Source organism: Notolabrus celidotus, chromosome 12, assembly GCF_009762535.1.
Source record: "Notolabrus celidotus isolate fNotCel1 chromosome 12, fNotCel1.pri, whole genome shotgun sequence".
Taxonomy (NCBI): Eukaryota; Metazoa; Chordata; class Actinopteri; order Labriformes; family Labridae; genus Notolabrus; species Notolabrus celidotus.
Genome location: NC_048283.1, coordinates 25,645,974 through 25,778,690, shown reverse-complemented (window position 1 = coordinate 25,778,690; position 132,717 = coordinate 25,645,974). Strand labels below are relative to the sequence as shown.

At 40.6% G+C, this 132,717-nt stretch overlaps 4 protein-coding genes and 1 long non-coding RNA gene across 8 annotated transcripts; 3 read left to right on the top strand and 2 right to left on the bottom strand.

Annotated features, from left to right (window-relative positions):
• Positions 1 to 13,666: 13,666 nt before the first annotated feature.
• On the bottom strand, positions 13,667 to 22,888 carry cep76 (centrosomal protein 76). The gene is made up of 12 exons (XM_034698689.1): positions 22,595 to 22,888; positions 21,694 to 21,934; positions 21,087 to 21,311; positions 20,817 to 21,002; positions 20,464 to 20,561; positions 20,106 to 20,234; positions 19,825 to 20,013; positions 16,469 to 16,635; positions 15,747 to 15,906; positions 15,147 to 15,320; positions 14,538 to 14,755; positions 13,667 to 14,057 (listed from the first exon to the last, which is right to left on the bottom strand). The coding sequence occupies exons 1-12, from the start codon at positions 22,655 to 22,657 to the stop codon at positions 13,919 to 13,921; spliced, it is 1,989 nt and encodes a 662-aa protein (XP_034554580.1). The 5' UTR covers positions 22,658 to 22,888; the 3' UTR covers positions 13,667 to 13,918.
• A 3,701-nt stretch (positions 22,889 to 26,589) lies between these two features.
• Positions 26,590 to 40,107, bottom strand: ptpn2a (protein tyrosine phosphatase non-receptor type 2a). 2 transcript variants are annotated; one of them, XM_034698505.1, is made up of 10 exons: positions 39,892 to 40,107; positions 37,858 to 38,111; positions 35,138 to 35,228; positions 34,936 to 35,036; positions 34,414 to 34,512; positions 32,084 to 32,221; positions 31,586 to 31,795; positions 27,813 to 27,977; positions 27,322 to 27,536; positions 26,590 to 27,122 (listed from the first exon to the last, which is right to left on the bottom strand). In XM_034698505.1, the coding sequence occupies exons 2-10, from the start codon at positions 37,912 to 37,914 to the stop codon at positions 26,933 to 26,935; spliced, it is 1,266 nt and encodes a 421-aa protein (XP_034554396.1). In that variant the 5' UTR covers positions 37,915 to 38,111; positions 39,892 to 40,107; the 3' UTR covers positions 26,590 to 26,932. The 2 variants fall into 2 exon arrangements, with proteins under 2 accessions (XP_034554396.1, XP_034554397.1); XM_034698506.1 differs by having other exon boundaries at positions 39,913 to 39,933.
• seh1l (SEH1-like (S. cerevisiae)) lies at positions 39,848 to 46,827 on the top strand. Its single transcript, XM_034698508.1, has 9 exons — positions 39,848 to 40,158; positions 40,631 to 40,681; positions 40,833 to 40,979; positions 41,238 to 41,449; positions 41,788 to 41,886; positions 41,996 to 42,136; positions 42,846 to 43,000; positions 43,317 to 43,470; positions 46,303 to 46,827. The coding sequence occupies exons 1-9, from the start codon at positions 40,048 to 40,050 to the stop codon at positions 46,478 to 46,480; spliced, it is 1,248 nt and encodes a 415-aa protein (XP_034554399.1). The 5' UTR covers positions 39,848 to 40,047; the 3' UTR covers positions 46,481 to 46,827.
• A 3,508-nt stretch (positions 46,828 to 50,335) lies between these two features.
• cep192 (centrosomal protein 192) lies at positions 50,336 to 82,669 on the top strand. 3 transcript variants are annotated; one of them, XM_034697397.1, is made up of 52 exons: positions 50,336 to 50,556; positions 51,048 to 51,293; positions 52,397 to 52,507; positions 53,280 to 53,437; positions 53,604 to 53,665; positions 54,019 to 54,160; positions 54,334 to 54,449; positions 54,537 to 54,626; positions 54,710 to 54,862; positions 54,970 to 55,120; positions 55,705 to 55,922; positions 56,054 to 56,176; positions 56,539 to 56,694; positions 57,365 to 57,638; positions 57,729 to 57,878; positions 57,978 to 58,042; positions 58,214 to 58,438; positions 58,601 to 58,742; positions 58,871 to 58,953; positions 59,037 to 59,303; positions 59,443 to 60,205; positions 60,314 to 60,419; positions 61,677 to 61,833; positions 62,917 to 63,607; positions 63,993 to 64,175; positions 64,364 to 64,512; positions 64,614 to 64,844; positions 65,011 to 65,136; positions 65,810 to 65,950; positions 66,077 to 66,140; positions 66,281 to 66,417; positions 66,825 to 66,917; positions 67,770 to 67,888; positions 69,121 to 69,318; positions 69,763 to 69,853; positions 70,001 to 70,180; positions 70,299 to 70,559; positions 71,735 to 71,856; positions 72,436 to 72,545; positions 72,645 to 72,810; positions 73,163 to 73,253; positions 73,373 to 73,430; positions 73,510 to 73,633; positions 74,668 to 74,773; positions 74,871 to 75,099; positions 75,279 to 75,355; positions 75,619 to 75,714; positions 75,942 to 76,061; positions 77,719 to 77,831; positions 78,241 to 78,367; positions 79,457 to 79,515; positions 81,208 to 82,669. In XM_034697397.1, exons 2-52 carry the CDS (start codon positions 51,121 to 51,123, stop codon positions 81,338 to 81,340), a joined length of 8,280 nt encoding a protein of 2,759 aa, XP_034553288.1. In that variant the 5' UTR covers positions 50,336 to 50,556; positions 51,048 to 51,120; the 3' UTR covers positions 81,341 to 82,669. The 3 variants fall into 3 exon arrangements, with proteins under 3 accessions (XP_034553288.1, XP_034553286.1, XP_034553289.1); XM_034697395.1 differs by having other exon boundaries at positions 50,358 to 50,556; positions 66,278 to 66,417; XM_034697398.1 differs by having other exon boundaries at positions 50,362 to 50,556; positions 59,043 to 59,303; positions 66,278 to 66,417.
• Positions 82,670 to 85,954: 3,285 nt separating this feature from the next.
• Positions 85,955 to 95,402, top strand: LOC117822925. Its single transcript, XR_004633280.1, has 4 exons — positions 85,955 to 86,134; positions 86,209 to 86,765; positions 88,600 to 88,699; positions 94,784 to 95,402. It is a non-coding gene; the product is annotated as an uncharacterized LOC117822925 (long non-coding RNA).
• The last annotated feature ends 37,315 nt before the right edge of the window (positions 95,403 to 132,717 follow it).

The window sequence follows — 132,717 nt, the reverse complement described above, 5'->3', positions numbered from 1 at the left end:
AGATGGGTGGCCGGGCATTTTACAGAAGAGCGAGCAAGCGAGGCGAAAATGCAGCGCTCTGCAAAGGTCATCACCACCCACCGGGTCTCCTGTGATATTTTCATTACGGAGGTAAAAAACACCCACTCTGCCACACTCAGCTGTGTATGTGCACCACCTTCAGGCCTGCTGCTGTAATCCCCTGTGGTCATAGTATGAGGTAGGCTTGATGGAGGGGAGACAAAGAGGGAGGCTTTTTTGTATACATGTTGGAAAATGGAAAGAAAAAAAGAGAGAAAAGGGAAATGAAAGAAAACAGAATACTGGGATTTAAAGCGTTTGTGTGGAAACATAGAAGGAGGAGGGGAAGCACAGGAAAGGAAGAAGAGAAACAGTGAGAGGAAAGGTGAGAGACTGATGAAGATGAGGAGATAAAGGAAGGAAGAGAGATTGGGAGAAAGAGGAGAAAGAAGAGACTTCATTACTGGAACGTGTCTCCGGCTAAAGCTGGGAATCAGATAGGCTCTGATTGTTTTTTCTTAGATACACTATAATCTCACTGATCTCCAAACACTGCTGTAATTGGATTCTTCTGGGATGATCAGGAAAAGATGTCCCATTAACTTCTGTCTTTTTTTGTCTCCAAACAACAGGACCAAGAGAAGAGATGATAACCTCAGAGATAGATGAAGGTTTGGAGTTTTGTAAAGATTCATGATAACAGATCTCATTATTTTGCAATAATTGGCATTGAGAATGTTAGATAAAACATTACATAATTTGATGCTTTATTAAAATAAAGGCAATGAAAAGTTAACTTCCTATCAGATGTACTTTAATAAGCAAGCAGTGATACTTGTACATGATAAATGTACTGTTGGTACATTCTCCTCATAGTACAATGACTTTACATGTCTTCACCCCACCCCTTCCCTTTATTTCTCCACTGCATTTCACCCCATTTTAAAAGTGTTATCTATTTTCCTACCTGTGCAATATACACATTTAATGTGTGAATTACTTTGTTTTTACTGTGCAACATTCATTACCTGCTCTAAAATACGTCATTCACCTACATAGCAAGACGCATTGCTGTTCTTTTTACTTTTATGCACAATGTCTGTAAGGGTGGATGCCAGCATGTTTAATATCCTTGCACACTGTACAATCACAATGAAGGTGTTTTATTTCTAAATGTTCAAACTAGTGCTGTTGCAATGCATTTAGGATCTAAAATCTTTAAAATCCTGGGCCTTTTTGTCCCTTTCAGCACACCATAGTTAAGCCACCAGCGACAGACTGTAGTCCAACAACATCACAACATCACAAACACAACTAAACAAACAATAGTTTCACACACACAGGACCTGCATGAAACAGAGACAGCAACCAAACTGAAACTCCTGAAAAGTGCAAAAGCAGTAGCATTTATTTGGAATCCCTGGACGTCATGTGTAACATGATGATATAACAGTGTAAGCTTTGATAGGAAAGTCAATTCAGAATTTGAGTTAAGGTTAAAATATGTTATGTTATGATATTATTCACATTGTGAACTATTTAAATACATGTTTACTAAACGTATTATTTGTGTATTTATAATATTGGAATATTTTCTAAAGCATCTTGTGGTTGTGACCAAACATATTGAATGTCCTTCTGTGGTTTTCAGTACATTTACCTGAAGTTGGTCATCCTAGCTTCTGATTCGTTGGTTCTGTGACACGTGATTGAGTGACAAGGAAGCGTTAAGGGGATGCTGACTGAGTGTGGCGACAGTAAAGTGCTCTTGAGAAAGTTATCCGTCTCCATCCTGCTGTTTTCTCTTAATAGAGTGATCCAACCACCACACATCGAACCTGCACGTTACAACAGTATCAACAGGGAGGTTGTGAATTTTCCAAAAATGTTTCTATATGCTTAGAAAGGAAAAACAAACACCACCAAACATATCTGTCCGTCACTGTCGGGCAGAAACCTTATATCTCCAAAACCACTGCTTTCCAGGTCGCGGCTAGGAGTTGAACCAGAGATCTCTGCGATGAGGACTATAGCGTCTATATATGTGATGCGCTTAGACCGCTAGGCCACCAGTGCCTCGCTGTTGGTACTTTTAAACTGTTAAATTTTAGGAAGCCTACTGAGATGCATAAAATGAGATTCAAAGCATTGATTGATGCAAAGTTTCAAGGTCACAAGGTTTCTGCCGACAGAGATGATATGGAAACTTTAGGCATTGCATCTTAACATGGAGTCTTGTTTCAGTCCCACATTGTTGTTCTTATATTGAACACTCCTAAAATTGAGACTAAAAGGTTTCACATTAAATAAATGACCTAAATCCTTATCCGTGCAGTGAAGTTAATTTAAAAGAAGCGATGATCTGGATTTAAATTTCTGTGAGTAACTCTCTGTTTGTGTTGGTTTTGGCTCCCCTAGTGTGTCAGTACACCTTATTTGTAAGCTGATATTGTCCTACACATCTCCAAGTAGTGTAGAGTAATAGTAAAATACTGTATATCACACTACAGAACATTTTAATAAAATGTGATTATTCTGCATGATCTGATTTGTTTGTTACACCTAACCTCTTGCAGTGGTTAAAAGCATTAAAAATAACATTATAAAAACACTCATTCTTCTGGTTGATGGTCTGGTTTGCCTTTGTTGGTCATAGAGGAGTCAATATTATTTATGTGTTTTATTTCCAGCTCAATACGCCTCACAGTGGCTTTAAATTGTCTTCAAAAATCAGAAGTGTGGTTAAAACAGCCATGAAGGTGACCAGCGTGACCATACACCCTCCATCTCAAAGAAAACAAGTATAAGAATATTCTTGTGAGGATTAAATTATTCAGTGTGTCTCCTTTTTGTGTGTTTATTACAATCTTGTATAATAAATCTCAGTGGTAATTTATTAGACAAGATAAAGTGAACTGAAAACAAAAGGATGAGATTGATTTCTTTGTGTGGAGGTGAAGAGGACTCAGCACCGTACAGTAGACACATAAATAAATGCATAAATGCATATATAAATAAGAGCTGGGATTGTTTGCATACTCCAACACTAAAATAGATTTCTTTTTAATTATATGAGACGATATTGTACTTTGAACATTTCTCATTTAAGCCTGAAGCAATTACTGTCACTGAAGGTGTGTGAAATTGGTGTAAAAACGCTAAAGCTGACTGTTAATTAATTCTTCCTTTGAAATGACATTAAAACTCCCCTGAAAATATAAATCCCTAATTACCGTGGTAAACTCTTACAGGGATTGTGAACAGGATATAAAGCAGGCCGAGCAAAACAACTTTGCTGTAACAGATTTATTTCAAGGCTTTCATCCATTTCCGTTATTTTATTCATTTCCTTCCCTCTGCACGGGCGGGGGATCTGGCGAGTGGAGGGAAGATGGATGCTGCAGACTGCCTTTAAATTCCACTATCCTCATCAATCCCTTTTTCTTTTTATTGTTTTTATTTCTTTTGACTTAATGCACCTTATCTCTCCATCTTTGTCTCCTGTTCCTTTCTCCATCATTTTCTTTGTTGTGCAGCCAATCCTTTTAGGCCATCTCTCAGAAGTTCAAATGTACTGATGTTCCTCTGATGCCAGATCTTGTTGGAACTTCTCTCAGGGAAACTATTGATCCTCCAGGCCGCCAGCCCCTCTTCCTCTTTCTCCGTCTTTCTATCTCAGTAAACAGGACTGCAGGGGGTTTGTTTTCTGTCTCTGCTAGTCTGACCCTTTATTGAAATTGGCACATCTCTGGCCCCTCACTACACTTTCACCTGTCAGCAGCCTTGTGCCACACCTCCATTTAGATTCAACACACATCCATCTCTTCTTCAGCTAGGAAACCTGCTGCCAGCTTCTGAGTGGAGGATATCATAGCCCTGTGGACCCACAGCTGTTGATCTAAGCCCTTTGTTACCTCTTTCAGTAGCCCTGCAAAGTGCTAGTAATTCAATCCATCTCCCCCTTTTACAACATCCAACACTTTAGAGAACCCGTTGTGTTTTAAAGTTTGTATTTCACCAAGGACGTGAAACCTAGCGAGTGAGGCAAAGTGAGTGGAAGTTTAATCAAAAAATGGGAACTAGTTGCTGTGTTGGCAACAAGCAGCAACCTTAAGTGTCCAATGAAGCAAATGCGGATGTGCTAAAAACTGCAGTACCTTGGGTGTCCACTGGATGATGGTTTCAAAAGCCAAGGAGACTCTATCCACACATGTTAAAATGTCTGATCTTACAGCAGAAAGAAACATGCTCACAGCCTGGTCCAGTTCACTAATCATAAACTGTAGGTAAGGTGAATCTTCTTTATAACTTCATTTTGAGATATTAATGTTACTAATTTGCATAATTAAGGGTGCGGCCAGCTTGACAGACAAGTAGACGTACTGTAGCTGTCAGCCAGGCCTAAAAATGGACACTAGGAACAACCAGATCACACACATCATATCAAATCAATCCACAAGATCAATCTGGCACATTTGCTAATTTTATGATTTCTCCTCTTCCTGTTGACAATGTGGCAAAACATTCATTCTATGATTTTAGCAGCATCTGACAACATGGAGGATATTTTTAAAATCAGTCTCAGTTTATTCGGAGAGCACAAAACATCAAATTGGTGGTTAATCTCTGACCAGTCATCAATAGAGAGGAGCAGATGAGAAGCTACATGGAAGCTAACAAGGGATGTTAAGACGCTCAAGGAGATAAGTGAAAGAAACACGCAAACCACAACGGCCTGGGCCTTTTCAGAGTTACAGGACTAGTGGTGTGAGAAGAAAATAACCACAGAAAAGTTACAGGAAGATGAGTTTATAAAAGTACTGCTGTTATTTTCTGCATTTGTTAAGAATGCCAAGATAAAAATGCAAATGTTGTGACTTAACCGTGATTAAAAATGTTGAGTTTAATGTTAATTTCAACCTACAATTAGGCTGATAAGAAGAACACTGTTGGCATAGAAGCTCAATCAACCATCACATCTGAGGGAGTATATCTTTTAATTTCATAAATAGATCATTGTTTAATACTTAGTGTCAACTTGTTTGTATCCTGAGTTGGTAGCTTTGTATTAAGCAGGATGATATAAAGTGAGTGGGTGATGATGTGAAATAGAATCCCCCAGTTTGACTTTTCTTACGTACATTCATGTATTTTCTTCTTTCTTCATCTCAGACTTTTCCTGAGTTCATCTTTCTTTTACCTTTTCCTCTCCCTTCATTGGTTTTCTTTATGTACACCATCTCTCCATTCGTTCCCCTCACTCTCTTGCTTTCTCTCCCTCCGATCTCTCTCCTTTTCGTTTTGATTGACCAACATTCAATGGCAGTGGCCAAGGTTATTTGGCAGCAGCCACAGTGCACATTTGTTTTTCCCTCTGCTACTGAAGAAGACACTCTGCTATTCTAATGGACTCCAGAAGAGAGTCCTTTGAATTGCTTTAAAAAGAAGGCCAGCAGAGTCCCTCTTTCTCTCTTTCCTCTCTCCTTCGCTGCCTTTGTAGACGCTGACAAAGGAGTCTTTCTGTGTTTGCCATGGGACCAGATGTACCCAGGCTGCAGACAGGATGCTAACCCATGGAAGCCCTTATGCTTCTCCTGCTATAGGACATTAAAGCTGCACTCTGCAGCTTAGCATATTGGCAGCTCCGAATAGCAGTAAAGGGTGACTAAAGACCTGATCCTCAGTAAACTCAGAGCATGTAAGGTGATGTCACTGAACTTCTCTTCGTCATGCTTTCCAACTTGGTTGTGCTCAGATACTTTTCAATAAAGTGAACCAAAAGGATGAAAGTGGCATGAAAGTTCACCAAACGAAAACTTCAAATGAGCCAGAATGAGTTCTGTTCCTCCAATGGTTCCTCTCAAGGGGGGCCAGCAGAGTACCAGCATCAAAATCAAGATGGCCGACAGAGGGTCAGAATTACCATGCAGCTCAGATAATAGTTGTATCCCATTGCAGGGGCCACAAGCGTCAAAGCAGTGCATTGAAGGCTGTCTTATTTCAAAGGCTCGTCCAAATGCAGCCAACAAATGTGACCTACTTTTCCCAGGCTGCAGAGGACACATCGATGCATCCTTCGTGACCCAGCATATCCTGTGGGCCAGTTTAAACGGGATGGTGGACTCTCAAACAGACTGTCTCAATTCAGTTAGCTTAAGCAGGACGTAGGTATTTCAAAGTCTTCTAGAAGAAACTTACAGTTGAAACATTTTTGTGATCGAGTAACTCAGGTGGACATTTCAGAAACCTGCTCAAAATCACACATGTAACAAAACAGATAAATAACACCCCTTTGCATGTCCTGAGAAGAAAAAAAGATAAATAGATGCTCTGTTATTTAATAATTCAAGGCAGGAGGGATTGCTCCCTGCAGCCCATTCATAGATAAATAAACGCCTAGAAGAACATCACATACACACAAACAAAAATGATCTTTTAGATGTTGTTGTGAGAAATGCAACACCTTCAACAAATTCAGCGATTATACCTCAACTTCCCCGATACCGCTGAAGTATCCCTCTTACGTACAGACCTGTTCTGATTAGTTTTGCTCCCCTGTGTGCAATGAAAGCAACACGTCAGAGGAAACATTCTCACCGCCTCACGAGGGAGCCGTTGACCTCTGCGTGACTTCAGTCCAACTCTGGATTGTTTTCTATTGTGTGCATCAAGCAGCGGGGATCCAGGGCTGCACCTCGAGCCGCTGTCAGGAGTCAAGCCTTTAACACTGAGCTGGATTACAGTGAGGACGAAAGTGATTCCTTACTGGACAGAATGAGGATTCCTTACAATGTGGGATTATCATGTCTTTTATCTCTACATTACTCATTTAGCAATTACAGTTTTCAATGTAGAATTTCACAAAGAAGAGAAATGCATGAGGAATGGTATGGAAGTAGTTAAACCATCATGTCTGTCAACACTACCTGCAAATGGAGCACATTGCGCTGTCCTCTCTTACTTACAGATACTTCCATGCTTCATGTTTTTTAGGGAAACCTTCTTGACAGTAAAAATATTATTATCACAGCTCTTCTTTTATTTTTTGTGTGCATATATGTGAAGAAAAGCTGGTATCAAATTGAAGCTTTCGAAAGCCTCAGTCTCCAGTAGACCATCACTTGTTCAATGTTATGAGTTACGTGCACATCTCAACCTTTTTGCTGAGCTTTAAATGTAAGGATACTAAATCTAATGATACTGTTTATATACAAGTTTAACTTTAAAGTCAAATGAAAGATAAGCGTCTTGCACAAGGACAATTTTCTTTGTGCACAGCAGGACCTGGGTTCGAACCTCCGACCTTCCGATTGAGACACAACCCCTGAGCCACAGTGGAGTCCGCAACAGAAAATAAATCCTGCACTTTCTGCACCGTCATTGAAACTGTAAGTGTACGGGTTAAACAGGAAACCTTCCCATCATTAACCTGCTTGCCCTCCATGACCTGCTCGTATCAAAACATGTCACAACTGTAGTTCTAGATAAAAGCATTAAACTGTTAGTGGTTGTGACATACTTATCAACTAATGCATGTGCTCAGTTATTTTGGATGTGTTTCTCTGTGTTTCTATTAGGGATGGGCATTTCAAGCCAAAATACTGTTTGATAATCATTGGCATGTATTCGACGATTATTCGAATAATCACTGATAGCGTCTGTCTTGATCTTTATGTCGGTGTTTCTGTGTCGTATGTACGTGTGGTCACATTTTACAGCCATGCTCAGTCTCTGGAAATGCGTGTGTAGTAGTGTGAGATTCAGAAACGGAGAAAATCACTGCGACTGTCGCTAATGTTTTCTTCTTCTTTTGCTATTTAATGCAGTTAGCATTCTTCTTCTTCTGTTTACTAATGTGGACAACCAGGCACCAGTCAAAACGATGAAAAATTGTAATTTTAAAAGGAGAAAATATTCAAAGTAGCTTCGATTTTTACAAAGTGAACAAATATTTGAATATTCGAAAATCATTGGCCATCCCTAGTTTATGCAGTTTAAATACTTGTGCAGCTTCTCTGTGTTGTCTTTGCAGAAAAAAGAGACATACAATCAAAACATGAAGTCTGAAGTTACTTCTTCATTGTTTTCCCGCAGTTAACCTACATGACAGTAATCTAGTGTACTGCCACACGTTAATGCATTCATGGAGGTGATGTTAGTGCTCAGAGGAGCAAAGTGAGGGGCAACTCCTCCTGTTGCTCTTTCCTCACGCTTTCTTCTCCATCCAACAACAAGCTCATTAAACTGCAAGCAAACTGACATTTCACCCGAACTTCTCCCTCTCTCTCTTGTTTCACATCATTAAGTGGCAACGTTGGGCTCAAAGGTAGCCGGGCAAACTCTTTGAGAGAAATGGCTCGCCTGGCAAGCAGGCGTTTTGATGAGCTTGTCACTCCCTCACCCCAAACATGCCTCATTAGTAGTTCAGTCGAAACACCTATCTGAACCCCCCCTTCCACCGTCCCATTACACACATGCACACACACACACACACACACACACGATTCTTTCTCTCTGTCTGTCTTTCCCTCCATCTCCCATCTCCCTCTTGCCCCCCTCCTGTTTTCCAGCACTAATTAGCTGGCTTCTCCCTCTTCTGTGTTTCCCCAGTCACATCTCAAAGGGAGACGGATATGATTTTTCTTTAACCCAAAGGCCAACTTAATCAGCTGAATTAATGACTTTATTACCCGTTAGGCTTCGGGCCATGCAACACATTTCTCTCCAATGCCCAACACTCTTCTCTCTTTCTCTCTCTCTCTTTCTCTCTCTCCCACTCACTTCTTTTACCCCCTGCAGAATTTTTACATTTCAGAAATAGAAATAGAGAAAGAGAGGATAGAGATCAGGCTACGATCAGCAGAGAGATATTTGAGCAATGTAATAATTAAATACAGATACAGTTACAGGTAATGACTATTTTAAAAAGCAGCTTAAAGTCATTTAAATCTCTGAGGATGTCTCCAAAAAATAAAAAATGTACACACAACACAAACTTTGTCATCACCACATCTGGAGGCCAAACAAGGAATATGTGGTTATTTACCTGTTTGTCACATGAATCCTGTCATTGCATATATTAAATTAATCAGCACTCATGTCAGTCAAAGGTAGGAAATGACAACTACACACATACAGTGTACACACAATAAGAATAACTGCAGATCTCAATGTCTGAACACTCCTTTTTAATGGCTGAAAAACGGTAATTAGTTGGTACATCAGTGTCTGTCGTGAGATATATTACTGCAATTGAAAAACACTGCTGATAAGGAGATGCGCCATTAGTCTTCTCATTTACTTGACAAAGTCTAACAGAGCCTAAGGCCTATACATTGAATTAGGTTCATTTGGTGACAACAAAATAATGAGGAGGCTCTGCAGCTAGGAGACCGGCCTTGAGAACTCTTCCTCTTATTACTGTGAAGAGAGGAAACAGCAGCCTGATGCAGCTGTGCTCTGTGCTTTTGTCTGCTTCAGTAACAGGGAGAGAAAAGCAAGGAGCAGTGTTATTGTTTCATTTTGGTTTGACGTGATGATTTGTCCAATGCATTATGTTCTCTAATATATTAAAACCTTAAAAGAGCTCGAAACATGCTCCATGTGGATGCAAACTCAGATTTACTGATGGCCAAATAATCATGACTATTGATTTTTAAAATATTCCTTCAAGCTTAAAAACTGTCCGTCTTAAACCTCTCTCAAGTTGTGCAGCTCTCTGTGCAGCAGTCTCACACTGTGGTCAGTTCAAGCTATAAAATTTGATACTATTTTGCTACACATGTGATGAATCAGATCAGATGACAATCCCATCACTGATCACTGATTTGATGCAGCTTTGGGGTGATGCAGTAAAAGCCTTACCTGCTACAAATCATCACGTTTGCACCATCATTATGAGCATCTTCAACTCAGTTCCCCTGCAGCTGTCGTCTCTTAGTTACTATTAAATTCAAAATCTAATGCACACATTTAAAAGGCTGCAAAAAATCCCTATGTTCCTGCAAATATCCTGCTCAAAACTCTGCACTGATATGGTCTAATTTAAAGGACCATAAACATGAAACATATTTAAAGGAATTATGTGAGTTTCTACCTTTAATTGAAAATATTGCTTGAGTAATTATCTTTATAAAAAAGAGAGCTTGGGGCACCGTTGGCCTAGCAGTTTAGTTTATATATATATAAAATGGCTGCAAAAATCCCTAATTTCCTGCAAATCTCCTGCTTAAAACTCTGCACTGATATGTTCTAATCTAAAGGAAAAGAGACAAAAATATTTATTATTTCCTCATGAACATAAATATGAAACATATTTAAAGGAATTGTGTGAGTTTCTATGTTTAATTGAAAACATTGTTTGAGTTATTATCTTTAAAATAGGAGCGCCTGAAATTCTCTGCACATGCATTAGTGAGACTCCCCCTCTCTCTCCGTTGAGCATGAACGCTCTCTTCTCTTCAATGTATAAATAATGAGTATAACTGCACACAGGAATTTGTAGAAGGTCTTTGGTAAAACAGGCCTTTATACCACATTTGATAGTCCTCAGAAATCAGCATTCTCGTGCTTATTTTTGTGTGTGTGATCCTTTTTTCTTACCTCACTGAACGATGACCATGCTGCAGGTTTGCTCTGAAAACGTAACAACTAGCCTCAGCTTTAAAACACGCCTTTGGCTATCAGCATGTGGGAAAAGCAGGTTGTAAATATTGTATACTCTGATGAGGCAGCAGTTATACTGCACAGAGGGTTGTTTTCAAAGTTTAATTAGAAAGTTGAATGTCTCTGAATGTCTTGAGGTTTGTAAGAGGTGTGTATTGCTTGAAAGTATTTTCAAATCAGGGTTTTACAGTAAATATGCTTATGGAAAAAATGATTAGTTCATAAGTATAACAATCAAACATGCCATGGGGTGCTAAATATGGCTGCAAGCTACAGTATATTTCTCCCAATCAACACCGTTTTAACAAATGATGTTGCAGTTATCGGCGATACATGTGAAGTGCAGGTGAATTCTCAACGGATGGAGAGTACTCATTAGCAGCACACGCCACCTCAGATGTGTGAAAGCAAGAGAGTGCACCATGATTCAAACAGAACTGGAGTTTAATTTCCACTTGCAGATTATTTCTGTATATAAAGTTTATTAGCGTTACTAATTACCAAAATACAGGCTGTAGAATAATTTGAGCTGTTACAGTCATTTCACATAATTAATGCGTTGTGTTGCTTGAAATATTACCTTTCTTTCACACTTCCATGTGGGATCAGGTACCAAAGGTGGCACTAACACACACCTCCACAGTTTTTATGAAAATGTTCAATTTGAGTCTCACCTGATGCAAACACTGCCTGTCAGCAGCCGTGTGAAGACGCAGGGTATGACTGATGCTTTTGTTGCACTCACTTCCAGCATCCTGTCTCCTCACTTCCTGTTTGATACCGCAGCGCCTGCCCCACAGGACCTATTAGTCAATTACACCTGAGTGCTGCTGTTTAATATGGGCTGAAAACATACCTGAGTTCTGAGCACTGCTGTACATTCTTCCAGCGGTGTACAGTAATGAGTGCAGTGGAGGTGTGCATGCATGTGTGTGACATTCAGAAAAAAAGCTGGAATTATTCATTAGCTCTCTGTTTCACTCTTTCAGCCTCCCTCCTGATCCTCACGCTCAACAACTCTGGAGCAAATGCAGAATTGCAAATGAGCTTGCGGAAATCAAATTAATTGGCCATCCTCACAGGCTTCTTGTCAAAGTTTGGGCTGATGTGTCAACTATTCCCCCACAACTCCAAACAGCTCTGCAGAGTACGGCACAGAGCGGCGAAAACAAAGAAACAGAGCAAAGCGCTCTATAAAAAAACTCTTCCCTCTGTGTGCCAATTAATAGAGCACTTCAATCAGGGTAAAACTTTCAGAGTTGCTGTTTCTTTACAGCACAATAACTAACCAAACCCAGCAGCTGTCACTTTGCCCTCTCTCCCATTTTACAGTCAGGCTCCGTTTAGGAGTCAGTGTGTTGCCTTTGGGTTTTCAGCTGCTCTCAAGCCACAATAATGGCTTTAATGTGGCTTCTGCTCCAGCACACAAAGATCAATATGAAGATTTTACAACACGATTAAAATCAGATTTCATTCTGTTGTTCTTCCAGGAGGTGAGGGCTTTCCTAATGACTGCTGAGTTAATATACAAGCACTGATTTTATCATGACTGGACCCGTGAAGAGTTCACCGTCATCTGTGTTTAAAAAGCTCTGAAGAGTTCACATCTACTGAAACATAGTGAGGCAGAGCGTCAGCTGCAGCCTGTATTATCCTGTGACCCAACATCTGTGTTAAAACGCCATCTAGTGCTGTTTTCATGTATTACAACTAAATATACTGCAGGGATTTTTATAACCTGCAGCTTTGACTTCCTAAATTCTTAATTTTAGATCTTTTATGAGGTCCAAAACACTAAATCACGTTCTATGGCATGCATAACTCATTATTAGAATAAAAGCATGTCAAAGGTATGACAGCTGAATGCAATGTGCGACTCAAAGGCCCTTACATATTCCTAAACAGCACTGCAGCTTGAATAGTTTATTTATGTAAGGGATAATGTATCATTAGCAGGTAGTTATGGGAAATAGAACCCTGGCAGGGTGAGACAAAACCCTGACGCGAAGCTAACGTTTTAGCCACATTGTTTTGATGCTAACGGAAGCTAACTGTTTTACCTCACCTTAAGGTCTATGGTGTCAACAAGCAGAGGCAAAATGTTCCAGAACTCTTTCCTGCGGATTGATTTGACATGACGTGTGATCAGTTTGCCTCTGGTGTTGCTCATGTTAGAGAAAGTTAATAACTGTTGTCAAGGGGTTTTGATCAATCAGAATCAAGCATCTTACACAGCCAGAAGATCAGGAAGAAAGCCGGGTAATATGAGTGTTTAATTTGCAGTTATCAAAATAAAAATACAAAAATGAAATGTCTATACTTTTGATTGACCGGTTTCATGCAATACACTTCCCACCATTGTTAAAATAACAACAATTATATGATCAAATCTTTTTTTAAAGAGTGAAAGAAAAACTAACATTTGGTGTTTTGTGAGAGAACAAACTCTTCAACACAGAACAGAAACTACTGAAGTCATCATTTGTGAAGTTATTTTATGAAGTTGGAGTCAACACTTCCTGACATATTTACAGCATTACATCGTATTAACAAGCAAAATTAATCATTTCAGTTTTTAAAGGATTCAAGGTTTTTTATTGTCATACCAACAGAAGGTGACGCATGAGGTGAAAAGAAATGTTTTTTCTCAGGTCCTGTTTAAAAGCCACAATAAGACAAGCAGGAGCATTTAGACTGCAAGTAGCAGCTTACATAAACAATATATAAATAGAAAATATAAATATTGTGCATATATGAGGATAATAGACTGATTTGAGTTTGGTATGTGAATAGTCCAGTCGTCAATTATTTTAAATATTTTTTTATATTTTTAGGATTTTACATCTTTCTTTGGGGAGGAAAGACAGCGGAGAGCAGGAAACTTGGAGAGAGTGGGGGAAAGGGGGCCACAGGCTGGAATCGAACCTAGACCAAGCCCAAGCCCAGTTCTAAAGCCATCTAGTGGAAAATGTGTCTGATGAGCAATAAAAAAGGGTCAAAGTAAAATAATCACAGCTTCATTTATTTACAAAAATATATAAATACAACTCTGTGTTTAAAATTCTGTACAATTAAAAAGTTAAGAAATAAAAGCCTGAGCATCACAGCAGACACGACAAACACAAATGTGCATTTTCACTGAGTAAAAACTCTAAATGTAGTGTCACTCCAGATATTCTTGTGAAGGGTATGTACACAAATCTAAAACACACCTGAAAAGATCTTGTGAAGATATAAAAAGGGTTCCTGTTGGTCAGAGCACAGAGCGGTACGTACACGCAAACATGAGCCACACTGCACACGCATTCTCAGGATAGACAAACACCCGGACCCGAACCGCAAGCCGCACATGATCTCCACGACAACACACAATCTCCTCACAGAACGGAGACCTGCGTGAACGACAGTAAAAAGACAGAATTGGTTTTAGTAGACTAATTTAAAGAACCGAATCAGACGTACGTACAGACAAACTGTAAAGAGGGGTGGTCAGAGGAAAGGTGTGATGATTATTAAGTGGGGGAGACTTCTGCACATTATTTAGACTGCCTTAAAAACCATGTAGAGAGTGTTAGAGAGACAGTGTTTTTCAATTTTCTAACTACTTTCTTTTTCTTTACCTTAATTAAAAAGTATGCATCCTTAAAAATGTGTGATAGACTGAGTGCATGTTAATGAATGTGTCAAATCATGTCTCATTTTCTTGCAAAGTCTAAACTAAATCTCATTAGAGGTTGGTTTGTAGTTCTGCCATGAGTTTTATTTATTGCACAAGCTTAACACGAAAAAAATGACACACAATGGTCTCCAGGACACTCAAAAAAATCACGATCCTGCCAACATTAAGTTTTATACCACTTCCCCCATCTCACCTGAGGCACGTTGCGAACGCCCTGCGTGCATTGTGGTGCAGGAAGTGGATGGGGAAGCCCTTGAAGGTGTGTCCGTCCGGCACCGCCCTCCTCACGGCATCCTGGAACTCCTCATTGCCGCAGGAGACACCGGTGCAGCGCTCCAACTCGTAGGCTGACAGCGATGAGGACAGCAGGTAGGAGAGATGGTCGTCCCACACCGTCCCCAGCTCCAGGTCCTAAAGACGAGAGTCATCGGTCAATCGTCTGTCATCAATGTTAGTGTAAACATTCAACTTTTGGTACTACTCTGCAAACACTGATGGATGATTTTTACTGATTTATTTCTGAGAAACTATAAAATTAAATAAAATGATGTACTGATAACTCCTGTTTCATCACTTCAGAATAAAATAAAGTTCCAACACAAGTTAAATGACTAAACTCTGATGTCAGGGGGAAAATATGTTCTATTTATAATTTTTTCCAAGATTAAAGTTAAATCAACCGTTGATAACATCGCCTCTGTTCTGGTTTTCCAGCTGGTTCTCAATGAAGGGGACAAGCCAACCAGCATCCCCTGTGGTTAATACACTTTAAGGGCTCATAGCAAGTCTAGCACTGTCTTACCTTCCTCTGCTCTGACACCAGGAAGCGCATCTCGAGCTCCAGCCGGTTGCTGGCAGCAGCGGCATCCAGAGATGGGGCACAGAGTGGAGGCAGAGGGGGCAGAGAGGTGGTGGAACCTGGAGCGCAGACAGACTTCAGAGCGTCTATGCTCATTGCTTTCCAGCGAGACTGATTCTGAGGGAAGACAGGAAGAGGAAAGATGGTACTTTGATCCGGGCTAAAAGTGTCTTTTTACAAAGTAGAACTAGTGTAGAGATTCTGATATATGGAACTCCAGCCATCACAATCCCCTCCTGAAATGTGGTGTTTGCTCACTGCTCTCTGATCTAAGTTTCCTCTGCCTGACTTTTCTAATGTACCTTTCCATTAAACTCTCTTTGCAGAGTTCATTACACAGTGTAACTAAAGATTTGCATGTTGAAACTTTTCACCAAACCCAGATATGAACTGCTAAAACTAAAGCTGCATTTGAAAAAACTGTCATCATCATTTATCACTTTAAAACATGAGTTAAATTTATTTTATTGGGGTAAAATTTCTAACTCCATCACTTTTGTGTTAGTGGTGATTGTGCACACTGTGAGGGTGCTCTGCTCTTACCTGGAAGTCAAACACACAGAGCGCCACAGAGTCTGATGACTGGCAGTTTGCCAGGAAGGTCTGGTGGTTAAAGACACAGCCCACAGTCCGGTAGGGGGAGGAGGGTTTGGGCTGGGGGGCCAAAGGTGGTGCATCAGGGTCTATGGCCTGGTGCAAGTATCTGACCATAAATAAGGAACAGTGAGGCAAATAAGTGTCTTTACAAACCTGAAAATAAAACAGTTAGAATAATATATGTTCACGCCTTGTTGGAGGGAAAAGGTACAGAATAAAACATGTTCGCTCAAAGTTCTGATACGAGGTTAGAGAAAGTGATCTAGGTCAACAGGCAGGTATGCATTCACAAACCTGAATAGATCTTTTCTTATACTGACAAGAGAATAAAGATAGAAACTACGCTTCTAAACTTCAGAAAATAATTGATCTACTGAATCTGGGAGCTGAATCATCGCCAGAATGCAATCAACTGTTCCTTGGCCATGGCAGCAACATTTCATGGCAATGCTTTCCTGGAGTTCTCAGATAACCAGCTTTCAAAGATTACAAACCAATTTTGGCAAAAACAAAAAGCTAAATGACTTCAAATCAGCTCTAAGACAGTGTTTGTTTACACCCAAACACTTAAAGTGTTACATTTCAGAGGAGTTAAACTTCCTCACAGTTCCTGCAGCAACTAATGTAGGAAGGATCAGGAAAAGCATCTACATGAAATAACTTCAGACCTGTGTGCTGTCAGACTTTCCCAGAAAGTGATGCTCCCATCGGTCCCGCGGGTCAGGACCCAGGTGTGTGCAGTCCCCTTGTTTTTAGTTCCCACACACACGTACGCATCCAGACCAAAGCCCAGCAGGAGGCTGCACAGCAGGGTTGCGTGGTCCTCACAGTCCCCCTGTGAAAGATTGACAGTGATGAGTATCCCACAAGACAAACATCATGTTGTGTTCCGAGTTCAATTAAGTTTTATTTTAATCATAAAACTCTGTTATATTTCTGCATCAGATACACCTCTTTAAAGCTGCAGAGATGTTACTACTTCTATTAACCCTCAGTTGACTTTAAAAGACTCTGCAGCATCTGTTGATGTTCCCAGGATCAGCTGATGTAAGTGAAAGCTCCAAAAGCCAGAACAAAAGAAAAATATTCACATTTCTGAGCAATAAAATATTTTAGATGTAATTTAAAAATACTTTAAAACCACACCACTGTCTGATGTTTTTAAATACTAATATTTGTCTTTAAAGATCATCTCTTTTCCTGAATATCAAAACTTCTAAGACAAATATTTTCTTAAATATTATGACTTAAATGTCATATTATAGATTTAGCACACAGTTCAATAACTGTGTATACAACAAAAAAAAACTTTCAGCTATATAAAAAAATATATATTTTAAATATAAATTAAAAAAATAATGAAAATGTTACCTTGAAAACAGGAATTTATACTGTATATATACATAATAAATATAAAAATATAAAAAATGTGGCTTAAAAATATATATAAATATTTATATATATATAATTTATAATAAATAAAAAATAATGTAAATGTCATCTAAAAAAATGTGGAAAAAATACATATACTGTCCAGAAACATTACACTTTTTTTTGGTGAAAAATGTCAACCAACTTTCAAACTTAACTTATTTTGTCTTCATTCTTTTCCACCGAAATATTTTTTTAAAAGTTCTCATACTTTACAACTTAATTGAAAAAAAAGAAAATCCAACTTTTATCCTGAACTATCCCAATAATTTTTTCAAAGGTTTACAGGTATTTTCTCAAACTACATAGCTGTTGTTCTGGATTCTTTCAGTATCTTTTTACTCAAACACTGTCTCATACACAGTAAAAAAAAACACATTCAGGATTTAAATTGCGGGAGCCTATCTAATGTTTGACAGCCAGTTTTTCTACCTTCTCTCTCTCCTGAAGTCTCTTCCAAAATGAGAAAGAACAGTTATGAAATATTCTCAAGTTAAACACAGTTAAGGTGCGTTGAATTATTTTGCACAAATTCATTATTCACTCTGCGACTGCACAGAGTTTAACCATGATGTATATTGAGGCAGATCTGAGCTGTTTAAATCAGTCTGTCTCTAACCCTGCTGCTGGTCTAATTCATCATGCCACTCCAACAGTCTGTTTAAACAGGCATACAATATCCTGTTCTCACACACACAAAAAGCCTGCTGGAGAGGAAATAAGCTCTGTAGTCCTCAAATTGTCCATGACAGTAAGCAACTCTTATTTCACTTGTACAACTTTTCCAGTAAAGAGGCCCGGGTGGAGCAGGCGACTGGTGCTGCTGCTGAGCGCTGGCTCAGGCTTCAGGCGAGTCAGAATGATAGATGTTCCCCAGAAGTGCTAATATGGACGGCAGCATCGGAACAGGCTGGGGACTGATGAGGCTAAATTAATTTTCCCTGGAATGAAACTCATAAATCACTGCTGACAAGGGCCACTTTGTGAGAGTTGTGTTGTGTCTGTCTTGCCAGCCGCTCACAGAGGAGAGGCAGGGAACATTTATCCTGTGGTGGTCTGGGAAATTCCCCACTATCTGGTGGAGAGATGAAAATGCATCAGTCAGCCGACTCTGATCAAATCCCTCTTTCTCAGAAACCGCACTGTGAGCTGTGCTCAGAAAGGGAGCTAACGTAAACACAACTAAACCAAGTTTTCATGATGCTGTCTTACTGAAGGAACAAAACTGAACAACAGATGTTATATCAACTCAAAACATGCATCACTGTCAGAGGGGCCGGTCTGAGTTCATCAGAGGAATGTTCTTTTCAGAAAAATACATTTTTGCAGATTGTGTTCTGAGAAGAACGTCTCCCTACAAATGAGGTTAATGATCAACAGGTCAGTAACATGACTGGGTTTAAAAAGAGAACTCCAAAGAGGCTCTCCGAAGTCAAGATCAGAAGAGGTTCGCGGCTCTGTGAGAGACTGCATGAGCAAACAGTTCAACAGTTTCAGAATAATGCTCCTCTGCATAAAACTGCAAAGAATGAGTGGATTTCTTCAATCTACGGTACATAATACCATTAAAAGATTCAGGGAATCTGGAGAAATCCCTTTACAAAAGGCGCAGAAACAAATACTGGATGGATGTGATCTTTAGGCCCTCAGGCAGCACTGCATTGAAAACAGACATGACTTAGCAGTGGTCATGATCCAGAAAAACAGGCGACTTCTCTGGACATGAGACGATCTGATGCTAAGTGGAAAACTGCCCTGTGGTCTGTTTTGACATTCTCTTTGGAAATCCTGGACGCTGCTTTCTCTGATCTACAGCAGAGTTCAAAGCCAGCATCCCTGATGGTATGGGGATCATAAGAGTCCATGGTATGGGTAGCTTCCACATATGTGAAGGCTCCATTAATGCTTAACAATATATACAGGTTTAGGAGCAACATATGCTGACATCCAGACAATGAAGTCTTCAGGAAGACCTTGCATATTTCAGCCAAACCACATTCTGCACGTATTATAACAGCATGGCTCTGTAGTAGAAGAGTCTGGGTGCTTAACTGACCTGCCTGCTGTCCTAACCCTTTGAAAACATTTGGAGCAAAATTTGTAATGCAGACCCCGAACCGTGGAGCAGCTGAAATCCTCTATCAGGCAAGAATTAGACATTTCACTTAAAACTCCAGAAACTAGTCTCCTCAGTTCACAGACGTTTACACAGTGTTGTTAAAAGAAGCTGTTTGTATCTTTAGCTGTTAGCCTTGGTAGCTGGTAATAAGTGGGATAATGTGTAGTGAGTGGGTGGCTTCACGTGGGAGTCTTGTCTCACCCTGTTAGAATTCCAGTTTCCTGTAACCACCTACTCACTGTATACCTTACTTAGCAACATGACTGATAGACGCATGACTTGTTTTGTTTTGTTTTGACAGGGAAGGATGAATGGAGCACACAACCTGACAGGAATTCTGGTTTGACCAGCTATAAATCTGCCATTGTCTCCCTCTCTGGCAGTAAGAATCAAGCAGTACAGTAAGTGCATTGTCATCTGAAAAATGAGTCAATCTCTAATGTGTCCGCCAAGAAGTCAGCCAGTTCTCCTTACCTTCCCTCTACACAGGAAAGCCATTAATGTGCACCACTGCTCCTGCTTGTTTCCTCCCCCCACCACCGGGGCCCTCTCGTGGGCCATCAGGCTGACAAAGCGTGCTGCCTGTCGAGGGCTCTCCAGCAGCCGGCCCGCCCGAAGGACACGAACGTAGGAACACACCGGCCTGTTGATGCCATTCTCATCCTGCAGAGGAACACACAGAGGACATGTTAGTCTCTGCAGTCAGTCCACTTAAAGTAACACAAGAAGTATCATATACATACATGTTAACAAACCTGTGCAAAGATCTTGACCATTTTGGATTGGTGTGATGGATGTATCTCCAGAAACTCTCTCCACCACTGTTTGGCATAAACTAAAAATAGCCTCTCCTTCTCTGCGGTCTTCTGCCTCTCCAGTGATTGCTGAACGAGAGACAAACAGTGACGTCACATATCGAACACAGAGCTTTGATGTTGCTTTCATCAATGTTGCATTTGTATTATCTCTGATTGACTCTGAACAGCATTAATGGAATTCTGTTGTAATGACTCACTGTTAGCCAAAGGCGTTCCTCCATTCATTTCTAAAGAAGTAGATGAATAAAGAGAGGGATGAACAGACAGAGAGATAAAGAGACTTCAGTGTGCTGACCTGTGTGCTGATGATGTCACTGTTTAGAGTCTCTGTGAGAGGAGGGTAGAGCTCCAGACTGACAGTCAAAACACCAGCTGGGACTTTAGATTCACTCCCTGATGACACACGCACGAACAAACACACGTTAGTAAAAGCTGAGGAAGTGACAGGCATTTAAAAAATATATGAAGTGTCCGTTTCAGTTTCAGTAGTGAATAAATACAGCTGTATTTATTCAGTGTTTGAAATGTCAGTATGGGCTTTATGTTTACGTTATTATAACGTTGCTTCACTACCAATCAGCTGCTCAATTATGTCACCTTTTCATAATAACGAATGTGAGACACATGATTCACTGAACACTTCCTCACCGACTCCCATCAGCTCCACAGCAAAGCAGGTCTTCCCGCTAAATGAGCTAAGGATGGTTCTCCAGTCCAGGAAGTAGGACGATACCAGCGTTGTCTCACTGGAGGTGTTTGTCTTGACAAGCACCAAGTGAACCGGGTCACACATAGACAGCATGCTTGTTGAATCAGCCATTGTGCTGCACTTTCCTGCACGGCAAAGAGTACAGATTAACAAGCCGTAGTTCTGATTGGCTGATATGAACTGTGCTCACGGACACAGACAGTACATACCTACACCCTCTCTGTGGATCTCTAAGAGGAAGCCTTCTTTCAGGTCTGGTTCACAGGCACAGGGAACTGGCTTAGAGTGAAACCTCTGGTTGCGGAAGTGCAGGTAGAGTGTAAATGTAGAGCACACCTGCCCAGGTAAAGGCTCTGGCTCCTGGAGGTGCTCCAAAAAGGCTTTGCCACCTAACACTTGGAGATAGAGGTATCGCCTGGATGGGTCGATGTTGGCTGAAAGGATGAGAGAATATCTTCACTTCACTGATCAAATATTCAACTCAACTCATTTTTATTGATGTAGCACCTTTCTTACATTCAAGCATGCAGCCCAAAGTGCTTCACAAAAGAAAAGAGATAGAATACAAAAGCAATACGTAAAGGTAAAAAGGAAAGTGATATAAAATACTTAAGAAAATAAAATATGACAATCAAATCAATAAAATAAAAATCAGATAAATACCAGAAAAATAAAACAATATAAAAATAGAATATAAGAAGATAAAATAAAATGAAATAAATAAAAATGATGCTTAAACAATGGTCATAGTAGTTCTAATAATTCAAAAGAACAACTTTGATGAAAGAAAACAGGCCAAACAAATAAGCAGCTCACTGTTTCCCAGCTGAGGAACATTCTTCTCAACAGGCTGACCAGCAGGTCTTGGTTGGGATCCGTTTTCTGCGTCTGTATGTTTGCCAATGCTGAAGTGTAGGTCCTTCATCACATCATCAATGATGCCCCTGCGCTGTAGTGCATTCAGGAAATCTGCCTCAGAGAGAGGACGGTGTGTTGGGCCTTGGTCATCCTTCACAGTCTCTGCAAGCACCTCTCGGATTTTCCCGTGGATATCCATCTGACAACCAGAGAAGGGTCAGAGGTCAACAAAGCAATTTGACATATCTGAGGGTCCTTATACTGAAGGAAATTTACAAAATGCAATGCTAATTAACAACCACTCTTGTTTTTCTCTTAATTTATAACACAGCAAATAATGAAAACAGAAAAACGTATGCTAGGAGGACAACTTCTATGTAAAGATGTGAACAGTGTTAATAGCTTTCTGTTGTGCAGAGTATTGCATTTAATACATGTATTTTCTCTTGGAAGATAGTACACACAAAAACACCTGAGTGTGTGCATTAAATCCTTTTATTATAATGGCCATATTCCCTATACATAAATGTAAATTCACAGGTAAAAAAAAAACAATAATATAACAGGATAAATTAATATTAGAAATATTACAATAATAAGGGTATTTTTTCCAAATAATTTAAAGCCAGCTTTAATATATTTTATTATTTATATATATAATATTAAAAAAATACATTGAATTAACATTGTAATGCAATCCCTGCACACACCACTTTACCAGCAATATTATAGTAAACAATTGCCCTTTTGATACCATTCTGATCTCACAGCATGCTCAATATTTCTCAGTTCATGAAGAACTTAAACTTTGAGATGAAGCATTGAAGACACATAGTTTAAAGTTGTGCAGGATGCTCACCCTGATCAGATGATCCTGAATGATCTGCTTCAGCTCGGAAGCTCTCTCTGGAGGCAGAGACATCACAGTTGATGAGTCGTTGCTCTGCTAGCTAGCTGCTACGTTACTAAAATGATGCTAACAGGAGGTTTTAATAACTGTTGTTGTCTTTCCGAGCGAGATTTGTTCCATGTTTGTCGACTACAGAAAGAAACGAGTATGTCTGACAGCACAGAAATGACCACAACTATTAGTTTAAACTGTGGCGGAAAAGTAAGCGGGAACTCGTCTTTACTAATGCCTGAAAACGCTATTCACTACAATCGATGATGTTCGAGAAAATAAGTTATAATATATATGTTAACATTAATTACAATGTTGTTTGAAAGTTTAATCAAAGTAGCCCTTTGTTTTATCTTAAAATAATTCCGGAAGATGAAATATTTACAATTTATAATCGGGGAATTGTAATGGCTGCCTAGTGACGTCACGATCTGCGACTGCCTTTACAGGACCGTTTTGTAGTTCAATTGTAGTTCTCTGTGTTTCTCTATTTTTTACAGTCTATGGTTTCTCCCTATGCTATTTATACAGCCTATGGTTTCTCCATGCTCGGAAGTTAAATTTGTGTCGTTTTACTTTGAAATTGCTGACAGTCGTGAGACAAAGAATTTATATGAAGTCTATGGTTCGGACTTACTCCATAATCGTGATCTCACGTACAATAATTGAATACATAATTAATTAATAACGTACATTCTATTCTATTCTAACTCCTAATTTTGTAGTTTGTATATTTTCAGGAGTGTAGTGCGTATGAAAGGGGCTTGTGAAATGTACTTAGACATGCATCTAATTCAATTCAAGACCCACATTAAAGTTAGTTTTGAGTTATAAAATTAAAGACTACATTTTTGCACATATGAATGGTCTGGAAAAATAGAGTTAAAATCTTATATTCTGACTAAAAGGTCCTGTGATTTAACAAGAAAACAAGTCATACCATTATGATTTAGTGTCATGTTACATGAAGGGTCATTAAATTAGCACCACATGGATTCTTAAGGTTGAATGATAGCATTTAAACAGCATATCTACTCTGACTTTGGTGATTTGATGTAAACTGCATCACACCAGAAAACAGAGCTGAAGGGGAATCAAGTGAAAAAATGAAAAGAGAAGAGAAGTCTTTCAACCCTTCCATGTTCTCTTGAGATGCTTTCTGTTCCTCCTGCTTTAACACAGACTACTCCTCCCCAAAGGTCTCAGAACAATCACCATCACATGACAATATTGTATCACAACTAGTGGTGAACAGTAACTGAGTAAATTTACTTGAGTACATTTTTTGAGTATCTGTACTTGAGTATTATTTTTTAGGGAAACTTATTACTTTTACTCCACTACATTCAGAAGACCATTATTGTACTTTTGACTCCACTACATTTTTATCAGTGCTCTAGTTACTCACTACTTTTACTTTGAAGTCAGCTCATGAATTTCCTTCTCTTTTCTGAAATCTGATCCCAAAGACAGTAAAATGTGTTTGTGTAGTTCTGTTTGTTTCAGTGGTTTAGCCGTATCTGTATATCGTGCGTCTCCACAGTTGAATGTGAAGCAAACACAGAGCAAATTTCACTCAGATCAGGCTGTTCATTTAGAGGTGGTAATGATGGCTATAATTCTCCACCTGAGCACCCATGGTCATATCTTTAGCCTGTGTTAGAGGTTTTTGAAATGAAGAATGAAACGTGTCATTTGAAATGTTCTCCCTGTTTCCCACTCTGTCCAAACATACAAAAATTCACTGTCCAACCTGAGAAAGCGTTTTGAGCTATGTAACATTTGATTCATTCCAGATGAACATTTGAAACTAAGTTGTCTGTGCTTGGAGTAACTTAGTTTCTGTTTTTATTCCATGGTATAGTTTTGAGAGATTTCAAGTAATGGTTTCTAAATAAACATAATGTAACAGAATGTACTCCTATGTATTCTTGACTGCACTTGTGTATTGTAAAAATACGTTTTGAGATTTTTGAAGACGTACTTTGAATACTTGAAAGAAAGTTCTTCAAGACTTTAACTCAAGTAATAATTTGACTGAACAACTTTCACTTGTATTGGAGTATTATTTGACCAGGAGTATCTATACTTTGACTTAAGTAATGAAGACGTGTACTTTGTCCACCAATGATCACAACACATCATTCACTACAAAGGACAGTATTATTATTTCTGTTTCAGTGTGAGCTTTTTGAGCAGTGATAATGTGACATCACACACAAAGCTTTTTCATGTTGGGTTATAAATTGGGAGAACGTGCAAGATTAATCCCACAAATGATAACTACAGGGTGCTCACATACAACTTATTGTATGTTATAAGTTGAATTTTCATTTTCTCTGTTTGGCTCTTGGATCATAAAAAGCAATGTAACCATCGTCTGCCACCCATGCATGTATTTTCTGACTCTTCTAAAGTGCTGATCATACTGTAAATACAGTACTCTGTCCTCCATAAATGCCATTGCCATCCAACAGACAAGAGAAAATGAAATTACTAAAGCAGTCAATATGAGCAAGGCCTCTTCTTGAAATATTGAATCAATTCCTGGAATCTACGGTTAGAAGCCTCCAGTCTGGCTGCATTGATTTAGCTCATGGTCAGAATGAAATTATGACTACAACACAGTCGTGCAGCGATGAAGAGAGCTGTGGGTGGACCCTGGGAAGCTGCTTCAGACAGAATTAAGAGGAAAAAACACAAGTAGAGCAGAGTTTGGTTAAAAAAAAGATGAATGTTTTATTTTAAGAATTATTTTGTGTTTTGTTTCCTTTTTTTCAAAACACCATCTGTCATGTTCTCACTGCAGCTCAGCAGTGTACAAAACTCCCCTGAAATCTTATGAAACAAACAAGAATGAATGGAATGTAACGTTCAAATGTATTTTTCTGGTTTAAATAAGATCCAAGTAAAAGCAACGTCCAAAAGTGGTATTTAACCAATCACATTCCCAGGCATCAGAGGATGCTAATGATACATCCACCTCCAGTTACAACGAACCTCTCAGTGCTGTTACTCATGTTACGTGTGATACACCAGCTCACATAAGCTTTCTTCTAAACTGATCATGCTTGGAAATCTTGGAGCACACATTTTAAATTTAACTCACTTCAAGGCACATAAAAAGCTATCTTAACCAGCAAACACACAGGTAAAGATAAATGTATGCTATCACTATCCTAACGGGAAACTCCTCCAAAGTGCTCTGCTCCATCTAACTTGCACTATCATCGCTTTAGATCGGTCCCAGCTCACTGAAAACCAATTCCTTGATGCGCTGGGTTCAAATGAAGAAGTCTTATGCGACACACAGCTACGGCGCTTTCACTTTGAAATGTAGGTGTTCATTTAGTCAAAGATCCAACATCAGTTACATTCCACAGTTGGAGTACAAGGTTTATCATTGAACAGCGTGCTGGCTGTAATCTTCCAAATATTGAACAGCTTTGCTTTGGTTTCCTTAAAAAAAGAACAGTGGGATAACCAAAACACATACGCACACACACACACATTTACACACCCATCCAGTGGGTAAACACACATTATGCGGTGAGGGACCAGACAGCTTGTAAAAACAGAAATCTATCAAAAGAACAGCGCTCCTATAAGAGAAAACGAAACGTTAACATTCTAGCAGAGTTTGAAACATCAGCAAGGCAGCTCCCCATGAAGTGTCCGGTCACAAAAAAATATATATCTGGCCGTATTGGGATGCCCTGCTTTGTGTGAATGGAAGAACAAGTGGTGCTCTGGAAAACCTCTAAATGCATGCATGAAATGCAACTTTCATTACAGACAACAGGAAAGAAAAGCCACAGCTGACTCTGAGGGCTCGACAGTCTCTCTACGCAACTAAAGAAGGCTGGACAGTCAAAACAAGGTATTCTGAAATGTAAAGTGTCCAAAGGTGACCAAAACACACCTGGCCACTGAAAATGAAGAATGCAAAAACAAACCTGTTAGAATATATATTTTTTTGCTTTGTACTGCAACTGGAGTACGTTTCTTTCAAAGCAATTTGCTATGATACAGTACATTCATCGACACTGACAAGAAGGAAAGGAAATGAAATCATCGTGCTGGCACCAAGATCCTGAGATGTGACTATATTTGTTAAGATCTTACATCGAAAATATACACACACACAATCATTTGATCTAGCGCTCCCGCATTTTGACCTTAAGAAATAAATACCCTCAGTTATGCACATATTACAATCTAAATCTACCTAAAGAAGTACCTAATCCCAGGTACTGGTGCAAAAAAAGGAGTCAGTAATAAGTGACTCCAAATGTTTCACTGGGAGTACATCCAGCACATCAGCAGGCCCACTGCCAAAGCTGCCCCTGCACCCACATTGAGAAGGATGGGCCTCCAGTACAGCCAATTCTCTCGTTTCCTCTCTGAGTCGGTCAGTCTCTGTTTCATCTGCTGGACCTTCTGTGTGGTGCTGGCAATCCTCTCCTCACGGTGCCGTTTCCTGACGCTGAAATCAGAGTCAGCTCAGAGTAAGAAGTTTGCAAAGAATTAAAGGAATGAGAGGTCAGAACTGATCACAGCATGAATGTAAATCACTGATTATTCTCAAACTTAACCATTTCAGAGCTGGTTTAAAAGGGCTTCGATTTCGATTGCTTTCAACTTAGATAATCCCGACATTTAAGGGGTCCTGAGCGGATACTTACTTCCCAGAGTTCTCTGCAAAGCTGTGGTCTTGGCTGTCTTGGCTGTCCAGCGTCTCTGCAGGCAGGTGGTCCCCTGAGTCAGCTTCTGGCTCCAGACAGGAACCTGGCTGACCGTTGGGCCTGCTGTCGTTGAAGTGAGGTCTGGGAGGAGGAGGAGGTGGAGGGGGCAGATCTGGCTCCGAGTCATCTCTGGACATCACTATCTGCTTGTTCTGCTGCAGAGGACATGACACAAAGACGCAATACAAGGCAAAGTGAGTTCAACTAAGACCCATATGAACATTTATACCTGCGAATCAGTAAACATAGCGGGCACACAGTCACTTTATTCAGTAGGGGTGTTGTGGGATCTTTAAAATATAAATCTTTTTCTTTTTTCATCCCTGCCCTTTACCCTGTTCAGATACTGTCCTATGGACTTTGGCATCAATCTGTCCAGTCCCAGACATCAGAGCTTAATCCCAGCCCAAACAGCGTTATGATCCATCTACCTGTGCTTCTGAGTTGTCTGTCAAGATGAGCTTGGCTCCCTCGATGACAGCCATGTAGGAGAAGCGGAGCTGGTCGGGGGTCTGAATCAGACCCATGCGGTATTCCCTCATGTCTAATAGCACCTTTTGAATGTCCACAGATGATGGTTTTTTCCTCCTGTCCATCTGCAAAACAGATTAGCATGTTTAGGATACAGATGAGAAGACTCTTCAGTGCGCCTCGTGTTTCCACTAAATACAGAAACCCATTCTGACAGGTTTGCACAGGCTAATGTGCTCATGATCGTGCATGCTATGAAGAGGGGGAAGGTTCATGTTTTAGGTTTTCAGGAGTCCAGAGGGATCCTTAATTAGAGAACCAATCAGGTTGTGACTGTGACGGGGTCAGTTTGATTGGTCCGTGTGATAGCTCGCTGCACTTACCGGACTTTCAGCTCCACAGAGCGGACCGCGTAAAGGAACTCTCTGGGAAGGCGAGAGGAGGCGGAATCTGTTTCTACATAAACGAAGGTTGGTGTACAGATACCACAGTGTTGAAGAAGTCATGCAGTCCAAATCTGGAGACTCTTTTCATAAACTGCAAACCCTTCTATTCGCCGCGGGAGTTCTCCTCCTTTATTCTGGTCGGCGTCTACATCCCACCTCAGGCCTGCGTAACGGAGGCGTTACAGCACCTGGCTGACCAGATTACAGACGTGGAGAAAAAACATCCTGACTCTCTGCTCATCATTCTCGGGGATTTTAACAGAGCAAATTTAACCCACGAACTACCTAAATACAGACAACATATTAAGTGTCCCACCAGGGAGTCTAACACTCTGGACCACTGCTACACAGTAATAAAGGACTCATATCGCTCTGTCCCCCGTGCAGCTTTAGGACTATCTGATCACTGTCTGATTCATCTCATCCCGACCTACAGGCAGAAGTTAAAAACGGCTAAGCCTGTAGTTAGGACTGTGAAGAAGTGGACGGAGGAGTCAAAGCAGGAGTTACAAGCCTGCTTTGATTGCACTGATTGGAGTGTTTTTGAAGCTGCATCAGGAAACCTCAATGAACTCACTGACACTGTGACTTCATACATCAGCTTCTGTGAGGACATGTGTGTGCAGACCAGGACCTTCTGCACATACAACAACAACAAGCCCTGGTTCACACCTCAACTGAGGAAGCTGCGTCAGGCCAAAGAAGAGGCCTACAGGAGTGGGGACCGGGACCTGTTCAAGCAGGCCAGAAACAAACTGACGAGGGGGATCAAGGTAGCTAAGAGGAGCTACACTGAGAAGTTAAAACAGAGCTTCTCTGCCAACGACCCCTCAGAAGTTTGGAGAGGCCTGCGTGAAGTTACAAGCTACAGGAGACCCTCCCCCCACCCTGAAGGTAACAAAAGACTAGCTGACGACCTGAACAGCTTCTACTGCAGGTTTTCACACCCCACACCCGAACACTCTGATTTACCTGGCCCCCCCACAAGCCCCTCCCCACCCCCCTCTGACCCCCCACCTGCGCTGACGATCTGTGAAGATGAGGTAATCCAGCTCTTCCAGAGACAAAAGACCAAGAAGGCTCCAGGACCAGACGGCGTGTCCCCCTCCTGCCTGAGAGTCTGTGCTGAGCAGCTGGCCCCCATCTTCACAAAGATCTTCAACACATCGCTGGAGCTGTGTGAAGTGCCCTCATGCTTCAAAAGCTCCACCATCATCCCAGTCCCAAAGAAACCCACCATCACAGGACTCAATGACTACAGGCCCGTCGCCCTGACGTCTGTGGTCATGAAGTCCTTCGAGAGACTAGTGTTGAGCCACCTGAAAGACATCACAGGCCCCCTGCTGGACCCCCTGCAGTTTGCCTATCGGGCAAACAGGTCGGTGGAGGATGCAGTCAATATGGGTCTGAACTACATCCTGCATCACCTGGACTCCCCCAGGACCTACGCTAGGATCCTGTTTGTGGACTTCAGCTCTGCGTTCAATACCATCATACCAGACATCCTGCACCAGAAACTCACCCAGCTCACAGTGCCGGCCTCCATCTGTCAGTGGATCACCAACTTCCTGACGGACAGGAGACAGCAGGTGAGGCTGGGGAGCATCAAATCCAGCACCCGGACCATCAGCACTGGCGCCCCACAGGGATGTGTTCTCTCCCCACTGCTCTTCTCCCTCTACACCAATGACTGCACCTCAGGAGACCCCTCGGTGAAACTCCTGAAGTTTGCAGACGACACCACCGTCATCGGTCTCATCCAGGACGGAGACGAGTCTGCTTACAGACAGGAGGTGGAACAGCTGGCCCTCTGGTGTAGTCAGAACCATCTGGAGCTGAACCCGCTCAAGACGGTAGAGATGACAGTGGACTTCAGGAGAAGCCCCCCCCCACTCCCCCCCCTCACCATCCTGAACAGCACTGTGTCTACTGTGGACTCTTTCAGGTTCCTGGGATCCACTATTTCCCGGGACCTGAGGTGGACCTCCCACATAGACACAATCAGAAAAAAGGCCCAGCAGAGGATGTACTTCCTGCGTCAGCTCAGGAAGTTCAACCTGCCTCAGGAGCTGCTGATCATGTTCTACACCTCCATCATCCAGTCTGTTCTGTGTACCTCCATCACTGTCTGGTTTGGCTCTGCAACCAAACTAGACAAACACAGACTGCAGCGGACTATAAGGACTGCAGAGAAAATCATCGGTGTCGACCTGCCCCCCATCCAGGACTTGTACCGGTCCCGGGCCAGGAAACGGGCAGGGAGCATTACCGCTGACCCCTCACACCCTGGACACAAATTCTTCAAACTCCTCCCCTCCGGCAGGCGCTACAGATCACTGTGCGCCAAAACAACCCGCCATAAGAACAGTTTCTTCCCCCAGGCTGTCACTCTGATGAACACTAAACCATAACAGTGTCATACCTGTCAGATCAATACTCTCTGTAAATATACATGTAGATACACAATGCAACAATTCTCAAGCAGAATTCCATATTTCTATTTTTTGTATTATTTAACTTCTATTTTATAATGTAAAACTACCTCTGCAACTCACCACTGCACTTTATCATATTATTTTAGCCTGTACATATTAGTCAAGCTATTTGTTGTTTCTTTGTATTTATAGCTAAGGTTATTGTTATTATATTTTCATTTTATTTTTTATTGTAGTTCTTATTCTTATTCCTATTCTTATGCCTTGTACAAAGAGAGCACAGTTTACCAAAGTCAAATTCCTTGTGTGTTCAAGCATACTTGGCGAATAAAGCTGATTCTGATTCTGATTCTGATTCTGATTTTGTGTAGCAGGGAGGATCCGAAGGGACACAGCATCGTCTCTGCAAACCCGACACAGGTCAGGCAGGTGTTGCTCTTCATTCACATTCAACTTTACAAATGAACCTAAAAAACTTGGAGGTAACATGAAGCTTGGAGGTTTTCTAATGCAAGTGAAGTGACTGAGGAGGACCTCGATGAGCAAATTAAAAACTTTAAGAGGTTGGCCTTATCTTCTTCGAGTTAAAAGAACAATAAAATAATTTAAAGTGTTTCTATGATTTTCCTTTTTCTAAGTTATTCACTCATGTTTATAATTGCACCTAACATGCTGTAACGTCTCTTTTTTAAGCTGTTACAACCAAAGCATAATCTTAAAATCTCATCTTGCTTTCTTGCTATAACTTGTATAAACTCTTGAATAACATTTTAACCCTGTGCTGTCAACCTCAACAATGTGAACCTTTCACATTTCCTGTATCCAGTGACACCCTCTCTCCCTCTTACTCACCAGGATTAGACAGGTGTCAACCAGTGCGAAGGTCCCAGAGCGCCCAATCCCAGCGCTGCAGTGCACCACAGAGGGCCCGTGTTCTGGGCCCAACGAGCCGGACTCCCGAACCTTTAGGAGGAATTTTAGAAAAGAGGCGGGAGATTCTGGGACGCCAAAGTCAGGCCACGTGGTGTAGTGAAAGTGATAGATCTCCCGGGACTCCTTCGTCTGAAGCAGAAGAAAAGATGGAGCTGATTTAACACCTTCACGCTTTTAGACATTAATGATTGTTTTTTTACGACACACAAGTTACGACAGGTGAAGTAATGTTCAGGATCATTGGCAGCAGAGTCACGTTATAGTTACACAAGATACAACTGAAACTTGAATACAGAAACACACAAGGTATATCAGAGCAGCTTTCATCTCAAATGTCATCTCTGAAATGCCCCCACTGAGCATCTGAAAAAAAAAAAAAAAAGAGTGATTATCTAATAATCTGCCTCTCACGCTCACCATTGTGTTTTGCAGTTCTAGGATTCGGATTGTGTAATAGGATTGGTCCTCCTCAGAAAGTAGCCTGACAACAAACCCTGTGTCTGTGAATGACATCTGTAGCTCCTCTGTGGTGGGCCAGTACTGAGCACACTTTTCCTGCGGAGACAAAAACTCACTGAGTCAGTCTTTGGCGCCCAGAAATCATGGAGAGTTATTTCACATGGGTTTGAACTCTGTGAACTGGGATGAGGAACACTGGGTGAGAGTTAGAGGGGACTCCTTGGGGTAGCTAGTGATACAGCACCTAATACTGCACATTATAATGACATCATGATACAGCGATAACTGATTATCTAGCAGACCGAAGGATATCTTTTTAAAAATGCAGATACTAAATGAGTAAATGGGTCACGCACACACACTTTTGATCCGTTTTCCTCAGGGTCACTATTTCAGTTCTTTGTTATTATACTCAAAGGGATTTGTTTCCATAAGTCATAAATAGCCAGTTTCCATGAAGCGTTCACTGATTCTAACCCAAAACTCTGATGAGGCTGTAAAAGTTCCTGTAAATCTAAAAACATGTCATGTGTGGATCCTGGGAAAAAATGCTGACAGAACAGGATCCAACATTACCAAAGCTGCTCTCTTAACAAAATCAAAACTAATGTAAGGTTGCTGGATCAGCTGTATAATTGGAGTTGGTTGAGCCACACTTTAAGATATGTTGATGGATTTAACCCCTTCATGTCGATGGTCACAACATCAACTGAAGGCACACACAGCTTCATTATTAACCTTTGCTGCACTGACTGACATGATGGGACCAATGCTCAGTTTGAGGACCTGATGGCAAAGTCAGGTTCATGTCGACAAATAACTGTCAGTAATCTACATCTTTCCATCTATCTGTGATAAGTAGCAGTTTCAGAGTATCTAGTGAGTCACACGTCAGCTCACACCTGCAGCTGTGAACAGAATTTCCCTGTGAGGTAGTTACAGTAAACTGACAGGAAGAAAACATCAGTATTTAAAGCATGATGTAAATTCATAACAAAGAAAATGTGTTAGTTCCACTCAGAGGAGGACTCATTAAAGACGTTTAACCTGTATTTTTAAATTTTAAATTGTCGCTATTTGATGCATTCTGATGGTGTCAGGAGAATCTCAAAGCTTAGAATAGGATTTCACACATTAAACACAAGTTTCTTGCTTCAGTTTTTAAAAAAATAGCTTGAAAGAAAGTATCACATGATGCGTCCTCAGGTGCAAATTTGCATCTATTCACACCTTTGCACTCACTTTGTATTTCAACATGCTGCATGAAGAAGTGTTACTCAGTTCACTAAATTAGGGCTCAGTGTTGACGCATTATGACATGAATAAATCTTCTTGTTATTCTGTTTCTTCATTATTCGGACTTTCCTGTGTTTGGATTGTTTGTTTTTACTTGATTGTTTAAGCACTTTGTAAACCAAGGTTTTTACAGGTGATATATAAATAAAATGATGATTATTACAATTAAATGTTTGAAATCAACCTTATTTTTGCTATTTTGTCCCTTTCAACAAATCGTAGATGAGCTGACACATCATCTTCTTGCTTCCTGCTACCCCCAACGATGGAAAATAGCGACACTACTGTTCTTTGAGTGGCACATTTCACTTTGAGCAGAGCGCTGGGTTTTTCTGTGTATCTATAGCTGTGCTATAAAGCTGTCTCTTACCTCTAAGTCATGGTTTCAAACCACACTGGTGAAACATGTTTCCGATTCAATAATCTAAAAGTCAAGATCATAAATTACATTTCACTGCATTCATTTAATTATCAAATCATGATAAGTGTAAGAATAACTGATCATTTTTGATACAGACTTAAAAGATATTAGAAATGCATAATATTTGGGGCACTGGTGGCCTAACGGTCTAAGAGCCCCACATACAGAGGCTATAGACCTTGTACGAGAGGTCGCCGGCTCGATTCCCTGCCGCAATCTGCTGCATGTCTTCTTCTACTCCTCACATTTCATGTCTATCTTCAGCTGTCCTATCTATAAAAGCAAAAACACCCAAAAATATAACTTAAAAAAAAGCATAATAATGTAAATTAAGCATGCGAATAAAAAGTTAATTCCCAGCAATTCATCGATTAAACATGATGAGGAAACTTTACCGTTTGAGAGCTCTAGTTTAACTACGGATAAGGTATGCTGTGTGTTCTCTGAGCAGCAAGAATATTACTAACAAGTTATGACATGTAGAAAGAGTCAACCTCAACATTACAATATTGTCTGAAACAACAAGGGGAACTGAAGAAATCAGTGTGTGCAGACGCTGAAGTATACTCACAGATCCCTTTTCAATGACTCTGTTCAGCATTATAACGGCTTTGCAACACTGCTCCCAAATCATCAGCCAGAAGTGACCGCAGGTGTTCCTCAAAGGCCCCTGTGCAAGCAAAGAGAAAAACTATAAGAAGGAGGCCGTCACAGGCAGAGGGCTTTACTAGTATCTGACTGATGCATCTCATGTATATACAGCCTCTAGTTCAACAAAATATACACGTTTGGCTTGATTCCATTTGTGCAGAATGTCGACTATCATGAACTTTGTTAAATACTGATGCAATACAGGATTAATATGCTCCCACAGCAGTAGCCATCTTGATTTAAACTTTATAACAACTCAAATTGATTGACTCAAGACAAATCAGTAAACATGAGCTCATACATTTGTCTTGTTTTCTTTAAAAACAAAAAAACCTGTTATTACCAAAAAGCTCGTAAAACATCAGAATGATATCCTGCACATATTCTTGTATTCAACAAATACTCATAGAGACACTGACTTGCACATTGTACTAATCCATACCTGAGAGAGAATGTAAGCTCTTTGGGCTTCCTCCACCATCACCGAACTTGCATTGATGTAGTCATTTTCAGAGTTTTCAAGTTTCACACGACTGTGGTCATCTGAAAGAAGATAACAGATAATACGGGATTACTTAATCATCAAGATGTTATTGGCGATGGTTAATTTATCCACTAACAACCTTATTCGTCATAAGACTCACATGGGCTGACATCTCTATAGCGGTTCAAATTTCGATTCACTGGGAGTTTCGCCACTTTGTAGGGGTATTCACCGGCTTGGTTGCGAATCTCCTGTTGCAGACACACAAAACAAATAAGAAAGTTTATTAACAAAGATGCACACATGTATAAACATAGTCTTCTTTTAATACATCTGTATTAGTGACAGATTTATCGGAGCTGTCACCTTTAGCTGAAATGTCAGCATTGCTTTGTTGTGATCATCATCTGTCAAAAGGCTGTCGTGTGTCATTATTATTCTGACACATTGTTTTCATGATGTGTAAGGGGTGCGGTATAAGGCGATCCTCAAGCATTGGCTGAACAAAAGCTTTATTAGTTCCCTTTAAGGAGATAGACCTATGCAATTAAAGGCAACCAAAGGTCTTATGTCTTTTAAAAAGGGACTTAAGACATTTCATCTCTTTTACTTAATCGTAATGTTTTTAAAAAGTGGGCTGTTTGCAATTTTTGTTTTTTAATGTGTTCTTATAGTCTGTTTTTAAAGCTGCTGTGAGGAACTTTTGACTTGTATTGATTTTGGCGCCCCCCCTGTGGTCAAAGTGATACCTTTTATCTCTTGTCCTGTACATGCAAAAGTAGTGTTTTGTACAAAAACATTATCCTGTTGTCTTCCAACAATCAAATTTATCACACAATTTGATAATTTTCCATGAAAACAGTCAATAAATGCTGTTTCTAAAGTGAGATGTCAATCATCCAGTCTGACACCTACCCCCTCACAGCAATTTCAAGCATTAAAAATGTCAACAGAGCAGGCATCATTTTTGTTGCTGATGGTCTTGTTTGCTCTTAAAGGTTATGAAGAGGCATCAGTATCAGTTTCAGTCTGTTTCTCAGCCAGTTCAAAACTCCTCACAGTGCCTTTAACCTTTGCTGTTTTAATGAGGTGTCCTGTAGCACTTTGGGGATTTATTCTGAATGTAAAGTGTGTTATAATTAAAATGCATTATTAATACTATTGCAATAAGTTTATTCTAAGACACGGGGAGGTTTCAACATTTAAATACACAAGAAGGAGACCATCCCACTTCTCAGAGAACTCATATTACCCAGAATGTCTCCAGTTCTGAGTAAAACTGTAAGCTGTGGTCAGATAATTACACCTCTGATTTATCTGTAAAGCACAAAACTGCCTCCAACTGTCTCTAATATAACAATATTTAAAGCCTTATGTGATTCATAAGTGATCAGTGGTGGACAAAGTACACAGCTTCATTACTTAAGTCAAAGTATAGATACTCCTGGTCAAATATCACTCCAATACAAGTGAAAGTTGCTCTGTCAAATTATTACTTGAGTTAAAGTCCTGGAGTACTTGCTTTTAAAAATACTTAAGAATTCAAAGTACTCCTTAAAAAATCTGAAAACATATTTTCACAATACATAAATGCATTCAAGAGTACAAAGAAGTACATTAGCTTAAATTATGTTTATTTAGAAACCATTACTTGAAATCTATAAAAACTATACTATGGAATACAAACAGACACTTAGTTACTCCAAGCACAGACAACTTAGTTTCAAATGTTCATCTGGAATTAATCAAATGTTACATAGCTCAACACACTTTCTCAAGTTGGACAGTGAATTTTTGTGTGTTTGGGCAGAGTGGGAAACAGGGAGAACGTCTTAAATGACACGTTTCATTCTTCATTTCAAAAACCTCTAACACAGGATGAAGATTTGGCCGTGGGTGCTCAGGTGGAGAATTATAACCATCATTACCACCTCAAAATGAACGGCCTTATCTGAGTGAAATTTGCTCTGTGTTTGTTCCACGTTCAACCGTGGAGACACACGATATACAGGTATGACTAAACCACTGACACAAACAGAACCACACAAACACATTTTACTGTCTTAGGGATCAAATTTCACAAAAGAGAAGGAAATTCATGATCTGACTTCAAAGGAAAAGTAGTGAGTAACTAGAGCACTGATAGATATGTAGTGGAGTCAAAAGGATGATAATTGTCCTCTGAATGTAGTGGAGTAAAAGTAATAAGTTTCCCAAAAAATAATACTCAAGTATAGTACAGATACCCAAAAAATGTACTTTAGCACAGTACTCAAGCACAATTACTCTGTTACTGTCCACCACTGTAAGTGCTATATATGTTTGTTTATGTTGTTCCACCAGTGTTTTCAGTGTGCCTGGGTGCTCATCTGAAACTTTAAAACAGGGTTGGATTTATAACATCACTAGTTACATGTAATCCTCCACTTAGTAATTTCATACCGTATTACAAGATCACAGCCTAAATTAACCCGGATCAGAAATATGATGAAGTAAACGCTGGGCTCCCTCAGACAGCTGGTGGTGAAACACATGCGCTTTTCTCTGGAAGTCCTGACGAGTTCTCAGAAGCTGCAGCTGACGTCTGCTCTCGTCAGCAGCTTTAGCACTGAGCTCTGCTGCTGCTGCACGCTGTGAGCTACGGAAGTCAGCGGCGGATAGCAAAGGACTGCTTACTTAGTGGCTCATTCACGGTCACTTTGTGCATACTTTTATATTTCTCCTCTAAACATTGTGATTATAGTGTATAAGTTGACACAGCTAAGTGAATCGCACATAGAGAATAAGATACCTCATATTTATAAAGACGTAGCTATCAAATGAGCTAGCTACAGCAGCCTATCGTCATAGAAACACGAGAGGCCCAGTGTCCCCACTTACATTGTAAAGGTTCTGCCATCCCCCGGACGAATCAATGTCTTCAAATTCCTGCTCCATGGTGTCGCACAAAGTGCCCCGAGACACTCGCTGGATGATCACAGAGTGTTTGAGCTCAGTCCTCTGAGTTACTCCTTTCTATGAGCCATCTAAACAGCAGTCTGTGTGAACCTGGGAATCCCTGCGGGAAGTCTGCTGCTCCTGCACAGTACTGCACGTTGACGGACTAGGGTTGCCAGTTGTGTGTTTATCTCGACCTACCAAAGAATCAATAAATATCTGAGTTAGTTACTTCTGTGTGGATGCTCATTTATGTAACCACATACATTCAAATATATATATTTATATTTTTTTTACAGTAATCAGTCTACTTTTTTAAATTCATTTTTTTAGCATTCAACTTTTTTTATTGCGTTTTTTCTGTATTTCTTTGTTCACCATAAGTTCATAAATGATATATAAGTTATACAAAACAACAATGAGAGAAAAAAATATCTAAAATAATAATAAACAAAAAGGAAGATAAACAAAAGAAAAAAAAGTAAACACACGAAATAAGAAGCATTCCTATTCCTCTTGGTGATCAGGATCAGAATCAGAAATACTTTATAAATCCGGGGGGAAATTCAGTTGTCACAATATACTCTGATACACAGTATGTAAATATCAAAATATTAATAGAAGGGGGAATAAAATGAGATATAAATACGAATAAAATCAATATAAAATTTAATTCAAATAAATTAAAAAATAGAATAAATAAATACGATTAAAATTAAAATTAAAATTGAATAAAGTATTTAGAAGCACTGAATAGTTAGAATTATCTATGTACAAAAGTGTTGGTAATGAAGGTTATATATACAGGGACACAAGACAGTGTATTGCATGGTTATAGCACAGACCACAAGTTATTGTTCTAGTTGTTTAGAGGTTAACATGTATAGTTTTCCATGTCACAATATTACTTTTCATAATCATCATACATGATTTACATTAGAATTGAGGACATATTAATTTAACATCAGATATTATCATCTTCTCCAATGATTTCCAGATAGGGACCCCATATAGATCTGAATACCCATTATCATTGACTCTGTAGATAAACTGTCCTTTCCATTCACTAAAACTGATCTTCAGTTTGGATTTCCAACGCCTCAGCACTACCCTGCAGCCTGTTATAAAAGCTCATTTCACCCGAAAGTACATTTTTGAGGTCAGATTAGCCTCCTTTGGTAAAATACCCAGTGCACATAATGCTGGGCTCTTAAACTCTGTTTTTAACGCATCATTCATACATTTGACTGTAGCTGACCAGAGTTTTTATTAGTGTAGTGAGATAATAAATAAAACTAATACATTTTGTTTATATAACACCTTTCAAAACACAGTTACAAAGTGCTTTACACCAAGGCTACAATAGACAGGCAGATTAAAATAGCATTAAAACAAGGTAAAACAATAGGTGTAGGACCTGAACTGTTAAAATTGTGTGAAAAATACAGTGAGGTTGTGCTGAAATCACAGTGAGTAAAACAATTGAGCCAATAAAACAGTTAAATTGGATTCAGAATAAAACAAATTAAAAACAAATTAAAAACAAATTATAAACAAAACAAACATTAAAAATCGGAGAATTTATTCAAAAAATGCATTTCTATTAAAGTAAGAGATAGTTTGTTTAACCAACATAAAGTATTAATAATATCTAATAGTCTGTGTATTTCTTTTGACACGATAAAAAAAAGGCAACATTGGAACAACACAAAATAAAGCATACATTAAAAAACCAGTTCATAGTCTTCTTGTCCACAGTATGCAGTTTTGTAAATAGACAAACACGATTGTTGTTATACAGAACCTGGCAACCCAAGTACCACTAACATGTAACGATACATTTAGCCGTTAACTTGTTTGTATAGTTGACTGTACATGACAGTGATGCGTTTTTGAAATAATTTCATTATGTTCAGTCTCTTTCTTAATATTATAGGTTTCAAACATAGACTGTAATTAAACATTAAAATATATTACCTCTTTAAATCGTTGACTTACAATCTTGCGCCACTCTGTGGCCACCACTCGCGGACACACTCACTGCGCAGGCGCAGACCCGCCAAGCACCCCCACACATACAGTGGACACATGACTAGCTAGCTGGTAGCTGGCTGGTTTGTTGTAGTTGAGAACATGTTTGTCGCGCGTAGTATTGCTGCAGACCACAAAGATCTGATCCACGATGTGTCGTATGATTTCCACGGCCGGAGGATGGCGACTTGCTCCAGTGACCAAAGTGTGAAGGTAACGTAAGTTGTAAAAAGTGCATCAGTTTGCTAATTTTAGCCTTAGCTTGCTAGCTCCTGACCCACATTATCATCATTCATAGTTAACTGCTGCATTAACTACTCTAATTTCTCTGTTATTGACATACTAACAAGGCAACAACACGACATGTGAAGCTGCTTTAGAATATATGGTATATTCTGATTATTCAATAGGCAGCTTTTATCTGATGTGTTTGGCTAGTTTGCTAGGCACGGTACCTGTAGCACAAGCTAGTGTGACAGCAGATCTGAATTAAATCTTACAGTGAACATTAAAGTTTTGCCACAAAACATTCATAATACTCGTTTAGCTTTATCACACCTCTGGCCTCTCTCTTGTTAAGTATTTTACGCTTCATATATTCAGGGTTACTAGCTGATCAAGTTGTCCACAGATGTATTATATCGGCTTTATTTCTCAGCTTTGCTTTTCTTCATCTTGATTTCAGGTTTGGGACAAAAGTGAAAATGGAGAGTGGCACTGCACAGCCAGCTGGAAGGTAAACTACCTTCTTCTGCTTGATCCGTTTAATGAAGGCTTTCCTGGTAATATAGCACATCATCAGCCAGGGTTATATCGCATTTGTGTAATTGTCTTAAACTAGTGTTTATAGGGGATTTATTGACAAAGCTCCTTTCTTTTCTCTGTAGACACACAGTGGATCGGTGTGGAGGGTGACGTGGGCTCATCCAGAATTTGGCCAGGTTCTGGCATCCTGCTCTTTCGATCGGACAGCTGCTGTTTGGGAAGAGATTGTAGGGGAATCCAATGACAAACAGAGAGGACTGAGCCACTGGGTAGGAGAAACTTAGACATAAGCACATTAGCAGACTTCACACCACAGACAATTAATGCTTGGAACAAAGTCAGGTCACAAGTTCTATTACTATCACAACATTAAGACACATTTTTTTGTCTTTTGTTTTTGTTAGGTGTTATTTTTTAGGGAAGTGAACCCTGCGCCTTTTAACATCTGCTGTCGTATCTCTGTTAAATATTGCAGGTAACCGCTGTTGGCCAATTTGCTATCATTGTCTCTTTAATGTCTGATTTAGATAAAGAGAACCACACTGGTGGATAGTAGGACTTCAGTGACTGATGTGAAGTTTGCCCCCAAACACATGGGCCTCATGCTGACCACCTGCTCTGCCGACGGGGTGGTGAGGATCTATGAGGCTCCTGACGTGATGAACCTGAGTCAGTGGTCCCTGCAGCACGAGATCTCCTGCAAGCTGAGCTGCAGTTGCATCTCTTGGAATCCCTCAAGGTTTGGCTGTTAGTTCTCTTTGAAACTGTTGGGACATTGAAATGTACAGAGCATTTCCAGTTCTTGTAAATATTCAACACTTAATTGCATCTCAAAGAAAGTAGAATTTTTAAACTTACTTATATGCTTTTTTAGATGTTGAAACATGACAAAAGTTGATCTTTAAAAAATATGCAGATTACTTTTATTTCATTATAACTGGTATTAAGCAGAAATATTAGTTTTATCTTTTACATGAACATTGATATATTCCCCAGTGCATCATCACTATTAATACAGATACTGGGTGTAGATTGAGTATCTATGTGTAACTTGTGTTATTTATCTCAACCATCCAGCTCTCGTGCCCACCCGCCAATGTTTGCAGTTGGCAGTGACGACAGCAACGTGACATATGGCGGCAAAGTTCAGATCTATGAGTATAATGAAAACACAAGGTGGGTTATCTGGTGGTGTTATTCATGACCCATCAAAAACTTCACTCCCAAAAATAATGCACTTTTCTATTTTTTAAAGTTTTTGTTGATTTTGTTTTGATTTCAAAAGGAAATATGCCAAAGCAGAGACGCTGATGACGGTGACTGATGCAGTCCATGACATTGCGTTTGCTCCAAACCTGGGGAGATCTTTCCATGTGCTCGCTATTGCAACGAAAGATGTCAGAATCTTTAAACTCGTTCCTATGAGGTGATGTAGTTTTTTTTTTTTATATACACTACCAGTCAAAAGTTTGGACACACCTTCTCATTCAATTGTTTTTATTTATTCTAATTATTTTCAACATTGTAGATTAATACTGAAGACATCAAAACTATGAAATAATCTGGGTTTGCCATAATCTGGATTACAACAGTAGTCAAATTTGGACTATCCATTGTGTACTAACCCTACCTCTGAACAACACAACTGATGGTCTCAAACACATTAAGAAGGCAAGTCCTTCTACAAATGAACTCTTGACAAGGCTCATGTTAATTAGAAACCATTCCAGGAGACCACTTCATGAAGCAGACTGAGAGAATACCAAGAGTGTGCAAAGCTGTCATGAAGGAAAAAGGGGGCTACTTTACAGAATGTAAAATATAAAACATATTCTGGTTTGTTTAACACTTTTTTGTTCATTAAATAATTCCATATATGTTCTTTCATAGTTTTGTTGTCTTCAGTTCTAATCTACAGTGTTTCAAATAATTAAAATAAATACAAACCCTTGAATGAGAAGGTGTTTCCAAACTTTTGACTGGTAGTGTATATGTTATCAGAGTTTACATATGCAGCCGTTATATCATTAATACATAATGTATGCTGCTTATTTACTTTTCAAAGATGGAAAGAAAAGACTAAAACGAGAACCTCCCTTTGTGTTAATTATCTCTAACTTGCTTCTACATGACAGAAAGGAGAGCACTTCTTCGGGGCCCACTAAGTTCGAGGTGCAGATTGTGGCTCAGTTTGACAACCACAACTCGCAGGTGTGGCGTGTGAGCTGGAACATCACCAGCACTCTACTGGCCTCCTCCGGGGATGATGGTTGTGTTCGCCTCTGGAAAGGTATTTATTTGGTTGATGTCCCCGAGATGAGTCTTTGTGAAATGCTAAAAGAAGCATGTTTTTTCAGCTCATTCATGTGGTAACAAATTCTCAGGGGAATATGTACTGTACTCAGACCTCTTCATCTTCTCGTTGTTTGTATCGGTGTGTTGTCAATCTTGCATATCTGAAAAACAAATCTGTATTATCCTGCTTAAAACACTTTGAAGGAAGAATGACATTAACACAGTGTGTGTACAAGCATACACATCTTCTGTGTCTTGATAAAGTTAAAGTCAGTAGTAGTGTGAGCTCTGATTGTTGCATCCTTTTGCAGCAAACTACATGGACAACTGGAAGTGCACCGGCATCCTAAAGGGAGACGGCAGCCCACTCACCGGCTCATCCGGTCAGCCAACAGCTATGAGCACTGTGGTTGGCTCCTCAGTTCAGACCTCCCAGAATGCCCTGAATGGGATGTCTGCAGGAAGGTAGGTGGTGTGGTTCTTGTGATGCCACTCACCCAGCCTGACCCAAGCCAGTCAGAACTGACAACTTACTATTCCTCACACTGACTGGGACTGCAGCTGCTCACTGACAAACTCTCTGAGGCCCGAATGTTGCACTTATGCAAAGAGCTTGGCTTCCAGCTTCCAGGTTTTTGGCATATAGCCTGTGACGTTGGATGTTTTGATCTTTTTTTTTTATTTGATTTGTACTGCTGCATGTCATTGAAGTGGTTTCATGTTCCCACTTTGCATCGTCAGTGTTAGGGCTAATCATTTTCATGGCATAAAAGTAAAATAAACCTGTTTATATAAATCTGATATGTGACTGTTATTTCACATGCTGGAGATATTTTAGAATATAGCGCAAAAACATTTTGTTTGTTAAGAATTAAATCACAGACAGGTGGTCTTACCTTTTTTCTCCTTATTTCACTTTTTAACTTTGATGAATCTTTGAGCAGCTCTCGCCAAACTCTTTGCAGCACAGAAACGGCTTAAATCAACCCAATTAACCAACTGTAATAACATTATACATTAGTCTGAAGACATACTGTTTAATGATTATGGACAGGGGCTTTAAAGCAACACTATGTAACTCTAAAATAACAATTAACATGTTTTGTTTTAATGATTAAACAGCAGTTATACTCATCCTGCCTCTATTAAACACTCAGGGACTTTGTTAGGTACTCAACCTAGCATCACCAACGATCATCCATGGCTCATTTTAGTTTATGTAGACATTTTTGATGATGATATTGTGTTTCCGAGTGGACAGTGTTGGAGTTTAACACTCTTTTTGATATGTAGCTGTATCAAATCAACCTCACACCCTCTCTTGACATAACCTCTGTATTTACCCTGCATGTTGTTTCTGAATCACTGCTAACCCGAGTAACACGAGATCTGTTGATTGTGAGTATCTGTTTATTAATTCTGTTTTAATGCATTTTGTTAACTTAATAGCATAAGTCCTTGTCAACAAACAGAGTAAAGGTGGCTTTGTTAAAGTAACGTTGTGTTGTACTGCTTGTTGCATGCAGGATTGGCAAGAGAGCTCCCTTTGCCCCTCCCCTGCGGCAGCTGACCTCTCCAAAGATATACCAGCAACCTACGTATTACTAATGTCTCCTCTCCATCAGCTGCACATTTATCTTGTGTCAATGCATCCTAAATGAGTGTGATTCTTATCCAGGATATGTCCAGAATATGTTGCGCACGTGTCAAAAGGAGCAGTGTGTAAGATGAAGTGATGTCTGGAGGGTAAGTTTGCAAACATGGGGAAATACAACCTGTGGCAGGGAACAATGGGAAATGATTGCTGAGGAACTAGGACTTGTCTTGTTTTTTCTGTTAACGGCTACTAAAGAGACATTATGGTTAAACAACTGCATGGATGAGAGTTGCTCTTGTATTATTAAAGACCTAGAGACAGTGCTGTTGCCCTGCCTTCCACCCAGTGGCCACTTTGGGTATTACAGCAACAAAATTTCCTACTTGCACATGAATAATTTTTCCTGCTGACACCATTATAAAAGACACTCCTTTAAATTTGACTACAGTAAGCAGTCAACTGCAAACAGGTTCATTTTTATTCTTTCTATTTAACATTTTTGTTTGTAAAACCTGTCATGATACTTGTCAGTTAATATTAAGAATAATAAAAAGGAACAAATCCAGTTACCAACAGTCAAACCTAATAAAGGAAAACAGCTAAATAAGTGGTGCAGGGCATACTAAATTCAGGAGGGAAATTGATGTTGACCTTCAGTGAATAATATACCACCTGCATTAACCTAACCAACCATTACTTCTCACACTCGTAGAAGTAGATAACCATTTATCATCAAACAGTAACCACACACAGACAGCCATTCAAACATCCTCAGTGAGAGTCTGTAGTCGTTCTGTTGCTGTAGCAGAGGTAGAGGTTTTAGAGTCATCACAATGTAGTGTCTACTGGACCTGTGGAAACTGAAAGTTAGGGTCACTTATATTCAGCGAGCAATGAATTCTCTGTTGACTTAAGTTGGTCTTTTATCCAAGTCTTAATGATTCATTCATAGTAGTCACAGTAAATGGATTTGAACACAGCTGACTCGGTCATTATAATGTCTTTAAGAAGAGGGATATCTCTTGACTGTTTATGTTTCTGACCTTTTTTCTTCGGGGATTGACATTATGCTCAGATGATAATGGACTATATTTCTGATATGGTGGGATAAAGGTGTAAAAAGCTCATCTAAAGATATCAAATAAAAGTTCTTTCTTTTATTTGATAAAAATACATTCCATTTTCCCCAGTATATCTCTTAATTTTACACACTGGACCTCTAAAGGAATCTCCTTTTTTCTCTTCGTCACAGTCTCTTTGTTTTGGTTTCAGCATGTTGCTCTTCAAAAGTCCCCCCTCATGATGTTGCATACCTTTAAAAACACTGTTCCACTGCTCCAAAAGTATTGTCCTCTAATTTATTTTCTTATGCATGCATTCCTTATCTTTTCCAAAGAGTCTGTAAGTTATATCCTTGCTGAGTATGTGGGATATAATTGTCAGTTCTTTGCATCACAGCTTTTATTTTGGCTTTGATTTCAACATGTTTTTTTATTTTGCGAGTCTTTCGTGTCTTTAGTTCAGTATTCAGTCGACCATTCTCTCTTTTCATTTGTTTCTTAGGCATGCAGCTGTCTCATTTCTAATCTCTAATTTCTACTTCCTTGTATGTGGTCCTCCTCCTGTACCCTGTTGTCATCGTCTCCTCCCCATCCATGTATATGTTGTCTTTGTCTCCTTCCATTTTTTCGTTGCTTCAGGTATTTCTTTCCACCTCTGGACACTCCCAGAGCAGGGACTAGGTATGGCCACCTGTTGCCTCCCTCCTCCCTCATAGAGCACTGTGATGTTGAGCCCATTCAACCTCAGCTACAGGCTCTTACCCAGAGACTCTCGTCTAGAGCTCTCCTGCCCTTACCAGAGTTTGAAGGGCAGTGACGTGGAGATATTTAAGCTTTTACATGTTTTCATTTTCAACTGCATAAAATGGAAGACACTGAATTACGTCAGAAATATTGTAAAGTTTCTACTATGTTATCGAGTAGGCCTTTTGATGACTATTTTAATGTCTAATGTTGAGTGAATAATACATGTTTTTTGTGCTCTTGTTGTTGGAAAGTGCAGAAAAGAACATCCAAATATTGTTTTCTGATGAAACATGGTGAATGTCAGCTGGGAAATAAGAGCACTGACAACCTAAACCATCAGTGCCTGCAGAGACAAAATATCACAAGGTGCTCGTGAAGATGCACATGCCTGAAGTCAGAATAAACACCACAAAGAGATATACAAAGAGTCTTATTTTTTGTTTTCCCATCACATGAAAATAAAGACTAAGAGTATCCATTCATGAGTGACTGACCTCTGCATGAGACAGCTCTTCTGTATTAATAACTCATGAGTCACTGTCACACACTTCTTTTGTTTTAAATAGGTCGCCTGTATTTTGAAATGTTGATTTAGAAACGTATTGACTGTCGCTGAATGAGTCTACCAAAGATGATACCTACCAATTTCATAACTTTTGTGTTTATTTTTGGATCTCACTTCAGATACAAGATATTTTCTTGTGGGCATCAGTTAAGGAGAAAAATATGCGTGCAAATTTGGCGCTACTCTACCAGTTTCAATACAATAAAATGATAAAGTAAAAAAAAACAGTGGGTTATTTGTTCTGAAAGGAAGGATAAAAGCCCACTTCATGGCTTTTCACAAAATGGAATGCATATGAGGCAGCTCTCTCAGCAGGCAGCTGTCTTCTAACCAAGGCATTCTTGCAGCTGTTTGGTACAACACATGATACGTTAAACCTCCCACACGGCCAGAAATGATCACACTGTGAATCTTTGGTTTTGTGTTCAAGTTTATCTTAGTAGAAATTGTTTTTTGACAACCTAATTGTGCATGAGTTACACATTTCTATGGTTCATTTTATCAGTAACTTATAGTGTCTAATATGCAAGAAATCCCATTGATATATCTTTAAGTTAATTTCATTTAGAAAAATTTAATGAACTTTAGTGATTTGATTTGATGTCTATATTTCGAATATTAAAATGAAACAGAAAAAACATCAATCAACATTCATTTACTTGTTTGAAAAACAGTAGGAAGAAGTAAAATTGTATCTAATCCTACCCCTTTATTCACTATTTTCTGGCACTATATGATTTTTTTTCTCACTAAACAAATCTTCATAACTTATCATCATATAAACACATGCAATTAAAGCTAACCCCTCTTGATTATCAATGCTTTTCTTCCTCCCTGTACCTCATGAAAATTATTTACTTATACTTATTCTTCAACTCAATTATGTTGACAAAAATACAGAAGTGACTTTCTACTGGGAGAGAAACAAAGACAAAAAAATAAAGTACAAAACATTTAAAAGAATAATATAATCATCACTTTAGGCAACTATAAATTTACAAATGTTGAGAGTCGGATAAGCTTTTGGGTTTGAAGAGTGCTGGGTTTTTATGAACTGTTGCATTTTATTTATCTTAATTAGAAATTAAAATGTAGTGAAATGTACTTCTACAAATGTAATATTAAGGAAATATGAATATGTTTATTATTTTTTTTATCTACTCAGTTTTATTGATATATAATATATTTTCACTATTTATATTCTAAATGTTAATTTGATGCTTTAAACTAATTTTAATTCCACATATTTTATTGTTGTTAATGTGCATTAGTCTCTATTTTTAAATCAAATGTTTTTTTTAATCTTCCCATTTTTTATTTCTGCTTCTTTGAATTGCATTTGATTTGTATGAAATTTGCTATATAAACAAAGCTTGATTGATTGATTGATTCGTTTTTATTCTTATGAGCATATTTCATGAACACCAAGCAGCACCTTTTGGTATAAAAAGTTAAAATTTGTAAGAATGTTTATTGGTATTGACATATTTATGATCCACCATGATCACTGAGGTCCTCCAATGCTTCCCTTTTAAATGTTCCTCAAAAGTGCCGACGAGAGAGCTTTCTGTTTTTCCCAAGAGTACCCTACTGCAGGCAAGATGGCGCCGCCACAACATCCACACCGGAAGTCCATACCGGAAGTCCATACCGGAAGTTACAAAGCTAAAAACGTTGCAATAACACCCACACCGGAAGTTACAAAAATAAAAGCCTTGAAAAACAGGAACGTGAACGCAAAATAAAAGCCTTCAAAAACACGTAGGTTTACGCGTAATTCTATTAACTTTTTTGCACTTACATTTTAATCGTATCAGTATTATTGACTAGTTGATTGACTCCAAAAGTGTATAGGCTGTTGAGAATTCAAGTTACTTAGAAGCCTGCACGAATCACTAAGTTATAGTGTTAACGTCTCAGCCATGCACAGCCTTTTGTTCCGAGTGTGTGTTGAAATACTTAAAGCTGATTATGATGCTGCCGTGATGACATCTGCATATGCCTCTCTTGTTTTGTCTGGGTCATATGTTATTTTATGTTGTGTTAGCCTGACTGTACCTCAGTACAGTTTGCTGTAGTGTTTGTTCCAAATGACCTTGCATGCTGTCTGCCTATGTGATCACATGTATAGATTAATGAATGAATGAAATACAGATCCAGAGTAGATCCACAGTCACGAGAGAAGAGCAGAATGTTATCTATGGTGCAGGGGCGAGTGGAGGAGGAAAATGTAGAGGTGTGTGGTGACTGTTTCTTTTTTAACATAATTTGTAACACGTTACAATGACACAGTGACAGGGGTGTTCATTAACCACAAGAACAAACGGAGGGAATGGTTTCTCCTTCTATTTTGAGACATTAGATGGGAGTAAACACTCTGAGCTTGTCAAACAGTTTTATTCAGATTGAATGCTTGATGCATGTACACCAATGTCTTAACAAGATCACTTTATTTGGCGTCCATGAAAACATTGAAGTTGGAACCTTCAATTAGAATGACTAGACAAACTCCAAATCAACATAAAATATTAGGACTAAAATATTTCAACTAGAGGCACCACTGTCAGCCACTGATGATAGATGTACAGTACACAATCCTGGGGAGCCTCTGTTGTTTTTGTGGTGAATCTAGATCTCTGTGTACAGCTTGAGTGTATTTTCCCTCTTACTTACAGTCTTTTCCTTCTCATCCCCTCCCCCCACACACACTAACACTCTACATTATTCTGTTCTTCATACACAGCGGGATCTCTCTCACTCACTCTCTCTATCACAATTAGCTTTCTGCTAATTGATTTAGCAGCGACAGACTAATGCAATCAATACGCTACACGAAGAAGAAACTTCCAGTTCGAAGCATCCGGCATTGGGTAGAGAGGGGGTTAAAGAATCACTTCCGGTATGGACTTCCGGTATGGACTTCCGGTGTGGATGTTGTGGCGGCGCCATCTTGCCTGCAGTAGGGTGCCTCTCGTTTTTCTGCAGCAAAACTGTGGAACTCTGCCTCTGGAAATTTAAACGGCGAGATCTCTGGGTTTTTTTGAAAGCAAACTAAAGACTTACCTTTTTTATCTGGCTTTTAACTTGGACTGCATTATTACCATTATGGCCATAGTTTTAGCATCATTTTTATTTATTTTATTTTTATTCTATCTTCTTTTTTATAATATTTCATTTAATTTATGTGGTATCTATTTTATTGTATTTGTTTAATTGATTTGTTTATTTTTGTATAAAACATAGGTATGAAAGGTGCTTTATAAAATAATAAATATATAAATAAAATAAGTTGAATTGAGTTGAGATAGTATTTCCTGCCTCTCTATATTATTGTCCAATCAGAGTGTGTAAAATCGTATAAGTCCCGCCCCTAGGACATGCAGCTCTTCCTGTGTATTCTGGGCGGGCGCTGCTGGCTCTTCCAAACAGTATCAGATTGTTTGAAACGTTTGATTTTCAGCACTAATGAGCAACTGAAGTGGATGTGAAGTTACTTTCTAAACTTAACAGCACATTAGTGTGCTTTGAATTGAAAGACACGCGTCTGGAGAAGAAGCGGTTCCTGCTCTGGACTATTAAATGTAAGTGTAACTTAAAACAACGTTAACGTTTTGATTTAATTCACTTGTTGAAGTAGAGCAAAAAGAAGTGTGTGTGGGTAGCAAAGAGCCTTAACTAGTCTGGCTATCTCACATGTCTTCAAAATGTGCCTTCTTGTGAGAGTTTACTTTAACTTAAACAAAAATATAAAGGCATTTAGCTGAAGTTTGGAGCGTGCTGCTGCTGCTGCGGTGCTCTTGTTTTTAGCAACAAGCTAGCGACAAAAGTTAGCCAAACTAGCTTAATTAATCAGCTTGTTTGTTTCTCTGCACTCATACTATAAAACTTTACATCAAACAACAAGTATGAAGTATTTCAAAATGAATTTATCATAGTTGTGCACTATTAGCTTTCCCATTTTATAACTGCATACCTTTTCGTGTGAATGATGAATAGATAATGCTATAACTATCATTATATAGATGCTTTAACCTCTCTATGGAACAATAACCTGCATGTTTATGTTTCTAAGTCATCACAGATGGTCTTCACTTGAGCTCCAGTCAAGCCGTCTCGGCTATCACTACTCTCCGTAATTCAGAAACATGGCAGACAGTTTCTACAAACTGGAAGATGAAGCCTTCCCCAGCTTTCTCTGCAAGTCTCTGGACAGCACCAGCGGCCGCGCCACACTGGGGAATGTAACACTGGGTTCGGGTCCAGGACTTCCAGTGGCTGCCTCTACAGTGGCTAAAATTAGACCTGAATCCGACAACAGGTGGGAGCACGCTTCTGCTTTCTGCAGATGTGACGAGTTGTAGAAACACTGTCATGCATTATTTTGTGAGTCATCATGCAGGCTGTTTGAAATGTGTGGTGGCATATGATCAGTAACAAAGTACATTTACTTCAGTACAGTTATTGGGGATCTTATTAATTTTACTCCAGTTGAAAGACAAATATCATACTTTTGACTCCACTACATTTCCACCAGTGCTCTAGTTACTCACTACTTTAGCTTTGAAGTCAGCTGATGAATTCTCTTTTCTGAAATCAGATCCCAAAGACCGTAAACTGTTCTTGTACTTGTGTTTGATTTGTCTCAATGGTGTAGCCGCACCGCGCTTTAGCGTAGAGCAAATGTAGTTATTCAGATCAGTCTGTTAATTTAGTCGTGGTGATGATGGCTATGGCGGAGAAGGATGTTGGTTCTCTACCTTAGCCCACATTTGAGGTTTTTGAAATATAGAATGATTGGTATTGTTGTAAATCTCTGATCTGTTTACCACACAAACTTCATCACATCCTACAAAACATCAACATCTAACCCGAGAAAGCATGTGGAGTTTTGTAGCTAACACACTGGTTTTATTCCAGATGAACATTTGAAACTTGTCTGTGCTTGTAGTAACTTAGTTTATATTTCATGGTATCCTTTTTAGATATGAAATAATGCTTTCTAGACAAACAGAATGTAGAAGAATGTACACCCATGCATTCCTTTGTGAAAATACGTTTTGAGATATTGTTAAAAGTACTTTGAATACTTTTGAGTTCTCCAGTACTTTAACTCATGTAATAATTTCCCGGAACAACTTTCTTTTGTATTGGAGTAGTTTTTTACCAGGAGGATCTTTGACTTCAATAATGGCGTGTACTTTGTTATCCATCACTGCATATGCTACAAGTCTTTCCAATTCCTGCTTGGGATTTTCTGGAAACACCCTTTGAATCATGACAATTCTAAAAAGGAAGCCTTCAAATAGATAGTACACCATGAAAATTCAAGGAGTCATATGTGCTAAAACTGCCTATGGATACATGTGACCATGATGCACGAGTCGCCCTGTGAAAGCAGTGCTGTGTGCTCTTGTTTTACAGAGGGGAACCTGTTGATGCATCATATCTGGAGAGCAGAGAGCTGCAGCAGGTTACCTCACACTCATCTGTTGGAGAACAACCAAAGTTTTCCCTCGGCTTCAAAGATGACATGTGAGTATTTATATCTAGCTCACGTTAGAGCTGTATTTTGTGTCTATAGTCTTATATTAGTTCCCAGAATTGTTTTGTGATTGCTGTTTACTCTATAATTATTGTTCTTGTACTTAATGATTTCTGTTCAGTGATTCAGAAGATTGTGGACTGCATCAGTCAATCAATCAATCTTTATTTATATAGCGCCAAATCACAACAAATGTTACCTGAAGACTCTTTCCAAACAGAGCACTCTATGTTCTATTGTTAACAAAGACCCAACATCAAGACAGGATAAGATCCAGTCCCATCTTACAGACAGGACTCAGTCTGATCCCATCTTAATCCACCATGAGCAGAGCACTTTGCTTTTAACTTCCTTTAACAGGCAGAAACCTCCAGCAGGACCAGACTCATGGTAGACAGACATCTGCTGAGACCGTATTTGGGTTGGAAAGAGGGATGGAGGAGAATAAGAGAGAGAGAGCGATGATAGTGAGGAGACGGATAGTAGTAGTGGTAGTAAAAATTGTTGCTACTGGAGTCTGGAAAGTCCATGGCAGCGACTCGACTACATGCATGCTATAAAATTCAATGTATGTGGTATAGATTCCTCTTTTGCTGAGTGCAAATCATTTTATTGAATACTGTTACAGTCATGCACTCAGAAGAGAGGATCTCAATAACAGTATTTTAAACTAAATGCATGCTATCTTGCTTTTGACGCATTATTTTCCTCTGTATGCATCTCATGTCATCCTTATTATTGACATCACTGCCTGTGTTACAGGGACAATGCAGACGACTTCATTGCAGCCCACCGCCTGTCAGACATGCTTGTTAAAATTAATCTGGATGAGAGCACGTCCAGACACCATGGGTCCATAGTGGGGCTCCCTTCCACTCAGATGGGCTCAGTCCTTGGGCAGCCGACAGATCTTGGACCAGGTAAAAGTTTTGTAACACTCACTTGTTTTCTTAAGACTTATGAATGCCTGCTTTGACCTGTATTTGTTCTGTCTCACAAGTTGAAAGGAGAGATTCAAATGATCAGAATGATGACACATGTTCTTGCGATGATACTCAAGGACTTGTGCTTTATCTTCTGTGACAGATTTGTCTACAGGGCTCCTGACGTTTGCTCAGTTCGGACCTAAAGACTGTACAGATTCAAAGGTACTGATTTTGTTGGCTCTTATGTGCAGGGTGATAAGTTGGCTTTTGCACAATTGTCTAGCAGTAATTTGGGCTTGATGATGCAGCAAAGCAATTAGAAATAGCTGCCAGTTTGATGGATATCCATTATTAACATGTATGTTTTATTCATTCCTTCTAAGTTGAAGATAACTGATCCCTGTAAAAACACACAATAGAGCAGATTATTGGGTACATCAGTGTCTCTCTTACAATCCTTAGCAGCAGTGGTTTTTCATTGATATCCATGCTAAAATGTCTCCTTTAAATAAAACCTTTGATCAAGTGTGTTTCTATTCTTTTCACATTGTGATTTTTGGCATCAATCCATACAGACTCAGCCCTTTCCAGCAGCAGCTGAGGAGGACAATGTCCAGAGCGAGGGAGTGGACAGTGATCATTTCAGCGGCAGTAACTCAAGCTTCCTGGCAAATGAGAAACTTATGTCTGTGGATAGCATTAACAGTGATATCTCAGGTATGACTTTCTTTTCATTTTCTGTATTTATTTATTTATTTATTTATTTATTTATTTATAAAGCTTGTCACAGAGTGTAGAGTTCACCCATCCAGGATGTGACAGTGCAGGAATCTAAGATAGAGCTCTTCAGATGCTGTCATGTTATTTTGTGGCGTGTGTTTGACTTTCAGATGACAACATCGATTCGAACGACCTGCCTGACGATGAGCTTGAGCTTTACTTCAGTAAGCTGGTGCCTCCTGCCTTGCAGAGGGGTAGAGTGGAGGGCCAGGAGATTCCTGCATCAGTACGTCACTCTCCCTATTGAAATAGTTTTACTGTTTTACCTTTTAATCATCAGCGTTTTCATTATTATATATGCTATTTTTCATAGGGACTGCAAAGTGCTGCTGATGACTTGTCAAACTCAAGTTCTCCAGAGCCAATGCAGTGCAGACACCACTTCCTTGATGACTACGATCAGGTCAGCACATATACACTCTTTCTGTCTCGTGCCCTCTGGCTGCTTCTAGCACACTTTAAGAACCTTGTTTCATTTCTCTTCAGGAGGACTTCCGTATGCCAGATGTGCGTCTGGCTGCCACAGGTATGGACTCTTGTCCTGCCAGTGATGAGGACACTGAGGATGAGCTAGAGTCTAACAGAAGGAACAGCAATGCTTCCAGAACGAGGCTGCTGCCGAGCACCTCCAGACAACTCGTAAGAAGGGCAGAGAATAGTTAAGTTGTAGATTCTTTCTGTACAACTGAGTTTTGTTTACTGCAATTTATGTTTTTATGTGTTTGTACACTTTGATGCTGAGACAGGTTGGAGAGAGTCATCGTCCCAGTTTCAGGCCGGGCTTAGAGGGAGGCAGCTCTGATGATGAGGCTTCGAGTGGCCGGGGTGGTCCATCTCTGTCTGGCATTGAACATCGACGATCAGCTGAGGGACAAGTCATCAACCCCCCAGTTACAGGTATGATATGCCACTCGTTGGATGTTTCTTCTTTTAAGAGAATGTATGTCAAAAGGAAGAGCAACAAGTGACAGTCCTAACTTCAATTGAGTTTGGTAAATATTTTAAAAGCCTGTAATTGTTGCCAACATTTTGCGTGTTGCTGCAAAGCGCCAGAGTCTGATGCTCTTCTGCGACCATAGCCGTCATTTGACATGGCTGGTGTACCAGAATACTTTAGGCTCATTTCATCTTGGATTTCCACTCATACTTTTTCATCAGATCTCAGTAATAAGCGCTCTGTGTTTAGCCATGCACCAGCACATTCAAAAGAACTGACCTGGTAAACGCTGCATCCATCAGTGGTGGTTTTATCAGAAGGAAGTCCAGACTCCCCTGGACTCTTTTCACTGAGTTTGGGGAATTACTTTTTTGTTTAATAGGCCAAATACCATGTGCATACCCTCCAACCTCACCTCACATCACTGAGGCATGCTTTACATTTAACAAGGTGCAGTTTCTTGGTAGATTTGTGACAGATTTGTTAAAGCTTAACAAGCCTCCTCAAAGACTACAGAGACACTCTGTTTGCTGTGTAACTCCAGGCGATGGAGGAGGTGGGGATGGGAGCAGCGGGAGTGAGGAAAGTGGAAACGACGGTGGAGTTTCAACCATCCCTTTCCCAGCAACTAACCTCCCGACCACCTACGACGTCTTGCGTGGGCTGGGGATTGTGGGAAGCAGTGCTGCTGGTGAAGATGAGGAAGGTATTCTGAATAATCTGCCAGGGCATGGAAGGACTAGTAACTCAAGACACACTGAGGTAAGAATGAGGCTCCCCTCTGGCACTTACAAACACAAGTATAGTTTATGACAGTTTAAGTGGCTCTCCCGGCCTCCCAAACGTTAATGTTCACAGTGTTTAAATTACATTAATTATGTTGAATTTCGTAGATGGGGGATCGTGTTGGTCCTGTAGGAACTGGAGAGGCCAGCTCCTCCTTGGGAGCGTTGGTGGATACTCAGAAACATTCTCCTGTGAACTGGAGTATGGCCCTGGATCGACAGGAGGCACTGGTGAGTACAGATGTTACCATTAAAGTCTTCTTATAAACATGTTAATCATTCAGCATTTTATAGAGTGCTTCAGTTAAATAGGAGTTAAATAACTCGCCATTAATGCCTGGAGTTTAAATGATCTGTAGTTTTACATTTTGGGTTGAGTATAATTAAAAGAAAAAGAAGTGTTATTTATGATTAAAAACAATGTGTTTCAAAGGCCAGGTTTAAACTTTGTCCCATGATATTTTTGTTGTGCTTGTTGTGAAATGAAATACTCTGAGTTCCGAACACAGGGATGGAGTAAAAACTATAGACTAGTCCATATAAATGAATAACTATGATATTCATAAGAAGTTTTGTTTCTCGATGAATCTCAGGATGCCATGGAGAGCACGGACTCTGCGCCCATGGGTGACAGGTTGTTGGACTCAGTCTACCTGAGGAGTGGAGCAGGATTCAAGAGACCTCTGGATGCAGCAAACTTCACTTTCTCCTACCTTCAAGGAACCCAGGGGAGCTTCCACCTCTCACAGGTATAAACCATAACCTGTACTTTTAGACCTGATGGGCTTATGCAATTCAAAATTTGAAGCTCCTAATATTTGTTCTTTCATTTTTGAGTTCAGTACCACAAAAGGCTCCAATATTAGCTTCAATGATTAGCGTGTGTCTTGTAAGTTAAACATGAGACTCAGAGTTTTACATTTGACTGCCTGATGCATGGCAGACAGTAACAATCTCCTTTACACTTAATGTTTCAAATCAATTTGACAGCCTGAAGAGTTTTGTCATCAGATATCTGGATCTTAAATCATCAGAGATAAAAGTAACAGGATTTGATTTCAAAGGGCTTTAGTCAGCGTTGATACAGGCTTCACGAAGGGTCATCTTGAGACATGATGCCACACTGATGCCTCTACACTGAACTGTGGACAGTTATAGAGCCTAAAATTAAAAGTGGTGAGATTTGAGAGACAAGATGTGATTTGATTTGGGATTTTCTTTACTTATAATTCAGTCATAGACATTAAGAGGCAGCACTAGAGCTAAGTTTCTTCTATTTCCAAACATAGATGCGTGACAAAGTAAAGGAAAGACCAACTTCAGGTGTAATGGTAACGTGTTGGTCATACTTGAACAGCTTTAATGTGCCTTTGTGCAAACTTCTAGAAGTCTAACGCTTGTCAACTATCCCAAACTCAGGCTATGTTCCCAGAGTGTAATGATGATGATGAGGAAGATGATGACGGAGTAGATGAACCTGATGGATCCAGGCACTCCTTGGGCTTAAGGAATGGGCCTTGTGGTGATGTGACTGGTGCAGAGGCCTCAGTCGGTACTAGCGAGGACGATGAAAATCCTCTTTCTACCTCTCTGGAACCGAAGTATTTCTCTCAGAGCTTCCACCAGGACCCAGAAGATTCAGACGATGGCTGGAACAACTGCCCCGACAACCTGGAGCTGGAGTTTCAACAAGGTTAGATCCATATTAGATGTCCAAATCAGACATTTTGCGATAATAGGTACATAAAAAGGGATGTGTTAACAGCATTGCTTGGCTTTATAGGTGCTGGTGCCACTCCTGGTGTCGTGTACCAGAACGAAGAAGGGCAGTGGGTGACAGACCTTGCGTATTACTCTTCCTTCATGAAAGAGGTTGATGGGAAGACGTCAGAGAATGTTGGACATAGTGAGACTGAGGAGTTTGTTTCCTCCAGTAAGTAAACACCGTTCTGTTGTAATATGGTGGGATTATTTCACTGTGTTTTGGTTGATACAGGACTGAACCTGACACACATTTGTTTAATCTTTGCAGATGATGCTATGGAGAAGATAGTTAAAGATCAAGAGGAATTTGAGAAGGAGCACCAGTTCATGCAGGTATACACCAGAACCCTTCTTCACCTATTGTTGGCTTGTGTCTTTGTGTTTGGATCGTCCATTTCACCTTATTTAACGTATTTCCTCTAGCACTCCACAAGTGCTAATTCACCTCTCAGCCACCTCTGTATGTTCTCTTATGACTTATGATAAGTGTTGCTGTTCTCACAGGAGGAGAAGATTGAACCAGTCAGCAACAACAGCACCTTTCAAAGTGACTCATCTTGGAAGGTTCCCCCCAGCAGCCACATCCTGATGAGGGCTTCCCAGGTCTCGTCTGAGTTTCAGCGTGGAGATCAAAGCTACCTGCGACTGTCTCTTGGGCAGTTTTTTGAACAACGCTCTGAAGCTCTGGGCTGTTTGGGCAACAGTGATGATGATGATGCCGTTAAACGGGTGAGTAAACATGATGTGAGATTATCAATCCTTTAATTCAGGGTGTATTGGATGCATTTCTGTTTCCAACATCAGTATGGACGACTCTGGAGTGAAGCTTGTATTTGCTTACGACCTTCTGAGATGGAACTTGAATTTAAAGCTGATTCTTTGTTTATGCAGCCATCTTTTGGCTACATCATCACTTCTCCAGAGAAGAGGGACCCGTTTCCCCTCATTCATCCTGCAGAGTTTTCAGCTCAAGACGGCTCTCTTCGAAATGACACAACAGAACTCAGTGAAGCAGATAAGACGCTCAACCCAGGTGTGTTGACTGTATTACGGAAGCTGAAGAAGTGTATACAATAATGCTGGATACATTCTGTACTCTGCTTGTTTTAAAATGATGTAGATGTGCTTCTCTGACTTACTTACGATCCTATCTGCTTTCAGAGGACCTGGACAAAACTCTTGAGGCACCGGGTGAAAGGATGTCTCCCAATTATGAGGCTGACCCAGAACCATGTGCAAACACGGTACTATTAACTTCTTCTGTAATTGTATTTCTGTTACTGCACAGCTTTATTGATGTCTAATCTGCAATCCCCTCTCTCCAAAGGAACAGGCCAGCAGAGCTTCACTACCTGACCAGACTGAAGGCTCTGCCTCTGAGTCAAGCTTGAGTAATCAAAGCTGCGTGTCTCCCGACATAAACAGCAGCAATCTGATGCTCAGTATCAGCACCATTGCTTCAGCCATTGCTGATGCGTCCATCAGCACTGACCCATCACAGCTTGCTGCTATGATCATGGAGCTGTCCAAGAGGAGCAGAGGGAGGACTCAACCTGCTGTTAGCTGCACAGAGGAACCACATTCAACTCAACATGCAAGTCTTTTTCAGATTTTAATTTCATATGTGATAGTTTGTATTCTGAGTTGGTCGTTAACTGCAAAATTGCTCTCTGTCATGTGATATGTTATGTTATAGTCTCATAGAAAATGAATGTCTGTCTCCTTTCTTATAGATCCCCCATGAGCCAGATCATAGAGCCATGCTGGACACGCTGCAGAGGAGCACCTGTGATGGAGATCTAAGTGCATTTGACATCGAGAAATATCTGAAAAAGGCAAACATGTCAGGCAGCAGTGATGCATCTTTGGCACACACTACCTTTGACCTGACTAGCCTGGCTGAAAACTTCAGGAACCCCCGTACAGGATGTCTGGAGGAGCAGGAGAGCTCAGCTCAGAGAGTAGATGGGAAGTGTCCAAGTGCAAGAACTGGAGAGAGAGACAGGAGAGGAGCGAGAGCATTAAACACAAACTCACTTGCTGCACCACTTTCAAATGTATCATCTCATAAAGTTGACTCTAAAAGAAGCTCTATCTCTCCTTCATGTACATCGTTCAGCTCTGGCAGAAGATCTGTAGGCTCAGGACAGTCCTCCAATCTTAAGTCCCCTGCAGACAGAATAGCTGCGTATGATAATTCTGCTCCTTCTGACCCCTCAGGCCACATTCTCACAGACAATGTTTTGAGGTCTCACAAAGACACATCACAATCTAGCTTGCCAAGAACCTCACCAGGAAGGAAGAAGGGACAGTCAGGCCTTCCTCTCCTTGAAGGTTCCTCTCCTCCGCCACAGAGGTCGAGAAGTTCAGGCCAGCAGCAACACAACAGACCCAGCTATTCTCCCGGGAAGAAGGTGTCACCCAGGAACTTCAAGGCTGCTCAATTCCCTGATACCTTTCGCCAGAACACCCAGCCTCCACTACACCCTGCATCTGGTGAGTAAAAAGCAGGAATGAAGCTTCTGATTAAAACAGCATGCATGATAAATAGCTTTCATATTGTAAACGGCTGATGCATTGTTTTGTTTCTCTGACCTGTTAAAGGTTTCTCTGGGCCGTGTACAGAGGAAACACAGTGCAACTTCAGACCATCCACTTCTCCACTCACCCACTCCTCTCCAAGTCAGACCTCTATTCCCAGTGCTGATAGGTATTGTATCACAAGTGCTTTCTATTGCTCAGCTGATGCTCAGGGTGCATTTCAAAGCTCTAAACTGCAGTCTCCTCGCTTCTCGGCCGAAACCAGAAGTAGTTACTGATGCGCCATTTTAACTTGCGTCCCAAAGCTCTAAACGCTGCTGGAGGAGAGAGGAGCGAGGAGTGAGGAGACTGATCCGAGGAGGGATAATCGAGGAAACACGAGAGCAGACTTTGCTGAAGTCTTTGCTCTGACAGACACGCCCCCTTATCGAATATCACTCACCGATTGGATGCTGCAGCGGCTCAGACTTAACCGAAACTTAACATCAGCTGAGTTTAATAATAGAGAAAAGACAGACCTTAAAACAGTCACTAAGGGTTCCCTGAAACAGATCATAAACATACATTGGTTTCTAAACAGTCTGTATGTGATGAGCTGAGATTGAAAAGTGTTTGATGTGAGTTTTAAAACAAAATACTGATCGCAAAATCATAAATTCAATATAACAGAGGATAGATTATGTTATATCTGATTTGTTTTTGTCAGATTCACTGTCTAATGAAATAGAGTAATAGAGTCTAATATCATAGATAGAATATATATCAATGATCAGTTATTCCTCCTGTTAGTTTCCCCATCTGTTCTTGTTTTCTTCATTAAGAGAAGTCTGACAGTAAAGTTTGTCTGTTAGTAAAAACACTTGTTATATTTCCTGTCAAATTGATAAAGTTTCATATGAGACTGATCATTAATGAGCATGGGCTTTGAAAAGAGTTGCATGGTTTCTATTTTCCCTTGAAGTAATAAATAATTTAATAATGAGGCATTTTTCCGGTGAATCGATCCGTGATGCTTCAGGACAGAATAAACTGAGCTCATTCTCTTCATGTGCAAGTGTGTGTTAAACATGTAAACACAGAGACAGAGCTCTGTTACTGTTTATACTTATCAGGGTTATTACAGTGAACATGTGTGCAGACACAAACAGCTGTTAAAGCCGTCATCACAAACCGACGTTGCTTCACGTGACGCTCCAGACGCTCATTTCTCTAAATACAAATCTCCTCTTTCCTCTCTCCTCTCGTTTCATTTCCTCGCATCTCTGGTGGGCGGGACTAAGACACAAGGAAGAGGTGCAAGGAAGAGATGCGAGTAAACGACGCGAGGATGGACGTTTAGAGCTTTGAGATGCACCCACAGTGTTCGAGACAGGACATTTTCGTCTGTCTGCAAATCTTAACTTCCCACTTTGCTCTCTGTCTGTAGTTCGGGATCCCCTGCTCTGCCCAGTGGAGGTCAGGCAGACAAACGCCCGACTCTCGACCTCTCTCCTCAGTCGACCTGCTCCAGCCCAAGTTTCAGCAGACTCACATACATCTCAATGAATGAAAGCACTGTCATACCTACACCCGAGAGGCCGAAGGTACAGTAAGATAAACTCAAGAAAGAAAATAAGAATATGAAGGACTTCATGCTAAATACACAACAGAGGTTATATATTGACTTCTAGTTTAATTTGCACACAAAATAAATCCTTCTCCTACTTTTACTGAAGTTGGTTTATGCCCTTAACAGAAAGACTAGGGGGAGAGAGATGTTTCTTAACAATTTTTGCCATTACACGTGCGTCAAAGTAGTATTTCTTATATAACATTTTCATTCTGCATGACTAGCCCAATGACGATGAAAATGCAAGCTCGCAGTTTCTCACAGATGTACATATGCATGCAACATTGATCAAACTGCCGCTGATCCCAAACACCTACGACTCATCTCGGTGACATGATCTTAAACCAGCAGTGTTCCGTGCATTTTACATGCAGGTAACGCTCAGAGTGTGCATCACTTGTAATCCCCTTTCTAAGCTCTGTTTCAAGTCTGAAATAACACATTATTAGACTGACTTTCCTTCTACATTAGTGTGAGAAAATGAGAACCTTGTGAGTTTTCTTTTTACATCAAACAGCAAAGCAGTAGCAGAAGTCTTTCCATTAATTTAATTTTTTGTATGTAAATTTTCTTTCTTTTTCATCTTTTTTCGTAACATTCATCTTTTTTAAATATAATTTTATATACACATTATAAATAAACACATTTTGTTTCCTTTATTTTTATTTATTTGGGTTTATTTTTGTTTTGTCATTATTTTTTTAATTTTTAATTATTTTTGTATTATTATTATTATTATTATTATTATTATTATTTTGATGCGATGACAGATAATTGACTAAGTTATGTTTTTATGTGACCCTTTTCTTTTCCCTTTATATATTTGTTTCCGTTAATTTGCTTGACATTGCATTTCCTGCAATGAGATTATTGCACATAGCTAAGTCAAAGCTTTAACAATACACTCTGCAGCCTTGATGTATACCAAGCTCTGGCTGTGATAGTCCTACAGAACATCTGTTTGTTCTCTGCAGGAATGAACGTTGCTGAATGTTGAAATCTTTGTTGTGGTAATGAACTAAGTGTATACTGTCTGTGTGTGTTTTGCCCTCTGCAGAATAACTGTACAATGGCCCTCAGCACCACCATCATCAGATTCAGTCCAACTCCACCTCTGGAACAAGACACACAGGCAAACCATGACATCCTCGACCAGCCAAAAAGCTTAGAGCAGATGCAGCCTCAGCATTCTAAAAGTCTTGACTCATTAGCAGCCCAGCAGTGTAGAAGCCCCGAGTCCTGCAGTGGTCCTGCTCTGTCCTGTACTCGCAGCCAGAGTGAATGCAACTACCACTGTCCTGGGGAAAGAACCGGTGAACTCTTCGCAGGTTACAGGAGCCAAGAGCCACTCACTGAATCCAACGTAAGAAAGCTCACTAAAGTGGACTCTGGGTACTGCAGTAATCTGAACATTCAGCAGACCAGCAGCGCTGCAGCTCCTCAGAGCTCCCAGCAGTGGGGAGCTTCTAGAACAGTGTCATCCTCCATGTATGGTGCTGGTCTTTGCATTCCTCCGTCCTACTCAGCAGAGGGACTTCACTATGTCCCCATCCCGAGCTCTAAGCCCCAATGTGCTGGACCTATTGACTTTCCTCATCAAGCAGATATGCAGTCTGCCCACTCCACCGGACACACGCTCTTCAACTCTCAGCATGCTCAGCAGTATTTGGGACCCAAGGCTTCATTACATCCTGGTGTATATCATGTAGGAGCAGGAGGGACTGGTCTCTACAGTGTGTCCTCTGCAGGTTTGTCTTTCCTCTGTACTCTCAGAATAAAGCTGCTGACCTTTTGTGTGATGGTATCACAGAGATCCATTTGATTGCAGTTTCTTGATTTTCTGTTTGGTAGATTTCTCAGGTCAACAATTTGTGTGGCGTTGTGTTGCCTGGAGCCAATATGAGCACTTAAGGACTACAAAACATAGCCACCATGTTACATTGCTTTGTCTGTCTCTGGCCTTGTGTTTTTGATCTTCAACACCTTGAAACACTCATGAAAAAAGGCCTTTTATTTTTTGAGCTGGGAAGAGAGGCCAACCTTGAATGTTTTGTTTAAAAATAGCAACTTACAAATCCTACTCTCTTTGCCTTTTAACACCCAAAATATAATTGCTTATTATTTTCCTCCCAGGTGTACCTAACAGTAATCTCATGGAGAGACACACTCATCACACGTCAGGGTTATCTAGAGCCGCTGGACTCCATAACCACCAGGGAACCCATCAGTGCCAACAGGAAATGGGAATGCTGGGAAAATCCTATGGTTACTACGGTGCAGAGGCCTTGGTGGCAGGTGGTCTTGAGGAACTGAAAGGTAGTAGTGGCCACTTTCTGGTGCTCAACAAAAAAATCCTTCATTTTAATTCCAGTTGATGATTGCTGTAACTAATCCTAATGTATATGTCTTTATATCTCATTGTCTGATATTATAAGTACATGACTTTGCACATCTACTCCACAAGGGGGCAGCGTTTTCATGCATCCGCTCTCCTTGTTCCTCAGGTCAAGTGATGGTTCCAGAGGAATTGCGGTTCCCTCACGCCTGCTGTGTAGGCATCGCTTCACAGACCTCACTCAGCCTCTTCAACCCCTCTGAGAGATGGCAGCAGGTGTCAATCAGCGTCAGCAGCCTCGCCATTGATGGAGAGAAGGTTCACATGAAACAGCTAAAAAATGATCAATATCAAAGAAATCTGAAATGTCACCTTGTGCCACAGAGATCTTATATTTTTTTTGTCTTATGTCCTTACAGGTTGACAGCTTGCCATACCAGTGGCTAATAGTCAAAAACAAGACCATCATCGGCCCGAAAAGCACAGAGGAGCAGAAGGTTCTGTTCATCCCTCCCCATGCGGGGGTCTACCAGTGTGTCTTCAGTGTTTGCTCGTGGCCTGCGTCTGCTGAGACAGAGGTCGCTGCCAGGGCCAATATCTTTGCTAAACGGGTGGTGCTGGTCGCCATCGCAGAGAATCCTTCACTAGAGGTGAGGTCCTCCAGTTCGGAGATCACTATAGCCTGAAACAATCTGCTTTGAAATTCATGTTTAGAGATGCTGTAGTCGGACACTTGTCTATTTTCAGTAATCAGTTAATTTATTAAAAGTGTTTCAAAGGATGTGATGCAGGATGTAAATTCATTTTGATTCCCAGGTTGAAGTTGGCAAATCTGACTGTCTGGATTTTGGAGACCTTCCTGGAGGCAGTGCCAAATCCCTCCCTGTCAAACTTTTCAACCGGACTCACGCAACAGTGCCGATCCGTCTGGTCATCAGCGCAGTAAGTCAACCTACTACATGGTTATATATTTTACTGATCACTAAGGACACATATGCTGAGTCAGGAAGCAGGTCTTTACTGTAAAATGAGATTTTTGTGAAGTTTTGTAGATTCTTATTTTTCTCAGGTTGGTGTTTTCAACTTACCTGTTACTCTGTGACATGATTGGCTGTTCAATGCCCTCTTCTTTTGTCCAATGTTTGTTGGTAACTAGTGTTTAAGGCACAGTAGCACCCCCTCCCACACATTAGTTATATTATAAAAATAATATCTTGATAATTATTGTTATCAAATTATCACCTAGCTTTATCTTCCATGACTGACAACATATTTTCATTGCTGGTTTCCATTTAGCAGTAGAGCAGGGAGAGCAGGCCCATAAACTGAAGCTACAGCTCCGGCTAGTGGTTAGTGACTGTGTATAAGCTTAGACACAACATTGAACTGGCATTGTTTGATCAAAGTAAATAATAAAAATAATAATGAATAATTTCACTTCATAATTTAAAGTTTAAAGTTTAGATGAATAGTTATTTAAAATTAATTTAATGCAAAAGGTGCTATTTTCATCCTAGATCAGGCTTTAATTTTTTCTTCTAACTGAATGCATGCAAAGCAGCTTCCAGCATAATGAACAGTATTTGAGTGGTTCACATTTCACCCTCTTCTCCAGAATGCTGCAGCCTGGCGATGCTTCACCTTCTCCAAACACCCTGTCACCTCACCGTCTGAAACAACACAACAGGACGGACACGTGAACTCAGTGTCTTCTCCCTCTGTGATGAATCATGTGATGCAGGCCAGCTACGGAGAGGTCAGAGTTTACACATTTTTTACAACCTCCTAAGTCACTTGTATTTTGTTTCCCGTTTCCTGTAAACCTTGTTGATGTTATTGAGGAGAAAACAGGTTTTAACATTTCAATTTTTATTTATTTCAGGATTCACAGGGCTTCATGGTCTGGGTTCATTTCAAAGCCCCTCTCAAGTACACGGCCACTTCAGGTTTGAATTCTCAAATATCTTAACCCTAAAGATTTTGGTGAAGAGACTGGCTCTTTGTCAACATTAAAATATTCTCCTGTTGATACACTCACAACAAACACTTATTTTCTGGCCGGTTTTCTGGTGGTTCTTATCAGCAGAGCTTGCTCCAGCAGATGAATACAATGCTCGGGTGGACATCGAAGTGGACTCTCCTGGTCCGAGTCAGATTATTAGGAGTATTCCTCTCAGGGCGAGGTCTGGAACTGCACGGGTCCATGCCCCCAAGGACCTGCAGGTAGTACAAATGTTGTGAAGTTTTTAGACTAATGTGGTGCTGCTCACTCCGAAAGGATTTATACGGCTGCAGGCGGTGAAGCCAGTGAGCCGCGACTTTGCACACGTGGCCCGTCACTGTGAAAGTGCACGTGTGATTTTGAAATGTAACCTGATTGGATTCAGTCATGTCTGATGATGCATTTTAAGTGCAAATAGACTATACATATGTAAAAGATTATCAACCTGCAGATTAAAAACAGACTTCCCTTCAAATAATGCCAAAAGACTTCATATATATACTTTCTAATCAAACTAATCAGTCATTGAATCGAACCTAAAGTAGCAGAGCTGTCATCAGGCTTCCTTCAGCTCAGCTCGTCATGGTTGAGCCGGCACTCAGCAGCTTTTTGTGCTTCCTTTGTCTAGACTGTCAGCCTGTCTGCTCCTCTGGGTAAATCCAGTCAACAGATGCTGCCATTAAAGAATGCTGGAAACATTGACGTGCAGCTGAAACTCAAGGTAATTCTGACCTTTACTTTTCTTATTGGATTTGGGATTTGTGTAAGTCTCTGTGACATTTTGAGCCCAGACTGTGGCACATGCAGGAGGGATTCGTGGATATTTTGGAATTATCTTTGTTCTTTTTATCCTTTAATTCTCTTGTTTGCCTTTTTCTTTTTTCTCTCTGTCTCTTCCCCTTCCTAAATCTCTCTTTGATTATTTTCTGGTTCCAATTTTCTTGCCTCAATTACCTCATTTTCTTTGCAACATCTCCCCCCTCTTGTATTTTTACCTTCTCATCCCAACACGTAACCGATGTGTCCTTTGCCTTTATACCATAGACTGTATAAAATGTGGACGTAGTATCCATGACGTCACCCATCTGTTTCTGAAGAGCTGTTTTGAGGCCAATCGTCGGCAGCAGCCATATTGCTTCTGTCGAGCCAGTATGACGTAAAGAGGCGGAGTTTGCCAACAGCTACAGTGTTCCCACAGGCAGCTGTGCCTCTCATTGGAAGACTAGTATTCTCAATATCTTTGAAATTGCTGCATTAGAAAAAAATTCACCCCCCTCACAGTGAGAGCACATCGAGAAATGAGCTATTCAGACTACACTCGTCTTTTGTACCAGGCTGTAAACATGTTTATTTCTGCTGTAAAGATCGTCTTTTTCCCATTCATGTGTATGTGACTTACGGTACTTCAGGAGCCAGCCTCAAGCGGAACCTCAGTGAACTGCAGCTTTTAACACTTCCGCATTGACTCATATTTTTAGACCGGAGGTTGCCGCTTGCTTTATACCCATATTTTCATCCCCCCATGGTCACTTATGTATGTTCCCTCATTGTGTCTCCTTATCTCTGTTTACAGCTCAGTGAGGCTGAGGACAGTTTTTGTGTGACACCTGATGAACTTGTGCTGAGAGTGGGAGAGGAGCAGGGCATCATGGTCTCTTTCAAAGCACAAGGCAGCAGGACTTATCGCGAAAGGTATGCAAACGTTTTTATGCAGTAACCAGATTTTATAACTGAGAGAAACCAAATTATTGTAACTAATACTTCATAATTTAGTGTTTAAAACCTCTAGAACTGTGGTAATGTTGCATCCTTGTACCTTGTAGGGTCAAAACAAAACTTGGAAAAAGCTGCATTTTGTTATTTTGATGTAACTTTAAATTTTTTTTGGTATTAAGTTGTAGATTATTTTCTTTGCAACACACCAACTTACTTGCAGTGTGTTACAAACAAAGGATTTTAGTCTCTTTCTACCCATAAGGACTGCATGGAGGCAGAATCATTTCGATAATGTTTAAGGCTAGGGTGCGGGGCTACACTTTTAGGCATAACGAGGGGCGTGGCTGATTTGACAGGTGGATGCGCTGTAGCCATTTACAGGGAATAAGTACCTACTGCCTACTACATACTGCATTTGGATTTAGTCTGTAGTATGACTGTTCTGTTGGATCTGGTATGCAGTACGCTGGGCCAGACGTCACTTGATTTCCGGTTTCAGAAAGCGGAAGTAAACAAATGCCAAGCTGATAGAGAAACTGCTTCTTTAGCATCACTTAGGATTTAAAAGTTAAGAAGTGGTTTTTCACAGCACCTAAAAAGTTCCCACCCATCAAAAAAGAAAAAGCATAACGTTAGCGCTGTGCATTGTGGGAAACAGTAAGTGAGGAAGAATGGTCCGATGTATACTGTGAAATGTTCCTGAATCAGTACGACATCCGGGGAGTTTTGGCATACTGCAGATTTTACTCTTTTTCACATACTACTTACTACATACTGAATTTTGGCCAAATCAGTACGTAGTGTAGTATAGTAGGCTGTTTCGAAAACGGCCTCAGTCTGAGTTGGCATGTCCAATTTGTTGGTCTCCATCTTTGGGCTTCAAAACACTACTGCAGAAACCACAGGGGGGACATCACTGAGCCTACGCCCATGTCTTATATCGTCAGTGTAATTTTTAAGTCTTAATTTGAAAAGAATGCAAAAATAAGTCTCTAATTTGGGATATCCAAACAGAATATGCTGAATTATTACTCCCCAAGTCCGCCCACAGCACATGAGCTTTTATTAAAGATGAAAATAGCACATTTACAGTATTTTTTTAAGAATGCATGATCATTATGAGAGTGCTTTGAAAGCATTTTTAGTGTGACTTTATCTGCGATCTTAAAATCTGAGGGATTAATTTGGTTCTTCTTGTTGTTCTGCAGCCTCCTCACCATCTTGGTGCTGCCATCAGGTCCTCAGTATGAAGTCACCTTGAGAGGAGATGTCCTACCAGAGGGCTCTGGGAAACCGGCCATTTCCTCCGCTGCCGTCTTCGGTCCCGGTGTGACCACGGATGTTCCACCAATTCTTTCAAATAAACAATTTGTAGCCTGGGGAGGGGTCACTCTGGGACGAGCTGTGTAAGCAACTTTTCTCTTTTTCATTAATTTCTCTACTACTTGAAAAACACGGGAAAACACTGGCTATCAATTATTCATTGAAACATAATCAATAAGAAATTTAAGACCCAGTGGTCCACCTTATTCTATTAAGGCTTGTATAATGTTATTCATGAAGAGGGACAGAGGGCGTCTACAGGGAGTGTTATTCCTCAGAAGCCATTTCAACATAATACACAATTTATTTACCGTTGTCGAAGGAGGGAAGTAGAAACAGCTGTAAGGAGGCCAAATCTTCATGGGATGTATGTATTCTTTAATGGGTCAAGACTCGATTCCACTTTTGAAACACATTAGAATATTAAGATGTTGACTCTCAACTTCAACAAAAAGGTTTCTCAAAAATATTTAATTTAATACAGAACTACTTTTAATCATTAAAATAAAACCGCTTTTGTTTTTCAGTCAACAGAAGCTGGTTCTGAGGAACAACTCAACCAATGTCACACAGCAGTTACGGCTGCTAATAAGAGGCCAAGACCAGGACTGTTTTCAGGTAAAACGTTAATTCTTTGTCAACATTAAGTTTATTCTTTGTATCCAATCTGACAAATAACAGACGCTGGGAAACATGAGCAGTTTGACAGTGTAGGCAGTATGTACACTGTTAAGATGTCATCTATATCAACATGATCTCTCACAGCTCCAGAGTATGTTCAGTCCTGAAGAGCGTCTGACCCGACACGGAGAGCTGTCCATTCGTCCAAGAGAGGACGTGACCGTTCACCTGCTCTTTGCTCCGACCCGAGTGGCCTGCATGTTGGCCAAGCTGGAAATCAAACAGTCTGGAGTCCGGCCTTCACAGCCAGGGGTTAAATTCACTGTGAGGATGCCACTTTGTCTACTTCTCTCTCTTAATTATCATACACTTTGCACATCTCCCTCGTGTCTCCAGTCCTCATTTCATCATTGAGTTGGTTTCTATATTTCTCCATCTTCAGATTCCGCTGTCCGGCTACGGTGGGACCAGTAACATCATCCTAGAGGACCAGAGGAAACAGGCAGACGGCTATGTAGCAATGCTAACCGACATCGCCGTCGGCCGTGTTAGCAAAGTGTGCCTCTGCATCAGGAACACCGGCTCCAGAGCAGCTTTCGTCAAAGCCGTGGCGTTCTCTGACCTGCAGAAACGAGTGGCTATGGAACCTTCTGTCATCAGCCTGGCCCCGTCACAGTTTGTGCTGAAGGAAAGGACACAGGAGGTAGGAGAGAGTGCTCGAGAAGTGGTTGAAAGATTCTTTCTGTTACTGCTGGAATGGAAAATAAAAACAATGATAGATTTTTCACATTTCTACTTTATTGATAAATGAGTGGAGTGTGCTGTAAAAGATACATAGTAAAATGAATGGAGCTAAAACAGAGATAGTGAATGTGAACCCTTTTTATTTTCCACAGTGAGGAGGAAACTGGTGACAAAATCATTGTATTTATGCTTGCAACAGGGCAGCTTGTTGCCCCACTGTTATTAATCCTGCGTCTGCCAAAGACCGTTAGAGACACAAGAGTAGAGGACTCCTGCAGACAAACTGAGCTACTGATAAAAACTTGCAAGTGATTTGCACTGAGGGTTTTCTAACCTGAAAACAAGCTAAGCTATTCGAAACAAGCTGAGGTAGTAGGTGGTTTTCGAACGCAGGAACTTACCCCAGGGACTAGGGACCCTTTTACGGAAATATGCAAGTTATGTCAGCAGAAACCAGAACCTAAATTTAGTTCTGTGGTAGTTTATTTGAAGGTTCAAGGTTCACTTTATTGTCATTCAATCATATTAAAAACATGAAGGAACGAAACACATTACTCAGGTCCAGAAGCGTACAGAATAGATAACAAGCTAAAAAATAGACTCTATGAATATATACATAAATAAATACATAACCTAAAAGCCTAGTGAGTTCATAAGTCTCACAGCTTCTGGGAAGAAGCTACACTTTAGCCTCGTTGTTCTGGCTTTTAGGCTGTGCAGCCTTCTGCCTGAGGGGACAGGGGTGGACAGACTGTGTGCTGGATGGGTTGGGTCCTCCATAATATTTTACCCTGAAATGCCCTTGCTTGGGTGGTAGTACTTTACAAAGGTCCAGGAACTTTTGGGGGAACGGCAATTTGTTCTACCAATTAAAATAAATCTAAATGTCAGCCTTTTCAAACTTTATAAGGTGATAAACATTTATATTCAGCACTATAATAGAAAAATTGTGTTTAGAAGTTTGAGCTACACAAATCACTAGAATGAACAATTTCTAAGATCAAAGATAACCCGATAGCTGTTCATAAAACTTTGGTTGCTACTATCCTCAAGATTTAGATTCCTTATTCTTCTTGCTTCCTGACTGGTAAGTGCTGATATATATGACCTGTCTACTACTTTGTGTGTTCTCAGGTCATCACTGTGCTAATGAAGTCCACCCTAAGAGAAGCCACCCTCTGTCAGTCGGGCACGGCACTCCTGGCTTCTGTCGGTCTGTTTTGTGGAGATGAAATCTCCAGGCAGCAGTACAGGAGGTGGGACCTTGAAAGACACTTTATTATTATTATTATTACTACTATTATTATTATTATTATTATTATTATTATTATTATTATTATTATTATTATTATTATTATTATGTTATTATTATTATGCTTTTATAATTTATTAATATTCTTTTATAATTTATTCTTTTTATTTTTTAAATATCTTTACAGCACAGGAGTAAAGTCAGAGTGTATTTTGAAAAATGTTGCTTTGCTTCAACATAAAAATACACAAACAGTTTTTACAAATGCATGGAGCAGTGCATACAATAACATTACAGGGGAGCTGTTGGCATTTATCAGACAAGCAATCCTCTTTGTCTGTTTGATAAGATCCAAAAAACACATTGTCTCTGGCTAACATTGTTATAAACAAAGCAATATTGTTGTGTTGCTGCTGGAAACAGATGATTTGTATTCTGGACTAATTTCAGATAATAAAAAAACTGTTTCTGAATCATTTTAAGTGCCAAGAGAGTTTACAGATTCAATTCTAGATGGCTCTGCTTCTGCTTGAAAGCTGATATTTGTTTTTCCTGACGGTGCGTTTGTGTTCTGTTCTTTTAGATTGCTTCAGTGTAAACCGGAGGCCGTGCGAAAGGCTCTGTCTGAAAACAGTCTGCTGAGAAACATCAACTTTAATGAGAAGTTCCTGGGAGAAGAAAACATTGATGAGGGTACGATATTGTTGTTTGTACGATTAAGATAACAGGTTTAATTTAAAAAGGATATGAATACATGTCTCTGACTGAGTATTTATTGTTTTATCGCTGTAGCCTATGACCTGCCCCAGAGACCCAATGAAGCGCACATCTTTTATGGAAACATGAGCAAGACAATGGTGTCACTGCTGGGAAGCAACGGAAGCACAAACTGTGAGCAGAGCGATTCAACGGAGCCACCGCTGCTGCCCTCGTCTCGACACAGCTCAGAGACGGACAGGTACGGTCAGAAATATTACAAGAAGATGAAATAAACCTTGTCCTGGTTATCTTAAATCAAGGGTTACAAATTGACAACTACTCAAATACATTGAGCACAAACACAAGGATACGAATATGCATTTATTGTGTGTTGTGAGGAACTTTCTACGTGCTCACAGGCTTTAAAAACGACAACATGGAAAGTGTAAGTCTCTTCGTACGTCACAGAGAAACATCACAACCTCCTCACAGGGACTTTAAATTAAATACATCATGTGACTTTCTCTGTGTTTGCATTTTGCAGCTCTTTTATAACTTGTGCTTTGAGTATGCTAACATCAAACTAAAGTTTAGTGTGTTATGGTTTTCAGTGCTCTGCCAAATGTCAACGTGTCCCTGGACGTGCTGCCGGTGAAAGGCCCCCAGGGTCCTGCTCTGAGAGTGATGGAGCCCTCCTTACAGGTCTCATAACCCTTCTTTAGTCAACTTGTAGAGTTTTTGTGTTGGCTCCTCTTTAACTGGATAAAATGGAAAAAATAGAAGTGTTATTTTTCAGGATGTAATATGTTTCTTCCCCTCAGGCCTCAGAGTCCTGGACCATACACCCAGAACAACTCGTCCTGGCTGCTCCTAGCATCAGTGAGTACAACCAGGACTTGTACGTTTATTATAACTCCTTGCAGTAAATGCATTTGATGACGATGTCTGTTGTTTTTAGGTGGTGCAGCACCGACCAGTCAGGTTCAGATCAGGAACAACACATCCAGAGAGCTGAGCTTTGATTTATCCTGGCCTGCTCACTGCCTCACCATCACCCCACAGCATGGGACCATCGAGCCGCAGTAAGAATTCACTTGCTTGTTTAATGAAAAGTTTTGGCTATGTTAAAGATTTGATGTTAGATAGTTTTCAGCAGGATTTAAAGGCTACTTGTGTTTTGTGCTACATGCATGTCAAACACATCTTCCCTATTTGCTGCACAGCTGTGTTTCAGATGCTGGAATAAATGAGACACTCCCAAAGACTGGACCCTGCAAAACAGAACCACTATCCACAGCTTTGTAGTTTATTTGTTTAAATATACTAGCGCATGCTGCTGTGTTGACATATTACCCGTGTCTGAAGTGAAATTTTGCTCAACTTTGGAAGCAGTGGCCGTCTTGCAGCATGAACTCAATTATCCCTCTTAAACTTACATCCGAATAAGTGAAGAAACTGATTTAGCACTCTGCTCTTTTTCCTACTTTGTTTGCATCCACCACACTTCATAAGTGTGTTACTCATATACACTACTAGTCAAAAGTTTGGACACACCTTCTCATTCAAGGGTTTGCATTTTTTATTTTAATTATTTGAAACACTGTAGATTAATACCAAAGACATCAAAACTATGAAAGAACATATATGGAATTATTTAATGAACAAAAAAGTGTTAAACAAAGCAGAATATGTTTTATATTTTAGATTCTGTAAAGTAGCCCCCTTTTTCCTTCATGACAGCTTTGCACACTCTTGGTATTCTCTCAGTCTGCTTCATGAAGTGGTCTCCTGGAATGGTTTCTAATGAACATGAGCCTTGTCAAGAGTTCATTTGTAGAATGACTTGCCTTCTTAATGTGTTTGAGACCATCAGTTGTGTTGTTCAGAGGTAGGGTTAGTACACAATGAATAGTCATATTTGACTTCTGTTGTAATTCAGATTATGGCAAAAACAGATTATTTCATAGTTTTGATGTCTCCAGTATTAAACTACAATGTTTAAAATAATTAAAATAAATAAAAACCATTGCATGATAAGGTGTGTCCAAACTTAACTTTTGACTGGTAGTGTACATGTGAGAAGATTCAGCTCAGCCCTTTGAAACTATCTTTTCAGATGCCACCTCCAGATATTGATCAGTCCCAACCCTTCACTAGCAACAAAATCTGCCCTGCTGCCGTGGAGCGGACAGATTTATGTTCAGTGTGACGGACAACAAAAGGTACGTAACAAATATTGAGATGCATCCTTTCATTCCTCAAGACACATCTATTATGCATGTTTGGTATTGTGAGAACTTGACAAGAGTTGTGTTACAGTTCATCAAGGTCCAGATTCGTCGTGACCTGGCTCTGGATGTGTCTGCGGCTCCAGCAGATACATCTCTGTCAGCTCTGCCTCCTCAGGCTGCCACCCCAATCCTGCCTGTGAGCCGGCTCCCCACCAACCCGCTGCTACCCTCACAGATCCTACAGATGCCTCAGGCCCTGGTGGAGATCAACAGCAAGACCATCATCTTCCCCACCACGCCTTCAGGGGAAACATCAGGTAAGAAGATGACCAAGGGCTGTGCATTACCCTGAGTGTGATGTAGAATGACTTAGAAGCCTGAAAGAGTTCAAATGAAAATATCCTCTACCTTTAAACTGTCGGGTTTTGAGTTAAATTGTAGGCATCTGTTTGTGTTCCTGCGAGAGATCAAACTCTCTGTTGCTCCTCTACTTCAGACGCCCAGCTGGAGGTGCAGAATGGAGATGTGGAAGTGCGTTGGTACCTGTCATCATTTGCTCCTCCATATGTCAAGGTGTTCTTTTCTTCATTGTCTCATTTTTTCTGTCATCTCTTTCATTCTTGTTTACTATTTTTCTGTTCCTCCTTAGGGAACACGTGTATTTGTTTTGTAGTTTATTTCATATTTGATTTGTGATGCTGTAGGAGCGTAGCTATGTCTTGCAACTCATAACCGCTAAGTTTATTTTGTAAGCATACCCTCCTGATATTTGGTCTTTTTATAAGCTGTTGTGTGACAGACTCGGGTCAAGCTGTGGTCTTTCTTTCTCTGCTCAGGGGGTTGACAACTCTGGAGATGTTTACCGGGCCACTTACACTGCTTTCAGATGCATCAGGGTCTCTGGCACTCTGGGAGCCCATGAGAAGATGCAGGTTGGTGCACACTTCTAATACTTAGAATAAGATATTGTAAGGAGGAGGAGGTGCAGATTGAGTTATTTGGAAAGTGATTTTAAGAGATACTCAATCGATATACTTGCACACCACGTTAGGTAAGGATTGGTATAATGTAACAAGTCTGATCTTACTACTTTTTGTCATTTATAGGGTTAATTCTAATCTGCTTGTTTGTTATAATAATCTTCTTCTTCTTCTCCAAGGTGCCTTTCACTTTCCTTCCCAGAGACAGAGGGGACTATGCCCAGTTCTGGGACTTGGAGTGCCACCCTGTGTCCGAGCCACAGCAGAAAGCCAGAATCCGCTTCCAGCTCTGTGGCACAGTGAGAACTGTTTAACTGTTGATGGAGAATTCACCCACCTAATATATTTTACTCCAGCATGTCTTCAATGATACTACCCACATTAGCTGCAATGTTAACATCATCGAGGGCATAGGCTAACATGCTACATACACAGTTAAGCAGAATCAAACAGAGTTTGAAGGTGGGTCATGGACAGTTGGTGTTGATCCATGCTTTATCCTCAGATATGCTGCATCTCCTGCATTGTACTGTTCCTCATTGAGAAAGCAGTCTGAGGTGTGAAGTGGTTAGCACACACACAACATTTTAGCTGTTGTAGTGGACACATTTCCATGAAAAAGAAAATTCATCCACTAGGTCTTCAAATCCGCAGACGTGGGGAGTAAAAACAGACCGTTGTGTTTGTTACGGCAGCCAACAACTAGCATACTTCGTCTGCAAGGAATAAACTATGGAAGACGGAGGCGGCGTTTGATGGCGGAATAAACTTCAAGCTCGGAGAGTCTCACAGACCTGGAGGCTGAGCTTAGACGTCGTGCGGGGATGAATTTCAGAACGTCTCGTTTGAGCACACATTTTCTAAAAGTTGGAGGAGGCAAAACAGGGGCAGGGCAGATTTTTTTGTTAGAAAACCATGAAAGTGTATTTTGCATGATATGGGACCTTGATATGGGGCGCTATGACCCAAAACAGCTGCCGTTACAAGCCACACATTTAAATTAGTATTTTTATGTGTCAGTGCCTTTCGATTGTCTCACATTCCCCTCTGTTTATAGCTCATGAGCTGCCGTGGCTCAAGAAGTTGAACGTCCGTTAATCTGAAGATCAGCCGTCCAATCAAATCTCCTCAACTGCACATCAAAGTTACTTTAAGCAAGATACAAGTGCTTTTCATTTATCCTTAGTGATGGCACTGTGACCCTGTTTTCCAGTTAGTACTTCATTCACATACTTAACCTTATGTTGTTTAAAGTCTCCTATTTCTGCAACTTCATACATGCCATCTAGAAACAAGGCATCTACCTCTGCTATCAGACATGTTCTCCTTACAGTGAAATCAATCACTAATTAACTTGATTTAATCTAATCTTGATTTATGAGTGGGTGAATTCTCTCTTTAAAGCATGAACTGGAAAGCAACAATTGTATTAACCTTCATGGGTTTAATAAAACCAGCTCGTATAGCAGAGCATCGACTCTGGCTTTGTAGTGTCGGTGACAGAATTAACAAATGAGACGAGTGAGTTTTGGGACATCAAGGAGAGCCCCCCCGCTGAGACGGGCCTACAGGCTTCGTCTAAACCATTTTTAATGTGAAGCATTTTGACAGACTCGCTTAACTTCAGAGCAAACACACGCAGCACGAGGGATGTCAGATGGATGGCTCCTCAGAAGTAGCTTAAAGTGGATATAATGGTTGTGAGTTTGTTGTTGTTGCTTCTTTCCTTGATGTGTGTTTCAAAACGCTCCGAGACGATTAATGTTTATCTCACTGTCTGGTGAGATAAAATGTGATCGTTTCACTTTTAGTTTTTGTTATGTTTATTAACGACAAGTCTCACCTTCTTAATAATTTCTAATAATTATTATTCTATTCTATTCTATTCTACTCTATTCTTATTCATAGTAGCTCATTCCCCCCTGTTTACCTAATGTTTTGCTTGTGTACCTAAAGGGGACAAAGTATGGACCAGTGGAAGGACCCCAGGAAGGAGACTGCTCTCTAGTGAGGACGGAGGCCACAGTCCAGCCCAGGAGGAGAGCTGAGACCATGTCAGGGAAAAACAGGTGAGACCTGTGGATAACAGAAGATACAAGCTTAAGGTATCATGAAGTGATCAATCATTACACTGAGCGATAGACATCTCATTTTGTTCATTTTGCACATGGAGCTCGTTCACAACACTTGTTATCCCTCCTTCTTTCATGTGCGACCGTGTGTTGCATAAAAAGACCTGTTAATATAAATCAAACTCACTATGCATGACAGAAAACAACACACATGGATGTTTATAGAATTTATTATAAGTTGTTACCATTCCTCTGCAGGTTTTTTGCCTTCTGGGACAACAATGTCAGCATCCAGGGTCCATGAATACATAGTTTCTGTATTTAAGAGTCCGTTTCATACCCTCACATGAAGAATGTCCTGATGGTTATTGCTCCCTTTTGATCTGGTAATATTTGTAATTCACAGCCAGGAGGAGGTTGTGCGAAGAGGTGTGTACTCTCCTCAGGATCTGTACACTTTCCCCGCCACACGGGCCGGAGAGTCCAGCACTCTGAAGGTCAACATCCGCAACAACTCCTCTGATACCCACGAGGTGAGACACGACGTGTACTAATGAAGACACAAGGAGGGAAATGTTATATGCAGCAGATGGGGCTTAACCAAAGTTAAAGCCAGGTCTATGAGAGGGTTTTTTAAGAAGTCTTTCTAGTTTAGTCTTTTGTAGCTGACTCTGAAAGTCAGACTATTCATCTTTAACGTTGAGATTCAGTATTGTGAAAGATGTAGAAGGTTCAAGTAGAGATGGAACACACTTACTAGAGTATGTGATGAAATATTTTTGAATGGAGGAGAAACTGGGAGGAATCTTCGTGCTCTCAGAGAGCTCCCCTCCTCAAAGTGAATACGTTACAGCATAATTGCTGTCAGGGATCCTCGGAGAAACACCTCTATATACAAGCTGACAACTATATTTGTCTGTGTGATCTTAAAAGCACACAGAATATCTTGTTTTAAAGGAAACACGAGGAGATTTTGATTTAATGTCTATAAACTCTACAGGAGGCCAGAGACAGAACTTTTTTTAGTCATCCATCTGTTCACTTCCTTGTGAATGTGATATCTCAGGAAAGTCTGAGAACATTTAACAACAAATATAAATCTTATATTAGATGTATACTTACATTTTGATCCATCCAAGATGAGGCTGCCGTTTAAGATCAATGACAATCTCCTCTTAATCTGTCCCTTGTGCACCTTTGCAGTCTAGATAAGGGTCTACTGAAAATCAAACGCTCTGCACCTCTGGGGGAGATGTTCTCTGCATGCAACCGCTCCTTTTATATAAGCACACCATACATGTTTATTTCCTATGCGTAATGTATTGCTTGCAAATGTACAATGCACAAATACAAAGGTAGACATATACTGCAGCTTGAGATAGATGGATAGAATGATGCCTCTGAATGTTAGATTGGTGATGCATTTTTCTTCTTTCCTTTTACGAAACACAACATGCATTAGTGTACTGTGTGTTAGAGCATCATTCATTATCGCTGATAGAAGCTGCATGCCTGACTGGATTTCTGTGTATTGAGTGAGAAATGTTATAACCCCTAACAAACGTGACTGTGCTCTGCATGGATTTAATATTTGATGTGTGGCTTCTCAAATTGACTTGCAGCTGAGATTTGTAAACCCTAGGGAGCCCTTCCACATCAAGCATTCCAAATATTCCCTGAGGTGAGTCCACTGGTCTTCATCCCTGACAAAAATTCTCCTTTCTGCTCTTTTCAAAATCCTATTTAGGAGTTTAGAAGAGTTCTTTAATTTTTAGAATCACTTCCTACATCTATGTTTTCTTGTTACTGTGATTCTATCATTAGCTGTTCAGTAATGGAGTTAAATCAGGAAGTCATACATGCTTCTTAATTGAACTCTGAACCTGTATGATGTAATGTTTCTATTGTGAAAGCTCACTATGGGAGTTACTGTGAGATGCTGGGACCCAGAGAATGATGGTAACTTATCAGGTACAAACTTCAGTCTTTGAGGAGTCCTGATGTTTCGCTCTGAACCTAACGCAACCCTGCAGGATGTGTGTGTGAACTTTGCTGTGTGTGGAGTTTTGGTAGTCGTGGGGTGTTGTAAGTTTGATGTGGCTCGTATCATGCACTCTCATATTCACCTTTAGATGTAAAGATACCATATTTCCCTCCTTTCTCTCTCTCTCTTTTAAAAGTTTTTAAATCAAGACTTAGAAACAACACAAACTTATCTCTAGGATTAGCTCAACTCTAGTTCATTCACATATTTTATACAGAAAAAGCATGCAGCTAAAAGTGCCTCACAACAAAAGAGGGGGAAAAAAGGATATATGGACTGCAACAGTTAAAATAATGCAACTTTTTTTTAATAGTAAAAAATATATAAATAATTAAAAAATATATAAATAATTTGAAAAAATAAGAATAACTTTAAAAAAGTAAAAAATAGTAAAAAAAATGTATAGAAGTTAAAATAAGTTATTCAAATCAAAAGATAATAAATACATAATATAACAGTTAAATAAAAAATAAATTAAAACCAGTAAAATTTAAATAAAACAAAATAAATACCATACAAAATAAATTTGTGAATATAATAAAAACTTAGACTTAACTTTTAAATCACTCTCAGTTAAAAGTCAGATTAAAACTGTAGGTCTTAAGTTTTCCTTTTTAAAAACAGAGAGCTTTCAGTTTTAGCCTCTAAGGCAGAGTTCCAGAGTTTTGGTGCACAAAAACAGAAAGCTTAAAAAAAATAATAAATGGAGAGTTTTTTGTTCATCACAGATTTTTCCACCTAGTTTACCTCCTGAGGTATTGAAACAGTGTCTTCATCAGTTGCCTTTGATTTGGCTCTCGTTAAAAAACCTTGTAAACAATGAATACTGAAGGAAATGTAACTTAGAACAGTCAGAGCATACACACCTCTCAGGTAACTTTAGCTGCATCTTCACTCACAGCTATTAGCTGCAACAATCTTCACCTCTCTAGTAGCTCCACAGAAAAAATGCAAATGCTTCTTTTTTTAACTGAACTATAAATAAATAAATAAATAAATAAATAAATAAATAAATAAATACATGTCGGCTAAAACAAGTTTTTTATTTTTGGGGAATCTTAACTGAAAGTATTTTAACGCTGAATAGCCTGAAGCATTTCAGTTTTTTAGAAGATTGAATGCATTTCTAACACTAGTATCAGAACAACTTTATTTGCAGTGCAACCTCACATAACAAACCCAGACTGCCCCATGTTCTGTTTATTTATCATGCTGGAACATCTCGCCTTGTGCTCAAAGATCAGATATTTCTCCTTGGTAAAGTCAGACTTGATTCATATCGTGCAATCCAAAGTCCTTCGCTTTATTTAAACATGTACTCTCCATCAGATCACAACACTACCTGAAGCTACCCGTCCAGTTCAAGCCCAGTACTGCTGGCAGACACACGGGCATACTGCTCATCCAGTCAGAAACAAGTGGAAGTCTTGTTATTCAGCTAACCGGTGAGGCACTGCCTTGAACTCACCGTCTACCAACCTGCACTACTTCCTCATGCTCTCCTCTGTACTGTTCGTCTTGTAGCAGACGAGGATCAAATAAAGACCACCCTGGACTCAAATCCTGCGTCTCATCATATTTGCTGATGTAGACCGTAGCTGATTAAGTGGAGATGACTGAGACTCCACCGCCAACATGGACACATCTGCCTCTGGATGTGGCACAGGTGTCTTCAGCTGGCCTGTGAAAAATGAGGGTGCCTGTCTGTGCCTGACGCTGAAGGATTTGGTCTGACTGGCTCCAATTATTCTGCACCACTATCGCATTTCAGAGACTTACAGATTTCTGTCACTTGACTCTGGATCTGGTGTTTGCCCGATCTGCTAGTCATGTCACAAGACGGCATTGTTGTTGCCACGGCCCTCGCCAGACCGTACCAGTCAGGATACGTTGGGGATTACGTTGAGTTGGTCACACAGGAATGCCTTTGTCTCTTGTTTGGTAACCTGGCTGCTGTGTTTGTTTGTTTTTTTCTTCTGGGGAAGGCTGAACCATGTTGGTAAAAAGTGAAACCCTGAAGAACACTTTCTTTTTGTGTTTGACGACCTGATAAAATAACTTCTGCCTACTCCAGACTTATGATTTCATATCCACATATGTGCCAACTCTTTTAATCTGGGTGTCATTAAAGGATCACATTTTTCAGCTGTTTTGTTTCCTCGTCGCTCTCGGTCCACCTGCACAGAGGCCTTTGTCAGCACCATGTGTAGACTGCCCCAGCAACCTCCAAGAATCCATCCAAGCCGACCAGATGCACTTAATTTTGTCGTGAATAGGGCAGCTCGCAGCAACATTAGGATGGTTAATGATTGTTATTACATGCTAAAAGAGTTTCCTCTGGTGGGTTTATTTTCTCGGCAGCTTGCCAGGACTGCTTAGTATGGTTACCATGGCAAAACAGTGTTAATCACTGCTCCAGTCACAGAAAATTAGCTCCCCATTTCCTCCTTTGGCTCTTGGGCAAATGGCCAATATTGCTTTGGGGTTTTGGCGTTACATCCTTAATCTATGTTGGAGCTGGACTGGCACGAGGGGATGTAGGTAGACTTGATCAGGATGTATTGTTGAGCTGTTTGACGCCTCACACTGACGACTCATCAGAAATAAAGGCACTAATATTCTGTATTTTATTTCCTGCTTGTAGAGACAGTTTGAATATGAAGGCGGTGTAGCTGCTCTGTGTTCCTCTTCATCTCACATGTTTGATTAACTAATTGCACATTCTTTAAATAGTGAATAATGTAATATATTATTGAATTACCACATTTTAAATAAAGTTTTGTGATAAATATATTGTCTGCTTTTTTTATTTATTAATTTTATTTAAAGGCACAGTGAATACTAATAAACATTTCAGTGTAGCATCCATGTAAATATGCCAGAGTTAGGGGCGCTGGTGGCCTAGCAGTCTAAGCGCCCCACAGTCCTTGTTGCAGAGGTCGCCGGCTCAGCTCCCAGCAGCAACCATTTGCTGCATGTCTTCCTCCACTCTCTACTCCCCACATTTCCTGTCACTCTTCAGCTGTCCTATCAATTAAGGCCAAAAAAGCCCCAAGAACGTAACTTAAAAAAAAAAAATGCCAGAGTTAGCCACAAGGCTAATTTTCATCCGTAGTCCCCGGCAGGTCAAAACAGAGTTCATAACAAACGATATACATAAATAACAGATGGAAACATCACATGATAGCATAACAATGAAAAGCACAATACATCACATGAGCATATATAAGTTCCACATGTAAAAGTAAAAATGCTTACATTGAAATTTAAAACTATGTGACTACATATACAAAGAGAGTGACAGCAATGGACACAGATTAGTGATTACAGACCTGATGTGTCTTCAGTCATCGTTGAAGATGGGTTGTGAATGTGGGGCAACTTCTCATACTGTTTGAAAATAAAATAACATGGAATATATTTCTCTTCCTGTTTCTGTTCCTGGCTCTGAATAAAAATAACTTTAATGTCATGTGTTAATGAAATATAAACATGACTTACTCTTCATGTTGAATTTTTATTACCTCACACTTTTATCTCCCAAGAACACAATCTGGAGTATAAATGTCTTCCAACAACATATATTTATTTTCTTTGGTTATTATTTGTTTCTTGTGAGTGTGCTGAGTACACAATTATAGCAAAAGGTTTAAACAATTTTTACAACTTATTTTGTTTCACTCATCATATGAAACACATGCATGTCCACACCTTTCACCTTTGATCTGCAAAACTATTTGAGACCAAATTTAAAAAGCTTTAAAAATCTCACTTGAACAGGCCGATGGTCCTTTAACTTTCAAACACAGATATATATTTTATATTCATTCATTCAGTTTGAGTTCCTGGTGAAGATTTGATACCGAAACGCGTAGAACTGTGTGTTTTTATAGGTTAACATGACCATTTCATGAACATAAAGGCATTTTAACCATCCAAATAGAGTTCCTTGAATATTTTCTTGGTTTTCCTACATAGATATATATTCATAACAAATCCGATTATGCAGTTTTTTTTTAAACTCTTGTGTCTATTTTCTGTACATAGAAGTTCTTGATGGATTTTACTGATGTCTCATCCCCTATGGTTTTTGTAGTGGTGGTTTTAAAGATATTATAATAACGTTTTCTTACATGTTATAAAATCAGGCTTGTTCATTTAGTTTTTAACACACGAAAAGATACTCTTAGTCAAACATGTTGAATATCTCTTATCTTTATTTTCTTTAAGTTACCAAAAAAATTTACAAATTGATTTTGACAAGACAATACCATGTCTCAAAACGAGTGCCTATAAATTCTAGATAGTAATATAAATACAAAGATGGAAAAAAAATCAAGGAAATGACGCAATAATAAAGAGAAAATAATGTTTTTATTAAAGGGGCCACTCAACAAGCCCGTTACAGTTTTATTGGCTCCTCCTGCATATTCACTGTCACAAGTTAGTGGTTAGTTTTATTGTTGAATTTACCTGTTATATCTTGGCTCTGGTTATTGAGCAGTAATGGGTTTTTTTTTCTTCTTTTATATGTACGATACTATAAAAAAATTATAAAATAAATAATTAAAATGATTAAATTATTAAATTATTATTAAAACTAACGTATTCTTAAGAATTAAGATGAGTAGACTTTAGAAACAAGTTAACCATTTAACTTGACAGGTTTTTGCATTGATGATTAAGATTCTATTGCATAACTGAATATAAATGAGAAAATCAATCAATCAATCCAGCTTTATTTATAAAGAAACCTTTCATTCAAATCAAAAGCAATTCAAAGTGCTTTGCAGCGACTGAAAACAAGACAGAAGCAGAAATAAAATAATGGCAAGACAGGTGTCAAAATAGAGACTAATGCACACCAACAACAATAAAATATGTGTAATTGAAATAAGTTAAAGCATCAAATTAACATTAAGAATATAAATAGTTAATATAAATAAATAAAAAAAAGGGTGTGGATAAGAGTTGAAGAAAAAAGGCTAAAAATAGCAATACAATTGAGTAGATAAATAACAAAAAAAAAACAGTAAAAAAATTAAAATTAACAAAATAATAAAACATTAAAATAATAAAATTGTTAAACCTTACAAAAAAGCCAGATTTCAACTTAAAAACTTAACATTTGAAATATAAATACAAAATAAATCTTGTAACAGAAGTTGCTTTACAGTATTTCTCAATCGCTAAAACACAAATCCCTATTGTCTGAACCAAATTCTTAGTAGCCTGAAACCATGTATTGAATCAGTCACTCTTTTGGCAAAACCATGAGCCCTTTGCACCTGTTAAACACAACTTCAAACACATTCTCACTCACTAACACACATGTTGCACTGTGATGCACTTGTGTTGTATAATGGTAAGCACAGGTAGCAAAACTTAAACACATTTGAAGCACAGGTGTCACAGCTTAAACACAACCACTCAAAACGGATCACACTTGTGGCTAATGATGTGAAGAATCCAATATATGCCTGGCACGCCTGGGGTTTTTCCTGTTATCTGGCCAGGGAGAATGTGACCTGTGACGTGGATGAAGTCCTGCAGCCTGACCCAGCATGTAGACATGATGCTGTGGCTGAATGATTGTAGATACTGTAAGCATTTCTGTTTGATTTTGTGGATTACACTGTAATGTGCTTCTCATTTATATTTGTTTTTACTTTATTTTTATTGAATACATGTGCTACATTCAAAGAGGATTTTTTTGTTTTTGTTGCAAAATTAATTTAGCCTACTGTGAACAATAAACATTATATTTACAGCTTCATGTCCTGAGCATTGTGTTTTCAATTTTTTGATGTGGTGTGTAATGACTGATCAGTATTGATTTTAATTTTGATTGACCTGGGCTATGATCTGACAATATTGTTTGGTTTTGCAGGAAGAGTCAGAGAGGTTTGGTGAATGTAGTTTGAAAATTGAAATTTGTGCTTATAGTTTTGAGGAAAGCGTGGTGGATGTCAAGAAAGTCGTTTTAGAAATTGAGTAATACTGTAACTAAAATTCTGACCTGTGAAGTGACATCCAGCGTGCTGCAGTACCTCTTGTGTCCTGCAGGTGTCGCTGAAGGCTCGCTGTCAGAGCGCCTGTCAGCAGCATGTCCTGTACAGAGCAGCAGCTGAGCTTTATTTTGCTTCCCAGACTGAAACCACTGTAGTGCAGTTGGACTTGACGTCTAGCAACACAACATCACTGACTTTAAACAAGCAGACACGGCGGGTTAGCACGTTACTGACTGCATTCACAGGTAGGAAGCAGGTCACATTCTCTGACTTATATCTGTTCTCTGCTGTGTTTTAATGCTTCATGTTGTGCACGTAGGCGGCTGCAGGAATGTTGTGGTTGTGCTAGCTGCTGTGGCTATCCAGGCTGTCCGGTGTGGGGTCTGACTCCGGGCCAGACTCTGGAAGTTTAGAGTTGGATCTGCTTTCCAAGCTGCGCCAGACAGCAGAGCTAAGCTAACGCGGCTAAGTTAGCAGTGAGGAGGCTAGCACTGGCTCCCATCCACCCACCGGGGCCACAGCACCAGACCGGTGTGTCCCTGCCTCTCCCACTCACCGTGACCCCCGTGGAAGCTGCAGCATTTAGATCCCCGAGTGAGGACACCCACGAGGGTTTTATTGTGTCTACCTGGAGGCTGGTTTGGTGCCCAGTCTGGTTTGATGAAGAAGCTAGCTGCAGAGCTAGATCAGAAATGTAACACCCTGAGCTGTCAGTCATGTCTCAGGCCAGGGGGGACTCTTATTTATACAGTCTATTGGGGACCCAACTTTTTTATGCAAATGAGGCACGCCGTGCAGATGATGAGCTGGTGTCACCATGCAGCTGCATGAGGGATGAGCTGGAGGATGAGTGTGTGCAGGGAGAGAGGCTGCAGGGTGGGTCTGAAATATCAACATGCATTCACACACAATCTCCCTATCTGCACCAACAAAGTTAGATACATATTATTTATATTTATATTTATATTAAATAATAATAATCTTTATTTTCATAGCACTTTTCAAAACAGGGTGACAAAATACTTTACAAATAAGAATAACATTAAAAGAAAATAAAAGAGAAACGTGAGGAAGACAATGACTGAGAGTTTAAGAGGAAAATAAAATAATAAAATTGCAGGGAGGTGACAACAAAAAGAAATGACAGAAAGGAAGATGAAAAGGTTAAGACTGCAAAGAGATAAAACAATGTTGGAAGACTAAAAACAACAAAAGATAAAGGAATAAAACAATTAAAAGATCGGAATTTATGGGAATTAACAGGATTAAACCAGGAATTAACTAAATTGAAGGTTGGTTCTTAATAGAGAACCTAAATATAGTTGGGGAAAAATATATTTTAGCATAATCCTGACTAAAACAACCAGATTTCATGCAATTACAGTTGAATATCTATGCTATTCTTCAATCACATGCACATAGCACACTGTTTACTGCAGGGCTATTGAGACCACGCCCCCTACATGCACTGTGCATTCTGATTTCTATTTTGGATGTATGTCTGCTTACAACAAAACAAATATGTATGCTTGGAGATGATACCTTTCCATTAAATCACCATTAATTCCCATTTAATTCCCATAAATTCCCATGTAAAGTTTCCAATTTGGAAATTTACCGGAAATTTTCCACCCCTTTGCAACCCTAATAAAAAATAAAGAAGTAAAAGAATACAAAAAAATAAAAACATCTGTATTAAAAACATGCTCAGGGGATGCTGGTGGCCTAGTTGTCTAAGTGCCCCACTTACAGAGGCTATAGTCCTAGTTGCAGAGGTCGCCGGTTCGACTCACGGCCACAACCATTTGCTGCATGTCTTCCCCCACTCTCCACGTTTCCCGTCTCTCTTCAGCTGTCCTATCCATAAAGGCAAAAATGCCTCATAAATATAACTTTAAAAACATGCTCCTGTAAAAGCATATCTATAAGAGTGTGTTTTTAAAAGCGGGTAACGAAGTGGCCAATTTGATCTCCTCGAGTAGGTTGTTCCAGAGGGTCGGGACTCAAACCCAGTCCCAATCTTCAGATACCTGCACACCCCTAAGGTGCATTCATAACATCTCGCAGGGGATTTATTCTCTAACTATTGTTTTAACTTAAAACAACCTAGTCATAACAAATGTTTCTCAAGACATTGTGCAAAAAGGGCAGGACTACGTCCTACTCTTAGTTACATTATTCACAACCAGTTAATTCATCGTGTGCAAAACACCTGGAAACATTCAGCAAGTAACAGTTGAGCAGACTCCTGTTGAAAAGCCATCTGCTGCGATTGTCTTGGGGGCTGAACTATTGATCCACTTTATTGTGTCCTGTATCACACGATGTCAGGGAGATGGAGGTACTATGTCAGTCGGATGCAGGATAAAAGACTTCAACAAGGGTGAATTTAAAATGATGGATCTATATGTGATAAGAGCCTGGTCTGACTGTCTGTCTTCCATCCTGATCAGGTTTACATTAATGTGATTGCTGGAGAGTGGAGAGTTAAAGTTCATGCTATAGGTGTGATCGCTTCCTCGCTGGTTTGAATGTTTCCGTCCGGTTCTCATGCACGGGGAAACGTTCTCCAAGCTTTAATTATTCTTACCTTTTGCACAGTCCCATCTGCGTCTCTATCCTGTCCCTGGATCTGTCTTTGACCTCCACACACCCTCTCAAGCTCTCTTATGTGTCTTTCATTCTCTCCGTCTCATTTACACACTCTCAGAATCCAGTACCTTGTGAAGTTGGCATGCTTGCGTCACCGTCAATGGTTGGAGTCTTGCTGCTGTCACATTGGTACACGTTTCCTCTGCTGTGCTGATGAGGTGAGCCGGGTATTTAAAGCTTGTTAAGTCGGGTTCAATAAAAGGACACCTGTGGATAATGATGATGATGATGCATGCACATGTGGAAGCATGGAGACAGATGATAATTGCAATCAAGTCATGGTGTCACACTGTGAGGCTCTCACAGGAATTAAAGTATTAAGAGATAATACGGGGGTTTGCCTTACGTGTCAGTCATCTGTATGTTGACCTTCTTCTGCTCTGTATATGAAGCAGTGTTTAAACAGGCAGCGCACATTCTGCCATGTTTTGTTAAAGCTCTGTGAACCTGATAATTCATCATGAAAAATCATTCATACATTTTATTACAGAGGAACAAAACGTTTCAAACAGCTCTGTCATAAACAGGCTGTGATTTCAATCAGAGCTGTTATTGACTGAGTGAGTGCTCAGTGTGACAAAATGTTAAGAAGTAGTTAACAAAGGTTTTATACCAACAACAGGCATTAATGCTGAAATCATTCTTTGGCTTATGATGTCCCCTCAATATGTGGTTTCAGAATTTCAGCCCTGTTCAGACCAAATTAAAGGTACACTGTGTGACTCTCAGGAGTGTGACCAAATAATGTTTTATGTTTATTTGTGTCATGAATTTCTAGCTTCAAACATTCTCAATGTCATGGCGCTTTAATAGCACACTAATCAGAGCTAAATGTTTGACCTGTAGTATTTGCAGAAGAGTATGTGGGATAAAAATGTCAACAGTGCCAGATGCACTTTTATCTATTTGTTATTACCCGGCTCTCTTACAGATCTTCTGGTTGTGTAAGATGCTTGATTCCTATTGGTCAAACTCCTTGACAACGGTTATTAACTTTCACTAACATGAGCAACGCCAGAGACAAACTGATCACACGACATGTCAAATCAATAGTTCCGGCACATTTTGCTTCTGCTTGTTGACACCACAGACCGTAAGGTGAGGTAAAACCATTAGCTTCCGTTAGCATCAAAACAAATTGGCTAAAATGTTGATTAGCATGCTAGTACAGCAGGCTAAACACCATGGTTATTTTCATTTTGAATCCTGTCCAGCATTCCTAGCAACGAGCGGAGCAGGTGAGAGAAACTTTAGGTTAGCGATCTCTACAAAGAAACTTAAACAATGAGCGGTGGTGATAGTAGCAGCAGGGTTCAAAGTTGTGACATTTGTTTATTTTCAAAGGTATGTGAACCGCAGAGCTGAGAGAAGAAGGAGAGCTGAATGAAGACAGTTTCGGGAGTCTTTTTCCCATAACTACCTTCTAACCAGACTTTATCCTTTAATTAATGGAGCTAACTATGCGTTGTAAGGTTCACTGTAATTTTATTCTATCGTATTTTATTTTTTTCCTAAATTTAAATAAACTTTTGTATACGTTTATGTTTCCTTTTTAACAGGTTTGATTTAGATTTTTGTAATGGTTTAATCACGCAGCAACTTCCGGCCGTGAGAAATTAAGTCGAAGCAGAAGTGCTAAAAACTGCAGTTCATCGACTGTCTACTTCAGGCTGGCTGCAGAAACACAGGAAACCACATACACACCAATTCCAAAAAGTTGATCTTTACAGCAGAAAGAAACATGTTTCCAGCCTGGTTCAAAAGACGAGTGTAGTCTGGATAGCTCATTTCTCTCTCGGCACACCCTGTACGGGGGTGCATTTATTTATAACTTGTTATTTATTGAAGATATTAAACTTATAAGCAAGTTTTGCATGGGTGACTTGATTGACAGGTGGGCACTCTGTAGCTGTTCGCAAAAAGGATGAAGACCCGCTTCTTATCCTCACACTAGCTTGACAGAAGTTGACAATATGTCACCCGCTAACGATCGGCTTCAGAACAGTGCTTCAGAAAAAGATGGGTGACGTCACAGGTACTACGTCCATTAATTATACAGTCTATGGTACACACCTCACCCCTTTTCATATTTTGGGAAGATGGTCTGTGACGACATGAACAGAAAATAAATTAAATAACCTGGAGATGTTTTCCAGTCTAATATTGAGCTTGTAGAAGTCTAATAAATGTGTATCTACTGAGACTTTAATCTCAGGGACCGCAGTCTCTTCCTGCGCTCAACCTTTATCTGAACCGGAGAACACGTCGAGGGTGAGCGTTCCCTTTATAGCTTTAGCTGTGTGCGCAGGCTAAACTGCAAAGGTAGAGTGTATTAATACGTAAGTGAATAAAAACCATAAAGTCATGAAATAATAAGTGAGTCTGAAAGTTGAGCAGAAAGTCAGTGGGCAGGCAGGAAGTATTATTAGCTACAGTAATGTGTTGTCGTCTACCAGCCTGAAGTGTGCATCTGCTTCACACGGCTCACTGTACGGCCGCCTCTCAGAGCCAGACGTCTGCGTCCATCTGTCTCTTTGTATGTCTGTCCTTCTCTTCCTCTAATGTGTGTGTGACTGTAACTGCCAGTAAGCCCATGTGTGTTCACTGTGTGCACACGTGTGGGTTATGTGTTTGTGTATGTGTGTGTGTCTGTGTGTTTCACCCTTTGCCAATTAGCGGCTTCTCACCTCCCGAGGCGAGAGGCTGAGTGTGTTAGACGGAGGAGAGACTTGACGAGGCTTGTCTGCCGCTGACGGCTCAGCCTTAACCTGAACTCTCTCTCTCTCTTTCTCTCTCTCTCTCTCTCACACACACACACACAAACACACACACACACGCACACACACACACACACAGCAGTATGAGCACTAAACTTTAGCTCTCTGTCTCCCTCACAAACACACTCACACACACCACGTACGAGCAGGACCTGAGCTGCAGCCAGTTGTTGATAATGCAGCCTTGTCTGTCTCTGAGCCCATGTGACACACCAAAATGACAGTATTGTGTTGGTGGAGAAAAGGCGCGAGACGGGGACAGACAAGTGCCAGCCTGCACCAAAGTGTGTGTTTGTGTGTGTGTGTCTTTGTCTGGGTTCTGCTCATAAAAGTGTGTGTCTGAAATGTGTGTTATATTGTACCTGCAGTTTCTGGTGTCATTGTGAATTTACTGGAGAGCTGGCTGATACAACAATCTCATTTAGGGTTGCAATAAATTGACATCAGCATCTATGTATTTTTTGTTTACCATTATTGTTTAACTACATGAAGAATTTCAGGGATCTACATCTTAAGTTAGAGACACAAACTTGGCCTGCAGCCCCTAAACACGCACAGCAATATCTGAGCCTTAAAAATTAGCCAACATCGTTCCATACATGCAGCTTTGAACATGTGTGACAGATATCTGCTCTGTGACAGCATGTGCACTCTTCAGGAGTTCCAATTTGGTCACTTTCTCTGTTTCATTTAGTGTCTGTATGTGTGAAACTGTCGCTCCCTGCGATAGTAACTCGGGAAGTCCACAGGATGCGTGTGCGCCGCGTTACGACTGCAACACGGCTTTGCACCACCCGAGGGCTTGCGCCCTGGTCCACCGGACGTGTGTTGGGAGCGTAGCGCCAGCTCAGAGCAGGCAGAATCAGCTGGGTCCAGCATAGAGAGAACCACATACAAACAACAGGTTACAGAGCCTCTCTGTGGTTGAATTTCTGCTCATTTGGAATCTATTCCATTACTTTTGTGCTTTAATCATCACTGTGTATGCTGCAGAACTGTTAAGTTTCGTTTTTGCAGGTTTAGATGAGTTTAATAATAATAATTCGGCTCTATTTTGTTGTCCTGTTACCTTCTGACACGGTTATCATCTTAAAGTCCTGCTGTAGTCGACATGGATCATGGATATGTGGCTGTTTGTAGCTTACATCAGTAATCAATGAGTATTTCTGATCTAAACGATCTTTAAATGGTCGGGAGTCCGTATATGATGTTTTATTTTGAGATTGGCGGATGTTGCATGCAATCCTCGTGCCTGACTTCCTGTCCAGGTCGTTCTTTTCTGTGCATATTGATACATGCTGGGTGTGGGTTCCGTCGAAAATAGACGTGAAGCGTATCTCTGGCGGAGCTGCGCGGGGGCACGCTCCAGAGACCTTTGGACCCTAGAGCATTGACTAGAAGGGAACATAACGGCTGCGCAATGCGCAGCGCAGCTGATACGCCACGCATCTAGTGGACCCGAGGCTTAACAAGCAAGTGACAACCTCCGGTCCTAAAAATATGAAGCCCATAGAGAGGTGTTTAAAACGGCAGTTCATCCGTCGTCCACTAGAGGCTTGCTGCAGAAACACCAGAAAACAACATACACACCCATTTCAAAAAGACGACAGCAGAAATAAACATGTTTACAGCCTGGTTCAAAAACGATTTAGGATTTAGGTTGAGTTCAGCGTTTTCAATATGGCTCCCGCCAAGATCAGCTTCGAAACAGCGCTTCAGAAACAGACGGATGACGTCATGGAGACTACGTCCATTTATCATACATTCTATGGTCACAACATGCCAACCTGGCAGTTTGAACTTTGCATATTTTGACTTTAACCAACTGAACCATGTGGGAGTGTTTCATTTTCAGTGAAATGTGCCATCCTAAAGCGATCTGGTGTCATTATGTTCTGTCACAAAGGCAGCAGGAGCTCAACTACGGTGCACTGAAAGGGACAAAAAGGTTGATTTTGATTGCATCGAGATTTAACGTGTTAACACTCTTTGTAAATCTTAATACAGAAATATCCATCATTATAGGAAAATAAGCACATTTGCAGTGTTGTACACCTGACTTCACTGGTTAATATATAGTTAAGAGCTTGATATGTTTATGTGACACATTGAAGAGCTTATACAGCACTCATATCTATCACCCTGTCACACTTTTCTTTATGCATTAATCAACATTTGATTTTGCACACTGCTGTAAAATGTATCTGTTAACAGTTCAGTATTTTGCTCCTACATGCTCAGTTCTGATTCTGCTTTTCAACAACAAATCTTTTCTGCAACAACTTCAGGTTTTTGGAAAAAAAACTAAAACAGCTTGGTACCATTATTCATTTCAGGTAACTTGGCAACCCAAACACAACAAAGCACGTCCTTTGAAAAACAAAACAAACAATATTTCCTCATTTTGACCAGAGAAGTGGAAACATTTGTCCCAATTTCAGTATTTTTAACATTTCTTTCTGGCCAGTACAAATCACGTAGCTGAGATCTGATTGAATACATCCGAAAATGTTGTGCTAGTCAAATGGAAGATCAAAGTGCTGCGTGAAACCCTGTGAGGAAAGTTGTGCTTTTATTTTGAACCCCAGTTGGCACACCATGATAAGTTGATCAAAGAACTTATTTGCAGAAACATGATACATTCTTCCGCATTACCCTGCAGAAATCAGAGCATTGAAGTGTGTATCCTGTGTGAAAGTTAATCTCAAGCATTCACCGAACACGGACGGCTTGTCTGAGATATTTCTGTTCGAGTTCTCAGGGCTGCAGCCTGTTTGATGCAGAAATCCTGTTTATCTCTCGTAAAGGATCCAGGGTTTATACGCACACGGGTTCCTGCAAGATTTAAACACCTTTGCTTTTTTTTTGCTGCAGAGTCCGGGCAGCTGTGTAAGATATTTGAAAGACTGTTAAAAAATATGTTAAAACACATGCACACAATGTTTTTTAAATAACAGATATAGCAGGCTGATAAGATGCCAGCTTATTAATGCTGATGATAATATGAAACATCGTCTGAGTATCTGTATCAGATGCTCAAACCTTAATGCGATGAAAAAAGCTTTATTTAGACGAAAATGTAAAATATTTTCCAAACAGCAGTCATGTTTCTTTTTTCCTCAATGAAAGAGTCAGAAACCTGCAAAATGTTGACTTAAAACAACATTTAACACTTTTTAATGCTTCAAACTCATCAAACCTTTATTCTTGTCCACGTGGCTGTATGTATTTATTTTGATCAAACTTTTTCTAGAAACTTCTGTGTTTTTTGGTAAAACCTAAAAACTGACACTGTTATAAGTTCTACTCTGACACAGTATTATAAATGCATGTGAGAGTAATACACTGATGGGTCCATAGGGGGAGCTGTATCTCATGTTTTAAAATGATTCATCTCATATGGCAGTAATTGGATTTGGACAAAAACTGTGTAAATGACTCATCTCATCCTGTGCTGACTCTCAGATCACACAGACGGAGGCAGATGCTACAAAGATGGTCCAGAGGAAGCTGAACTTTGAGTAATCTGTGATTGTTGTGAGGGTCTGCATCATTCAGAAAAGAAGAAGAAGTATGGCTGTCTTCACGACGGTTATCATAAACACTCAGCTCCTCTCCCACCAGGAGTCTGTCCCGTCCCCTCATTTATCTTTCCTCTTGCTTCTTTGGGAAGCGGCCCGACAGGTCTCACAGCCCTGAAGCATTAGTGAAGAGAAAACTCCACAGCATTTGGCTAATGGCTCCACAGTTCCCACAGTGATTAGGAGCAGAGCACAAACTGCAGTATTAAGTCGTTGATTAAGTAGTTAAGAAGTCCTCGAAAGAACCAAAAAGTGCTGGAGACAGCGATTTGGTATTGTTTTCAGTCTTTGAGGGAGTTTCACAGAGGACGTTTAAACAGTTTTATCAAACAGTGCTTTCACTTACTGCTAAAGTGTTTTAATACGGCTTGTTCTTGTTTGCAGAGCTGCATTTAACCTCAAAGCTGAAGGGCTGATTTAATAATTCAGTTAAGTCCCTGTATGCAGACACACACACATACACACATATTTCACATTGTACCACAAAATAAACTTCTTTTGATTTCCACTTTTTGTCAAATTAAAGATTTACAGATGTTTTAATGTGTAGCAGTTCAGACCGTGGGTTTCATTGGGAAGTTAATAACTGTAGTTTTAACACCAAGTAGTAGGTCTGGCGGTACATCGTTCCTTGTCATTGTGATTGAGCATAAAAGCCTTGATCAAAAACACAAACCAAACGTGTTTCCACCTTTGTCCTGCAGCGAAAAAATAAAAAAAGACTAATGGATTCCAAGGCAAAGCAGTGGTCAGCCGAGAAGACAAGCTGCCGTTGTCCGCCATCAATGTTGTTGGAGGGAAAGTTCACGCTATTGCTGCTGGGAAATGCGGTCACGTAAATCTGTCGTCATGACGTGCCTCTTTCAGGGCTCGCTCGGGTGGAAAAAACAAACAGGCACCGTATTGGTTCGCGAGCTCAACCGGCCCCGAACCAGCGCAAGCACCAGCCTTGAAATTCAACCCTGTTCGCGTTGGTCGAAAAGAGGTAAGGGAGCGTTGCAGTGCGTCTCAGCTCTGTCCCAGAAGCGTCTCCCCACTCCTCTTCGCCAGAGATACTCATCAAGTATACGCTGGAAAGACAAGATTGACTTGGACCAGAAGTCTCAAACACAGGAACGGCACATAACATCTAGTCAATTTCAAAATAAAACAAAAAAAAGGACACCAGCTGAGCAGTGAGAAGGGCACAGAGATGGATGCAAAGGGAGGGGGAGATTGCCCAAGAACAAATATTTCCTGTAACTTGATCTTATGAGCGGACTTCTGGCCATATATTATATTATATGCTTGTGTGTTCAAGCATACTTGGCGAATAAAGCTGATTCTGATATTAGATCGTATAGATATGAAGTACTTATTGATGATGGATTTATTGTTAACAGCTAAAAAAAAGCCCCGTCTGCGATCCTTTTCGTCCACACCAGGACTTTTAGCTAACACATTTAAACACCAGACACACATAACGAAAGGGCAATATGGACGATGAAACAGGGTGATGATTGCTAAGTCTGTAAGGACTTGGGTTGGGAGCTGGGGGGTCACCAGATCAAGTTCTGAAAGTTTGAAAATTGGGCTGGAAGTGGGAGAGGTGCCACTTCACTTCCTGCGGAGGTTTTCTTGATCAAGGCATAGAAACCCTTGTGCTCAGGATGCTCGTCCAGGTGCAGCCCCCTTACTCTGACGTCTTTTTATTGGTGCATGTTCATACGGTCCTGTTCCTGCTTGTTTGAGGGTATTTCAACCTGTGTGTGTATGTGTGGCATGTTTCAACAGGTTGCAAGAATTGAATGCCCCCTCAGTGAATGAATTAATTATAGATATAAAAAATGCATATGCTTACATCATACCACATTAACTATTAAATCTACTTTATGTCATTAATGTCAGCTGCTTTTTGAGTCGGGGATTTCAGGCTTTTATTGTCTTGTGTAACACACTTCTGCCATTCGAAGCAAAATGTGTCCAGTAGTTCTTGAATGAGGTACAAGTACCCCTAGAGAGGAATGCTGAAGACTGTGCTGCAGGAATTTATGATATTTGTTATAAAACCTCAAATGTGACCCATGATTTGCCATGGCTGTAGCTCCGGTTAATGGCTACTGGCATTATGCTCTAAAGCTCTACTACCTGGATGTAAATAAGCACAGGTGACAGATGTTGTCTCGTAGCGCGGCGTGGTTTGTCAGAATGTTGATCTAGTAAATGGAGATAAAGTTGTATGTAGGCTGTGTCTGGTTAAACTGACATATAACCACTCCACCAGAGCAATGAGGAACCGGCACAGGCATCAGGACGTTAACCGCAAGGAGGTGCTAGCTCTGCTATTGTTGGCCACATTCGACTCTGTATGTGCAGTCTCTGATCCAGTGTTCAGCTTCGTTGAATAAATGCTGCTACATTTGGACTTTTCTCTGAGTCTTTCTTGCCTTTGATTTCTACATTCCTGATTTAATGACATGTAAATGAGTCACTTCAGAACATCCCTCGTGTGCACGTACTGCACCTTTATCCACTCATCTGTGTTTGCTTCCCACAGAGTGTGTGTGCATCTTTGTTTTATGACTGCAGAGTTTGTTCATATCTTTATCTGCACACCCGTCTGTGAGTCTGTATCGTGGGTGCGCGTGTGTGTGCTCATAAAAATAGCTCGGTGTTAGAGCTCTTGTTCTCATGGTGCTGGTCTGAGATGTCTTCAGCCTGCCTTTGTTTCTGTTGTCAAGCAGACCTCTGGCTAAAGTCGGAGATGTTAGCAGGCTGCGGTCTGTGCATTATTGATGCAGTCTGACGGGGCACCACAGGCCATAGGCTACGACTTAAAAATCAGAAGGTGGAGTGAACTCAGACTGAACTCGCGGGGAATTTAGCAGGAGACAGCAGAGAGGAGGCCTTTCTGTCTGCAGTCTGACACAGAGGTTTTTTATAAACCAGGAGCTGAGAGACGACCTGATTCTGGTGACATGACAAGTTTACGAGTGCATTTTTAATGAGCCCAGGTCCCAGGGCGAGACTCAGATGATTAAAATTAGCTCATGGGCCGGAAAAGTTTAAGACAGTGTGCCTTAGATAGGACCTGAACTGAACACGGCTTTAACAAGAGGATACAAGGAGAGCATAAAGGAGAGGTATCTGCAACACATGCTGTAAAAGAAGCTTTAAATCACATCACATTGACTCAATTTAAGAAAAAGCCAATGCAGTGTCAGCACAAAAGAGATTTTGCACGATCATCATGCTGTTTTGTGTTACAGTGGCACACCTCTGCTGTTAAACACATCCTCTGTAGTCGATGTTTTTCAGCACAGCTTACATTTTTTAAAGCTACTACAACTTGCACAGAGGGAATTATTCAACCAGCAGTGCCTGTTTTGTTTGTGCTTGTTTACACTCTTCTGCACATGCTCAGATAACATGGCTGTCTTCAGACGTGTGAGCGTGGAAAGAAGCACTTAACTGCTCCTCTAGACCAAATGTTTCTTCCTTTTTCTTTTTTTCTCTTCCTTAAAACTAACCGCTTGCACAGGAGTCTGATCTGGTTGGTCGGTCATGAATGATTGTTTGCCATATAAAACCTATTATTATGGATTCCTTCTATTACCCTGTTACCAGGTGTGCTGCAGGTTCACTGCATACCTCCGTCACTTAGTACCCCTGAATCATTCGGCATGATCTCTGTGTTCTGTTCACAAGACCTTTACATCACTTATAGATTCTGTTATGTATTATTTACATTTAAAGTCTAGGAAATGTTTTCGGATTCGAATTGCGGCATAATAAAATCTGGATTCTGATTCGACACATTTTCTGCTTTGATCTGAAGTCTTTATATTTATTTAATTCTAGATGGCATTAAGAAGTTATTTGACTTGAAGAAACTTGCAGACACTTTGAAACTGGTACTGCTGATGCCACATTAATGCAAATGAGCGAATGAGCAGATGATGTCACTTTCCCCCGAGGACAATAGAGCATTATTTCTAAATCAGGATAAAATTGAAGGAGTCAGCATTCTGTAATAAATTCCACACGCTTGTTTTAATGAAGTCTATAATATTAGAAAGAAGACCTTAATAATGTAATGAAAAATTAACATTAAGTTACTTTTAATGACACAGAGAGGGTGAGTTGGATAGCTTGTTGATAGTTGAACACAACAACCAATCAGGACGCAGCTTCTTCCAGAGTTCCTTCTAGAGCTCCGCCCCCAAATGCGATGCCAAGTCCGTGAACACTAATGACATTCATTATCCAGATAACTGCTGCCAAAGTGTAGGGTTGGGATTTTTGAACATTCCAACATTTTGATAATAAAAAAAATGATTATCAGTTCTTTTTGTTTGTAATGCAGCAAAACTTAAAGACCGGTGCTGTGGCACATCTAAAATCTGCTATTAAATAACAGAAGAAGAAAAGAGTATTCATGCAAGTTGCCTTTAAAACAAGTGTGGCACTGTGAGATTCAGAACTGGACTAAAATGCAGAGAGTTCTGCAACTGCGTTTCCACCAAGCAGTCTGCAGTAATTTGCATCCCTATCCTAACACTGAGTGAGGATACCAAAATAACCAGTCCATTAGGGGTGGGAATCACCAGTTGCCCCATGATACGATTCTATCACGATACTTGAGTTATGATTCGATATTATTGCGATTTTGTGATATGGAAGTATTGCAATACCATATATTATGATATTTTGCAATTTATCACTTTTCAAAATATTCTCAATCTGTTCACCTCACTTCAGTTTATTTTGATTAAAGGAAAGCAAAGACTGACCAACTCTTCGAATAAATCCAAGAGTAAACAGTGTTGTTAGCATGTAGCAAAAGCTCTCGTTTTCCACAACGCTGTATGTCATCAAGTCTTTGCCAAGCGGCAACCTCCGGTCTAAAAAGTCCAATGCAGAAGTTTTAAAAGCTGCAGTTCATCGAGGATCCGCTTGAGGCTGGCTCTGGAAGTACTGGAAGTCACATACACATGAATGGGAAAAAGCCGATCTTTACAGCATAAATAAACATGTTCACAGCCTGGTACAAAAGACGAATGTAGTCTGGATAGCTCATTTCTCGATGTCCTCTCACTGTGAGGGGGTGAATTTTTTTCTAACGCTGCAATTTCAAAGATATTGAGATTACGAGTCTTCCAATGAGAGGCACAGCTGCCTGTGGGAACACTTCAGCTGTTGGCTAGGAGGCTCAAAGCCCGCCTCTTTACGTCACACTGGCTCGACAGAAGCAATATGGCTGCCGCCGACGATTGGCCTCAAAACAGCTCTTCAGAAACAGATGGGTGACGTCACGGATACAGTCTATGGTCTTTGCACATGAAGTATGTGATAGACTGTTATTTTCTTCACTCGCTCTGAACTGGGGGGCAGTTCAGATAAGCTCACAGCGGGGAGCGTTGGCTGTTTTTTTCGGCGGATATATCTTTGCATTACCTTTACCATCTTCCACAATGGCTATCTCTGGGTGGTGGCGGATGAGGTGAGCCCACATGTTCGTAGTATTCCCGCAGTATTTTATTTTCACACTGTGGGTCATGTCCATTTTTTTCTGCCCCTCCTTGTTGAAAAATCCAAAGCAAGTCCACAAGTTGGACTTAAACGCAGATGGTGCATTCTGTAATTCCCTCCCCTGAGCCTCCATCTTAGGTGTGCTTTTATTCACAAGTACCATAGACTACATGCAATATAGGCTAATATAATACTGATATTTGGCCCTCTTGAATCGATATAATATCTGCATGCATAATACCGCAATACTATGCTGAATCAATTGTTCCCCCCCAGACCTGCAATCCATACAGTCCTACTTTTTTGGCACTTTTCTGCTGGGATACCAAGAGTACCAATCTGAACCTTAAGGGTGAGGTTACACACCCTGCAATCTGTTGATCTAGAGAGAGGAAAGATTATATTACATCTTTCCTGTCCTGACGTTTTTTAGTCAGGAGTATTATTGCCTCAATTATGACTCCATTTTATGTAAAAAAATATATATATCAGGTCATGTTTTTTGGTGTCAAACAGGTATCAGGAGGTTGGATTTCAGGAGACAAGCTTGTTAAAAATGGGTGCTAAATATGGACACCAGCTGAGCAGTGAGAGGGGCACAGAGATGGATGCAAAGGGAGAGGGAGATTGCACAAGAACAAATATTTTCTGTAACCTGATTGTAATAAATGATTTACAAGAAAGCTAACCTGCATGACAAATTTCTTTATCCAAGGAAAGTTCACCATAGGCTCAAATAAAGCACTATGCAGTCAACTTCTTTTACCAGATAATATTGGTCCTGGACACAACTTCAAAATAAAAGCATTGTGCGAAAATAAAGGGTGTCTCCCCCACAGGATTAGGCTTTTGCTTTGAAAAGCTTTCCAGAAGTGCTTTCATACGATATTTTTCATGCTTTTGACTTGCATACAGTTGATACAGAGCCAACAGACCTCTGTGTTTCATTTTCTATTTTGGCCCAGATCCTTGTATGGCGAGCCTTCTATACTCTTGATTATTGGCACATGAGACATGAGACTCATTACTCAAGCCTTCAGATTGAACTGTCTAATCTGTTAACTTGCACGCCGAAATGAAGCCATCCTGAAGCCATTACACTTCCTTTTTGAAACGTTAAAAGGTTCAGTTTGCTGTGAAGGCAGGCAGGATTTACTAATTTACCAAACCAGACTTGGTGGAAACGTTAAGTCTTACTTTAAAGAAAAATACACACAACTTTTGAACTAAAACCCGATCAGTGTGTGTCTTTAATTCATGAATTATGGAGAATAAATATAACCATTAGCCCCAAAAGAATATCATGTTCTGCTTCTTATGTAATCCTGCCAGAGGAGAATAAAAAAAAACCAAGGAGATAGATTCAGTTTTTCCAGCTAAGAATGACATAATTCGAAGTTTATTTTTTAAAGTAATTTTACTGTGAAATAAGATTATGGCCAAAAAAAAGCAGACAAATTGAAAAGGATGAGCTGATGATTTTTTCTTGTGGCAAAAATAACTCACCTGTCACCGGGCAGCTGATCTAAATAAAGTGTGTGTTCTGGTCTGCTGATGGTGTATAATGAGTCAGTTGGTGTGAGTTGGTGTAGGCTGATGTAGGCTGTGGTACGACTGTGCGTGTTAATATGAGATAACCAATTGCTGTGGGCTGGTGGAGGTTAGCTTGGTGTGTGTGTGTGTGTGTGTGTGTTTGTGTGTGTGTGTGTGTGTGTGTGTGTGTGTGTGTGTGTGTGTGTGTGTGTGTGTGTGTGTGTGTGTGCGCGCGCGCGTGCGTGCGTTCGCGCGTGCGCGGAGGAGGGATAGCCTCACACTCAGTGCCAAGACCTTCAAGGAAGTTTCTCTGGCTCTGAATCCACAGCTTTAATTGCTGGGAGTCTTTGTGAATACCGAGGGACAGCACTAACTCACTCCCTTTCTTCCAGTCTGTCTCTCTCTCTCTTCCTTTTTTCATGTCTTTTTTCCTTTCTCTCCTAATCAAAGACTTTGGGTGTGTTTACATCCTTAACTTGATGGCGGGAGGTGGGAGGTGGGTGAGCAGGACTCTGGAGTCATTATGACGGCGGACTGGAGGACATTCACATTTCAAGGCAGCTCTTTGTGTCATTGGCTGAATTCTTGTTTTTCTTTATCGGCCAGCGGTCGACTCATTTCAGTTCTTAAAGTGGTCGACTTCCTGTGAACACTCTCCTCCTTAACTTCAAGAGACAAGGTTGTGCGATTTAGTGCATTGAGCTTGGCGTTCACACTTCTTGAAAGTGCTCAGTGTGTCTGAATTTGCTGAGTCATGAGTACACGGTCACAACGGACATTTCACCTCTGAGGAGCACAGCTGCTTTATCCAAAACTTATGTAAACAGTTATTATAACTTTAAAATGATTTTCTCCCTGAGATTCAGTCCATTTAATGTTTGTTGGGCCAAAAGATTAACACAGTTATGATTGAGCATATAACTAGTAAAAAGCTCTTACATTCGCAGCACTCTGTGATATTATTGTTGAGACTACATAAATAAAACCCACAAATACAGGCGATGAAACTTCAAAAAGTACAAAAACAAATGCATCGAAAACTGATCTAAAGATGAAGTAAAAGGAAAAAAAAAAAACCCATCAGACTCCATGATCAAATGTCCTGTTTTCGTTTCATGTCTGCACATATGTCCATATTCACATTTACTTTGTATGTCTGTCTCTCACACTGTCACTTTTAAAGACACAGTTGGAGTGTAATGTAGTTTGTCCACCAGATCTCTGTCAGGTCCGGCTACGTTTTCAGAATGGAGCAGGACCGCCGGACAGATGGAGTCATGTGACCGAGGTTTTCCCCACTGTAATTACTGAATCAAGGATTCTCCCCCTCCTCACCTCATCCATGTTGTCTTCATGGTCCTCTGAAAACCTCTGACCTGTTGACTCCAGGCCTGACTCTGCTCATCATGACGGTTTGTTGTTGTAGTTAAGTGAAATACAATCTGGTGATAACACAGAGTGTTTTATTCTGAAAATTAACCGGATCTTTTCATTTTGATTTGGGCCTGACTTCCTGTCCCGCCCTATCTGCTCTGTTGAGATTGATGCGTCGTGCTCCGGCATCCGGCAAAAATAGAAGTCTTGTGTATCTGATCTGGAGGGCTCCAACCTGCTGGATCAGAGACGCAGGCAGAACCCAACAGATTGGATCCAGTGGAAGTTAACAGATTGACTAGAATAGAAACCTGTCAGACCCGTTGGAATTAGGTGGTAAGCCTGTTAGTAGTATTGTAGCAGAATGACAAAATACGGGTTGGCAGCATGTAAACTGTGATAATTATTAAATAACATGAGATTACGGAAAATATCAACTCTTTTGCGATCTCCCTCTCATGCCTCTATCTGTCGGCCCCTCTCTAAGAGCAATCCCAAGACCGTTCTAATGTCACGTTCACACCAGACGCCAACGGTCGTGCTATTCGCACGAATACAGATGGGAGAATGTTTTGTGTTTACTTGCGCTCAAGACACGAATGTTCGCGTAAGGGAGGGGGGGTTCCCACACCACACTAGTTTGTTGTTATCAAACAAGGTTGAGCTTGCGGATATTGAATGGGGAAAACGATTATGCTAGAGGGGGCAGAGCTAACTTCCTACTTCACAACTCGCCAGATAATCCTCCTCACTCTCTGTCCTCACAGTGAGCTCCTGTTTATTACTGATCCCATAAAAATAGGTAGAGTCACAAAGTTTAGGGAAGCTGCACAGTGTCCCAAAGTGTCCCATATATTCCAGATGAGTGAATCTCTGCTGGTCCATATGTCACCTCACCACACCTCACGTTACCAGGTGATGGACTTGTACTTATATAGCGCTTTTCTAGTCTTTCTGACCACTCAAAGTGGTCACTCGATTGATAGACGACCGACTCTAGCCACTGAGCCACAGCCGCCTTATTATGTACAAATCAATTTTATTTCTACATTTTAATGTATTTTTTAAATCCTGATTTGTGGATGCTGAAGCAGTAACGTAACCAAAGGAACAGGAAAACCAAGCTGTATGCAAAGTCTGTAAATATGAAATGTGGGTTTGTTCATACTAGACTATACACACGCACAGGACTGGAAACTGTATTTGTAAACTAGCTTTGGTTTGTGTAATAAATTACTGATCTGCACGCTGATTGGCTATTGCGGCTCAAGGATTCACTGGAGTCCAGACATTTAAACTCTTAATTCGTGTCGCCCATTTTGCGCAATTCATGCCGCCATACCACTACTTGCGTCTATTCGCGTCTCGACATTGACTTTACATGTAATTAATTCTCGCAAATGATTTTATTCGCTTTTATAACGCCCCATAACACTAAGAAGCGTTCCCATTCCAGTGGAGACTCGATCTTGATCTTGATCTAATACCAAATATCTAATGACCTTATTTGAGGTCAAACTTAAGGGACTGACTGTCTGACAGCAGAAACTCATGCAGACAACATGGATGTGAAGCGCGTGTGACAGCACAGGGGAAAACATTTTCCTTTAGCAAGAATCTTATCACCTTTGCATTGAGTGTGTGTGTGTGTGTGTGTGTGTGTGTGTGTGTGTGTGTGTGTGTGTGAGTGTGAGTGTGAGTGTGAGAGAGATGCCACTGGTTTGTGAGGAGCACTGCAGCCTTGTCTTGCCAACTGTTCTGAAGTTGGCACCTGGCCAACTGTGACAGTACTTTCTGGGGCGTCAAGTTGAACACACACACACACACACACACACACACACACACACACACACACACACACACACACACACACACACACACACACACACAAATTCAGACACATGAGGTGATGGAAATGCCATAAATCTGTCAGTGAGGCTGAATGAGCTTAGTGCCACCAGGGGGGAGTGTGCTCCTCAGCGACGTGTGCACTATAAAATCCCATGGACTATAAAAGCCGATCTGTCATGTGGAGCCGTGTGTGTATGTCTCTGTCTGCACATACAACAAGTTCCGGAAATATCCCTCAAACACACACACACACACACACACTTGCACCCTCCCTCTGACTTTCTCCCCGTCTTTGTTTTGCAGTTTCTTTTTTCCATTTCATCTCTTTTGTTGCTTCCAGCTTGTTCCTCTCCGTCTCTGCAGCTGGTTTTCCTTCCAACTAATATTATATAAATCACAATGCATCAAATTTAAACTGCAAGAAAATAGAAGTTTAAGTCACTATGTTTCCCTTCCCTGATAAATAGCAGCAAACTTCAAAGTGTAGAGGAAAAGAGACTATTTCAGAAATATCATCAAGTGATCTCAGTGGTTTCTCACATATGACGTATCACTCATATTTGCCGTCTCAGCAGGTGTGTATTGAATACTGCGAGGTATGTATAGCCACTTCCTCTAAAGAAGAGACACTTATTAATATTCCTGCTCCCGTGTTCTAGGATTAGGACCCTATTTGTACATCCATCTGTCATACTCAACTCCAAAAATGTTTCAAGGCAACATCCCTGTTTACTCCATGGTTATTTCATGTGACAGTCCCCCAGAAAAGCTGCATTACACCAGACTTATCTTATGGCTCTAATGTGTTATTGTTGGACCTGTGTTTCTAACAAACAGTTTTCAGTAAAAGTGAAATCAGTTATGTGAGATTTTGTAAATATTTCAAAAGGTTTGGACCTTTTCAAAAGGTGCTTTATGTATTTCTAGTTCTCATACATTCATGGCCTCATATCAATAGCATTTAGTGACGATACCGACAAGAAATAAATGGAACACATTGAGATTAAAATGGCTCATCTCACAAAGCTGCAGGAAATAGCAGATCAATAATGTTGCAAATGGTCCAACTTTTAAGGTGCATCCTTGTTTATTTTATGCATTGTTTGTTTGTTGGTGCATTACTGTAATTGACGCTCATTAAGTGGTGTAACCAAAAATCATGGGCAGGAATGGTGAAGTTTTAGAAAATAAGAGGTGAAGGGCCAGCTTTTACATCAGCCAAAGTATGAAGTGCAAAAAACCCTGCAGTTCCTCAAGTGTCCACTAGTGGCTGGCTTCAGGAGCACTGAAAGGGACATACACACTCATTCAAAAAAAGTATGTCATTACAACATGACGTTGTAGTTGTTTCCACATCTTCGTATTTTGGCATGAGTTTAACATTGCCTCCGTAACTCATGGTGGATTGCTTCAAGATAGGTCGGACTGTACTTACTTCTTACTTCCTGGAGTGTGTAAAGTGTAAAACTTTGTTAACCCCAACAGGCATGCAGCACTTATATTTTATTTTTTTTTGCCAGTTTTGTTTATTGAGTGAATTCAATGAGATTGTAATTTGCATACAAGTTTACATTTTCAAAGTTTTCATTTAAAAGTAGAAAAGAAAAACACATAATAATGAGACTGGAAAATTTACACTCCTCACAGGAGAAACAAGGTGCATACCTGTGCATAATTATATACCTGTAGAAGTCCATAAAAAACATTTACAATACACATATACAAGTCTCAGAACTTAAACAAAAAGTAACCCCTTCCTCCCCAGCCCAGCTCACTAGCAGAAAATAACGCTCACAAATGTGGAAATACAGCAATGATGAAAGAAAATAAGACACCTCTCAGCCTGGCAGAGCCTGTAGATCTCTAAAGTATGATAGAAAGGGTTGCCATTTGTGAAAGAACTTGTCAGTGTTTCCTCTTCAAGTTTTAAAAAGGAGACTGAATCCTGCAACCTCCGTGCAACAGATGGAGGGTTGGGAGACTTCCAATGTAAAAGGCACTTATATTTTAAAGACAGAAGAGAAATAACCATGTTTTACAGAGGATACCTCTCATGAAACTTTCAACGTGCTGATGTTCACTGTACAAGGGCTGAAACATTGCGGTGAGAGCGGAACGATGGACGGAGAGAGCTGTAGAGCAAATTTGAAGCAGAAGGAGTTGTGTATAAAGTGTATGTGGTATTCAGCTGATCTATAGAAGTGAAGGTTTTGAATGTATAGATTAAAACTTGTAACATTGGAAACATGAACTTGGACAGAAGCAGCAAAGAAAAGGAGGAGAGGAAGCTTTGTTATTGGTGTTCTGTGCAGCTCTGGTGGAGCTGCAGAGCAGAGAGTGGCAGACTTCCTGCCTCACACTGGGAGTGACGTGAGCAGATCACCAGACCTGCAGTCTGGTTACCTGGCAGTCACCTTTCTTTATCTCTCTGTTTGTCTACCTGAGTCCAGGACTCTCCATCCAGCCGAGCTGTCTGCGTCCATCTGTCCCTCTGTATCTGTTTACCTCTCTCTGTAAACCGTCTGCCATCATGTCTGCATTTCCAACTGTCTCTGTTTGCCACCCGCCCGCTCGCTCACATATACCTGCTTTTATGAGCATATGTTCAGAGGGTGCTGAATGTTAGATCGCTTACACAATGTTGGTTTTATTACCAAAGTACTCAGTCAGATGAAGGAACAGTTAGAAGAATCATCTAAACTTTAAAGAACACACACAACCTCTTTCTTTCTCTCACTTTTTCTCTCTCTATTTCACAGACACTGAGTAGAATTAAGATGTTGGTCATAAGGTTATCCATCTGTCTGTCAGTACATTTTAGCACCACTTAGCTGTAAATATTCCCCACTTATTAGAGTCATAATGAGCATGTATGAGCAGTCAGGCAGGTCAAAGGTCATAAGAAACTCTGATGTCTAGCTGCAGAGCAGTCTTTGCTACACGTTGCAAAGCTGTAAGGTTTGTTTACACGAGAATGGATCCATTAACAACAGAAAAGTCTTTCCTATCAACCTCTACGTGAAAATGTAAAACTGATTCTACTTCTGGTCGGTGCGGTTATCTTTGCAACAAAACACTACGGGTCTGCGCATAAAGCCAGTTCAAACAAACAAGAAGACTACAGCAAACACGCGCTTGATAACCGTTAACTTTGTTAATTTACTTGGTCAGCACAGCACAAACACAGCTGGTCTGCCATCGTTGTTGTTACCCTCCTACTCCTGCATGGCTATCTGACTGGGAACGTAATACACATCAATGTGCAAATACGGGCTGTGACGTCACCGCTTTAGAGATTACAGAAAATACATATCGCTCATTTACACAGCGATGGAAGGGGTTGAGTTTTCGAAAAATGTCTCTCTGGTACCTGTTTTCAAATGTTTGTGCTTTCAGTCGCCCAAAACACAGTTTCCGTGTAAAGGAAACGGCCAAAACACAGCTAAACTTTACCTTTTTTCACGCTAAATTGAAGAAACTTCACAAATTGTCGCATTTCTTCCTTGGCTCGTTTTGTTTTCACACAACCATATTGCAAAGCAGGCCAAAACACACACCATTGCATGGCTGTCCTTGCGTCCTTAGCCTCATTTTCTCACTACATAGGTTACCTAATGTCATGCACACTGGTCTCACTTTGCATGGGAAGCCATAGTATTGTTTTGAAGAGTGACTCTGTAATCTGCAGACTTTCAGCTGGATAGTATAGTTACAGCAGCTTTGTTATTCTCGAACATCTATTTTTCTTCCCTGAACTTTGACCCTTCAGTCACATTGACCTCAAAATTGCACGCCCAGATAAGGATGTTGGAAAAGTGAAGTCCTGTGTAACCTGTAGGTGCAGGTTGCGAGTGTCTGATCCAACAGGTGCATACAAACCTACAGAGCTCGTCTCTTCATAGGAGTTTTCTCTCCTGCAAACCAGACCAGAACAGATAAGGTCAGCTCAGTTTGGTGCAGACCAGACCATACCATCCCGTGCCTTTCTCAGCCATGCCAGTTTGAGTGTGTACATGCTCCAGCAGCATATGGCAGTAACATGCTGTCAGGGGAGTTTGTCTCCTGGCCTGGCCTCCCCAGCCCTGGGACAGATGGCGGCTCACTGGGCCCTGAAGAGCAACTGTGCTGCTTAAGATACTGTCCTCTCCCGCTCCGTCCTCCTACCTTGGCTCTTCCTGTCCGCCTGGTGGCCTCTTTTCCTACAGCACCTGTTCACGCGCCAAGACTCCTCTGTGTGTTGGTGGACTCTGATTCAATTGGGTCTCTATCCAAGCTGAATGGAAGAGAAAACTGTATCAATTTCCCCCATTATTTCAGATCATCACTCACCTGCGGCTGCAGAGAATCTGCTAATAAGCATTTTCAGAAATAATTATGGTGATGCATTTTATAACTGTTTCTCATGATTGAGCTGTGATCTGTACGTGGATGAGGCTTGTTGTCATTGATGCAAGCCTCCAAAACCAACTGCAGAATGCAGAGAGTGCTTCAGATGCAACCAAGCGGCAACCTCCGGCCGCCAGAATTAAAGCCAATGCGGAAGTGTTAAAAACTACAGTTCTTCAAGTGTCCACTTGAGGCTGGCTCCGGAAGTACCGGAAACCACATACACACCAATTCAAAACAGATGATATTTACAGCAGATAAAATACTGTAAATATACCTGGAACAATCAACCAGGTGAAGTCTATGTCGAGGAGACACCTGCCTTCACTATTCACTGCACAGCTCTCCAGATACATGTGTGTTAAAAAGGTTGAGAGAGCGAGTTGCTGCACATGATCCAGACTGAAGTCGGTCATTCTGATGCAACATCTTCATCAGGTCTGCACAGCCATGCAAACGTTTGCTTTGTGTGCATCTTAAGTAAATATTATTTACATTTCTGCAGGATTGTATTTTAAATGTCAGGTTTTGTGCGCATGTCTTGCAATCCCGAGTCAAAGCTCAAGCCTCTGATTTAGTTTGGTAGCTGAAATGAGAACACTTCAAATATGTTATTTATGTATCATCAGAAATTAGCTCTATATTAGTTCCAGCCTTACTGGCTGTAAACTGGTCTGGTTTAACACCACAGTAAACATGTTGTTTGTCAGCCTGTGAGTGTTTTTTGTTTACAATCCCTGGTCCTCCTGGTACAAGGCCAATGTGAACCTACTGCTGTGATCACACCCTCAGCACAGAACATAGACGAGCCCGTCATGCTGGCTCATATGTTTAAATCTGCTATCGGAGACACTGTTTATGAGAGCAGTTCTGTAAAGACTGGAACGGATTCCAGATAATGTAGTCAGTCCACATTCAAACAGATAAATAACCAAATCATGTTCTAAAGATCCTGTGTTGGTTTATTTTTCTTATAAACGTCACAAACTGCTGTTTATTATACCTCGCCATGCTTGGTTCATGAACAGAGCCTTCTTATTAAAAGGGACGCCATAAGTGTTCATTAACTGTGAAGACAGAAGATTTAGAGCTCCCCCTGCTGGCTGGCTGCAGTATAGATCATAAACCCTGCCGTTTTTTAGTCAATATACTATAACATCGGACTTCCACCAGATCTGTGTCCAGTCTGTCTCCAATCTGCTGCAGTCGAGCTCCGAGCAGAACCGCCAGACAGCTGGAGGCATGTGACCGAGGTTTTCCTGCTGTAATCACTGAATCAAGGATTCTCCTCCTCCTCTCCTCATCCATGTTGTCTTCATGGTCCTCTGAAAACCTCTGACCTGTTGATTCCAGGCCTGGCTCCGCTCATCATGACGGTTTGTTGTTGTAGTTAAGTGAAATACAATCTGGTGATAACACAGAGTGTTTTATGAGAAAAATTAACCGGATGTTTTCATTGTGTTTTGGTGCCTGACTTCCTGTCCCGTTCCACCTGCTCTGTTGAGATTGATGCGTTGTGCTCCGGAATCCGTCAAAAATCGAAGTCTTGTGTAACTGATCCAGAGGGGTCCAACCTGCTGGATCAGAGACACAGCCGGAACGCAACGGAGCAGATCAAGTGGAAGTTAACACATTGACTAGAATAGAAACCTATAAGAAACCCCTCTTTTCGACCAATGCGAACCGGGTTGTATTTCCGTGCTGCTCCTTGCCCTGGTTAGATGCTTGTTGAACTCACGAACCAACACGGCACCCGCTTGTTTCCTGCCCATACGAGCCTGTGGAAGAGGCACGTCATGCCGTCAGATTTACGTGACCGCTTTTCCCAGCAGTGCTAGCGCAAACTTTCCCTCACAACAACAACGATGGTGGACAACAACAGCTTGTCTCCTTGGCCGACCACTGCTTTGCCTTGGAATCCATTGGTCTCTTTTATTTTTTCGCTGCAGGTCAATGGCGGAAACACGTTTAGTTAGTGTTTTTGATGACAGCAACCCCGCCCCTCGCCCCTGACGTAAGTGGTTCGTTTTAGACCAGCAAAGAGTTGTAGTTGCTCTGGAACTGGTTTTCCCATCCGGGAGCCGGTTCACTCGCAGTCGAAACACGAAAAACCGGTTCTCAATTGAGCGTCGGCTCCGAACCAGCCCTGAAACTGCCTCGGTCTAAAAAGGGGTATTTGATACACTCTCATTAAAGCACGATCACAGCTCTCTTACGACTTGTGGAAATCAAGTCTCTGACTTTTTTTTTGTCGGGACAGAGTTCAGGACAGCAGCCAGCAGAAATCTCCTCTTATCAGCAGAGCTTCTGTGGTGCAGCCTACAGATGAGCTCCAGTTCAAGGACTCGTCTACTGTAGAGAGACCTAAGTGAAGTCTCTGCCTGTCAAAGCCAGGCTCACCTCCCTCGCATGTGTTGTTGGGCAGCAGCACAAAGACTCTCTACAGAGGACAGGAATCAATGCTAAACTTGCACAGTGACTCTTAAACACATACTTCATTGATGAGACGCCACCAGCACAATCACACACAGCTTCCTGACTCTCCCATATGCATATGTACTGAGGTGTTTCCCAGCCTGAAGCAGACCTGATCCGTCTTCACCTCCTGCCCTCCATAAGAAATGTAGTGATTTCTCTTCTACACTGCTTTTTAACTTTTAACACTACTTCCAGCTCTGCTTGCTTTTTTCCTCTCCTCTAACTTTATGACTCCTCTCCCTCTCCCTCACTCCCTCCCTCCCTCCCTCTCTCTCCCTCTCTCCCTCTCTCTCTCTCCCTCCCTCTCTCCCTCCCTCTCTCTCCCTCCCTCCCTCTCTCTCCCTCTCTCCCTCTCTCTCCCTCTCCTGCCTGCATGGGGTAAATGAGTGTATCGATGGCTGCCTGCTCGGTCTGCTGTTTCAATTCATTCAGCAGTGAGAGTGAAATTCCTCAAACTCTCCTCTCTGAGAATATTTCTGAATGTATGAGTGGAATCTCAATGCTCTGCCTCTTCCAATTGAAATTCAGATGGACACACTTTCCCGTCATCAAGACACACACTCTGCGTACACACACGGGCTCCCTGCTCATTACCCTATCTCCATTGCTGGCCATCAGTAGCGTCACCTCTTGCAGCATACATACATCACTGCCACACAGCACACTCTGTCATGTGTGAAATGTGCTGTGGTTGATCCCTGCCCTGGGAGAGGAGAGAGGAGACACAGAGTGTTTCAGCAGATGAGATGAGCATGGCTCTCTGAAGAGAAAGAAGGAGTAGGAGAGAAAAAAGAAGTTAAAGAGGGGACAAGGGAAGGAGGGAAAGGGAATGAGAGAAGAGATGGGACAGAATAAGGGGATGTGAGGGGCAGGCGGGGCAAACGAGGAGTTTTTTTCAGCTGAATAAATGTGAAAAAGAATGAAAGAGTGGAGAGAAAGGGGGGATGAGATGAAAGAAAAGTAATGTGGGAAGCAGAGGAGAGGTTGGAGGACATGTAAGAGGAAAGTGATGGGATGAAAAAGGGAGAAGAGAGAGCAAAGAGAGGAGTTTAAGAAATGGTTTTCAGATCCTGCTCGGTGAAGATTCATCACTTCTTCTGTTTTAATGACGGATCAATCAATCTGAAAAGAACTTCAGCATCCATTGATAACCACTGAAATCATTCATAGAAGCCTTTGATTAAAGTACACAGAGGATTTCTTATGGAAAAAACTACAGAGGAAATCAGAGCCTCTGATTTCAGCAGGAGTTTCAATCAGATGTGATACTTCTCTTTAAATGATCTCCAACAAACTCTCCTGGATTCAAAAATATCAGAACTGTTTCAAAACCAAAACGTGTTTTAACCATAGTCTGAGTAATAATTGGACATAGTATCTGTGACGTCACCCATCAAAGCGTTGTTTGAAGCAGATCATCGGTGGGTGCCCTATTGGAAATGCAGAACTCTAGCTAACATCTTCCGAGCTAGTGTGATGTAAAGAGGCAGGCCTTAAGCCTTCCCGCTAACAGCTACAGTGTGCCCACCTGTCAATCAAGTCAGCCATGCCCTTATTTGGGCAAAACTCGTAAGTTTAATATCTTAAAAAATAACAAGTTATTAAAAGATTCACCCCCCTACGGTGTGTGAGGATAGAGAAATGAGCTATTCAGACCTAAACTGTTTTTTGTACCAGGCTGTAAACATGTTTATTTCTGCTGTAAAGATCATCTTCTTTGAATGGGTGTGTATGTGGTTTCCGGTGTTCCTGCAGCCAACCTCTAGACACTCGATGAGCTGCAGTTTTTAGCACTTCCGCATGGGCGTCATATTTTAAGACAGGAGGTTGCTGCCTGGTTAAATCCAGTGATCCTGGTAAAGCAACATCCATGTTGTGGCAGAGAGAGTCGGTATTGAAACTATTACAGAACAAACACGTTCACAATCTGATCCACAACAAAGCCAATTTCATTCTAGACAGATTAATCAATAAATCAGTCTTTATTTATAGAGCGCCTTTTTATACAAACCAAATGCAATTCAAAGTGCTTTACAGCGATTCAAAATGTATTGAAAAACAAAAATATAATGACTAAACAAAAAACAGAAATTGATTCAGAAGAGACTAATGCACAACAAGTGCAATAAAATGTATATGAATAAACAACAAAGCACAACAGTTACGAAATAAGTAAATAAAAGCAGTGAGCCAGGGGGTGCCAGCCCTGAAATCTGATTCTTCACCATGTTTGGTTAAGCTGCAAAGGCAGTAGCTTCTTTTCATTCCAATATTCCTTTTTTTTATGCTTTAAATGGGGACTTTGGACAATCATCTTCATTTTGAGTCCTTTGAAGAGTTAAGTTTAGCAGATTTAAATGTTGCCACTCTGTTGAGTTACCTTCTAATGTTAGCAATCTGCAAAGTCTCAAAGATTAAGACTTTTTTATTTGCCACTGCCTTCCAATTTTTGCTTATTTTCACTTGCTTTAAATTCAAATTTTAATTAAATTTTTCAACATATTTCTAACTTTCCCTTTCTTTTCTGTGTCATTATATTTCTCATTTTAATTGTGTTCTTTTATGCTTGTCTGAATGTTTCCAATGCTTTTAATGTTTTAATGAAAAGCACATTGAGTTGCCCTCGTCTATGAAATGCGCTACGTAACCCTCCTAAGCCCCTAATATTTACCACACCTGGCAACCCCTACAACAGTCAGTGCCCCAGTTTGGCCTCCCCAGTAAAACAGTCTGGCTCCACCACTGAATAAAAGATAAAACATGACTGGTTAAGAGAATAAAAAATGTAAGATAAAAGCATTAAAAATACCAAAAAAATGAATAGATAATAACAATTCAAGAGTCAAAATAATTTAAAAAATGTAATATTAAAATAAAAATACAGTGACATTAAAATGATAAACTATATGAAACAATAAATACATAAAAGCCAGACTAAATAGATGTCTTTAATTTTAAATGTAACTTTTGATGGACTTCTGAGTGAGTGTGCTTGGTGTCACAGCCTGGTGCCTGAATGAGGAGTTGTCGCTTTACTGGGCTGCGATCTCAGTAAAATAAAAAAAGACAGAAGAGTCAGAAGTGATCTTTTTGCTTTTGTCTTTGTAACCCTCAGGAGTGCATTGATACTCTTAAAATATGTATATTCATATATATATATGCACTCTTGTCCCTAATTTTCAGGCAACATCAGGGAGGCAGACGGGTCGATTTGGGCGTAGCAAGGATGAATTCAAGAGTATGGACAAGGAAGAGGAGATGGGGATGATTTCTGGCCTTATGGACGATGACAGTCAGACATGAAATGAGGCAAGACTGAAAGTAGACAAGAAGAAGAAAGGAGGAATAACGTAAAAGCAAGGTTTGTTGAGCCGTGAGTGAGATGTCTGAAAATTGGACAAGAAACAAAAGGATGTGAATATGAAGAAGAGAGAGACAGGGGTGTAGAAAGGTAAGCAGTTGGGGGTTTTAAAGAGATGGAGAGAGTTTGTCAGAGCGGACAGGCGGTAAGAGAGGAGGGATAAATGAAAAGAAAGGAGAGAGTGAGCACTGAGAGAACAGCACAGACAGAGAGAGAGAGAGTGTGTGGCACTGCGCCACTCTGCAGCAGTTCCACTGACTGACAGCCATAGACTGACTACTGTCTGTCTGTCTGTCTGTCTGTCTATCTGTCCGTCCGTCTCCCCGTCTGTCTGTCTACCTGTCTGTCTGTACTGACTGACTGACTGACTGACTGGCTGGCTGGGTGCAGCAGTGTCCCCACAGCTTTGCCCTTCCCTCCACCGTCCACCCTCCCTCCTCCTCCGTCTCTGTCTGTCTGCCTCCCTCCCCGTCTCTCGGCATTGCAGCAAGTTGTTCCAGATTAGAGAGAATACTTCTGATTTCTCTTTAAAAATAGCTGTTAGTGATGCTGTTTTCAGGCCGTGTGGTAGTAAACAACATCTCCCTGCTGAACGTCTCAGCAATGCAGCAAATGAATCCAAAGGATCAGCCGTCCGAGCCGAGGACTTCCTCCTAAACATGATCAGTGCTGGTTGTAAAATCAACCCCGTCTTTATTCCTCATCACGTCACTTGTACAACCTTGAGTCTGTGTCTTTTCCCCTCTCTTCCACACTCTGTAAAGTTTGTTTATGAATGAGCAGGATAGAAATAAAGTTATCATTATCACCTCCAACGCTTGAATCGCCCTGACGAGATTAAAACACATTTCATCGTGGTTGAAAGCGACGCGGCGCTTAGACCGACTGATAGCCCATAAAGCACATAAACACTCGTCGGCACGTCCCCCCTTGCTCGTGCATTATTATCCTCCAGAGTGAAGGGAAAGATAAATGACATTGAGATACAGCAGCAGACTTATAGGCTGATAAAGAGACCATAATGTATCTGACCAAGTGTCCTTCTTCCTCCACTGGGTCATACATGATGATGTGCAGACAGACGGGACCTTTAGATCACTCTCAGAGAGGAGCGTCACAGCACGCCGGGCCCCGGCTTCACAAAGTGCTAACATTTGTTGGCTCTGCTGCTGCAATGCAGCACTGTGTTGTCCTCTCCGCTCCCCCTCTCTCCCTCTCTCTCTTTTTTCTCTCTGTCTCTGCCTCCCTCACTCTGTCTCTCACCCTTATCTCCCGACTATAACACACTACTACTGCTTTACTTCTCTTCCTTGAGGGCAGTCGAATGGAGGAATGACTCCAACATTAACCACAACTAGAACCTGTTGTGATGCTTCATGTAAATAGGACTGTGTGTGTGTGTGTGTGTGGGGGTGTGTGGTTGTGTGTGTGTGTGTGTGTGGGGGGGGTGTGTGTGTGTGTGTGTGTGTGTGTCAAAGCCTGCAGAGATAAGCCGGGTTAAATTGTGCGTACAGGCTATAAGCTGGTTTTCCTCTAGCAGTGAAATGCACTTTCTCCTCCTCTCCTGCTCTCAGCATATTTTGCATGCTGTTAAATGAACGGACTTCTGTCTCAACTTTTTCATTATGTGGAAGTTTATGAGCTGCAGAGTCGATGATCTCAGACCACACAGTGGCTGCGTTGAACTTAAACAAGAAAGACAAGAGCGGATAGCGGTGCAGATAACTCCAAACAATGTCTGCACTTAATCATTTTGATGCCATGCTTCCTCCGCTCCTCAGCGAGGTGAAGCTGTCATATCAACATCTACTAAATGTCAAAATGTTTCTCTGACTGAGTGAATCGTTGCCTCTCTACACCCATCACTGTGTCTCACTGTCAGGCAGGCTGTGTTTGACTGATTCTGTCTGATGCCCTGCCTCATCTGTCCATCTGTCTGTTACGGACAAGAGGCCGCCCCCCCAGCTGAGTGCACAACACAGGGGTCAGTGAAGCTGCGGCCCCTACTTTGTCAAAAAGTCTCAGACTATTGAATTTTCTATCCAGAGGTCCAGTCTGCATTGTGAGAGGAAAGATGTGCATCGTCTTTGAAAGCGCTCGTTTCATTATTTTGATGGTAATGTTTCGGGTACGACGGGGCTTCAGACCAAAGTGACCGCGATGAAACACGGCAGTCAAACTCAGGGAGACAAGTTAGAAAGATTTATGGACGTCTTTTCTGAAAGCTGATATTTACTGTCGTCTCCGGCTGGACTCTGAACCTGCTGAACGCTTCAAATGATTACGACCAAGGTGGTTAAAAAAGGAGCAATTATTTTAATGCACTCTATCTTTCACATTTCATGGCTGGGGACGTTTCTATTGTCAAGTCTTCAGCTGTCAGTGATGACACAGAGTGATTTCTTCAAGTCTGCAGTGACTGCTCTTAATACTCACTATACTTTAAGATACTGAGTTCCTCTAAAATACGAAGATGTGTAAGAATGAAATTATTTCAAACTTTTGAGATTCTCATTTCTCTTTTTGACTGTTTTTAAGCTTTTTCTTTTTGTGTCTTTTAGACCAAAACACTTTAGAGCCTGCTGTCAAAATTTTCTAATATTGATTGATAGTTCATTACAGTAAAATTTGGAATATAAGTTGCATGTAAAGTCTGCTTTTAAGGGTTTCTATAATGTGGCTGAGAAGGGTAGACGATCAGCAAAACAACGCCCCCTACAGGCCTGGAGCACTTCCATTGTCAAGCCTCGATTTGAAGTTCTTTTTTCTCCTGCATGTGCTTTATGACTTAGTTTGTTTTTTGGTTTGCATCATTTCTGTATTTGGAGCGTGTTTGGTGTCAGTGCGGTTGTTTCAGAATTTTGCAGCACGTTTTCTCGTTTGCAGTGTGTTGTTTTTGACGATGCATTTGCAGCTCGTATATCCTGATGAAGATCGTTCAGGATGATGATCTCCACTGCGTTCAGCAAAGTCCAGTGTCTGTGCAGATGTGTAGCTTTCTCTAGCACCATCTGTTCTCATCATGTTGAGTTTGCAATCCTGCTTGCTACCTGTGGGCCTAGTTCAAAGTAATGATGTTAGTTTTGAAAACTGAGGGGTCGTTTTCAAATGCTACTTTTTTCTTGGCCGATTAAACGTTACACAAAAGTGACAGCGTGGACAAAGGAGACACTAGACAGAGTCATGAAGCAGCAGAGGAACTTATAGCGAGTTGAAAATGAGTGAATATGTTGATATAATTTCCCTGTAATGCATGCAAAGTTTTTAGAACTGTTACCTGTTTACTGAGATACACTGACAGAAAGAAGAGTATATGAAAGTTCTGGATAACTGTGGAGCTGTGGGAGGAGGTTACACTACCTTAGTCTAAAACTGCAGGGCACCACAAGATTTTTTTTCCTTAACAGTTCACCTTTGTTTGCTTTATAAAACATGTTTGGGTCCAGGTGAAGGATAGAAGTTGTTAAAAAGTGGTGCTGCAAGCTTGTCATGTATCCCAGCATGCTTTGCGTTGCAAAATGGACAGTTACTTCTTGGAGCGCCATCTTTAGTGTAAAATATTACATCAAAATACAATTCCTCTCTCAGAATTTTGTTCTGGTTCATGGTCACACTTGTGGTTAGAAGACAAAATGAAAAGAATAACGGTTTCAAAATGACTTCATTTTTTAACTCAAATTTGAACGTTTGCTGTCGTAAAATTTGAGTCAAAGACTAAAAACATGAACATCGTTTCATCTCAGTGAAACCAAACAAAATGCAGTGGAAAAATTTAATTTTTGCATTTCCTATTCTTCAGTTAATTAGATATCGTGATGTAAAATGATATGATTGTTTTGCAATATATTGATTGTTGCAGTGCCTCAATATTATTGTTATCGTTTGCCAAGTATCACATATTGTTTTGCATCATAAGTCACCCTTACAACCCAGAGTGCCTGTGCACTTGTTTAGTTTTTTAAAGCATGTGATTGCAAAGATCGGGTTGTGCCCTGAACGCTGTCAAATTTGGATGACCTGATTGGCCTGAATGCATTCCGGGTAGAAACAAAGGACTGCTGCAGCTGCGTCACTCTTCTCATAGATGTGGATGATTAAGTAGAAACCAAACTGAAGTAGTCCGTCAGCCTGAACTCTTCCTCCTCACGATGTGTCAAAAATAACCTCCTGGCTTCAAGAGTTCTGAAGTTATTTTAAGGAAAAAACCAACAGCCAGGTGGAATCTCAAGTTATCCATGTTCAAGTCAAAGTTCTATTTCATGTTAAGAAGTTAGAAGTCATCAGACCCAAGTTCTAGTTCTGCACACGCACACACACACACACACACACACACACACACACACACACACACACACACACACACACACACACACACACACACACACACACACACACACACACAAACCAAACTGCTAGCTGTAGGTCTTGCTGGCTGTGAGAGCTCACCTTCCACCCTGTCTGTCCATTCCCACCCACCTCTGTCTGCTCCTTCCTCCCATCCTCTCTGCTCTCCTCCGTCTCGCTGCCTTTTTATTCTCATTATCTCCGGCTCCGTCTCAGTCCCTCCTTTTCTCACTCTGTCACTTTGCCTCTGCCTGCGTCTGTCATTATTCTGCCCACATGTCTAGACTGAAGAGAAAACTTCTGCAGTTTGCATGTGGGATATCAGTGTGGCAGTATATGTCTGACACTAACTGACTCTGGGTGTGTGTGTGTGTGTGTGTGTGTGTGTGTGTGTGTGTGTGTGTGTGTGTGTGTGTGTGTGTGTGTGTGTGTGCATGCATGTGCGTGTGTGCCTGTGTGTGTGTGTGTGCGTGTGTGGCACAGGTTGAGTGCTTCAGGTCTAAGTTCAGTCTGCCTTTCAGTTTGAGAGAGGAGTCAGACGGAGAGGCAGACCTGCTGAATGAAAAGACTGGATGCATAAAGGTTCTCATGAGCAGCTAAATGACCATCAGGGCTGTTTGTATTAACAGCACTAAAGCTTAATTAGTGTCTGTCAGTTATTATGAGGCACTTAATGATTCTATGAGTCTGTATCTGTGCATTATCAAACACGTCATGAGTCATAACCCTCGAAAACCCTTTTTGTTTTTCTCTTTCATAGAGATTCTTCTGATTTAGGGATTAGAAACACTAAATATCTGCAGGAGAGTGGGACATGTTCAGGTAGAATCATCAACGTTGTATACATTTGAGTCGGCTTGGATATCGAGGACTGGTTCCAATGTAACAAATCATCATTTGCAAAAAAGTACATTCAAGTTTTGAGAAGACTGTCATGGTGGAACGCAGCGAGTGATCAAAAGTTAGGCTAACATTGGACTTCACCAGATCCGGTGCGATCCGGATCTGTGCTCTCTCTTCAGTCAACACCCACTGGCTGTGTTTATAGAACGCATCACGGAGCAGGACCGCTTGACAGCTGGAGTCATGTGGCCGAGGTTTTGCCGCTGTAATTACTGAATCAAGGATTCTCCTCCTCCTCTTCTCATCCATGTTGTCTTTATGGTCCTCTGAAAACCTCTGACCTGTTGACGCCAGGCCTGGCTCCGCTCATCATGACAGTTTGTTGTTGTAGTTAAGTGAAATACGATCTGGTGATAACACAGAGTGTTTTATTCTGAAAATTAACCGGATGTTTTTCATTTTGTTTTGGTGCCTGACTTCCTGTCCCGCTCCATCTGCTCTGTTGAGATTGATGCGTTGTGCTCCTGAATCCGGCAAAAATAGAAGTCTTGCGTCTCTGATCCGGAGGGCTCCGACCTGCCAGATCAGAGATGCAGCCGGAACGCAGCGGAGCAGATTTAGTGGAAGTTGACTAGATTGACTAAAACCGTTCTGGTGCTGTGACGGACCGGAGACGGAATGGAGACGGACCGGACACAGATATGGTGGAATTGTCCGCAAGCTTCACAAAAAAAGATAATGACAAAGTGTAGCACGTGACATACATTTAATTCAAGAGAGGAAGCACTTCTACTATGACGAAGCGTTTACTTCCACACGGTGTGAATTTGAGAGAATGCACGATCTCCTGTTCACAAAAATGCCTCAGCCACAGCCAGTGGTAGCAGCTTTGGCTACGTCCTGGTGCACAAAAAAACAGTGGAACTCATGTTTGCATTTACATTGGGGTAATAAATCATGTCTACTTATGTAATATGTATACAATATTCAATATATTTTTGTTAGATGCTGCTTTTGTAAGCCAGTCGTATCATATATGACTCCTGTGGTCATTGTCACATGGCACCTCTGTGTTCGTAGCTCCATGCTGCATGTGTGATCATATAAAGCAGCTGATTCACTGCAGTTGCTCACAGAAGGCGTTTTCAGGTAATGGATTGTTGGTGGTGATTACATATTTCTTCCCTCTGGAGGAAAGTCTGTATTTCATCCAGCATCACAAAGCCCACACTCTGGGACCGAATGTGGGACTGCGACACAGTTTAGAGACCTCTTTGCATTTTTTACCACAAAAACAGAAATGAAAAATGTGATTAAGTTGAACTCAGTGGAGCTGCTGTTCTGAGAACGTGCTGCTCACGCTGCACCTCCTGTGAAGACAATCATTGACACCATGTTTTTACTGTTAACCACTAAAAACATGAAAGATTAAACTCTTCCTGCTGTGCCAACTCTAACTAACATACCTCTGAACTGTAATTTGGTTTCAGGCTCAGAATCTGGATCCTCTCTAAACAGTTGTTGCAGAAACAGATCATCATCTATGCATTGTACCGTTTCAATCTGGGCTGGAAATGGACCTTATTAGGTGCATCAAATGTGCAACTCTTCTGTGCATGTGCTTCAAACCTTCTTTTTTTAACTTCTCCTGAAAGTTTGTGTGACAATTAAACAGAAACACGACTTAAAGCTTGAAGTCAACTTCTGAATTGGATGCAACACTTTTTCCGTTGTGGCATTATGAAGTTTAATGCAAGTTCAGCAGGTTCAGCGGGCATTGTGTTGCTGATTAAAGGGTTTGAGTGACATTTTCAAGGAGCCATTCCTCTGGGATTTGTTATTTTGCTGAAATGTGCCTCTGACATTTTTTGCTTGAAGGAATACTCTGACATTTTGGATTTTGTTCCTTTTTCTTTTTTTTTCTTTCGGTTTTCTGATTTCTCCAGCCGACGCGTTGTGTGACAGAGAGTGTGTGCTCCGACACTCCTCTGAGGTCATTTCATGTGTGCCGTTAGCCTGCAGCTAGCTTCGCTCATTGTTTTGAATGAGAAATGATAACAGTGCTAACGGAGTGCTGATGGATGCAGTCTCATTTTTTCCCGAGTTTATCTAAGACGCCTGGCAAGCAGAATGTGTGATAGGTCGCCCACAGGTTAGGGTTGTCATTAAAAATTCAACGCTAGTTGATCAATAAACCACAGAGGAGTGAATCAAAGGACCACAGTGGATTGATTGAACTTCTAACTTTATCTGAGTATGAACTCTGCCTGATGCTGGGCTCATATCCAGCAGTGTAGAAACAGCTGTTTCATGTTTCTATCTTTTTTTCTGATGAACTTCAAGAGTTGTTTTTAAAAAGTAATCAGGTCTTTAAAGAAATTGCAAGTGAAGCGATTCAGTTTATGAACCACCTGATGGTGCGTTTCTACAGCCCTGGGTTCCAATAGCTAGGTCCATTTTGATACGGCTTTGTATCCAGTGCAGACCAGACTGTACTCTATGTTCTATTATTAACAAAGACCAAACATCAAGACAGGATAAGATCCAGTCCCATCTTACAGACAGGACTCAGTCTGATCTCATCTTAATCCACCATGAGCAGAGACCTTTGCAGCATTTAGCAAGTTACAGTGGTAAGGACAAACTTCCTTTAACAGGCAGAAACCTCCAGCAGGACCAGACTCATGTTAGACACACATCTGCTGAGACCATGTTGGAGAGAGGGATAGAGGGAGATGAAGAGAGAAAGAGATAGTGGTGAGACTGATAGTAGTAGTTGTAGCAGCTGGAGACTGGCACGTCCACAGCAGCAGAGGAACCCGTGAGACAAGGGAGCTCAGGGACTCCTGAAAAGTATGTGGTTAGTAACTTTAATCTGACAGGAAGAGTTAAAGTGTGTTGCTTTTTCTGTATGTAGAGTTTTTAATCCAGCTAGTTAATGCTCTGGTATGTGATCTCAGCCTGAGGTATGAACCCAGAGTTGTGCCCCCCTCCTCTGCTGGTCACTTGTTGTCTTTAGTCCAGGAGTCTTTTCTATCACTCTACAGCACGTTACAAGGTTTATGTTCAAAGTGCATCAGCATTTTCTTTAAATGCATGATTATGACCTAAAGAAGGAGAAGAGTTGTTAAAAAGTGCCCCCAGTCTGCTCCGTATTGCAGAACAAAAAGGTGTTAAAATGACTTCTTACACACTGACCTTACTTTCATCCACAGCATCAAAACCTCCCTCCTTTCTGACTGGTAGAGTTTTTTATTTAATGCATAACTATTTGGTATATATATAATACTGTAGACACTCTCTGCTGGTGCTCCCTGTCCTGCTGACAGTCTGTTTCCCTGCAGTGACATTGGCCGGCTCTGTCCCTCCAGCCGCACAGACAGGACGGTGTGCTCACGCTGTGTGGTTTTCTCTGTGGTCTACACACTCAGACAGGACACTGATGAGAAACCTGACCTTCACTACATTAAAGGTGGTGTGTGTCTGTGTGTGTGTGTGTGTGTGTATGTGTGTGTGTGTGTGTGTGTGTGTGTGTGTGTGTGTGTGTGTGTGTGTTCGGCTGTGTGTGTGTTTGTCTGTGTGCGTATATGTGTGTGGCTCGATGACAGGCCTGTGTGTTATAGTACTTACTTGTCAGATATAGGGCGAGGGTGGGAATGGACTTATAATAAGTCTGCGCAGAGGGAGGATGAAGTGTGTGTGTGTGTGTGTGTGTGTGTGTGTGTGTGTGTGTGTGTGTGTGTGTGTGTGTGTGTGTGTGTGTGTGTGTGTGCGCCTCCCTGCTTGCCTGCAAATCAGTTCTCAGGTCAGTAGTTTAGGCCTCTTACTAAACTCCTCTCCAGGCTGTTGAGAAATGTCCGTCTGAGAGAGTTTAATCTGTTTTTAGATCAAACTTAGATTTTTTTTTTATTCTGCTTATGAGAAGCAGAACGATAAAACACTGTTTAACAAATATTACCCCCAAAAATTGGCCAAATACCTCAACACTAAGATGAAAACAAATGAAATGATGCCTCATAAAGCCATGTTATGATTTTAGATAGAAACAGCTTTGTCTTGCTGTGTTTAATGAAACTAATGCCATGTAGAGATGTTCTTGGACAAGGAATTGCAGCCAAAACTGCTCCCAAAATATGCATTCTGCAACATATCGTCACCTTAATTAATTAACGTATTGCAATTAGCTATGCGCTGTCGCCAAATATGGATATTTTAATTGAATGAAAAAGCACCTTGAATGGATTTCACTGCCATTTTGACCCACCACATCGCTACTTCATGACCCCCCAAAAGCAGCAATATGACTTCCAATTAGGGCATCATAGACTGATCTGAAGTCGCTGAAGAAGAGGTTGACATAATAGTGATAATTAAAGAAGAATGGTTTGATAACGTCAAACAGCTGTACGATGATTATGAAAGAAAAAAATGTCTTAATTATAATGACTTATTTTTAGGGATGGGAATTTACCATAATCCTTGTTATCGATTACTCAAATTTCCTTTTTAACCATAAACAAAAATAGATAAAGAAAAGTCCGTCGCACACGGACCTACCGGACCAGAATTGTAGTAAGTTCTGCTGCCTTTCCTTCAGACATCTTTTCCACTCTCGTACTTGTTGTTCTCTGTGATGGTAGCTTGTACTCCGGCTCGACTAACGCGATCAGCTCTTTGCAGCCTTCTCCTTACACAAAACTTAATGGGAGCATATCTCCAGTCACCATTTTGGTTATTATCAGGCTAATCTTCTCCGCTCTGGTTTCATCAGAACGACGTGTGTTAACAGGGCGAGCAAGAGACGTGATGTGAGACTGCCTGTTATCTGTCTCCGCTGTTTTCTCCTTGTGCTTTAAGCGTATGTGGTTAAGCATCAAACTAGTATTTCTATGGTATGTAAGTTTAACACCACATATCTTGCACTGCTCATTAACTTGATAGTTTTTTCCGAAGTACTTCCAGACATTAATTTTTTTAATTGACATGTCGCTGGTGTCGCAGACGGTTCTGTGTTTGTTGTGCTTTCGAGTACTCGAGTAATCGTACCCATCCCTACTTATTTTTGATAAGATAAAAATAATAATGAATTGTTTAACTATTTCTTCTTTTCTACTTTTATTTTTTTTCTATTTTACTTTTACATGATCGAAATAAAAACATCAAATCAAATCAAATCCAAACTTTTTTAATTAGATTTTATTTTTTGTCTGTTGTTTCTTTGTTTGTTCTGCTCTGTCTTTTGTTCCTTTTTCCTTTTTTTATTGTATTGTCATTATTTGTGTGTCTTTATTTGAATGTTTTCAAAAACGAATACATTTCAAATCATTAAAAAAAAGATTAGTTTTTCATTATTCAAAATATTCGTTTTTTTTTGTATATACATATATATATTTACTTTTCAATCTCTTTCTCGTGCAGTAATGTTTGTCTATAGAACTCCCTTTTGGTTTTATGATGAAATATTACATCCAAAACTGTAAATCTTGATCCAGACCTCCTAAACGATGGAAACATTTCCAGAATAAATTCATATGGCTCCCTGCTGTGCACAGCGTGATTAAAGGCTACCACTGTTCCCTTACCAAAAATACAAGACCTGCTGTGATCGCACAAAGCAGAGCTTGCTAATTTTACAGCTACACTGATACAATTTCATCCGACTTCACCGACATGACCGTCCAACAGATTTATAACAATGTTCATGAGAAGCCTCATAGTGTGTGTGTGTGTGTGTGTGTGTGTGTGTGTGTGTGTGTGTGTGTGTGTGTGTGTGTGTGTGTGTGTGCATATGTTATATTCTTCACTCATTTTTTTCCATAAATGTGTTTCTGACAAAAGGCTGTTTTCAGAATAAAAGACAATGTATTGTAAAATCTTCTTATCTGGGTTTTTATTTTGAAATCAGCTTAACTTTTGTCAAAATTACCTTAAAATCAGACTTTTCATGTTTTGGAAAAATACTGGAACTTTTTTTTTTAAACTAGTTCAAAACACAGGCACCCTAAACAAACAGTAGAGTGGAAAATCTGATTAATATTGTAAATTATTTGATCTAAAAAACATGCCTGCACACAGCTGAAACAGGACTACAGGCATCCCAGAGTTGGAACTACATCTCAAACAAGTCCCCTCCCTCCTGTCCTCCAAACCTCTGCCCTGTTACAGAGCCGCCTTTAATTAGCAGTTGTCAAAGCAGCACAGTTATGTCACCAAACTGTTACAGGATGAATTATGACAGATCCTGTCAATCCTCAAGTGTTAGATCAAACACACCCTTCATCATGTAATAAATATCATAATTCACTGTAACTCTCTTTGATTTATAGCTCTGCCTCGTGGTTACGTCTCGCGGCGTGTGATTCTGTGCTTGTTAACAGAGAGACGGATTTAACAGCAACCTGTGAACATTACTGTACAAGTCTCTTTGTTGTGAATAAAACAACTCTACTCAGAGACTTTTCTTTGCATGTTACTCCAGAAATAGATAAATAAATCAATAAAGAGACAGAAAACCTCTTCCTCAGCAAGATGCACAGATTAATGAGGTAATCTGTAAACTGGATATTAAAGAACAAGCTATCTTCTTCTTTCGTAGATCTTCAGGTGGCAAAGTCAGGTTTCTCAAAACAGAGATAAGGGCTTTCCAGCTTTCTAAAATCAGGATATGATGTTTGCATGCAATATATGACAAAGAATAACTCAGTTTATCTGTGTAATGTGATTTGAAACAGTTTGTGTGAATAACTATGGTGCATTTCCACCAAACAATCTCATCCAGTTCAGTATCGTATGATACGGTATGCAATTATATGCATTTCCACCATCAAAAGTTGAGAGAGGGAATGCTTTCAAGAGTTGGGATTGGTCATATCAGGAGATGATCTTGTTTAAAACTGGTGCTCAGTTTACACTCATTCACCAGCTGAGCAGTGAGAGGGCCACAGAAAAGGACGCAAAGGGTGAGGGAGATCGCACAAGATGAAATATTTTGCGTAACCTGTTGTTACTTGATAATCAACGTAACTTTCCTGCAGCCAACATGATTCATGTCAGCTTTTCTCCAACGGAAGTCCACTATAGGCTCAAATAAAGTGCTCTGCAAGTTAACAAAAAAGTGTCCTAAATAAAACTTCAAAATAAAAGCATTTTCACTAGCAAGGACCATGCCACACGAGGATATAAGTTTGAACATTTAATTAATTATTTGTGCGTAATGTTCCCAGCAGAAGGAGATTCTGGATTGGGGTTCGGTCTCAGGGTTATCCTGCCAGAGCTGATCTTGACCCGGGTTGTACCTGGAATTAGACAAGGGTATAGAAGAAGCGAGCACAAGTTGAGTAGAAGGGGATAAGGAAAAAGGTTAAGTGGAGTAGAGAAAGGTTTAGGGAGGGTGGGTTGAAGAATCACAGACAAACGGTTGTAGTTGGCTGGTTATGTTTAAGTAGGCTTGTCAGGTGATTGAGGGTGTGGTTTAGGCGTGGTCCTGCCCTCGAATTTAAGTTAACACCTTACCTTCATGTGTTAAAACAACAGGAGTCTCGCCACAGAAAAATGTGCTTCCATTCTATATTTTTTTCATGCTTGTGACATAAATATAGCTGATACAAAGTCAATACAGCCCTCAACTTATCAATTTGCTGTGTATTTAGGCAGTTAGCTCTTAGGCATTTAGAGATTCAAATGTGGTTCATGAAAAAATCAAGGAGCCCTCTATTCTCTAGATTTTTCAGACCGGGTACAGCCAGCCTGTCAGTCAAGTCTGCTGTGCTCCTAATATAAAGAATAAGAAATGAGCCTTTCAGACCAAAATTATATCTTAGACCCGGCTGTATTTTGGTGCAAAGATCTGATATTTTGAATGGGTGTGTATGTGGCGTTCAATGTTTTTGAAGCTAGCCTCAAGTGGACACTTGAAGAAGTGCAGTTTTAGCACTTTTTCATTGGCTTTAACTTTCAAGAATGGAAGCGAGATACTGAATATAATGAGGAGACCATCAGACTGGAGGTTCAATTTGAGACGTATGAAAATCTCTGTTGTTATTTTGATCTCTCGCTTTTGTTCCCAAGATACTTCAACCTCTCCTTAAACCTTACACGCACACACACACACACACACACACACACACACACACACACACACACACACACACACACACACACACACACACACACACACACACACACACACAATAATAAACTGTTAAACAGCAAACTAGTTTCATTTTCAAAGTAAGTTTGTGCATAGTGCATCGTCTTATTTGACTCTTTTCTCTGAGCCTTCCTTGAAAACACAAAAATCCAAATGACAAAAGAATAACTTTATGAAACGCCACACCATATTAGAAACAACACCACCACAATCCTCTGTTTTACACCTTCTATTTTATTAACATGCACAAAGTCAGCCCCACCCTGTTCTCTGGCTGACTCCGCTCAGAGAGAGAGGGGAGTGTAAAGAAAACAGATAAGCAGAGGAGGAGGAGACGGAAGGGGAGAGACAGCCACACACACACAGAAAACAGACTGAGGCAGAGATATTAGATATAAAGGGAGCCGTATAGAGAGTGAAAGATAAGCAGAGTCAGGAAGGGAGGTGTGGAGACTGAGTCCTGTTTGGAGTCCAACAGATGGTCGGTGTTATTGGTGCAGGCAGCTCTTCTCTCGTCTGTCTCCGCTCACACAGACTGCACTGACAAAACACTCACGACTCGCAGCCTATAACTTGGTCTGCATCCAACAATCTCAGAGAAATCATTAGGACATAATTAGGATCTAAATTGAAAAGCTTAATGAAAGACTAACTTAGAAACCGATATGGAATATGAAAGTTTTGCGCTAACTACATGCAGATTGTTGTCTGTGGAAGACTTCAATGGGGATTTGATTTAAAGTGAGAACACTGAATGAACTTTCAAGTTACAGTGGCAAGGACAAACTTCCTTTAACAGGCAAAAACCTCCAGCTGGACTAGACTCATGTTAGACACATCTGCTGAGACAATGTTGGAGAGAGGGATAGAGGGAGATGAAGAGACTGAGATAATAGTGGTGAAACGGATAGTAGTATTTATAGCAGCTGGAGTCTGGCACGTCCACAGCAGCAGAGGAACCTAAAAGACAAGGGAGCTCAGAGACTCCAGAACGGTCTATGGTTAGTAACTTTAATGGAACAGGGAGAGTTAAAGTAAGAGACAGGCAGACAGAGGAGAGAAATAGGATCCCAGTGTGTCAGTTCCCCTGAAAAGTCTAAGCCTATAGCAGCATAACTAAGAGCTGGTCCAAGCCTGAGCCAGCTCTAACTATAAGCTTTTTCAAAAAGGAAGAAGTTTGAAGCCTACTTTAAAAAGTAGAGAGGGTGTCTGCCTCCCGGACCTTGACTGGTGGATGATTCCAATGGAGAGGTGCCTGATAAATGAAGGCTCTACCTTCCATACTACTTTTGGAGACTTTAGGCACGATGAGCAGGCCTTCTATTCAAGATTTTATAGGGAGCCAGAGTAGGGAAGCTAACACTGGAGAGATGTGCTCTCTTTTCCTAGTTCTAGTTCAATGGTGATAAATGGGTAGTACATGCAGTGCATCAACTCCAACATGGGCTAACACACAACAAGATTGTTCACCAATTCAAGGATGTACATAACACCTTTTTGTGTGGAGGAGGAGGGTGACTGTCACTTTAACACCACTTTTATTTTTAAATGATTTAAATTATTTTTTTATCTGAACGAGCTGCTCTTGCTGGCTCCCTCCAGAAAGTACTACAATGTGAGTATTATTTTAGTCATGCTTTGGCTTCCCTGAAGAAATGTTTTATCACCAAAGTACGCTCAAGATTTCTGTCTTTGCTGCCTGTCATGCTCATATACTTGGTGTGAGGTAGCCAAGGTCTTTTTAAATAACATATTAGTGGGGTATTGTTTGGGTTGGGTTTCTTTTTGTTCTTCCACATTCTTGTGGTTTGACTTTTGCTCATCAGGGATGATTTGTTAAACAGACCATTCATCAGCTCTTCTGATGCTGTTAAACACACAAAGGCTTGAAACTGTGCGTTCAGCCCTTGAGGACTGCACGAGCAAAACAGCTCCTCGATCCCCACCCAACAGAGCTAATCAGTTTCATTCTTCCAGACAGGATCTGTCCTCCAGCCTGTGTCCCACGTCTTCCCCACACACGGCTGAACCTTATTGACAGAGCTCACCTGAGACTGTATGCATGAGGAGAGCACCTGTTTATCAGACACAGTGGGGGGGGGGCACAGTGGGGGAGGAGGACATATATGATACATCATAGCTGTAACTTCAACTCTTTAGGATCCTTTCAATCGCAGCAACACTGTAAGGCGTCAGGCATCAATCCCTCCTCTGTGCTGAGGTGTTTTTTTCTCTTTTTTTCAATGAATATCACGCACCAGCTGAAAACAAATTTCTAGACAGAGGTTTAGAGGCATAAAAATACACCAGGGACACACACTGTAGCATATAGATGAGAGATGGAATGAATTTTGAATGGTGTCCACTGGGAAATTGCACTATTGCAGAAAGCAGATGAATCACAGACAAGAATCCACGGAGGTGGAGTGAGACAGAGAAAAGGAAGAGAAGATGACGTTCACACTGATGTTTAAAAAATGACATTGGTGTCATCAGCATAAAACCAAGACTCTATAAGTTACCTGGGTTAAGCGGATTGACAAGTTAGTTTGAAAGAAAAAAGAACTGACAGATTTTAATAATCTTGTATTTTAAAGTGAATGTGAAGTATGTGCTGGCTCCAGCTTCTTCAAAATGCAGCTTGTATTTGCCATGAATCAAATTTCAATCAGGACCTCTCTCGTCAAAATAATGCTCATGGTGAATTTTCCTTAATATTTTTGTATGTTTTCTTATTGGCTAAACCCAACTTTTTGCGGAAGTTATCCTGGAAGATGGCTGGAGAAATTTGGGGTTGGTCTGGTCGACTGCTTTTGGAGTTCACACAGCTCACCCCGAAAGTTTTGGGATGTGTGAATACAGCTTTAGTCTAAAAAAGACCCATGTTTGCAGGGATATTCACCACTGATCTTTGTCTCTTAGATTAAAAATTAGAGCCTGTTGGTGACAAAAAAAGTACTTATTCAGTCAGGAACACTCTCGTCATAGATTTAACCATTTATTGCCAAATATACAGTTATGCTTGGCACTATAGGCTCTGCTTTAGTGCTCTCCGGGTTAGTCAAGCAGCCTGCATCGGCTTTCCAGAGAGAGAGCATTTCTAAATCTCCCCCAAGGGTAAAACAGAAATTTAGACGAAACAGGAGGAGGCAAAGTTTAAACAACAGCAGCAGAGTGTAGACATCAAAGGTGTTGCAGGGATTAGCAAGAGGGGAGAAGTGTTTAAAAAGACCGCCTTGTAGTTAGAATGAGCTGTGATTGGTTGTGTGGATAGGAAACAATGATTCAAACTGCAGCTGAGGTGTATGACTTCCATGTCCTGCATGAACTAATGCAAAGCTTCATTTTGGCGGTATGGCTCTGTTCTGGGAGCTCCCTGCCCTTCCATGGGCCTACGTGGATTGCCAAAGCCTTAGGTGGGGAGAGCACACCTCCCCTCTACATGAATAGCCAAGGCAGGGAGAGCAGCAGCAGAGTTCCCCGGGTTACAGAACGGAGCGGGCATCAGTGACAATACATATGACATTGGTGGAATCAGATACAGAAAGCAGGAGCTGGCGCTGGCAGAGGTTTGCAGGGAGAGCAGCAAGAGAAGGCAGGCTAACACACATTTTGCTATTTGCTAATTGGATGCATAGATGAATCAGCTGAAGAGCAGGTGATGTTCTGTGGGCTGAGCTTGACTTTGTGGCCTCCTTAAACTAACGATACGCTGGATTAAATGAATAGACTAAGTGTTGAGGATGTTGGCTGGACTAAAGAAGCAATGCTGGGACTTCACTGTGGGCTCTCTGAGTTTGAGAAACTGGTTAGTCGCATGCAAATGTCTCTTGACCTTGAATTTGGGCCAGTTGAATCAGAATTATAAATGTGAATGAGATAGATTTGGGAACGTTTGAGAGGTCTCTAATGGTGAATTCACGAGTAACTTATGTGATGTAAACATTAGAGTGATGACTCTGTGTTTCTAAGGACAGAGATGTAAAGT

Bases quoted from the DNA above. Each gene is read 5' to 3' on its own strand.
- cep76 (XM_034698689.1), bottom strand. From the start codon at position 22,657: ATGTCTCTGCCTCCAGAGAGAGCTTCCGAGCTGAAGCAGATCATTCAG. The intron at 20,014-20,105 runs GTTTGTTAACAT...GTTCCTCTGCAG, and splicing joins TGGTCAAGATCTTTGCACAG to GATGAGAATGGCATCAACAG. The intron at 14,058-14,537 runs GTGAGATGGGGG...TCGTTCACGCAG, and splicing joins GCGTTCGCAACGTGCCTCAG to GTCTCCGTTCTGTGAGGAGA.
- ptpn2a (XM_034698505.1), bottom strand. From the start codon at position 37,914: ATGGAGCAGGAATTTGAAGACATTGATTCGTCCGGGGGATGGCAGAAC. The intron at 34,513-34,935 runs GTATGGATTAGT...TTGCTTGCACAG, and splicing joins GAGCTTACATTCTCTCTCAG to GGGCCTTTGAGGAACACCTG. The intron at 27,978-31,585 runs GTGAGTAAGAGG...TCTGTTTTGCAG, and splicing joins TTGACACCTGTCTAATCCTG to ATGGACAGGAGGAAAAAACC.
- seh1l (XM_034698508.1), top strand. From the start codon at position 40,048: ATGTTTGTCGCGCGTAGTATTGCTGCAGACCACAAAGATCTGATCCAC. The intron at 40,159-40,630 runs GTAACGTAAGTT...TCTTGATTTCAG, and splicing joins CCAGTGACCAAAGTGTGAAG to GTTTGGGACAAAAGTGAAAA. The intron at 41,450-41,787 runs GTTTGGCTGTTA...TCAACCATCCAG, and splicing joins ATCTCTTGGAATCCCTCAAG to CTCTCGTGCCCACCCGCCAA.
- cep192 (XM_034697395.1), top strand. From the start codon at position 51,121: ATGGCAGACAGTTTCTACAAACTGGAAGATGAAGCCTTCCCCAGCTTT. The intron at 52,508-53,279 runs GTGAGTATTTAT...CCTGTGTTACAG, and splicing joins CTCGGCTTCAAAGATGACAT to GGACAATGCAGACGACTTCA. The intron at 64,513-64,613 runs GTTCACATGAAA...ATGTCCTTACAG, and splicing joins TCGCCATTGATGGAGAGAAG to GTTGACAGCTTGCCATACCA.